The sequence below is a fragment of the Lytechinus variegatus genome, chromosome 3 (genome assembly GCF_018143015.1).
Source record: "Lytechinus variegatus isolate NC3 chromosome 3, Lvar_3.0, whole genome shotgun sequence".
Classification (NCBI taxonomy): Eukaryota; Metazoa; Echinodermata; class Echinoidea; order Temnopleuroida; family Toxopneustidae; genus Lytechinus; species Lytechinus variegatus.
Genome location: NC_054742.1, coordinates 28,109,142 through 28,219,569, shown reverse-complemented (window position 1 = coordinate 28,219,569; position 110,428 = coordinate 28,109,142). Strand labels below are relative to the sequence as shown.

Here is a 110,428-nt window from a genome sequence, read left to right as displayed (position 1 = left end):
GTATAATGCTTTGGTATTACTATCTTGGCATAACTATATTTGTACCAACCATGGTAAACTTGACCAGGATAAAAAAGGCCTCTAAAAATAAAAAAAAATCTCACCGAAACAGGCTTCAGTTGAACTGTTCTTGGAAATGAATCAGTAAAATCTCACTGAGCTTTTGTTATGACCAAGTTGCTCACTACGTTGATCGTTGAATAAAAAGAACTCCGTACATTGAGAACGGATATTTTAACTTCCTACGTTCTTTGAAGAATATAGTCCACCCATCTAAGATTCGAACCTTCAAGTCGTGTGCCTTAATGCAAAACAGATAATACAATAAGTCTGTAGCCGAACATTTCTATATATATTCTGAAAATTCAAATTGATTTGATGCAGTCTTATACTGATCCTAATCATCACAAAGGTGTACGCCTTGCATGTATTACGCCTATTTAAATGAGTGGTGACTGAGTTCTTAATCGAACCACATCTACTATTTACAACAAAATTTACTTTCCAGGGATTTTTATTTATCAGGGAGAACATCGTCACCTTGTCTTAAAATGCTGTCTGTTTCATCGGTTGGTGTTTTTTAAGCGATATTTATTTTTGTACAATTAAAAGCCAGCGGTTGAGTTGTCATCGGGCGCTGCTTCTAACGGATGAGGGGAGAGGCTGTCGTGCGGCGGCCAAGGCGGCGTACGTGACACCACCAGCTCGGCTCACAATTACCATACCGGACTGCCGGCGAATAGCAGTCTACATGCTTTGTAAACATGGCGTTATTCCAAACACATTACTCAACCTGCCCTCCTTCTATTTCTCCGAGGGCCTGTGCGATTTATGAAATATTTGTAATGTCTCTGACACCCTCTCATGCATGGACCGCGCTGTCTTCTGAAGATTGTAGTATCAACTTATTTAATCAGATTAATTAAATTATGATTGCCAAGTATATATCATTATCAATTCCGCAAGATTTAAACGTAAGATTTAGCATTCAAAATGTGTGTGTGTTTATTTCATAATGATAAGTGAAATCCATTTATTCTAGTTTCCCATGAAATATTGAAGAAACATTAGGCCTATCTTTAATAAAAAGTTTATTTTCTGATCACACAAATTGAAAAATCAAACGGAAGTGTCAACTGGAGACTATTATAAAAACACATAAATTACGTATCAGTGGCGGATCCGGGGGGGCACATCCGGCCAGTGCCACCCCCCCCCCCCTTTGAGAGTCATAAAAAAATATTTGTAATGAATACTGTCGAGCATGCGCAAATGAACACCTTTTTAAAATTATGTTTCATTTCCATATACGCAAGTGAATACCCTTTTTTCATTTCATTTTTACTTGTCTAATTTTTCGTGACATAAATCGGGACTGGATGAAGGTTACGATATTACGGGTAAAATAATGCACAATCATTTAACAAGATAAAAAAAAGAAGAAGGTGAAGAAGCTTGCAATCACTGTTATGAAGAGCATTTAAAGATTCTTACTGTTTCATATAAAATGCCATGTAAAAATTTATCTGTGTGTACATTCATGTATGACCTGTGTTATAATAATACCATACATCACTCTTTGTGAGATTATTGTAAATAGAACAAATTGATAATTTGTGATTCGGTCGTTAATGTGCATTGTATATTTTGTTTTGTATCATTTTGTACTTCTTGTTTTGAACAAAATGTTGGCAATTGCCAGTCCTATAATCAATTCAATTCACTAAGGTAAAACAACTATTTAATAACACCTGTAACGTGAGCTATTTTTAACACTGTATGAGGCATATGAATTAAGATGTAACATAGCTCGATAATGTAGCTTGGAGAACATTGCTCCCTCGCCTAAATTCCGGAAAACTATCGCACCCCATGTTCTACTTTTCCATGTATTATTCTTTTCGTTGAATATAAGAATTGCGAGCATTGGCTTGAGATTGGCGTTGCATATTCGAGCCGGTTAACATTGTGCCTGTCATCCATATTCTTGGTCATGTGGTTTTCCCAACAATGTTATATTTCCTTTTTTTAAAGGGAAATGATTCAGATCCAGCTGCCGGGATGATAATGACGCACTTTGTATCCTCTGGAAAAGACAATGTAAAAAAAATCATCTCATTTCATTTCAAATCAAAATATCGTATCATCATTCAAGTGTGCACAAGCACACGGGCAAGCGTTTCGTCATGAAGGTAGAATCGTCCTTGCCTATATCTTGATCTCTGGCATTGGTTTCTTGATTTACAATGTCCGACACCCTTCCCTCATGATTCACGACCAGTCCCTGCGACCAGAGGTTAAAGTTCAAGAAACAATTATCACGTTGTATATGATACCACGAGACAGCTTGAAACATGAATTCATCATGGAGACAGTTTAGACACCATAGGTGGCTTTATGGATGGCAATACAAAGTGGCCCTTTCTCCCACACGGAGGGAGATCACTGCTATCCGATGTATTACATTAAAAGCGAAGGCATCACCTAATTTTTAGTATGAACAGCAACAGATACATTCTAATTTACCGTCAGTCAAGAGCTAAATATCTTCGAGTATCTTTGGTTCAACCTTACGGCCAAAAACAGTACTCCTCGTTTCATAGATTCCTAGCTCTTTATCTCGCTCCATTTCCCTATTTTTCTCTCTTTCTTTCTTTTTCTTTCTTTCCTTCTTTATTTGCAGAACTTCTAATAACTCCACCTCCCGTTTTATTCTAAACATGGGTCTAGTAAAATGTCTTTTGTCAAAGATGTCACCGATGTGACGTGACGTTCCAAGTGATTGCGTTTATTGTGGCATCGAGAAAGTAGTTACTTCTATAAAAAAAGGGGGGTAACAAAATATTTAGCAGGATCCTAAAACCATATTTTATAGTCTCTTTCAAACGATTACTCTCAGTTTCGCGACTTATATGCACCAGCTGTGAGACATTCATAAACTTTTGGTGTTAACGTATTTCGGGCGCACTATGGTGACAAGGATAAGTTTTATATGGTGACGTGATTTGTGAACCAATGATAAAACCTGAAGATATAAATGCTGTATCTAATACCATTGCAGCTTTAAAAAATATATATATTTAGGAAGGCCTTCTTTAAAAGTATATAAATAGAATGATATGTGATTATGCCAAAAATGTTGGTTTTGCTTTAATCAGATAGAAGTTATGGCTATACCGTCATATTAATGATATTAAACAGGTTTCGTAATTTATCCGTCCGAACACAATCTTTTTCCAAGTCGTAACAAGGTTTTTAGTCAAGCTTTCGGAAAAGTAATCACTACGTCTCAGTCACAGCAGCCCCGAACATATCATAACAAGTTAGTTGTTTTGAAAGGCGTATCATCAATCGGTTAAGGATTTCTTTGGTTGGTGTGACTGTCATAAGAGTGAATGAACAGTGGCAAATTTTGCTTCTGGTCTCCGACTTTGCCTCTACACACCAGGGGATCAGGCGTGGCATATGGGGCAAAATTTATATTAAAAAAAAAAGCTGCGGGTAGCAAAACTGTGACCGTTTAAAAAAAATAAGTGATAAATTTTGACTAAATAGGCTTATTCAGAAAACGATATATTTCAGTCCTTTCCTTTTCCTTTTTTTGTTTTTTTCCCTTGGTCGTATTTTTTTGCTTGGGGGGAGGGGTCCATGATGCCAAAGCCCCCCTCCCCACATCTGTACTCCACACAAACTATGGAATGGTTCATTTGGCTGAGAATGAGGTGAACCATTAAGCGTTTGCCATCAATAGTGGCCCGCACACACGATCTCATGAAGTCCTTGAACGGATAAATGTTCCAGGCAATTTGTTCATAATTCATTCCTGCGTTAGCCTTGAGCTCTTGAACACCCTGCAAGGAGACTTTCATCATTAAATCATAGAGTCTGCCACAGCAACATAGAAATCCAGAGCTGACACCGGTCAATTTATTGTTGTATGTCCACATACGAAAGTATACAGGGTGGAATTGTCCAGGGGCGTCGCGACCCCCGCGTTATTGCACTGTTAATAAATGGTCAGAGGTTTTTAATGCTAAATTTTATAATTTCAACAATACATAATAAGATTTCACGATTTTTATGAATAAACTATTTGTTCATGTTGTAAGCTGTATGGTCACATTCAATTTGAAGCAAATTCTTTTTGAGGTATAGCATACAGCTTTTGCTTTATTATAGGCTTGATACTTGACTTTGTCATGCTGTTGGTTGTTGAACTGACCATCAGTATTAAAAGGTCCATGGAATACTATTTTCATTGACATTTCAGGCCTTGATTATCGCTTCTACACTGACAATATGAAAGGCTATTCATATAATCATGGGCTATAAAAAATTTACCGTAGTAAGCCCAGGTCATATTCGTTTTAGGCCTGCATGATGTAATAATCGTTGTTTCGGATTATTAATATGAATCGTTTATAATTAGTTGACAAGATTACTAGTTATTCTGCAATGTTATTGGTAAAGGATAAGTCAGGAATGTTTTGTTATTTCGGTGCTTTGCTTTACCATATCTTTATTATATGATCTATACAGTTCTATACTTTACAATAATCATATGGCCTATTCTTTTTTGTGTTGACGATGTCTTTACTCGCCCTTTATACTAGCAATAGATGACAGTAAAATGACGTTAGAATGAGAGGTTAGATTTAGTACCGAACTGCCACGCCTGTGAATGATGATGAGGATATTCCCTGGCAGTTTTATGAAGCTATTGAGTGCTTATGGTCGCTCTTGTATTTATTTTCGGATAGATTTCCATTTGATTTACAACATATAGTACTGCCCTTGGCCGGGGAGACTGAAGGAGAATATGAAAGAAGTGGACATCGCTATGGAATTTAGGCCCGGAATTAAGGTGTATCTTCAAAACGGATAAACGTTGGAGTGTGGATATGATCCGTTTTCCTATATGCATGGACCTACATGCAGATGGATTTATCAAAAAAAAAGAGCCTGCCTAGAAACGAAGTCATGACTGTTACATGGTTACATGCCTGCACACATGGCATGATCGTGTAAGTAGCTAGTTGGGAGGATTCTTTTTTTTTTAATAGCACATTTACATATCACTGTCATACAATGAATCCAAGCGTGCTTAAGAGCCAAAAAAATCGCAAAAGGCGTAAAAAGTTGTGCTCTTTAATTTATTGTTTTTAAATGTGGGTCCGAAATTAGCAAGTAACATACAGGAAGACACTGTTGGTCGAACCTTTAGGGATTATCTTTTATTGTCTCTGAATGTAAATAAAACATGTGGTCATGATAATATCCCAGCTATAGGTTATTAAGGGATGCAGCAGATTTTATTGCTAGACCATTGACTCATATTTTTAATCTCTCACTTCATACAGGAAGAGTTCCAAATTCAATGAAAGTGGCCCAAGTCACACCTATCTACAAAAAGGGTGAAAGGGATAATCGTGGTAATTATCTTCCAATATCTGCCCTTCCATTATTTGCAAAGATTTAAGAAAGAATGGTAAATGATAGATTACATGTCTTTTTGGAAATGAATGAAACATTGTATAAGCATCAGAATGGTTTTAGGAATAGCTTAGTACAAACTTCCCTTAATTAACCCGATTAATTGTGTTATTAAGTCGATAGACAACAGAATGGTTACAATTGGAATTTTCATTGATTTTAAAAAGGCTTTTGATACGATAGATCATACTATTTTGTTCAAGAAATTTGAACATTATGGGTTGGAAGGTATGCCCCTTCAATGGTTTATGGATTACTTATCTGATAGATTTCAGTTTGTAACTTATAATGGGGCACTCTCTGAGTACAGTCCAATAACTTGCGGTGTACCTCAGGGGTCTGTTCTTGGACCAACTCTATTTCTTTTGTATATTAATGATTTACCTAGGTCAGGTAACTATTTCACTTTTAGATTGTTTGCTGATGATTCCAATTTGTTTCATACATTTCAAGCTGGAAAATTTGAGATAGATCTGGGAGAAGTGACCCTAGAATTAAAGAAAGTTCTGAATTGGTGTAATGTCAATAAAGTTACTATAAATTTGTCAAAGACAAATTATATGCTAATTAGAGGGAAGAGACAGGCAATTAAGGTAAGAGGGAAAATTCATCTCATGGACACAGAGGTGCATGAAGTAGATGTTACAACATTTATTGGAGTAGACATTGATAAACATTTGACATGGAAAAATCATATTGCAAAAATTTAATTATGCATATACGCAAGAAAGTTGGTATTCTATATCGACTGATACACTTTGTACCACGAAGTATTTTGATTCTGCTGTATAAGACATTCGTACAGCCCCACATCACATATGGTATTAAAGTCTGGGGTGGAACTAGAAAATATGATCTAGATTCTATATTATTAATTCAAAAAATGGCAGTGCGTGCGATAACATATACATATATGACAAGATCAACACCATTATTCAGGGTTCTTAAGATACTTGACATTTACCAACTGCATAGATTATCTATCTGTAGTTTATGTATGATCTAATTAATACAAATTTGCCACATTCACTGCTACAATATTGTTCACTAATTCAACATAGATATAAGCCTAATACAAGGCAAAAGGAAGGCGATGATCTGTATGTACCAAAGGTTAGGACAAGCTTGGGAAAGGAGTGTTTATCTTATGTAGGCACAACTTCTTGGAATGAGCTACCAACCAAAATCAGAAAGAAACCATCAAGATCAAGTTTTCGTAAAGCTATTGTCGAACATCTGTTGGAAAAATGAATTTTTATACCATCTATATGGTAATTTTGTTATCATCTAGATATCTTTCATATGTAAATACTGTTAACTAATTTTGTTAAATTATGTAGTCATTGCTAGAGTATATTAGTAGACTCACGATTTTCATTCTTAAAAACATGTTTCTATCTACCTATCTATCTATCTATCTAGACTAGAAGGGGCCAGACTTGACTACCATTCATGCTATTTTCTGGTTCCTATTATCCTTGCTTTTCTATCCTTGCTTTTCTATTTTCTTTTGGATGTGTTGGAGGAGGATTATATTTGAAAAAAATAATATCCCATTCATTCGTGTAGCATAAACGTTATTTTATGAAAATGCTTTAGTTGTCGAATTAAATGATGTAGTTATTCGTACATGATAACCATTTTATAAAAAAATTTCAATGATCGAATTATTGTGTTTTACACGGTAGTACGATACATCATGTTTAAGAGATCATGACTGTGATTGAGTGTGATTTTAGTGTGTACCGCAACAGTTTGACAATTGCCGTCTAATGGCAATGAGAGTTCTTTCTAACTCGTTCAACGAAATCGACAGAGGAATTGAAATGATGAACGGCATATAAATCTATATTACAATGTTTATCCAACTAATAAATCGGAATATGATAGTGCAAAATGATTTAGAATTCATTCTGTTAATTACTACAGGAGTCTACCCATACATCATTATCAGGTGACTAGATAAGCAGATAATACTGCTATGTAGGTGTTTGTGGTTGAGAATGGTTTGGATTTAATCCACCTCATGGTAGTTTCATATGTTTAAGTGATCATTATGTCATTCAAATACGCCGTATGCCGGTACTTGAGCCTTACAAGGCTTGGTTTCAAAAATACAAATGAAAAATAACACTGGTATAGGCTTCATTGTATGGTTTCACCCCCCCCCCCCCCATGTACTCGATGTAGTATACGACTTCAACGTGGAGAAGCACCTATAGTTATAATTATGTTGGAATTGACACATTATTTAGATCATTCTGTTGAAAAGTGTTCGATTTTTTTCATCCAATCAATTCAAAAGGGGTGGATAATTTGCGAGAGTCAAATTGAATGGCAGAAAATGGAATTTGAAGAGATTGAAGATTGTGTGATTTAAATAGATAGAGTAAAATAAGGAAACAATAAACTGAAATTTTTATCAAAATCAGACCAAGAATGACAAAGTGATGACAATTCAATGTTTATCATTGATAAACAGCTGTATGCATGTCTTCGAGAATTATGCATGAGCGAGCTGATGGTGGCATCTACCAACTTATTGTTTTGAATTTTATCGTATGCAATAATGTTTCTACAAACTTTGTCCTCCGAGGGTAAAATTGATTACTCACTTTCTGTGTAAGACAATCATTACTGATTTTTTTTTTGTAACATGGAGACATGTTCTTGTGGTTTTTTACACACATCTATGAAAAATCCTTTTGTTTTGTTATAATATAACAAAAAAAATAAACTGTTGACATGGCATCACCACCCTTCCTATGGTATATTCATAGCTACATGCATGCATATCCATGTTTCTACAAAGCATTGCCGAACTTTAAAAGTAACATTTTCATTGTCAGATTTTGATTAATTTTTAATACTTTCCTCCTCGATTTTTTATTCTTTTTATTCAGACACTCTGTTTTCAGCAATGTGTATACGTCCTATAAAAATTGCAGATTGTTCTCGAACATGGCTGTGAGTGGGCGCGTGAGGGAACATTTTGGCATACTCATGATAGAAAATATAAAACGGAATGTGCATGCATGTGTGGGTGCGTGTGAGATGTGTGTGTGTGTGAGAGAGAGAGAGTGGGAGAGAATGGATGTGTGTATGGTGTGCGTTGGTTTAGGGGCATATGAATCGATAGTTAAAAGTATGATCATGACATCTGTAAATGCCATTCTTATGAATAATTTTTGTAAATTGATTTTTTCGTACATTTTTTCTGTACTAAAAAAAAAGAATTATAATATTGATTTTTTTTCGTACATTTTTTAATTGATTGGAGGCTTATTTTTTTGTTCTTTTCAAAACTATATTTAATGAATATTTGTTAGTGTATATATTATTTCATAAACCTAACATGTACATATTCATATTTTTATACGTGAGTAACTGATGTTTGTATGAATTTATGTTTACGAAAATGCAAAAATTTGTTAAACGGAGAAAATAAATGTTTATTTAAATGTTTATTTGAATTTCCATTATATTTCATTTTCATGTATATATTGTAATAAAAAATTGTGATGTTATTTATTCTTGCGGGGCTCGTTTGTAAATCGGTTTGTTAACTGACAGGGCTACCCAGGCCTTTGGAAATAAAACGTGATAAAATACTAGATAAATAATAAATGATCAAATTAAATGAATAAATAAATAAATACATTTCTAAATTAGGTCTTTTTTGAAAATATCAACCGTATTTGCATAATAGGTCTATCTAAAAATATCAACCTTATTTGCAGTAGACTTTGTCATCAAACCATTTCCAAAATCACTTGCTATCAACAACATCATCATCTAAGCAACTTTTCATTCATAGGCCTATGCCTTTTCTTATTACCGCTGTATCAATCAATCTCACAATACAGGAGATCCATGAATCCATTATGATATTGCCTCTGTTGTTGTTATTGTTGGTGATATCGTTCTCACCGTTGGATGCAATTGCATCATTCCAATAGGGCCCAATTTTTCCAATCATATAATGGAAAATAAAGTGAAAAATGATGGTTGGAATGGCAGACGTGTGAAAATCTCTTGAGTCCTATATCGCCTGGTATACGCTGGTAACTGTTAATCGCTACCATGGGACCAGGCGGCCGCCGCGCCAATTAAAAATTCATCACCTTCATCCAAACAACTTTTGTTTTAGGGTGAGCCTGTACTTTCCTGAAACGATGGTTAGGGTATACAAGTGTTGAGCTAGTTGGTGTCATGACCCTACTTGTTGTGAGATGAAAGAATTATGAAATGGGGTCGATTAAGTACATTTCCACTGCAATAATCGTTCCATTCTTTCATTTCATTCAATGTATAATGAGATAAATCTGTAAACCAATATTGTTGATTTCTTCCAAAGAAAATTCAATAGTACGCTTCCTACACTGTTAGAAAATTTATAAAGAAGTTCCTGCAGCAGAGTCTCGAGAACACCTGTAATCTTACCAGATTGCGTAATCTTACAGGAAATTGGTATTTGGTGCATGGAATCTTACTAATTTCCTTCAATAAAACACCCTTTTTCCCTTTTTTAAACAGACCTGTTCTTTGAAATTGCAGAAAAATTCCTGTTTAATGAATTTACGGAATGATTCTGTTATTGCTTTCTGCAAAATCTTCTTTTTTTCTCTGTAAAATCGTGTTTTTTTTAACAGTGTACAGTTATATTGCAGATGATATTTTTTATTACATTGCTTACAATTCGGCAAAGCAATGGAAAATAAGACAATCGCAACATTTGTATTCACCTAACGTGTAATCAAGATGGCAAACTCGGTATTAAAATCTCTTAACAAGTAGTGACAAAATAATACCAAACCATGTATACAAAGGTTAGAGCAAACTGTGATTACACCGTTGCACTGGCTCCCATAGAATTTCGCGTACAGTCCAGTTATTCGCTTTATATCACCCCATGGTCATTCTCCAAAATATCTTTCTAAATTAATCCAAACATACACTTCCAGTAAGTCATTTCATCTGTAAATCAAAATGTCTTAACTATTAAAAAGTATAAAAAGGTGTTTGTTTTTGTGAAAGGTCTTTATTAAGCTCTGCCCTACGTCTGAGGAATTACCTTGCAGCTCACCTGCTCTGAAAGGCTAAAATTTAAACTGTCCTTTCCCAGAATCTAATATTAATATCATGTAGTCTTAAGTTAAAAAAAGAAATATAAAAAGAAAAAAAATATCTGCTACTCGCTTCAATATTCACACCAAAATAGATTGCCCAGGAACAAAATGGTTGCATCACGTTCTAAAACATTTCAGATATTTTGAAATAGACCAAGACAGTGGTCACCGCAATCATCCGAACAAAAATCAGACTTACCTGAAAAAAGTCTTTTATATAGATTATAAAGAGATAAAAATGTAAAGTATATATACATAAATTATATATAAATAATATATGTACATATATGTATATAAACCCCTTAAAAAGTTCGGAAATCTGAGTTTGGCCATTAATTTCTCCCAACTCCCAATTTTACACAATGCATATTTGATATCATTCAAAAGATCATTTAATTTTGTCTAAAATGATACCATGCTTGTTGTGATCATGCCATCACGAAAAGAGCAGGGTTCAAAAGTGTTGGGTGAGGTCTAAATTAAAAATATGTAAAACGAGCAGAAATAGTCATGCAGGGTCAATACAGAACATGATTCTTTTGTCTGTGTTCTGTGTTAATAGAGATGAAAATCCATTCAAATCAAGCCTCTGCTTCTTGATTTTTTATGTTTTGTTGTGGTTTATGTAGTGATGGTTCTGTGAGATGGTTTGAGTCGTGGTTTGAAATACCCATGCATGTTTGTTTGATATGTGTTTGTTTGTGCAGATGTGTGTTTGATCAGACGTTAATGTTGATGTTAAGGTGCATGAAAACAAAAGAAACCGCTGAGAAACTCACTCATCACCGTGGAAAAATAAAGAACAGTGACTTTCAACAATGTGTCATGTTGCAACTTTTGAATTTTGACCTTGCCCCTCATTTCAAGGCACTGCACCTCCATGTGAACCATAATCATATCATGTAGGGTATCTTTTTGAAGAGAATCAATTTATTGATAGTATCTATTAATTGGTATCAATTGCACATTGATATTTACCACAACCGAGGAGGGATTATCGATCAAAGTCATATTTCCAAACTTTTTTTGAGGAGTTTATAATTCAAAATATAATTTATGAATTTATACTTTACATTTTTATATCTTCATATTCTATATCAAAGACTTTTCTTACAGTATATACATTCCCCTTCAAATAGTAGGATTAGAGAAGGTTCCTAAATATGATAAATGACCTACTCACTGTCAAGTAGTAGATTTTGAAATATTTTACTATTTATATTTATTATCATTATTTTTTGCAAACGTTAACTGCAAAGCGAATTATCTGATTCTTTTACATTTTTTTTTTTTTCCTTTTGAACATTGATGGTACGGGGGAGAGAGAAATGGAGTTCAGTATAGATGGGCGGTATTCAGAATAAGACTCCAGTCCAACATTGGATTATATTTAATCTCCGTTTATGGGCAGGGATGAAATGCCACATAACCATGTACTGATGTCCGATATTATACTGATATATACTGATATCAATTATAGTTCTGTGTTACTCTCGTTATTTTCAACATGATGGAGTATCGATGTCTCTTATCCACCATGTCCACTGGAAGTCCAAAAGGTAATACTGTAATCGATCCCTTTTTTCACATTTGTTTTACATATGTATTGGAAGATGTCTGATATTGTGTTTATTGTAACATTCATGAAAATATTATGTTTCAAAGTTCTATTTGTTATATACATATATTATGTTGTATATGAATTGAAGTTGTCAATAAAAACTACTCAATATAAAAAAAAACATTTCGGGCTGTCTATAATGGAATAAAACTTCAAACAACGATGTGTGTTAAATCTCTGCAAGTATTATGCTATGTAAATTATGTAGAAAGAAAAATATTGATTTACAGATTTATCACTCTTGAATTGCAACATTGTTCGATTGATACATTGTGTATTAAACATGTTGAAGCCGAATATGCAGATTTATCATGTAATAGTTTACAACATTGTCGTTGATGGATGTACTAATATGTTCCAAAGTTGAAAAGAGTATAATGATTATTTACACTTACATGACTATCGTGTTAACTAACATTATGCTTTACCAGAACAGTCCTTTGGGGTTTTTTATTCGCTCTTATCTGTGTTTGATATGGAAGTAAGATCGGTTTGGAGGAGATGCCGTGAGGTACCACACGTTCTTTACTGGTCTTTACCAATCATTGATACAACGAGTAATATTTCAGCTCAATAAATAAAGATGGTGAGAAGGTTTTAAAAGAATAAAAACGGAACTAATCTGTCAGCCCATCGATCAAATAAACGGAGTGACTGTGGATGGCAAGACCGAGAAGTAGGAACGAAAATGGGCGACACGTTTTTGTTAGGGTGTGAGGTATGGAGTCTTGATGAGAAATGGTTTCCGGTGTTTGGGGTCGTGCGAGTCTAAGCGTTATAGTGTAAAAACTTATTTGGCTGGGAGAAGTGGAATAAAGAAACAGGAGGGGGAATCGGTTAAAATCTTATGGAAGCTTTATCTCAATTACCTTTATTACGTCATGTTTTTCGTATTTTCTTGCACCGACATCCCGAAAAAAAACTGTATTGCAATGTCGATTAAGTACGGAATTGAATTTCATCAAAATGAAATAGTACAAATAATTTCCCAGAAAAAAAAATACATTCCTTATCACTAGTGGTGATTTTCTTTTGTTTAAACAAAAATTAAGCATTGGCTAGATTTGGGCAGATAATCTAAATCATGACCCTTTAGAATTATGACATCTAAGAATTATAATCTCTTCGGGTAATCTCCCTCTCCCCAAAACGGTTTAATCTGTCGTAGTAGGGTTCATGATGCATGTGTGCGCGAGCGAGCATGTGTGTGAGTTATCATTATTAAATTTTTACCCTTAGAAGTATACTATTTTCATGATTTTAAGTTATTATTTTCGCTTCTTTAGCTATTCCATATACAATATATCCTTCTCACAATCATGCATTTTTTTATTTACTGTTTTGAAGGGAGGTATGTAACTTTGACTAAACCTCTTCATAGCCTAATTTGAATTGTTTGATTTGATTTTTTTCTAAAATCATTGGTAAACATGCCACCCGTTTTCCTTATCCCCAATATCAATATGTGTTTTCGTTGTATTTCTATTATTTCACACTCGTCACTTTGTTTTCACATCCTTACAAAGATTCGTCAAAGCTGTCAAGTGAAAATGACCTCCGATGTGTTTCATGTTTGCTACACAGATTTGTTTGAGTGCAGAAGAAGATTTAGGCCTTTCGATTCCATTTAAATCTTGACCACTTTGCTAGGAAGAAAATTTCTTATTTGACTCGGACGTCAATAAAACCACAAGACACAATCCACTGGGAACGAAAAAAAGAGGCGATGTGACATCAAAATAAAAGAGATATGAGATTGAACAAAGATGCGATATCATAAAGTAAAAAATGAAATGGCGAGGATTGATACTCCGAAGATGTTAAATCCAATCTATTAAGGGATGGCTCCACGTCCATCTAACAGTCAGTGGCTTTTCCCGCTCACTCCCTCTATCGTCAGTAGATGACTTCATCACACCACGGCGTCTTCATTTTCAGTCCAAGATGCCGTTTACACGCTATTGTAAATCCGCCACCGTGTTGCATTTGTTTTGCTTTCGATCGTTCTCTCAGCCACAATCCACGTGCTGCCGATTAAAGAAAACTTATTGCTTGAGACCCAATATTTGACAGTGATAGCAGTACCGTGAATATATGCCTATAATGGTAAATGAATTTTTGGCCTATTATCGGGGCTCGAGAGAGCCGTTTTATATTGCTTGTGGCATATCGTGGAGGTTTTCTTTGACATCTTTGTATTTTCTAACTATTTAAAGGACAATTTCATATCTGCAACCCTTTATGGGTCTCTATAGCAGACGAAGGCTAATAATCAAGATGGACAGAGAGTATGTTTTCATTTAATGTCAACTTTTCTAAAAATATCACAATGTATGGACTGGATAAAAAAAACCTATCACCACCCCCCTCCGAAATAAAACATAAAAATGAAAAATGAATAGATAATCATATCATGACAACAATGATAACAATATTAATAATAATGATGATAAAATACTACTACTACTAATAATAATACATATAATGATATTACTAATAATTCATGAATAAGTAAACATATACATTAAAGTCTTTTTTTAATATTTCCTTTCTTTTTACCATATCATTTCACACATCTTTAAAAAATGACATTTTGTAGTTGGTTTATTGTCTTACCGCACACACACATAGGCACAAAATAACGAATCCACACACTCATGATTAAGAATGTTCTTCACACTTTTCAGAAAAAAGTAATAACCATTTCTTACTACCTTGAAAAGGCTCAGTTCAGTTTATTTTCTTTAGTTACCTGATAAATATCAACGGTTGTTTAAAAACTGTTAAAAAGTGTATAATCATTTTCAGCCTGATGTTACTTATAACAGTGAAAACCCCTAATGTAGATATTTAGTATGTTAAATTTTATGTGACAAAAAATCATTTGTCGCATTCTTGTTGTTTTTTGTGTGGAACAAAGGGATCATTATTAAACACGTCTTGTGTAAAATCTCCTCTGATATGCTGATTTCCATCATGTACATGCAAATGTTTTCTTAGCATTAATATCGCTTACCGCAGTAAAACATAATAAAGATATATAGAGAGAGAGGGGGGTAAGGCATGGTAAGACAAGTCAAATAATGCTTTACACTGAAATTCATTTTGAATTCATTCATCATCACGACAATCTACGCATTACTGCTGATTTATTAAGGAGAAGATGGCGCTCATCTGCACATAAATATCAGAATTACTGCAAAGATCTGTATATTTTGCTATAAATTATGTTCGAGAACAAGTTACGATTAAGCAGATTATAAGCAACGCACAAAACCAAAGTCAAAATGGAAAATACGAGATTTAAACTTGGGAAATCTGGTGGGTTTCGTTGCCGAAGGATTGATGAGGATTGTTCAAGGGTTTCGACCATAAAAGAGTCTCAAAATGGTTCGCCGGCGATAGCTCTTTCCCGGTGAAATCCCGCTATTAGGAAATGGATTTTGCATAGTAAACAGTAGGCATGAACAATTAAGACCCTTAATGGGTTCGGGCCGGTTGATTTTATCTTCATTAGCATATTAAGGATAAGACAGTGCCTACTGCGTTTGTGGGTGTTTTCCACTGCTAACGTGGTTTACGAGTTGAACTGAAAGAACAAAAATAAATCTGTTGTAATATTGCAATCACAAAGATTCAGTGGTCTTTGGAGCAATGGTATCGTGGTCAAGTCGATGCGGTATTGCTCAAAAATTCACTCAATTCAAATCAAGCACGCGTTTTCTCTCTCACAGTAAAGGCACTTGAAAACAAATCACAACAATAATAACACGCAGATAATGTTATGTGCAGATCACCGTTTTATTCGTGGTTGGTACAGTATGGATGATAGGAAGAGCCACCTATGACTCTTTCTAATTATCTGATTAGAAAGTTTTCCATGGAGCAGACCAGACATTCTTCACTTTGCTCAAGCCTAGGAAGTGGACAGGGTAAAAATAACAGGAATATAGCGAAAAAATATGTCATCGGTAATATATCATTACGGTAAGGATTTTCTAAAGACAAGTCAAAATAGATCAGATTCTGAGCAATTTTGATTTTTTTCCAAGCAGGAAACTCAGTTATCCTACACAGAAAAACGCTGTTTTCTACATGAGCCTAGCTATTTAAATAGTTTAAATAAGTATTTATAATTATAGGCAACAAATTTTAAATGTAATATATAATTTTAAAAATAAATTAAGCGCAAGTTGTTTAAAAACTATTGAAAAACTACTTTTAAGATTCCAATAGTAAACAGCACTGTATAAAAGCTCAAAATGTGTCTTCTGTGTAATTATTGATAAATCTTTTTTTCCGATTATGCGAAGTAAATAGATCGGTACTAAAGTGTAAATTTATATATGACTTTCTCTCTTTTTCAGCAAGTGAATCATCCTTGAATTCTTGCCTTGATATTGCGCATTCATACGGAAGGTAACAAGTGCCATCGAATTGTGGAGATGGCGAGATAATCTCGCTAAAAAGTTGACATGATACATTCTCAGAAAAAAGTGTTAGGTTGGTTAACATAATTAACTGTTGGTTAAAGGAAATTTGCATGCAAAATGAATGGAGATTCTTATTTATCAACGGTTGGAAGAGAAGGTTTAGGGCCTACATAATATGTCACGTTCTATAAATCGGAAATAGAGGTTATCCAGTTGGCATGGCCTTATGACGTTCCAAAACTTACCAGAAGTCTTAAGCAACTCTGGGACCAACGTATTCCAGAATGCTACATCATCGGCGCGTAGAGCTCGAGATGGGATAAGGTCTGGGTCCAGGACCATGTATTCCAGTTCTGGAACCGTATAAGTTGGCCATGTTGGAAGCTCAGCTGAATTAGGCGTGCTGGAGTGATAGAAGGTGGGTTAGAAAACGATTGGTAGATATCATGGAGAGTACGGAAAATGACAACAAATAAATTTCCATGCATTATTTACTTACTTCAATCTTAAACAATATCCTATATACATAATATAAACACCTATTTCACAAATGGGTATCAGTAACCTACTGAGAAAAAATTGGGTCAGTATAATAGATGCAATTAGTATTTCCTCAGTGCATATATGGAAATTCAGATCCTTGAAATTATAATTTCTTTTAATCAATGACAATTCAGTAATATTGTTTATCTTATTCAATACTGTCACTGAAATCTTATAATTCTTTTCACTGGTTATAGAAACCTTCAAATTGTTATTTTTATTTTCCGTAGTACCCTGACAATACAATCAATCACATTACAAAATTCTTCAATCGCCAAAATCAATCTGGAAATTATATAGTTTTTTTCAGTATTTTACTGAGTCAAAAAAGTTATTTGTAACAGAAACTCACTGAGACTTTTGGTTAATCTGGTGGTAAGAAACACACTAAGCAACAGTGTGTTAAATGTAACCATAATCATGATGATAATGAAACACTGATCACATGGGTATGAAATTCCATTGTTGCTACATAGACCAATCATACTGCCCACTACTTTTCATCAAACACAGCATTTATTATCCGCCATCTATCTAGAAGCTATTCTGAGGCGCAGAGCTAAAAGAAGCAAATAAAGCTTCCACACAATACCTGTATACAATTTAGACATGGCAGAAATGTTAGAGGTGCATGTTAATTGATTTTTTTGCACGGCATAATTTTAAAATAAAGTCTGCTTTGCAAATTATTTGTTGGCATATCCAGTAGCTTAATGGACCAAACATTTGAGGAGGCCATTCTTAAAAGTTGCAGGAGAGCAAAAAAAAAAGAGTTTATTCAAATAAAAAATCAAAATTTGTGATAGATATTGACATGATATTTTGTTTGAAATCGCATATCATCCCCTTTCATTTTCTTGGTCGGGAAACTTTCAGGAACCATGGCCCCCAAGCCTCCCATCTGTACGTCAGTTGGTCTTTTCTTCGACCTTAATCATACGAGCCACTTCAATATCTCTTAAATCTTAAGTTCAGCAGGTTCCGTCATCGTAACTCTTCTCAGTTCTTGGTCTACTTAGAGCCATGTTAATGTACAAACCCAGTCTTAGCAAAGTTGGTCCAGTATGTCATCATGTTGACCATGAAGGTCAATTCGTCGGAGCGAAGGTTGCGTCGCAATTCCTGCATTTGGGGGATGAAGGACCATCCGAAGATGAACTGGAGATCCTCGCCGTGAGTGACGCCAAGCCAGCCAGGCCCAAGTAATTTGTAGCTGTAGGCCGGTACAGATGGTACGTGGGTCAACTCATACATGTATACATCACCGGCGCCATATTGATAGAATGCCCGAGCTGTGGCATCGGCAGGCGCAGTGAATGTTTCGTCAGTGATCTGTGTCAAAAGGAAAATATCATTAATATTCTGCATTTCTACAGCTAGTAATGATTATCATGATTTCTTTTAAACATAATTTAGAATCATATCCAGTAGGAATTTTATTTACATGCATTTACTATTACTTCATAATATTGAGATTACCACTTTAAACGCTGTGGATTCTCAATGTTGATTACACAGTAAGTTGTAGGTTTGATTTCAGTACACCAACATTCCTTGATAGTCAACTCTCCTTTAAATAGTCTGGATTTATATTGAAAGTTATATCAAGGTTGGGTTCAAATTTTTGTTACCTATTTGAAACACGTAGGGCCTACATGCATCTTAAAAGAGAGTAAAGTAACCCTTCCGTCAGAATAGATGTAGGCTATGCTTTCCTAAATTTATCGATTACCTGTCTGACGACGAGATCAAGGTAGTCGGTGTCCATGTAGTCAGCCTTGCTCCAGTCCATGTATTGTTGATCCATAGCCTTCAGAGTAATATCATCAAGGTATCCTGAAAGAAAGTCATCCCGATGTTCATCGTAAGCTTCTTTGCTCATAAACGGAGCCGACTTCGACATTGTGTAGTCTGGGTAGATGCCTAATGCCCACAAAGTGCCTTCGTCGTGGTTTGTACCGAGCAGGATGTTCCGGTGCTTGAAGTCTCCCTTCTCTAACATTACGACGGGGTCTGCAGTAAGGAAGTTGCCATCAACTACAGGTGCGGACAGAAAGCCAAACTGCGAGTTCAAAAAGTAGATAGATATAAATCGTATTGATCATGCCGATTGATCGATCGGATAAGTTGTGAAATATCAGTTCAGATATACTAGTATACTAATTAATTTCAAGATGAACCTGTGAATTGTTGTAGAGTTGATGGGTTCGACTATAAATATTTTGTGGTTACCATTTTGAATTTGGAAGAAGGAACGATCATTCTTAAGGTGACCTCTTTTTTTTAGTTGGCGTTCGTATTATGGTTGCATTAAATATGCTAACAATATAGAGGGTTATGATTGCTATAGGTCATATGACCGTCGTAATTCATCTAAATATGACCCATTAGTACCCTTTTAAAATTCAGACAAGAATAACATGACAGGGATGCTTACCCTAAGTCCACCTATCAAGATCTCATCAGCAGATTTTGTTCTGAGACAAGCGATGAGTTCCTGGCTATCCACCGCGTCACATCCGACATTGCTACCAAGCTGAAAGGCTTCGTTTCGGGCAGCAGTCGAATCAGAATTGTAAGCAAAAGGACTCTTTGTGCTTCCACTCTTAAAAAAGGACAAGAGAGATGATGTCTGGCTGTTATCTTTGCATTTGGAAGCAACAGCTATATTCCAACGTGTATAATCATATTTGAATAGAGTCTACAAAGAAGCAAGTTTGAAAAAAAAATGTCAGCGTGATCTAAACATATAGTTCGGACCAGGGCTGTCGCATAACACAAAAATACACGCGTGACACCCATTTAATATCTTGTTCATATATATGTGTGTGTGTGTATCTGTGTGTGTGAGAGAGAGAGTTAGGGTGTGAGTGTGTGTATACAAAGAGATATGGAGGGCATAGTATTAAATAAAAATACGGTGACTTTAAAAGGAACCATCAATGAATCATAAATATATGCTCTGTAATAAAATTTTAAGGTTAACTCATATCTACTATAGATTTAACCTTATAAGGACTGGGGGCAATAGTGCCCCCCCCTCGACGCTTCGCGTGATTTCCGAAACGCAAAAAGATAGCGCCGCAAAATTTTATAACATTTTTGGGGGAAGTCTCACGCAACTTTTGAGACCAAATTCGCGAAATACGGGTATAGCATTGCGACGTCACGTGACTTTTTACGAGACAATGCCATGCCGAAAATGGCTCATTTTTATACTTTTTGTACAAAGATTATTTTTATAGTAGCTTGTAGATTATGTAGTAAATAATGTGTGTGCCGAAGTTCGGCGCGATCGCGGGCGAAAGGCGGTCGAGATCAGAAGGGGGGTTCATGCCCCCCCCCCCGTCCTCAATACATCTGAAATAGCCCAGTCCTTTTAGGGTTAAAGAAATGCAATATGTAATACATTAGTACCAATCATATCGCTTTTCTTCACACGATATATCGAGAAATTTACATTATTTTCTCAAGAAATAATTTTTAAAATATGGAAGAAGGTTAAATGTGTACAATGCTGAACACATAGTCCAAGATATAAGTCAAGTACATTTATTAGTTTGAATGAGGAAGAAAATGTCCACACAAGACATAAGGGGATTTCCTAATGAGTATCAGACTTACATTTTTCTTTACAATCATACAATCTGATCAAAGAAAATTTACAAGTTCAATTATTTTGTATTTAAAAAATGACTAAAGAATTAAGAGTGGATCAATTTTGTACCATATGAAAGATTCCATTCCAGCCTTATTCGAATAGATGTCTAGTTATGGAATTTTTTTCATTTATTGTTACCAAATATTTTATTGATAGAAAGATAGAAAGAGACAAATTAAATACGTCAGCTCCGAAATACCTGCATGATAGCCCAGGTAAACAAGTCTTGACTTAAACTTGACACTAGATGCAATCCCACGCTTGTGGCGCCTGCACTCTCTCCAAAGATAGTCACTCGGGTTGGATCTCCACCGAAATCTAAATAATGTCACGAGGCCATATGAATATAAGACTGTAATATTTTTGTTGAAACTGAATATGATTCTCTTACTTAGTTCCAATTTATTGTTAAATAAAATAAAATACTGTGTCATTAAACCATATATTTTGGGACTGAGAGAGATGCTTCACTCGAATGTGACTGTTGTTATGACAAAACTATATATATATATATATATACATATATATATATATATATATATATATATATATATATATACATATGTATATATGTGTGTGTGTGTGTGTTATAATTATTATCATTATTATTATCATTATTATTATTATTAGAAATATTCGAAATTCCATTCTGAAAAGAAAAGAGAAATGCTGCCGGGAGAGGCGCTAAACATCGTATTGTAAAATTATTTTCATAAAATAATGATCAACTGATTCACTTTGTTCTTCAGGGTCACAATGGACATGATGGACAATAGTTGCAAGTTCTACTATGGATGCAATCAATTTTTACGGCAAACATGTACGTTATACATAAATGCCATACAGAAACACAACATTGGTGTATTCTTTTTATAATTTTTAATAATAAGGCTCACACGCGATATTATCTTGCACCCAGCGAAGCGCCATCACTTGGTCGAGGGAGCCAAAGTTTCCAGGCGCTGCGTTGTCCCCTGAAATATTGGAAGCACAAGAAAAATTATCCTTTTACATCAAGAGTATGAAATATGATTATCTAATTACAAAGAAAACGTAACATTAAAAAATTTGTATGCTACACTGAAAACACCCAACCGGTCAATCCTGGATCCGGCCCTGATTTGGTCTGATTCTCCCATTTCAATCACAGGGTTGTTGGGTTCGAATCCCCGCCAGGAGGTTATGTTCTGATCAGCCAAAAAATTTATCTCCACTGTGTAGAAGTTAACTCAGGAGACGAAATTTTTTTCCTGACCAGAATTCTTTGAAATTGCATTTTTTGTTGTAGCAGCTGCTTTGAGACATCGAGAGTAGGCTGCATCAACATGAACACATAGATATTTCTGATAAAGTAAGCATGCATGGTAATACGCCAATATAGTTACAGTATAAATCATTATTACTAATTTCATTGTCTTGTCATTTGGAATTTTATATTTAAAGGATAATGAACTATTTGGGCCACAACACTCTTTAAAAAATACTGGGTAAAAGTGCACCATGGAGGTAATCATGCGTCCAACCAACATAGGGCTCTTTGGGGGGTATTTTTATTTATCCAGTGTGATGAAAATTTTACCCATTCTACAGTAATTGTTGCTTATTTTTTAATACTGGACAATATGCTTCCCTTATAGGGTAAAATACTGCCCGAAGCTGGTTGGACATATAATTACCCTCGTTGTGGTAAAAAAAAATTTACCCAATATTTTTTTACAGTGAAGCCGAAGTAAATACCGGTACTAAGGAAACCGAGGGAGCCCAAACGATAGTTGACTGTGACGACGATAACATTGCCGACAGCGGCAAGAGGGATTCCACTATACATGTATCGACCTCCACTTCCAGCATTGTAGGCTCCTCCGTGAAACCAAACCATTACGGCTGCATTCTGGGGCTAAAATTTAAAAAAGATCAAAGACAACCAGTATGTTTGCCTCAGTCAACACTATGTCCAAGATATGCTTATGAAATGTTTCATATCAGCATTAATGGGTTTCTGATTTGCGATTGCTAATGCTATTTATCTAATGTTCTTATTGGCCGATTTGTTTATCCCTCGCAACCCCCTTCCGTAATGTTGTTGAGGCAACTTTCAAATTCTCGATCGCACCATACAGTCAGATTCTTATTCATTAAAGAGACAAGAGATGGCGCAATTTCTATTTTCACATACGAGTGGAGGTGCCGTGGCCGAGTGGTCTAAGGCGCCTGGCTATACATGAAAAAAGACCGGGGTTCGATCCTCGGCCGCGGCAACTATGCCCGTGAGCAAGACATTTAATTTATAATGCCCTTTTATCCTGCATTAAAATAAATGTAAATGCTATAGCTGTTATTGGTAACTAGGTGTAAAGAATACTTTTTAAGTATTCTTGCAAAGCAGATCTATGAAAATAAGGAGATGCTGTGTTCAGTTTAGCTCAACTTTATTAGATTCAAACTCAGTTTATGTTCATAATCATAGCTTAAGGAAAAGAATTCTGATAAAAATGCGAGAGTGCGAAAATGAAATAAAAAACTTTGACTAGTAAGCACATATGTAAAAAAAAAGTCTCTGATGCTTTAAAACGGTTACATATTTCAGAAAAAACATTAACGTATCATGCAAGTGTCCATATTACTTTATTCATTTACAGTTCATAACACTCGCAATGTATTTTGTTAAGTTATTGATCAATACTTCACATACAGTAGTCATGTTTATTAAAGGGAAAGAATTATCATTATTATTACATGACTTGGTTCGAATATATGTTACATATACATTATCAAGACAAGTCTTATATTACCCCAAGTCGGGGTATTGTAGGGGAAAAGTTACCTTGACCGTTATCTAAATAGGTAACAATACGCTGAAAAGTGGTATCTTATGTTCAACTTAAATAAATAATATACATTTTGTCGTCGAAATAAGGTACAGTGATGTGTTACAAAAAATGTACACGGCAATTTGTGAAAATTCACCCGTGAAACATTTGTTTTAATTGCATAATTTACTTCATGTATGGGCTTGAGTGTGTAATGAAGTACTTGAGTTTTTAAATAGATTAATGATTATGATTGTTTCCGCCTGGGATCGGCCTGTAAGGTCACCACCCGAAAGACGTGACCTAGGACTCGAACCTCGAACCTTTACATCCATTCCCCCTATGGAGCCCGAATTACACAGGCATGTCACAAGCCCTGCGGCCGTGATCTGGCAAAACTATAAGTCACTTTTTGGCGTTTTTCAGTTTTTTTGAGTTTCCTATAGTTTTAAATGTGCTCTTTCATCTGGCAAAATTTCAAGTTCTAACTCTAACTATTTATTGAGATTCGAAAACCAGTTTTTGTAAAATTGTCTCAAAAATCAGAAGACTTAAAAGGCAGAACTACGTAAGTCGACTTACAAAAGTAGTTTTTCAATTTTTGACAAAAATGAAAAGGCAAAACTACGTAAGTCTACTTACATAGTTTTGTTAGAACAATCTCTTCGAAAGTAAGAGTTGATTTATAAGGCAAAACTACGTATCTCCCTCATTTCTGCATTGTAACCTTACGGTCGGGAGAACCGCATCACGCGCAGTTAGCTAATGTTGCTCAGCGCAATAAGGAGCCGCCATTTAAACTTCCCACAGTCACTGTGGTGCCATGGCTTCAAATTCGTAAGGCTGGAGAGGGAAACGGATTTTGAATTTAACTATAGACAAAACCAAAATTTCCCAACTGAAACAAGGTAAGCTAAACTATGTAGTATACTTTATTGTTTAGATGATAAAACATGAGATTTTATCAAAGACTAGATCTACGTTAGATCATACGTTAGAAGTCTATCACCGTCTGATCATCATTTCTAAACTTTAAGGTAGGCCTAGAGTAAGTAAGGGCTTATAAACTATTTTCCTATAGATTAACGCAATTGAATTTTATCTAACTTTTGAGTTAAATCTAGACTATAGATCTACACTGTAATTAGAATTAGTCACCATTGTGCCATATGTTCCAAAGGGAACATTAGTTTGCTTCAAGACTATGAAAGTCTGACTAGACACTAACCTGACACAGTAGGCCGACGTTAAGAATTAACATTTAGAATAAGAAATATGAAACATTACAAGTTAACATAATTTTACACGGAGTCTTTATAAAAAAAGATCCAGATCTTAGCTACAATTTTACTGTTAGATCTATATCTTTAACTAAGTAGATCTACTGATAGACTGAATCACTGATTTTGTTTCAGTCTCAATTTTTCCATAAAAAATCATGCGTGCGGTAATACATCCATTTCAAGTGACCAAAATATTTCATATGCGAGTGGGGTGTGATTGGAAGCTGACATTAAAAAAAAGACAAACGGATTCGGCATGTTTTGCAACTTTCTTTTATTTGTGTATTTTTGGTGAAAGTTGATGAATTTTATTAAAATATTTTGTTTGATATTGAATTCATAATTCTTTGCTAATACCAGGGACTCCCTAGTAATACGATACATTGAACGTAATTTTGCCCGATAAGTTTGAATTCGTAGGACATACGTAGTTTTGCCTGATAAAACTTTGCAATACGCGAGGACATACGTAGTTTTGCCTGATAAAACTTTGCAATGCGCATGCAGGACATACATAGTTTTGCCTGATAAACTTTGCGATGCGCAGGACATACGTAGTTTTGCCTGATCAAAAGCTAGGAGTGTAGTCGTCGATTTAATCAGGCAAGAAAATTACAAGATTTAATGAAGAAATCAAATTTTTTCTTGTCCCAATTCCTTATATATGTTCCACAGGACAAAAGAAAACAAAAAAGTCCGATACGTCATTATCCATTTTTTTAAAGAAAACTAAAGAAGCAATTTTGAATTTTTAAACTCGAATATCTCGGAATCACATAAAAGGAGATACGTAGTTCTGCCAGATCACGGCCGCCTGGCAAACATGCAAGCTTAATCTATAGGCCTATCTGTCTTCTTTTTGGAGTGTATAATGATGAATTGATCTCTTATCTAACCTTTGGAGAAGGTGCGTATACATTTAGATAGAGACAATCTTCATCCTTGTTACCAAACATCGGCTGCGGGCAGCTTGGGCGAAAGGTCGTTGCCTCGTATGTATCAATCCATGGATCAGGTTGCTCGGGGTTTGCGAAACGGAGGTCGCCCACGGGAGGCTTGGCGAATGGGATTCCGAAGAAGACGTCAAAGTCGTTATCCACTCCGATGTATGTACTTTCCCTCAAATGATCAACGAATCCTTTTTAATGGAGATGTTATTCAAAATGAATGATTAAATAACTATTAAACTGTAATAGTAAAATGGTCATAGACTGATAATCTATTAGAAATTCACCCTAACTTGAATATTGTACAGCGAAATTCATTTTCAACTGAAACAAAGGACATGGAAACAAATATTTATCGAAATAGGATTCAGATTCAACCTTAAATATGACACTTGATAATTTGTAAAGCAAATGCTAACATGAGTTTCGCTAAGGCGAGCACATAATACGCCCGCCTGTAGCGCGGAAAATGGAGTTATTGGTCAAACAAAAAAAAGTTGAAAGTGGCGACTTCACCTTTGACCTTCTGACCTCAAAATCAATAGAATTCATGGGATCCGTGCAAGTATCATACACATCAAATTATTTGAGTCTAGGTTAAGTTAAACTGAACTTATCGCGTTTACAAGGAAAAGTTAACGAACTGACCGACAGGCGGACAAACGGACGGACGGACATCGAGCGTGATACCATAATACGTCCTTCCTAGGACGGGCGTATGAAAAAAGGGTGATCTCAATTAGTAAAATGAACTATCCGCAACATTGGTATCAATGGAATTTAATCCATCCGTCTATAAAATAAAATGACTGCAGACATATTGATGTAAGAAAGAAACCCACTATATTAAGGAAAATTTTATTAAAAGGACATACAAATCCATATATTGTGACAAATTTTGTATAATGTACCTTGGACAGGCCCAGATGTTGTCATTACTACTGGACCAGTGGCCCGGCTGAATGACATCAAACAGAAGACAAGCAGTGCAGAAAGTATCATCATGTCCCTTTCACAGCAACGCTCAAGAATAAAAATGATTCACCAATCAAAGGTTCAACTTGTGGTGGATCGTTAAAAGGGGCATAGGTAAATCAATCATGCTAGAGGGATGAGGAGGGTTATATCATTTGAAGAAATGATAATTATTGTTTTAGACTTTTGAGATCGTAGCCCATTCTTTCTTTTTTTCAGTATATGAAACATTTTATATTTATATTTTATGTTCTCTCTTGACAAAATGTGATATCGTTGATGATGGTGTTGGTGAAGATGATGGTAATGATGATGGTGATGATGATGACGATGGAGTGACGCATGGGCAAGGGTGTTTTGATTACTAAAGCCAACAACATCGACAATATCACTCTACCGTGTTGTAGTACATTGTATTAAACGTCGTGCGAATAGACATTTAGTGTCGCTGTGGGATTCGAACCCTGAATCTCAATCTTATAAGTAATGGGGCCATCATACTCCTTTCAAACCCTCCCTTCGTAGCAGCACAATTGTGAATTGTCATCATGAGATGCATTGTGTACATTAATAATCAGGCATTTATTTGTTTTGTAATATTTGCAAGATATGATAACGATACTGTGAGAATTGTAACGTCTGCTGTCGGCGAGATAGTGGATAGTGCATTAAAAAAATACGTGCATTATAGAGCTGTGAATATTTAATAAATGTTACCGTGTTCATGTTGTCTATATATAATTTTGTTTGTAGCTTTATGTTATAAAATCCTTTCAAGATTGTTAAATTATAATTGAGCATACAAAATGTACCATAGGGGAATGTCCGAATGATAACAATTCCATTAGGATTAACAGACAGGAATATAACAAGTAGATCTGTGAGGTTGGGCTTCTATATCGGAGATTATACATGTATACATATAAATCTGAAAATCATTGAAAAATAATATAAGGCAACAAAGGGATGAGCTACTGATGGAGACAACCAATTCAAATGGTGGCATTGATCTTCAGACATTGGAGGCTAATGTGCAATTGTATATCTTTAGGAGAGCTCGTTGGCTATGAAATAATTTGTAGCCAGTTTTTATAATTGGGACGTTGTTTCTGCAAGCTCCTTCGCTAGAAAAGGGGCATTATAAATTGGTTTAATTACTTGTAAGTTTTAGAGTAGAAGCAAGCGGAGGGCGAAAGAAAATGTTTGGATCATGCAGGCTGACAAGAAAAATCTTGCTTGTGAAATCGAGCCGAAAGCAGGAAATTTGTATTCGAGGGATCTCTATTAGCAACAAGTGAGCTTTGAAGAGAGAAAATGGTATTTAAGAGACCCTAGCAGCTCAAAGAATTATTAGGACATTATTATCTTAGTATTCACAAGTTAATAAACATAAATTCTCTCCCTTTCACTTCTCTTCCATTCTTTCTTAATCTCATCCCCCTGCTCCTCTCCCCCCACCCTCTCTCATTCACTACCTTCTATCATGTCTATATTGCTATCTCATTATCATGTCCACAGCACCGCAGCATGTTTCTTTTTTCGTCGCAATTACACATTCTCTGTTGTACAATAACTTCTTATGATATGGTATCTTCTTTTTTTTGCTTCATAATATCAACACATCCGCCTGTTATCATTCATTGAGCCAGACATAGTGGTTCAGCGGTAAAGCGCCTGCCTCCCGAATAAGTCGTGGATTCGATCCCTGACAGGCCGATACAAAGCCTTCTTAGAATAAAGAAGTGTAATAATAACATTATCGTGTTGTGCAGAAAGGGGTGGGAGAAGAATTATAAGAACTGACGTGGCTTCTCTGGGTCGATGAGAATTATTATAATGATCATAATCATTACTGTTCAAAACTCAATGTTCAGTAATCCAAATAAGTCATTTATGTCAATATATTTCCAGTGGTCATTTACCAAGTTCATGTTTAAAATAAAAATAAAAAGAGAAATGTTTTTCAACAATTCTTGTCTACGACTATTTGCCCCATATAAACGAGAGAATCGTTAGTTATCTTCTTATCATAGGTGAAGCAGACACATATTGCTGCTTCTCAGCGTTAAGAGATAAACTTCATGTACGATAAACATACTCATTTCAAATTTAAAGAATTTTGAAATAGGACCATGTGTAAATTACTAAATATAATGATGTTGATTTATCTGCAATATGTAGTTTCTTGACGGAATAATACAATTATATTGAGTGAAATTCTCAGAGGTTTGTATGACCCAAGTCCAGGCTTTACAAGAATTGTGCCCTATACTTCTTAAGTCAAATCGAGAATTCTTCTCCATTATCCACCATTAATACTGGTGATACCTATCAAATGAATTATAATAATATTTTTTTATGCACACACATTATATCATATTTTCCATTAATGCGTTGGAACATGCAGGCAATGAAGGTATGATATAGTATAGGGTCATCTCAATAAAAGAATACCAACAACGTTAAAAACAAAAAGTGCGTGTTGTTTAAGCCTGTCACTTTAAAAACAAGTTGTTTTTTTTTGTAATTGTTAAAACTTAAGAAAAAAATCTTGTTTAAAAAGTTTAAACAAAAGTTGTTAGAGTGACGGGTTTAAACAACGTGTTTAAAACAATTTTAATAGCGTTTTTACAGTGAACCTTTGGGTTTTGTGAGCGATAAGGGTTAATTTCCCCAAATGGACTAAAATCGAGCAACAGGGAACGTGGAAACCCAATATTTGTCTGATGATATTATAGCAAAAAAATCCCAGAGTTAATCGGAATACATCATAACCTTGATAGGACCTAATCAGTAAATTAGTTTTTGTACAACATTCCGCGTTTGAATAGGAATGAAACTTGACTTTCTACACGTAGATGTTTCAACATGTTCTAAGAGTTTCTGTATATCTTAAGCACTTGATTTTTTTGTGAAAGCACCCATATTTGGTCAATCACCATTATTTATTCATATAACTTTAATTATGAATTAATGAATATTTACCGCAATGCATTCAACACTATCTCTCAGATGTGATCCATAGTCATTTGCCATGCTTTTTTGTTGGACGTCACTTGTCTTTTTTCAATAGTCAAACCTCCACGATTCTAGCCTTTTATACATAAAATATAGATATTATATACACGATGATAATAAAAATTTGTGTAGGCCTACAAAACTAATTTTAAGTGAAAGAATACCAAGATTTGTTCTTTTAATTGCATTCACATGATGTTATTTTAACCATTGTTTTACCAATGCTCTTCATTATTTTAAAAGAATTTCATAAAAATTATGAAAATTTAAGATGATTCACATATCTTTCTTTTTGTTCTGTTACAATACAATTACATCGACAGGTATGAATAAAAGTGTTAAAATAATTTCCTTCAAAGCACTGAAATAAAAATGAAAAATGGTTTACAACCATGGTTCCTTGTGCAAAATGAATAATCATAATATCAAAGGTCAGTGGCCTAAAGCTTAAATGTCTGATTAATTAAACTACAATCAATTTCACTAAGCAAATCATCTTTCATTCCACCATATTTGCGGATGAGATCGTCTAATACTCTCCGTAATCCAGCTTGATGTCGACCATGAGGTGTGATTTTGGCGACGATATTGACCATGTCGACGAACTGAAGAACTCACGCTTGCCGAAGAAACGTCCCCTATGAACGGATGAAAAACCATGAAGGGGTTGTGAGGTGATTAGGTGTTGACACCTTAAAATGACAATTTAAATAAAAATATATGACCATTTCCCCATCAACACTGTATGAAGGAAGCAGGAGTTGCTTAAGTTGATCAAGAAGTGCGACCTGGAGCTATAGGTATATGGCCTACATGCAACTTCAAATGATAACTTAGGCCATACAATTACATACACCATGTAATGGTTGAAAAATCCAATGTTTCTTGAACAAACATCCATAAAATTTGCATTTACATGAACAAAATTGAATTTATACAAGAGTAAATAGGTTTGGAAGAAATAAACCCTTTCATACATGTATATCGCAAAATATTTATTTTCGATACCAAAAAGTCCTTTTAAACATGAGTTTTATCTTTGCAACTTGAGTATCATGGACTACAAGTATTTGTTTTTTTGTTTTTTTTTTCCTTTCACACCAAAGTAAATCAAGCGTTGAAAGGATAACCAAATGCTAATTTATTCGAGGCTTACCCAAGGTCGGAGCTTAAGATATTTCTTTCGGTCACGATATTCATTATTGCTTCATTCTTTTTTTTTTTACATTTTCCTTGCCTTCAACTACCATTTTCTCTAAGTTCTAAACATAATAATCACGCTGGAGCATTGTGCCATCTAAATTCCTTTTCTTTGGCATAGGTATACCTATACCTAGTGTTTTAGAGACATTACTGTGCAGTTCATGAACGCTAGGGCTCTCACCTGACAACTGGACTAAGGCAGGAAGATAAGAGTTCCAGAAATGGCACGTGTCTGCTCTAAGGGCTCGATCAGAAGGGAAACCTGGTTCCAGCTTCAGGTATTCCATATCGGGCAGGGTGAACCTAGACCAGTTAGGGTTACCTGCTGTGTTTGGATTTCTATAGGTTGTTCAGGAAGAAGACAAAATAAATATGACAATTAAAAAAGAACATGAATGTATATACATATGTAATTTAAAAAAAAAACAGGATGGGTTTGTGATAGAAAATTTAGGAGCAATTTATGGCAAATATGCAAAATGGCTGTAATTATCTATGAATCTGAAACAATTGTGTTTCCATACACTCTTCCCGGTATTTAGAAATTAATGAATAATATTGTAATCAACATTTACAAAGTGGATAAAGAAACCCATTTATTAATTTTGATAATCTCATCAACTACCCTGACACACATAGATATCAATTATAATAGCCTTGTTCTAAGAATTGTTAGAAGTCTATGTGCCATGCACGGTATAAGAGATCACAGACCCGGGCGAATAAAGGTACCGTAAACCCTCATGGTGACCATCTCAATGTTCGGATTCGGAATGGCGTTCAAAGAGCCTCGGATCTTACACATCAGTTCTTGAAGAATCACGCCCCCAATTTCGTGATACTAAACGCTATAACCTTTCGGCGTAAGTACGCGTATACCAATCACGCCAAAAATCTTGTTGTTTTTGTTTTCTCACCCTGTCTTTGCGAAGTTGATCCAGTAACTCATGACATCAGCCGTGAATAATTTTTCTATCGGAGGAAGTTGAGGGCGGCTGTCGCTGATATCGGGTATAAACGACCATCCAAAGATGAACTGGAATTCCTCTCCATGTGTGACGCCAAGCCATCCAGGTCCGATATCTCTTGAGGTAAGCTCGTATACAGAGGCAGATGGGACATGTGTCATGTGGTAAAGGTAAACATCCCCACCATCATATGTCGCAAAGGCACGACTGAGCGTGTCGGCTGGTGCTACAAAGGTTTGGTCTGTGATCTTCGCCATATTCATAAAACATAAACAAATATCACAGGATTAACCTTTTTACCGTTTTTTTCAGAGAAATATACATCCAATACAGTATTATGAAGTCATGGTTACGTAAAGGTTAATTACCACTCTCACTTTATGATGATACCCAGAGGGATGAAAAGGTATAGGATCACTAAAGAGTGTATATAGGGCCAGTTCATGGTCGTACATGTAGCTGTGTTATCTGCATGTGTCAACAGTAATGATGGAGATTAAAATGGCCTTAATGGCGGTCAACATTTAGATTATAATGAAAACAATCATACCTCTGCAACAAATGCGTCAAGGTAATTTGCTTCCGGGTTATCCACCTCTTTCCAATTGAGATACTCTTGATCAATCGACTTTAAAATGACGTCATTAGTTGGCCCGTACGTGTACCTCCCATGCCACGTGTCATACAAATCACGGTACATGTGTGGTTTTTCGTTGTTGTTGATATGTTGGGGAAACGCAGCCAAGGCCCAGGCAGTGCCCTCATCGTGGTTCGTTCCGATGATGATGTTGGTCCTTTTGAACTGTCCCGTTTGAACCAGGAGTTCAGGATGATCTGGGAGAAAGACACCATCTATCACTGGCGCCGAGAGGAAAATCATCTAGGAACAAGAGCAACGAAGGCAGTTATATGATTCCACGACCCTTTCGCAATGTTCAGCAGCCTTGAAGGCTTAATCTTCACACTATATATATATATTAATGAAGAATAGACACCTATTTTAGAAGTAAGGAATTGACAAATGTTTGGTGGCAGTGACGGCACGACAATTATCGGGTTTAATTGGGACATTGTGGGGCCAAGTACGGGGCAAAATACGGGCAGGTTAATAACATTAGAGCTTATGCATCTCTTGAGATCGAATAAAAGATAAAATAAAATTATTTATTCCATATACTATTAGAGTAGAGTAAATCCACTTACGGACAATGAACTAGCTAGGATCTGAGAGGTTGATTTGGTCCTCAAGCAAGAAATAAGAACTCTACTTGATGTTGTTGCGCATCCGAGCTTCTCCCCAACAAGATAGGCCTCCGCGCGGGCTCTTTCTTTATCATCTGTGTAAGCAAAAGGGGTTAATGTACTTCCACTCTGAAATATAAAGAAATTATGGAAAATGATTACAGACAATCTAAGAAATTATTTCAAAAACTCTGAAAACGATTTACAAGAATTCTAGAATCTAGATCATCAGTGCCCCCCCCCCCTCCCATCCGCTGGCAAAAGCAAAAACCGGGGGAACGGAGAAAAAGAGGGAGAAAGGAAGAGGAACGTAGTGGAGAAAGAAGAAATCATTGTACATTATGTTATATTACATAAAAAATATTTTTTCATAACTTTATGAAACATTTGCTCAGGGCCTATATGTTCATCGTTCCTGGTGCTCGCATTGTCTGTTTAATGAGATATGATAATCTGGTTGTACTAAAACATACCATGTTTAAAGTCAATACACCGGATATATTTACTCGCACTTCAAGTTATTATTGCTTTATGTAGTGGCATATGCTTATTTTTCATGATTACTTTAAGTGATTGCCCCCTTTGAGGTATGAATATAAAACATTTCACGCCCGTTCTTACGTTCGCTTTAGTGGATTGGTGGGATATGTCTGCTCTTTGTGAATTCCTAAAATCAGTCCTAAAGTTTTTCTTTTTTTCTGATCTGAATATAAAAAAAAATGTCAGCTCGCACTTCGCGCTCCCATCATTGATCAGTGAAACACGTACGGTCTTCGTGAATGTCTACAAACATCCTTGAAATACTCCCCTTCGGATCTGAATTTCCTGAATTTTCAGCTCGCGTTTCGCTCTCAAAATATTTGATTAGTGAGATGCGTATGTTAACCATATATACAATGACTATACACAAAAATGCTTCATATGTTTAAATGTAATTCTAACAAAATCAGCAAGACATTCACATTAGATGACTATGGTGAGGTGAGATATGTATACTCGTAATGGATTCCTAAAAAATAGTCCTTAAAATGTCCGTGTTTGGGGTCTTGAATATAAATAATTCAGTTCGCGCTTCGCGCTCACATTGTTTGTTTTGCGAGACAGATATCATAATTACAAAAATTTACTTTAATGTCCCTTTTTACATGTAGGTCGGAATATCAAAAATTTTCAGCTCGCGCTTAGCACTTGCATTATTTGATTCGTGAGATATATATCCGTTTAATGGCACAGTCCTTAAAATCTTGCTATTACATGTAGGTCAGTATACCTAGCAATTGAGCGCGCTTTGTGCGCCCACTAATTTGCTCGTGCCCCTCGATCAATGCCATGACCCACGATACGCCACTGGAGATCACTACACACTGATTATTTCAAAAATTGCAGAAAAAGACAAAAGTTTTTACAAAGTTCCAATTCCAGCTATTCCAGCTCCCCCCCCCCCCCCTCTCTCTATCGGTTTATCTGTATCTTTATATACAGTATTCTCTCAAGTTTAATATTATTTTATTTTATATAAAATTTCATATGAAAATATAACCGTGTTAGTTATAAATGGGAAATTTGACGTTGGACGTGAAAATGGGACATTGTAATCCCTTAATTTGTAACGATGAACGTAAAAACAAACAAAATAATGAAAAATTCGATGTGCGAACAGAAATTTGTTTGTATATCGACTTCAAACAGAAAATATTTTAAGCACTATTCATTTCTCTTAAACACGATATATAGTATAGTTCACTTCCAACTGGAACCGGATCATTTCAGTATATAAAGTCAGTATGAACGGTTAAAAAGGCAATGCTAATGCGAAACTCATGCAAATTGTTGTAGTGACGTGATTTTCTTTTAACTTTCTACCTCTTTCCTTATTTTATTCGCTTTTATTCATCCTATTCACGTGATGCCTATATACTATAATTATTGTAAATGGAATATGCATCAGTTAATTTACCTGCATGATGGCGTATTTATAGAGGTGTTGGCTGAGAGGTGAAAGGAGATGAAGTCCTATGCTTGTTGCCCCCGCACTTTGCCCAAATATGGTAACTTGAGTTGGGTCTCCACCAAAGTCTATACAAAAAAAAACAATCACCCTCATTATGGGCACACTGAAACATCCGAATGACAAGCTAAAAGTGTTCAAATGACCCGTGACTTTAAAATATTTCCTGCTAAACAATGGTGAGGCAATAGTTAAAACAAAATTGTTATCAGTTTTTAGTTACGTGTGAATATCATTGACATGGCAATATTATTGATTACAAAGAGGGGAAAATTTCCATTATTAGCGCGAACATTTTTTGGTGGATATTCACCTAGATTAGACAATATGCCAATTATAAATACCCGGCGGTTACTCCATTTTTTTAAATCTCACTTACTTGAAATATTGTCTTGGATCCACTGTAATGCCATGATCTGGTCCATCATTCCAAAATTTCCTGGAGCCGATTGGTCACCTGTTAAAATACAATAAGAACCATTGTATTTCCTTTTGGTTAATTATTCATGCGTCTTTCATTTCATAATTCAAATTTTTGAATATCTTCATCTTTTGTAAACATAAATTCATAGAAAATCAATTTGTCATAAAGAACACAAGACACTTTACAGAAATATTCGGGACTTTATAAGTCGATTATTTATCAAAGTGAGAGAATCAAATTATCCTGTATCGTGCTTTACAAGTAATAAAAAGTTAAAAATTCAAAGGTTTTTGTTATGATCACTAAAAAAGTTTGTTTCGAGGATTCTAGCTTTTGTCTATGATCCTTTGATCGTGTTGTTTGTCACATCACCTTAAAAAAACAACCTTAAACTGTAATTACTGTGCACTATTGCACTTATTTTCTCTCTTCTCTCTCTCTCTCTCTCTCTCTTTCTCTATCTAAATATATATATATATATATATATATATATTGCTATACGGTTGTTGTATTTCGACAAATGAATGGCACCAAAACTGCATCAATATTACCATCATCGTTTGATGGAGGAAGATACCTGTACTAAGAAAGCCAAACGGGCCCAGCCGATAGTTGAGTGTTACCACAATGACGTCACCGAAAGCAGCCAATGGGGTGCCGCCATACCAGAGACGCCCACCTGCGCCTGCGTTGTAAGCTCCTCCATGAATCCAAGCCATGACGGGCTTTAAATCGGACTACAGGTCAAAGAGTAAAATGATATCACATGAAATGGAACGGACGGAAAAGGGTAGAGGGGTGTGACACAAACATACACACACTGTTAAAAAAAACGCTGATTTTACAGAAAAAAATGAGGATTTTTTGCAGAAAGCAATAACAGAATCATTCTGTAAATTCATAAAACAGGATTTTTTCTGCAAGTTAACAGAACAGGTCTGTTTAAAAAGGGGAAAAGGGTGTTTTATTAAAGGAAATTTGTATGGTTCCATACACCAAATACCAATTTCCTGTAATTTTATATGATCTGGTAAGATTACAGGTGTACTCGAGAATCTGCTGAAGGAACTTCTTTTATTTTAAAGATAAATTTGTTAACAGTGCACCGTGTGGCGTACACAGCGTTTCTAAAAAAAGAGGAGAATATTCAATGATTTATTTTATTAATCACAATGATTGACAAATGTTATGTTAAGCTCAGAGCTTCGCTTCTCATCTTATGTAAGTCGTGTGATACCTACTTCACGCACGAGAGAGTATAAATAATTTGAAAAAAGGATACCCGAAAATCACTTAGCAGACTATTATTATGCGTCAAACTTTCAAAGTCAACAATCCGTTTTGTTGACGATCAACCATGCATAAAGTCTTTTGTTCACCATTTTATTGCGAAATGCAAAATATAATCTAGATTTGGTTAAAGCGGTGTCGAATGGGAAAAAATAAACATATTTTAAGTATCCCCCACCCCCTTGTAGATTGATCGCACGTTCTTTATTCAGAAAGTTATTTGCGTTGAATGATCATTTCACACTGGTAGCACTGATTTTAGATGGTCGATGTATCTTTAAAGCTATCCGACTTCCTACAAAATAGTACAGATCTTGATCAATATTTGTTGTTGATAAGAATGTTTTGACAATTCTGCTTTTTTTCAGGGTCAAGAAAAAATAGAGCATGTTATTCCATGTGTCCAGTTTACAAATTGATATACAAAGACAGTTATCGTGGTTATCATGCTACTGCTGATGATGCCGTATCGGCAATTTGTAATTTGTGGGACGTAAATTTGACCCAAATCACACTACGATTTCTGAATGATATTGGGAAGGCCCTTTTCAACATGTAAAATATTATGCATTATATTCTACAACGAATTTAAAATGATAAAAATATGAGAGCAATTACAAGCATAGTGACATTAATTTGTTATCCACTTATATAATATTGTTATTGTCCGTTCACCAAACGATGGCCCTTTTTAATATCTCTCTTTTCAGATTCAGATTCAGATTTTATTTCCAACAGAAATGACATGAAATATTGATACAAATCATTTTCATACAACAAATGTTTGCGATACAAATCATTGTCATTATAATTATATTCTAAAAAAGTCCATATATAAAGATATATACAAAATATGGTGCATTTTGTAGACAAATTATAATATATAATTTAAATAGAAAAAAGGGTATATCTGTGGAAATGGGAGATTCACTCAAAAGCATAGCTTGTATAATGTGAACCTCCCTCAAGTAAGAGAAATGACTGAGGAGAGAGAGGGGGAGACGCAATGGTTGCTAATTGCCTACGGAGACTTACTGAATAGATTAAAAAGAACAAGATAACCCACAGAAAAGACAAAACTAAAAAAGAGTAAAATTAAACGAAAGCTAAAAAAAAACATGTGACAAAAGGACCCCATACTATAGTATTGGGTCTTTCTTACCCAAGAAGCGAGCTTTCAATAGTCGTTTATGACAAAGACTTTAAGATTCTGCTTAACTCCGTAAAAATTACTAATATTCACCCTCATGTTGCCTACACGGACATCAATCGGTCCCCTTTTCGATATTTCAAATCATTTGTTTAATACATACATGTAATTGTAAATCTATAGACGCAAATGAAATGAAATACATATATGGTATAAACAAATAAAACAGAACTATTGTGTAAAAAAAACATTTTAACAAAAAGCAACGAAAAAACAATAGACGCAGCCAACGAAGTATGAGTAAATATAAAATATGAATCCACATTACTTTAAACAAGAAGGTAGGTAAGATAGTCCTTAACATACCATTGGGTGGGCCGCGTAAACATTGAGGTACAAGCAGTCTTCGTCCTTCCCAGACCGTCTCCCGGGCAAGATTTGGGGACATATCGGTCTGAAGTACGTAGCGTTCCACGTCCCTTCCCATAGTTTCTTCGGTTCTGGATTGGCGAAGCGAAGTTGGCCCGTGGGCGGTTCGGCGAACGGAATGCCGAGAAAGACGTCGACATCCTTGTTGATCCGTAGATATACATTCTCCGTGAGGTGGTCAGTGAAGCCTAATAAAGGGAAGGTTAAACAATTGTTTCAATTATTGCACTTACTTGCATCTATTTCAATAGTAATACAGGGATGCTAAAAGAATCCTTATCTGAAAATTAATCCTCATTTTGAAAAGTAACTGAATATACCAAAAGAGTCCTGAAAAGTAATTGCAGGAAAACTAAGCGGGATGTTAAATGAATAAGATTGGCCTACAAACTCATGATAGAATATGAAAAAAATTGAACGCGCATTTTTACTTCTTCAAAGTTCCATTAAGTATGTCCATACAGACATGTTAAATATATGTTTAACATGTCTTGTTAATTAAGACAACGAATCTTTCTAAAATACCATAACACCAGGGACAGTATTTCCATAACCACAGTGGTCTTGACTGCAGTGGAACACGTATTCTTGCAGATTTGCCAATGGAAAAGTTCATAGAATGATATAGAATATCTCACCTTCTACCGGTCCACCTGCAGTCTCCACGATGGGACCCGCCTTTGCTCGGGTGAAGAGACAAAGAGTCCACATGACAGCCAGAATATCGAGTACATCCATGATTAATGGTGTTATGATCGAGTGAGGAGAAACTGATTAATTTGTATGAATTTACAAATACAGAATAGTATACAGACAGTGACTGCTTATGTTTATATCTAGGACACTCTGCTAATGTTACGTAATGAAATATCGCTATTTACGAAAGAGAAACAATGACTTCGATACTATAAGGAGGTGGGGATGATAATCAATACGTTAATCCCTCAATTAAAAGATATGTTATCAATTATTTGTGTGTTTTGTTTGTTTTTTGTTCAGGTCAAATAGTTGACAGATTTATACTTGGATTCGAAAAAAAAAACGACTCAAGGGTAAAAAAGGTGCAACTTTGCATATTAGCAATGACTCAAAAGAAGCGCCATTTACAAGTGTAAAATTGCACTTTAAAGGTAATCCCATTCATTGTGACAATGGAGGTGACGAACATTCATAATAAAGAGTCCAAGCTGTCAAGTGTTTTCCAACAAATTTATTATAGTTAAGTAATTTTCGACAATTTCTTTATCGTTTTGAATGACAAACTACAATGTATTCATGCACAATTAGCCTATGTAACTATGCACATTCTCACGTAGACGTCCTATGCCTCAAAATAATTATGAAAATATTAATTAATCGTTACTTCGACGGCACAATCAAATTGGAATTTTATTAACAACAAAAGCTAAGTGTCTTTTTAATTCCTTTATGAATATTTATTTCAGAATAACAGGCGGCACACTTATGAAGTTTTTTTTTACAAAGATCAAAGGTTTGGAGCGCACAACATCCATTATTCCATAGAGACAAATCGTCCTTCACCTTATTAAGGAGGTAGCGTTGACATAACGTACTGCCGTCGGACCGCCTGCTATTTGCTTTGACCACTTTTTTCCATAATGGTTCTTCAGGTAAGTAAAAGCTTACCAAAGAGGCCGTTCGTCGATATAGTAAATGGTCTTAACATTTCTCGTCAATTTTTCCAAATGCAATGAGACGAAAACAAGTAAGACTTACAGTAGTTCAAAATTGCCCCAAAATATACCCTTATTACTTTGTGAATAGTTGTCACAAAGCCCACAGTTGCATTTTTAAACTCTGTCTGCACTCATTTCATATTTCGTCAGAGCAAATTCGATTTTGTTGGCAATGTCATTAAGTTTCGGCAGTACGCTTAGTATGCCCGTATAGTACGCCATCTCTTGTTCAGTCTCAAATATCTTATTGGCCTGCTCGCCGACCTCCGGATGGACAAGTCTGACAAGGTTGTTATTCCGGTCCAGAAGTATAGTCCAGGCACCAAGTAAGGCCTCTATCTCACCCAGCGCTCTCTTTTGCATATCGGTTTCGACAACATTATTCGGTATTTTCTGAAGCTTCGTGACGATGTTCATTTTGACATGTTGCCGAAAAAGTCGAAAGTTGTGGATATTTTTCAAGAACGTTTCAATGATTTGACAGTGAGCTTTGTGTTGGCTGATAGCCGGATCCTCCCTCCTTGTAGACGATGCTCTGGTTCTTACAGGTGTCGATTCTAGTCGATTTCCAATTACTTCAGGGCTTAGTCCAGTTGCGGATCTTACAGAAGTGGTTCCACAGGTAACGGCGTTATCTATCACGCTGTTCTCTGGACTTTTCTCTTTATAAAGTGCAAGATCGTCTTCCATGTTCTGGAGTGTCAGTACCGGGATATCGTCATAGCTTACCGGGAAGATTACCTTCAGAGCTCGGATGAAATACTTCCTACCTTTCTCAAACTTGCTAATGGAGATGAGTGCTGCACTCAGTTGATCACGGTAATATACATGAAGCTTCTTTACCAGGGTGAAGAACTTCTTCCTTTCTTCCGCCATAACTGCAAAAAAAAAGAGTGAAAGAATTTCAGGACAATAAAACAGCAAACGTTTTTTTTTAATTCATCAAGTGCATGCTGCCTCATAATAATTTTCTAGAAGCGATTCTTTACATTGTCGTACGGGGAAGCAAGGGGGCATTTGCCCCCCTTAAATTGTCAAAACTTGCATTTTTAATGAAAATTTTCACAAAATTCACCATACGTGCGCACGTGATCTTTCAACTTCATTGCAGAAATTACCAAGCCCTTCTACATGACATGCTCGGTCGCTTCGCTCTCTCACTTTTTTTTAGTTTCTTTGAAAAAAAAGATACGCGTCCTGCCCCCAATTTAAAAAAAAAATGTTCTGCATATACGGCCATGCTGCAGTATGTAATTTTTCTACCATCCTTCTTTACATTCATGCGTCGAATGAGACTCCACAGTTCATTTTCTTGTTAATGCCTAATTGAAAATTACAATGTAAAAGAACGTGCATAATTGTAAACAGTAAGGAGCTATATATTGGATTTATATAAGTTGTGTTGTCCATTGGCTAGTATGGTTATGAGAATCACTTTTCTCTTGTATGTATTTACATTAATTCACATCTCACGTTGCAAGAGTGTGTCGAGAAAATGTGCTTCTCTTCTGCAATAAAGAAGGGAATCTAATTAACCACGTGATTGTTTAGAATGTGCACACGATGAGGAGGACAAATAACAGCGAACCTTTATTCTCATGATCAACTTTCTAATAAGCAACAATGAAACATCTAGCAGCTCTACTTACGCTAAACCATACATGTATATATTCATTATTATTTTTTATTATTTTTAAGGAAAGTATCTCATCCTTCGACGATATTCAAGATGGCAAATACGAAAAGTGATTCGGGAGAATTCGTGTCTCCACTACTATTTGCTTAAAGCGAGGCCGTTCCTCTGTTCCATTGCGATCTCAGTATCGCCCTTCGTGTATCTACATGATGTTCACATTAACAACACATCTAAATAGACTCTTTTAAACAAATACAAAACAGCATAGGACCAAGCAAACAGGCTTGAGGGCGTCCTCAGACAAAAGTGTTTGCACTAATGACTGTCGTCTTGGGGTGATGGGATTAGGATATTTCAAGCACCATTCGTCATAGACTAATCATTCAATACAAATAGTGAAACCATGTCCTGTAAATGTCCAGAAAGTTACTTCCCTATAGCAAGTAATATGTTGTATTCACATTACTTGATAGTGCAATCCCACCATGCTCATGTACTAAATCAAATTTTTAAAAATCTATTCTAAGGTAATCCGTGTGAATTATAATGCAGACCAAGAACAAATTAAGTAACAGGTAAACCAATCATAAGGTTTAACAAGTGGTAGACTTATATACCATGTGTAGTAACCATGGTAGCCATGAGTCTAAATGTTTTATATGTTACCCCTCATTTGCTGAGTTTTTTATGCCCTTTAGGCTCAGTTTCAAATTCGAGTTTCAAACCAGCAATATTTCGCAATTAATTTGATAAATCAAAATATCATGATAGCTTTTTGATACCCCCCAAAAAGAAGAAGAAGAAGAAACCGAATATAAAATAATAACAATATAAAACTGAGTGATTGTTTTTTAGAATCAATTATATTTTCATTGTCGATAACATATTCTTTATATTTAATGTTCAACTATTATTGTGTTTAAATGATTTATAAACCATGGAAAACAAAAACATTTATACAAAATAGACAAAGCGATTTGTGAAAAAAAAACTTCCATATAAAATAATTTTGACAAAATTCACCAGAGCATAATTTTACCATCTATGTAAATACTGGCAAATCTATTGACAACAGTCATGTTTTAAATATTTTTCTATAGTTTTACCACGAAACTATTTATTTTTTTAATATACTAAATAGTGAAGGTGCTAAAAGAAAGGTTATATTTTTGTTACAAACAAATTATTTATACATTCCATTCTGCATATAAATGGAATAAGGCCTGTATATATTGTTTAAATGTAGAAATTCTGTTACATTAAAATAATGCGCTCAACCGGTTAACAACAGATGTTGGGGCAATGTCAGATGGCCCCAAATAATGATCTTAAATAGTAATTCACGTTCTACTTACTTTTTTCTTCTCCCAGTTTGATATTTCTCCGACCAAACATGATTATTCAATCATCTCCGTTTAACTTTAGAAAATATACACATCCTTAGAAATGGAATCGCGTGTGCTTTGACACATTGACGATGATGGTAGTAAAGCTAATGAGTTAACGCCACCCACAACAAGTTTAACAACTCAAGGAATCCTTTCTCAACACTGTCTTATGTCTGATACACCCTTAATTGACTACGTCGCCCTATCGCATAGTCAGATCTTTTCATTCTCTTCAAAGGTCGGAGAATCCCTCTTGATGACAATAGCATGGGATACTGCTTGGGTCAATCAAAGCACTCGAATAAAGAGAAAAATATCGATCGCATTGGAGCAGACTTTGATTTGTTTGTGTGCCTAGTGTAGGGAACCAATGGATTCGTAACAAGACACTAATGGGGGAAGATTGGCAGCCTTGATTAAAAGGTTGCGATGCCGTTGAGTGAATAGAAAGTGCGACATTCCTTGTTGCAGGTAAGAAATTTTTCATTTGATTGTGTCTAACATGACATGATTACGATGGTAGTGGCCAGATATGGTTTTTGTTCACTCCTCGTTAATATAATTTCACGTACCATGATACGCCATCATTAATAGCTGCATGTACCGTGCTCGGTATAATACGCAAGAAACAATTTATTTTAAACAAACGGACTTTCACCGTTGTAAGTCAATCACCTTAGCAACAACGGTATCACTTCTTTTTTTTTCTTTCTTTCTCTAAGTAAAGAATAAATTCAGTCTGATACAACCTTAGTCAAAGAAATGTTATTTTCCATTAAATAAATCATCTCACAGTCATGCTGATATTCATTTGTAAGATTATAGGTGATAATAGGGTGTAGGTATTTTTCTTGAAGATGAGTAGAAATATATGGAGACGTCATTCAACATGTTCGAGTCGCTATTTCCTTTTTTGTAGTTCGATAAAAGAGACAAGTGCAAAATAAAACTGAAAGAGCACTTGATATAGTCAGAGTATAATCTTGACCGTTCAACACCATGTTTTCTTACAAGATTTGCCTATTGTTTTGATTCATGTTTGCATCTGTTGTGTCTATTTACAAAGTGTACTCGTCTTCGGAGCAACAAAGTTATTGACTATTTATTTACCACAGTTACGAGTCTCTTGCAAAGTCAAAGCGTCAAAATATCGGACTGAATCATGTTTGCTGAGCACTGTTTCTGAAGTGGTCCATGTCAATAAAATGACGCTACTAGGGGTACAATAGATGTCTGTCTTTTAAGAAAATCAGACCGTCGACTGCATTGGGTTAGGTAGGTAAGGTTAGGTACGAAAGGATTTATATCATAATTATACTCAGACAGGGGACAAGCGACATATTTTGTTCTTATTTATCAAAGGGGGAATATATAGTTACACAAACTTTACCTTTATTTTAAAATGCTCTCCTCGTTTCTCCCTTTTTTTTGTTTCTTTTTTCAACTTCTTAAAAATCATAAGGGCCGTCACCCCTACCCCCAGTGAAGGGCAGTCCCCTAACTGAATATTATAAATTTAATGATAAATATCATGTCCTGAAGTGTTTATATAAACAAGACAAAACTACGCAGATATTTTATTTTGATCGGGCACAGCCGATCAAATTAAATCCCAACGTAAAATTCAGTATAAATTCATACATTAAAAGGGATTAAAACACGTTTTAATTTCCTTCACACCAAAGTCAATCCGGGCACATGTATTGATAAAATAAGTATTATTTAGTGATGAAATGGAACAATGCAATTATATGAGCTTAATGGTAAATTAGAAATGACTTCGTCTTCTAGCAGAAAGTCAGTTGAAATGGGGGTACATGCACCGGTTCCGAAGGTTCGTAATTCCGAAACACGTAAATTGCCTATACCTCGATGTTCGTTAATCCGATAACAAAAACGGGTTAATCCGAACATTTGTGGCGTAATTCCGAAGGTTCGTTAATCCGAAAACGAAATGAGAGTCGTAATTCCGAAGGTTCGTTAATCCGAAAACGAAATGAGGTTCGTAATTCCGAAGGTTCATTAGTCCGAAAACGAATTGAACAACGAACCTCATTTCGTTTTCGGATAAACGAACCTTCGGAACAACGAACCTTATTTCGTTTTCGGATTAACGAACCTTTGGAACAACGAACCTCATTTCGTTTTCGGATTGCCGAACCTTTGGAACAACGAACCTTATTTCGCTTTCGGATTAACGAACCTTCGGAATATCCGAACCTTTGGAACAACGAAGCTTCGGAATTATGAATGTATACGCATGCGCCGAGCAAAAAAAAAAACAAATAACGTATATTTGCCGACCAATAGACGAAAAACGAGGTAGAGGAAAACTCTACCCTCTATTTTCATTTGATAACCTACTTTCTTCCAATATTTATTTGTGTGTACCCAATTTAGACTTGTGTGTCACTTATATTTATATTGGACAACTAAACCTTACATTCTTGTACAATGCCTACATTTATGATCAATTTCATACAAAATATCGATTAAATTATCCGTAATTCTTCCTGTTTGAAATGAAATATTACCATGTAAATATAATCATTACATTGTTCTGCACCAATACACATACCCTCTTTCGATCTCTACTTACTCTGTTTCTTTGATAAAACTTTATTGGGTGGCCGGCATCTTTCAAAATAATCCATCTCTTTCTAGTTCATCCAGTTCTCGTGCATGGGTAAGTCATAGATATTACTTCGCTGTTTAAACAGGAACCAATAGCCCCAATAGCCAATATCTGTGACACAGAGAAACCACTATACGTGGATTTTATATCCCTCGGATGCCTACGTCATCTCGTAAAAAGGGAATTCACATTATTTTTTCCTCAGTCAGATAATAACCCTGGATATGACCCGATGGTTTGACCTCTACGATCTATCCTCCTAATATACATTCTTGAACCTAGGTTACTGTCATACTCAAGGTAACATACACAGCAACCGTCCTAAAAAGTCCCAATCACATCAAGGATGGATTCTAAAGGAATTGGCTATCGGCCATTCATTTTAACGTTGTGTTTTCCAAAGTCTGACATAAATCGTATTGATGTGACTTGACATTGGAGATGTCAAGTTAATGATCTTGGACCTTCGAGTGATGAACGAAATATTATTGGAAAGGAGTTGTCTTAAAATATGAGGACTTCGTTTGCTTACAAGTGGTTTCTTCTTGTTTGCAGAGTTTTACCACATGTACCAATTCTTGGTAGGCCCTAATGTCATTTCTGCAATCAAAAGATTAAGGTTTATTTTAAATACCACATTTTCACAGAAGCAAGTTGAAAATCATTTGACTGATGGAAGAGTTCGGGTGTATATTAAAATATTTCAGGGCATTAAATCATTATTCTGATTAGTATTTCCGAACTTGAGATGGTGGTCTCCCATATTTAAATTGACGATTTTTGCTTATATATAAATATATTTTTTTCCAAGTATACATAAATGTTTGAATGTTTAAAAAAGAGAAAATTGTTAAATATAATTCATATTTTAATAAGAATACTATTCTGTATATTAATCATAATGTCGTTTACTTTTTATTATGTAATGTTTAAAAATAATGTAGAGATAAATATCAAATAAAATCAAATTGTGCACACAAGCTGGAATTCAATTCTGATAAGGGTCCCATTGGAAGCAAGTGTTTAAACTGATTTGAATAAATAGATATATACATAAATATATAAGTAGATAAATAAATATATAAATAAACAAATGAATAAATAAACAAATGGACATATATGAAATCAATGAAAATAAAAAATAAATAACGAAATAGATAGAAAAATAATGTATAAATACATTTAAAAAAATAATTGATTATTGAAATTAAATTGTCCTTTTATGTTAACCTTGATACAGACTGGATATGCTGGAGGAAGGGAATAAGACTGACAGTTTGAAATGAATAATTTATTCCAGGCAATGGATTTTTACATACTAGAGGAGTGTTGAAGTAACATCCGTTTAGTTTTTATTGCTCTAAATCCATATCATGACTTCATAATAGCTTTTCTTATTCTCCCAGTTTTTTTTCTCTTGCATTGTTGTGGAAATTGATTTTATAGGGTTTCTTACACTTTCTGGGATTCATTCCGACCATGGGTTTTTTTTTCAGTACATGTACATCCCTCCCCCCCCCCCTCTCTCTCTCTCTCTCTCTCGCACGCACACACACTAACCCACACAAATCCTCTGAACACACACACATACACCCTAACAAACACATCATTCTCTTTTATCTCTTTTCACTGTCTAGTCATTTATCTCTTATTTGTCTGCCTCTTATCATTCTCTTTATCCCCAATCACTCACTCACTTTCTCTCTCTCTCTTTCTGCTTTTATGTATTTTGTTTTTTATTCCTAAAAAAGTTAGCAACTTAAATCAACATGTAAAATTCATGCCTGAGAGGAAATTGACTCTGTGGGTGGATTTTTACATCCCCATCTCAATCATGACTACAGAGTAATCCCTATCATCACCAATGTGTAACACTTAAAATGAAGTTCAAATCCCCCTGCCGACAAGTTGGTTTTTATAAAAGCAGAAAAATACATTGTCTTAGAGGGCGGCAAAAAATAGAAAATCAATCAGAGAATAAGTTTAATTTCTTGTGTATGTTTTTTTTATCTGTGATGTCTGTAGTATATCCTTAAATCCCATTTATTCAAATAGTTCTTGATGACTATTTTTTCTTATAGAAGCGGTTATTTTATATAAATTATATGTATATAATAATAATAATGTAATAACACATTCATTGAATAAAGACTCGACACAGGTTGATTTGTAGGGAAGCTCTGACCTTGTTTAATACATTCATCAATAATATATAATTTCTTCTTATATTTTTAAAATGATCATCAACATTAGAAATCGCAATATTGCAAACAATCAAAAAAAACTTTCTTACATCAACATTCCACGCCAGTCCCAGTACTGTATTCCATCCACCTGTTGTTGTTATGGTTACTAAACCCATCAGGCACTACTCATATTCGAGATCCGATAGTGTGATCATCGATTTCGATAATTATGTTTCCTATACTATGTACAATATCAACAAATAGAGAATCAATCGTGTGTATTGTATGCAATTGGTAATATTCTACGGAACACGGGGGGGTACTACACAAGACGTAACAATGGGCATGACAGGGTAGCCTACTTCTTAACATCTTGCTGGTATATACATGCAAATCTAGGGGAATCTAAATGATTTTCTCATCTAAATCATTTTTACTCACATGCGGAAATGTTCAAATCTAGAGTAATACTATGTCATCTAATGGACATGGCACTGTTATCTACATTGTGTATATGGAATGGTCATGATGATTAAGCCTATATCTGTAAATGAATATCTACATGAAATCATAGGGGAAACGTGGGGGGTATCTGAAGAAGGGTAATGACTACATACTACAGGAATGACTTAAAATCACACACATAGACCCAAATGAAACACAAAACATAACGCAGGATGCTCAATTGATCGAATGGGTATATCAACAAACATTGTCTTAGAGGGCGGCAAACATTCTTTCAAACAAACCTAAAAATATTCATGATCATTTTAATGTCAATCACAGAAGGCACTTTGAAATATTGCTGGTTTTATCATACTGAGCAGCCCGTTTAATGTAGGATTTTTATTCTTAGGAGACTAATTTTTAGAATAGAAGCTTCCCCACAAAATTCATATTGCTTCGTGTAGATTTTAAAATAAGGTCATCTCCATAATGTTATCATGTTCGTATCCAAATGGCAGGCTGTCAGCAGAAATTTGGTGCTATCGCCAGATAATTCATCAGTCTCAGTAGATTTTCGTTTCATGATTTCTTTGGATGGGAATTCACACAAGATTTAAGAATGCTGTCAAGAAGGGAGACTTAAATTATGAGAAACATACGGGTCCCAGAGTGATACCAAACTCTTGGCCTTCTCCTCCAATATCTGAAGGAGCAACGTCAATAATTGGAAGACGGGTGTTTCTCCTGGTGGAATAGTTTATAACAGTCTGGCCCCATTCTCCTGTTCGGAGCTGTGTAAAAAGGGAAAAAATAAGATAACGGGTGAAGTTTTACATAAGAAGGATGTTATTATGATGAATGTGTTTAAAACAATTAGGTAATAAACATATATTAGTTATGCTTTGTCGGATTTAGATCTCATCTTCAAACCATATAGGCCTATATCCAGCACATGAGCATGATGATTTATGCATATCAGCCGTTATTGCCATATATAAATTATGGACAACACATATTTTTTTTAGCCGTGGGAAATGCAAATAAGAATCATCAATTTAACAAAGCGCCATCTCTAGTCTTGAAATACTGAAATCTTGTTATGTTCTTAACTCATAATGTAATCTTCAGAATGTAATCTACGCCAACTTGAACAAGAAACCCTTTAAGACTGAAAAGCAAAAACGGAGTAAAGCAATAAAAGAATAACATTCAGATTGCTGGACTGACCAATCAACCAAATTAATGAAAGAATTTACCAAAATATTGAAGTAGTTAAAAACAACTGGAATTATATAATTTCGCTCATTAAGTGCACAAAAGATGATTTCTTGATTAGAACTAAGTGCAATATATCAACTTCATCAACTTACTTGACATCCATCTTCGATAACCTGATATTGTTCCTGACTTGCTGCATCGTATGATAACTCTACATCTGATGTGGTCATGAGTTTCAGAGCCTGCTCTGTGGATCCAGTAGTTCTGTCAGTTACAGCTACAGAGTTCTTACAGTGGTAGGTCACGTTCTGGTGGGCCTTGTTAGACAACAGACGCAGGAAGGTCATCTGTACCTCGCTGGCGTCATATGAAAACTGCAAATCAAAACAAGTGAAATTATGTTAGGACCATGCTACAAGACGGAAACGGGGTGTTGGTTCAGTTGGTAGAGTCCGCCTCACAAAGACGATAAGAGTTGCTAACCCTGTTTGGCGTTCAACAATTTAAAGATCAATTTCAGCTCTGGTAACGATCTCAAAATGACGTTTTACAGAATCTAATATAATGACCACTTAAGTGTCTGTTTGTATGAATAAAAAATATGTGCCAAAGGATTCTGGAAAAAATTGTGTAATTGTTGAGAAATAAGCAAAATAAGCGCGAATTCGGTCACTTCCGTCGGGTCTTTATTCCAGCAATAATAATACACTGTCGTGTGCCTATCTGTGTTGGCGATCTGCAGTGTGATCGTATTTCAGCTTAGATTTTATGATTTCACAAAGTTCAGTTTATGTAACTGTACCAGATCTAGATCCACGATGATATAGTCATACTTAACCTTGGTTTTACAGACTTTCTCACGAAATTAGTGTTTTACTGCAACTACTAGTATTATTTAGCTTTAAGAGATAGAGCAACGTCGATCTGGCTATGCACAGTGGCTTCCGGGCCCAAGATCAATTGGGAAAAATGATTTTTCGATTGATTTCTAACGCAGATTTCTATTCAGAAAAAACAAAATGTGGATTTTATTTTTATTTTCACATGTTCCCTGTGCCCAAATGTTACATTACCACAACCCAAATGATAATCCATTAATTCAATTTATATCATGTCCAATACAACGCTAGCTAGTCTTTTACTAAGCCCTTACCTAACCCGATTGCATCATCATCAAAGGACCCTTAAAGGACGGAACGACGCAAACCTTGAGATAATTGTATGGAAATTAGTATTGATGAACATCACACATTTTTTTTTCAATTTGTATCCAATCCCTGTCTGGTTTAGTCCATGTGATTAGCTATACTATCCGGAAATGTAATTAATACATTAATCATTACTTAATCTTACAAGTTTTAATGGGATATTTCTCATATGTTTCATCGTGTTTTATGGTCATTGTAATACCATATTTGCATCTGCATTTTCACGTATCCAAATTTTTCCTTTCATATGTTGATAAACCATACCTTGTCGATTCCATCCATCTTGCTTATGTAGCGGTGTCCTGAGTCACCCTGATACCATGGGGCACCAGCGATCTGCGAATAAAGATATAAAATACCATTTATATCATTTGCCTCAAACTTTGGAAGTCCATGTAGTCTCTACATTGTGTACAAACATTTATTTTCATTCAACCATAATCACTCGAGATGAAACGTATTTACAATTTTGTGAGGTTACTGGGGGGGGGGGTATTTAAAAAAAACGCTGTTGAATTCCACAAAACTAGGAGCACACATGTAGTCTGGAACCTCGGCAACGTCGTCATCAGTCGACCTGCTTCATCATTCTTCTCCCTTTTTCATGTTTTTGGAGGGAAGTTGCTACTTATGTTGTTTCGTTTATAGTTTTAACTTGTTCTCAAAATATTTGGTTACTGCGAACACTCTTGAAAATGAATTACTGTGGCTGATCTTTGTTTGATGCACTTGTTGTACCTCTTATAGTAATGCTATTTGTATTGATCCTGAGGTTATTGACTGTATTGGTTACTGTGGATAATTCAAATGCGATTTAATGTGACTATCTTTGCGGTTTAATGAAGTTGCGCTACCTTCCCTACTTAAATTGTTGCTGTTGATACATTGGAAAATTACATACTGTGGCTGATTTGGTGACAGTGTTATGGTAACTTTCCTACTAAAATTTGAATTCTCATGTCGTAGTTTTCAGGTTCTCATGGTTACTCAAGTGGAAATTGTGGGAAACAACTTACTGTTGCTGATTTTGGTTGGATGCAAGTCTCTGGGTTTCCATCTTCTCCTGATTTGATACACCTAGCAAGGTAAGCATCCTTCACAGATCCCTCGTTAGAATCGATCCAGTAATCACCTAGGTGTATAATCACACATCCATTTGATTACAATGTTTTCTTTAAATCTGCATTCAAATAAATCCTCCAGTGAATGACCATGAAAGTGACACGCTCTGTAAAACTTATGATACATTATTTTACAGAATATCAATGTTTTTTCCCCCAGTAGATGATGCATCTAGTTGATTTCTTAAACCAATGTGACCAATGTGACAGGCAAAACATGTTTTGCAGGAATGAGTTTCACTTATAATAAAGTTGTATGCATAATATTTCGTTTAGTAGACCTAACGATTGTCAAAATTCAATTTCATGTCATATCTAAGCAATAAATTCATGACTAATCCCTTTTCAGGATCTAATAACTACATACAACATTATTTTTATGTTGAAATTTGCACATTTCATTTTGAAAGTTATTTTCATGTTAACAATTTTGGCAAAAAAATCAAATGGAAATTTTATTTCAGCTCAAACAGCAATAAGATTATTTTTTGAAAAGAAAAACCCAATCATTTCATGTTATAATTTCAAATAATTTTTATAATAAATTTTAATCTGAAAGTCTCATATGGCATAATTGAAATGCATATATTTTATCGGGCCGAGAAATTTGTAACGTTTAATGCTAAGTCACAGTCTATAAAGCTACTCTAAATGTCTTAGATTTAAAGATCAGTGGCGAGTATTGAAATGATGAATAAGTTCAGCCAGTGTGTTAAAAAAACACGAAGGCTTACGACATCCAACTACATAAGTTTAATCTTAAACCTTAATTTCTCTCCATATCAAAAAAATACTCAAAATGTTTTTGTAATCGATCTGCATTTTTTTAAAACTAATTGTTGGTGTCAGAACTTTGAACAGATCAACAGAGTTGCCCATGCAATGATCCTATCTTCATTCGAAATTATGAAGGAAGATTTATTCGCACGATATCTGCAATAGAATAGAACTTGTTGAACTTGATATCATATTTGTATGATGAATGATGGTAAAATCATCACCCTTACCATCAACAGCATCTGGGAAGCATTTGAAGAGATCTTTGCAGCTACGTGCTGGCATCTCACGGCTGCCGATGGGGGCGTACATGCTTTGGATTTGGAATTCAAACTTGGCGAGATACATCTCAAACTTAGTACGATCCAGCTCTTCCACTGTCTTGGGGATCTCGTCACGGTACTAAATATAATGCCACAAAAAATGATATAAAAGAAAAGGCAACAACGAAATAATGAGCACGGAAATCTACCCAAGATGGGTGCTTAAGGTCCTTAAAGTATTAATGAGATACAAAGTTATCCCAACAGTTTCCAAATGCTTGAGTTTCTAAATGCCCAGTTCTGAAATATATATTTTTTATCATCATCGTCATGGAGACGACATGTTACAAGCATATCTTCCAATTATCTAATCTTATGCTACTGGCATTGGATCTCTTCATCCCATCAGGTATCCAAAATGACCACAATTTGGATGTATGAAGTTTAAATAACGACTCCAACTATATTGATCTGAATACCACTTCAGTGTATTACTTACGTAATGAGAGTACTGGCTTGGTCCCTTTGATGCCTGCGATGGTGGTTGGTAAGCAAATCCCTGTAGCATGAAATATAATAATAACAGGTAGGTAATATTTCTAGATGAATGCTTAGAAATCGTGGTCAATCGATTTCAAATGCAATATTTAGTGAGTTTTGACATAGTTTACAATGATTGAATTTAGACTAAAACTGAGTACGCTGAAAGTCAAGAGATGAGTGTCATTGCTTGGAAAAAGACCACTCAACCCAACAAATACGTGGGTTTTTTTTTCTAATTTCTCAGTAATACTTATGAAAAATTCAAACACAAATTCGAATCGATAATCAATAAACAAAATATATATCAACTCACCATAACTTGGACTTCACCCTGTAAGAAAATTGGAAGGGAAAAAAGATGATGTCAATGAGAGGAATGATTGGTTTCTGTTAAACAGCAGCTATAAAGATTGAATTTTTCATTAATTTCACGGAACTTAATAACTCATACCCGAAATGATAGAACTTGATCATGTTGAACTTCCTTTCCTACAACAATCACACACGAATGTTATCTAAGACATTCGTAAGCAGAATTCTGCATGTTCAGTATTCTGTTACATATCATGATATCGTACATTTTATTCACGAGTTTCAAATATCAAGTAGTGAAAAGAAAAAAAACTACTATATTCGATATAAAACAATATACCTATACATGTATATTCTGTGACGTTATTAAATCGGATTTGACTAACCTATATACACGATTATCAGTCCTTGAAAGCTTTCTTAAATTTCAAAAGTATTTAATTATAAACTACAATGGCCGCGAAACCGAGGGGAGGGAGCTCTGAAGAAGTGTGTATAAAGTTAACATCTAATCGTGATTCTGAAGTGGTCACCCCCACCCCTCATTTTCGAAACTTTCTCGCGACCCCTTTATTATATGATATGTTCTCACTTTACACGCCCTTCTGAATGCTCTTCATTTGTTTTTATCGTGTAAATATTTTTAACACTACTAGTTTGAATATTGAATCATATTATCTAGACTTTGACATTATTTTTATTGCCTTGAGGACCAATTACTATCATTATTATCAACATTTTCGTGATCTTATCAATAATAAAATAAAATATTATCTGGATTTCATACACGAGTGACTGTATGTGTACATATTTGGACTGTTGGAAACGTCAAGAATCGATATGATCTACTACATATCCCATTTAAAATGGTACCTTAACATTTTTTATCATGAATTATTGTAATTCTTTTTATCTCATTGTCTTTAAACCTTATGAAGCATTTTTATTTTTTAAAAGAAGCACCATAATTTTGTTCTTATGGTCTACTTACAGGAGGTCCGGGTGGTCCTGGGGGTCCGGGCTGTCCTGCGGTTCCAATAGTTCCACGTTCTCCGCGCATACCCTATACGATATGGAAAAGAAGATATCAGATCTTCGTGATTTGATGATAGGGTCAGGTCAACTTCGTGGCAAATAAACTATATTCACTCTTTGGTGTTTGTGAGTGACACAATGTGATACAATACGATTACATTCAAGGACATGACCAGAAATAAAATACTGACATGTACTACAATTGGTTACACTTCGTAATTCCGAAGGTTCTTCATTCTGAAGGTTCGTAATTCCGAAACACGTAAATTGCCTATACCTCGATGTTCGTAATCCAAAAACGTAAAAGGGTTCGTTAATCCTAACATTTGTGGCGTTATTCCGAAGGTTCGTTATTCCGAAGGTTTGATAATCCGAAAACGAAGTAAGGTTCGATGTTCCGAAGGCTCGTTGATCCGGAAACGAAATAAGGTTCGTTGTTCACTAGAAGGTTCGTTAGTCCGAAAACGAAATAAGGTTCTTTAATCATTTCGTTTTCGGACTAACGAACCTTCGGAATTACGAACCTCAGTTCGTTTTCGGACTAACGAACCTTCGGAATTACGAACCTTCGGAAATACGAACCTTCGGAATAACGAACCTTCGGAATATCCGAACCTTCGGAATAACGAAGCTTCGGAATCACGAATGTATGCAACTACAATCAGTGGAGGTATAATTTGACAATATACTTCCAAAATAGAGAACTGTTTTGCCTATCGAAATTGTTCGTAGAATGAAGAACATGTACAAAATATATCGATCTAACATCATGAATATATTCAAAAACTTGGATTTTAAAATTAAAAGGAAAATCGGAGAGTAATATTGGCAGCTAATATGTATTGAAGAACAAAAGGCTTACATGTGTTCCACGAAGTCCCGGGGGTCCACGGGGTCCTTCCTTTCCATTCTTTCCGTTTGCTCCATTGTTTCCCTAAACAAATAAAAGAAAACAAATTATTCCTATACTGATGGATTTCTTTTTGTGTATTTTTTAATAATGATCGGCCGAAAATGTGATTTTGTAAAAGAATTGCATTTGTTATTGTGAAGAAATATATTAACATAAAACACATCAAGAATCATCATGTTAATACTTCAATGCCCGAGTTTGGGGAGGAGTTAGTTAAATTTAAAATGAAATCGTTGCATTTCGTGCCACAAGGAAAATGGTCCAATCTTGGAATTCACTACTTACTGGAAGACCACGAACTCCATCAGATCCTTGATCCCCACGTGGTCCAGGCTCTCCCTGCAAAAAGAAAGGAACATGTCAATTTGAGCAAAAAAAAATAGAATAATATTTTTTAAATATAAGATATTTCACTCCAACAAAAAAAAAGATAAGAATCCATTTTCAATCAAATAATGTTTTCAATGTTTCTGGACATTTGGGAATACCTCAAGGCATTAGTTTCTTGAAAATACTGGTTTCTCATTTCATGCAGTGAAAAAGAAAAACTATTGTAAGTCACGGGCTATCTAATTCTATATTCAAGATAATCGGATGGAAGGGGTAGGAAAATCAACTGTAGTTCCATGAAATGATGCTATTAAGGAGGGTATGAAAACAAAATTATCCGGGTCTCATTTGAGGACTGAATTCATAGTGCCGAGGTAAATCTTTTTTTTTGCATCAAAAAAATTCAATACGCCTTTTGCATCAATTTGTAAGTCTCGCATAAAACGTCTTATGATCACAGAAGGTTACTTACAGCTTTTCCGCCAGCACCTGGTGCTCCAGGCCTACCGGATTGTCCTTTGTGTCCCTAGAAATGGGGAAAATTAAAACAAAAAATGAAAAATATTTTTATTGATAAATGTAATATAAATAATTATTTCAAAACGTGTTTCTTATTTGATGAAGAATAAATGTGGCGATACCATGTACACTATAATAACACGTCTGCAATAATCAAGCTTCACAAAGTTAGTACATACTTCTGGTGACTTTACATTATTCTATTATCAATTATATCGCTTTGAAATAGAAGAGAATTCCTTAAAAAAAATCAACAAATCTGTACGATTGTTCAAAATAGTATATACGTAAAATTATATGCCTACATTACCTTGAAAGGTTTCCGTGGTATTAGACAGGAAGGCAAATTATTACCTTTCCATTCGTGAAACATTTTGTTTCAGTTAACAACTGTATAACAACGATTGCAGATAAATTGAGCACTGTGCAAGAGTGTCTTCATTTATTTCACTAGCAATGTCATCCGGACGTTATTAGAAATTACCTCTTTAAGCTTTATACCTATTCTTGAAGGAGAAATATTAAGTATGAAATAAATAACTTAATACTGTTTTTCAAAGATGATAATATTCTTACCGGGGCTCCAGCAGAACCGGATTCTCCGCGAGGACCAGCAGGTCCAACTGGACCCTAGAATCAAAGGGGAAAAAAACAAAATAGAAGAGGTTTAGTCATGGCCATTACTAATATCCTTGAAGACAAAATACATGATCAGTGTGTTCAAGTCATGTACTATTATCTGATCTTTCATTTTCATATTTTATGTGACAATTGCTATTGTTTTTGTGTGTGTGTGGGTGTAAGGGTTAGTGTGCATACGGTAGAACAGTTAAACTGCGAACAAGTTCTTTCCAACATGTCCAAGAAGAAGCGCATGATATTTAAAATTCAATGTCGAGATCAAACCCGTGCAGATAATTAACGCAATCTTAGCTTACAGCAATTCGGCAGCTCAAAGGTGGAAATGGTCAAATGTATAATGTGTAGGCCTATAGGAAAATCAAGGCAAAAAATATACTGAGTCCAGACTAAATGTGGATTGGAAAAAGGATTCTTTACCATTGGGCCAGATGATCCATCTTCTCCAGCAGATCCAACGGGTCCTTGGGATCCGACCTTGCCACGGTGACCGCGTTCTCCCTGAGCTCCAATGGCTCCGAGGGCTCCCTGACAGAAAGGCACACAATGAATTATTTTTTATTACAATAGCAGTAAAATAACTTTTATATTAACAAAATATAAGTAAATGCCTCTTACAGTGACTGTTCCCCTTATATCTACTTTGATAAGGAGAATCTCAGAGCAACATAAAAAAATAGAGGTAACCCTAAAAAAAGTATGAATGATTACAAGCATTGGTAACCTATATCATACATACAGGTATTCATTTTGAATAAATTCCTCTCATTTCAATAATGTGTCATTTTACTGCATCATAATTTTTGTTGCCGCTTTGCTTTATCTTACTGGCATTTTGGAAATAAAATAAAATGTAAATTGGAAATTCTGTGGAATATGAAACGAAAAAAAAGAGAAATAAATGAAAATACTGGATTCACGGGATAATAACCTAAGCTAAGGATGATATTGAAAGACAAATATGGGGTGTTTGTAAGCTGTTATTAAATAAACAATAAAATATAAACAATTCTTGGATGGGTAGGGGGTATATATACCCTTGGTCCAGAAATGCCAGGTACTCCTTCTGTTCCTCTAGCTCCAGCGTCTCCCCTCGATCCTTTGAGTCCAGTCAGTCCAATCTTACCATCCTTACCATCACGTCCCTGCAAAGGAACATAAACAAACCCATATATAAAAATCATTTCTCTCTCTCTCTCTTTCTCTCTCTGACCTCTTCCTGTGTGAATGTGAGGCGACAAGCTGTATAAAGAAACGACAGAAAACCCTTCTTTTAATTACGAATTTAGACTCTCATAGCTTGAATCGACCCAAAAGCACTGGACGCATTGCAATTTTTGCTTTTCATGGTATACAATCTCGCGTGTCAGATGTATATCACTTCTGTCATAAAAACAATGCATTCAGCAATGATGAATTTCAGATCATTTTGTATCATGAAGGAAGGTGTTTGATTATGAAACCCTCTGAAGTTTTACGATGAAACGGACAAACATAGAGTAGTAGCTGATGTAGATATCCATCTAAAGATACACCTTGATGGCTTCTCGCAGAGGAGGGAAGTGGGGGGGGCTGTACAATTTTTGTACATTTTGTCCCATCAAAAGCTCCATCGTTGAATTTTGTAATTTAGAATACTTACAGAACGAAAGACCCCGTTCTTAGTCGCTCTGCTCCCTCTAGCCACTTACCCCAATTATTTTCTACAAGTATACATCGGAATGATATTAGATGAAATAACATCTAGCGTGGTTTCATTATCTCATAGTTACCCCCTAAAAATACGTTGACACCATGCAGCCTTCAATCTGCTAAAAACTGCTTGCTCACACCCTGATATGCATTAGTTACCAAACCCAATTGTAAAGTATGAAGGATTATTAGTATTTCGTCATGCAGCAATCCAGATCAATCGACAACCACCTCATCAAAATGAGAAATACCTAACCCACTCACATGTATATTGTGTATAATAGTACGATGCCAATTCGATACACCATGAAAATTCAGTTCAATAGACGTATATGGCTACCATTCACTGGACTCTCCCGACCAAAATGAGGCCATCAGTTGTCTGGATACTTACATTGGCTCCAGGAAGTCCACGAGCTCCCTGTGCACCTGGTGGTCCTTTGGGTCCAGTATCTCCTCGAAGTCCTGCGTTACCGTCGATACCTGCGGCTCCCTCTGCCCCCTGTGTATACAAAACATTTTTTTTAAAGACATTGGCTTGCTCTAGATTTTGTTGGTAACGCTATAGAATTTGGAGAAGATTCCCTAAAAATCCAATTAGTTCCCAATGGCCTTTGTTGGAGCGACATTGGATTTGTACAGCAGTCCTACGTGCAATATATTTCTTTTGATATTTCAAATCTCCACTGTCATTATGCTAATAATAATAATAATAATAATAATAATAATATGTCCATTTATATAGCGCAGTTACTATGTGCATATACTCAACTGCGCTTTGATACTTGGTATCATATTATTACCCCGGCTGTAGCTGAGCCGCCATATTAATAGGCGCTAAAGCATTCAAGGAAAAATCCTACCGGGTACCCATTCACCTCACCTGGGTCGAGTGCAGCACAATGTGGATAAATTTCTTGCTGAAGGAAATTACGCCATGGCTGGGATTCGAACCCACGACCCTCTGTTTCAAAGTCCGAAGACTAATCCACTGGGCCACAACGCTCCACGTGAACAATAAATTGTAGGTCAATATTTTTTTTAATTTAAAAAGGGAAAGTAACCCCACCAAAAAGGCTGTCAACATGCTTATTTTATAATATAGTCATATTATAGGCCTAAATTGATGACTGTGGTACAATTTTATTTACATGTCGATGGATACTTGTTTTATTTAGGGATATTGGGACTACCTCACTATTAATTTAAATCAAATGTCAATAACGTTAAGTAATGTGTAACCAAGGAGATTCAATGCACGAAGAAAATGTGACATTCCAAGTTCCCTTGACTAAGTTGACAGAAAGAGATGATAAAGGTTTTAAGATGTGTTGTGTAGTAGGCCTAGTCTTTCTTACACCTTGAAAACGAAAGAAAAGTACTTACAGGTCTTCCAGAAGGTCCAGCTGGTCCAGGGGGTCCGGTCAATCCAGCAATACCCTAGGAAATATAAAGTTCAAATGCAATAGATAGAAAAAAATAAACCGACAACTAGACTGAACCCTTACGTAAAAATGTGAGTCCCTTTCACATGCTTGGTGTTGAATTTGCAAGTAATGATCGTTATAAATCATAGACGTGGCCATAAGGCTAGCTATGCGAGAACTAATGTTAAAAAGGGAAACTGCCGACGATGCGATTTGATAGAGTTGATTTGAGCCTTAGTGCAAAGCTGTTCTAAAAATGAATGTGTTAATGTAGTTTTGTATGACATTTCGTCGTAGCCAATACAAATCCATCCTATATCGTAATACATATAGGTTATTCCAAATCGTTAACTGCAGCACCCTGTTTATACCAGTAAACACATCCTTTCACGAATTCGTGATCATATAGCTCGATCCGATCCAGAGGAAGCTATATTACCAAATTTAAGATAATTAATACAAAATATTCAATCAATTTGAGTTAGTTTCATGATTTGGGGGATGAGTAATATTATTGTGGATGAAGTTACTTACGCCTGGTCCGAGGTCACCGGGAGAACCAGCGGGTCCAACAGGTCCGCGAGCTCCCTGTGGAAGGAAACAACAAGTGATAAGTCCAAATAACTTTGCTTCATCAATTCAAAAATAATTTATAAAAATCCCAAAGGCATCGTAGCAGAGTTTGGTTAGATTAAAACATTCCTTGTCCACAGGTATTTCTTAATTGTGTATTAAAAAACAGTCTTGATTCGGGTTTGAATTCGAAATTACATATTTTAAGTACTTGATGTTGGATACAATCTACTATTCCAAATGGATTTACCAACATATTACTCGTACATGAAAATTGTGCAAACTTTATAAAAAAAATTAAGTTGTATCAATAATCGGACGTCATCTGAAAACAGATCCCCTAAATGGGAGTAACATTGTGTTTTAATTTATCCTAGCTCAACCGCGTCCCTCCACTCACTAACTCCTTAACTAGACCTACAATCTGTACCTACAACTCGATCCTTCGCCAACATCTACTAGTATCTATCAATCAATCATTTAGTCAGGGAAATAGAAGAAGCAAATGACACACTGTCATTGTAAATTTGATATACATGTACGTCAACCCCCCCCCCCTTCTAAATGTTCGTCCGCCTCGCCCAAGAATCGTTTCGGAAAGAAATGGACAGCGACCACGTACCGTATGTCCATCGCGGCCGGTTTCTCCTTGGGCACCCTGTGGTCCTTGACGTCCTTCGATTCCACGCTCTCCCATCAATCCTGGATTACCCTGGGGTCCTTTAGCTCCCTACATAAAATATGAGCAGGCAAAATGTGGATGATAACGATGATGATTATAATCATGGTGGCGATGATGATAATTACCGTGTACTTACACTCATTTTGATTGCATCCTTTCTTACGGTTAATCAGATTAAAGCCACGGTAAATTGGATAACATGGATGATGAAGATAATCAATGTTGATGACATTCATATTCGTGAGCTATATCATGTTATTAAAACATAATTTTGAAGCAATAAGGATTTACACTGTTCTTAGTGCAAATAAAAAAAAAATATTGCCATATTAAATATGTAAAGAGAAATGCGGTTCGAGGACGACGAAAAAAATATATAGAAGGATAAAGAAATAGAAAGGGAAATGATAATTCAAAAATGGATAAGCCCGTTAAACTAGTGACGAAAGCTATCAGCTATGATTTTCAGACTTTTCTAAATGTGTAACGAAATTCGTCAATAATGTTAAAACAGTTTAATTGTTGTTTAACACGATATGAATATTCAGAACGGGACAGTAACTGAATCATAAGAGTTTTTTACCTGTTGTCCCATATCTCCGGTTTTTCCATTATTTCCAGCGTTTCCAGGTGGTCCCTAAAATAGAAAGAAAGAAAAAATACCCACATTACAAAATACACGATATAAGATAGATAAAAGTTTTATATTTAATATCAAATAAATTAATTGACAAACGAAAACTAATGAGATATAGTCTTATAGTTTTATGTTTCATGGAAAAAGACGTTATTGAAACAATTATTCTAACAAAATGTATTTTATTTTATTAAAACAAACGAATTAAATAAGATTTAAACTAAGTTATGTTTGAACGTTGAAAGCCTAAAACTAACAACTCTTGTTAAATTTCTGATTTATTGATGGCAATAATTATGATGATACCCTACCTGTTCACCACGTGGTCCTGTGGGTCCATTCATACCTGGGCTTCCTAGAGGTCCCTTGAATTGTAACAAAATATAAAAAGGAATTTAGTAAACAGGCAAACATTGGTGTGCTGGTTTAGTTTAGGGGCTATTTTCCACCCCCCCCCCTCCCGCCCAACACTCTCATTTTGACAAAATCATGGCTTTTTGCACATCAAATTAACGATATAACTAATCATTGGTTTACAAAATGTACATTTTGGGGCCTGCTTGCTAGTCAATTTTCTATAATAATTAGATTTCATGAAAATTAATTCCACTCATTTTTTGTGCATTGAGAATTACTGTGCTATTAATTAAAAAAAATAATAACAAAGAAGTATTGGCAGATTTGTTTTCCTTATGATCAAAATTGTCTTTTTTCACATAAGAGATGCGATATTGAGAAATTAGTGTTCACAGATCTAATCATATTTTAAAGTTCAAGAGAGATTCCAAGATTTTTTTTTCAAAAAACGAATGAAAACTGACATGAGCATGATGAGTGTGTAGGTGAGTACAAGTATTAACATGTTCGTACAATATCATGATGTTTTAAATAGGCCTATGGAATAAAGCTATCTTATTCCTGTGCGTCTGTATAAATGGAGGGATCTACCAAAATACAATTCTTGTAGAACTTGGAACCCCCAATTCACAATTATTGTATACAAGTTTTGTCATCAATTTATCATAGAATCCTACATAAAAGTGATGAACATTGTAAATGAGGTACGTTTTTTTAAACAAATACAATACCGTTCGTGTAATGTTGTCATGGCATTATACATTCAGGATGTTCGCGCTTCCCTTTTCCATGTTTCTCATCACATTCACACATCAAGATGCTGCTAAATTATACATTACCCTTTTCCTTTACAGTTCACTCTCTGTAGTAGATAGCTCCATTTAAATTATTTAGGGAATATTTGGAGGAAACCAACAATTTAAGGACTAAGATACTTACAACTGCTCCTTCAAGACCAGTCTCTCCACGAGATCCACGGGCACCGGGCAGACCCTAGAAAAAAAATGTTATAAGATTGATAGATTGTTTTCAAAGTTTTAAAAGGGATTTCTAATTGTAGGAAATTAGAAGAAAAGTTATTTTCATATTACTAATGTCGTCATCAGTATATCATTAAATAAGTTAATCATGTACGCTATTGAAGAATTTCAATTGTTTATTATTTTGTTACTGCTTGTGTTTGATTTCGGCCTCGGGAATTTTAGATTTTTTAAATGTTGATTTCATTAGTAATTGGCAGAATGCGAAAAGGCATAGATACCTGGAAGAAACACTGTTTCTCTTGTGTGAGGTAAAACCTTTACCCATTGGCAAATGACTATCGTAGATACAAATGCAATTAAATTGATTTCTCTCCATAGTTGCAACTAATGTGTTCAAGTTAAATCATAATTCTCGAGTATATTAAACCTACCACTACTCCAACACGACCAACACGTCCCTGAGCGCCTGAGGGTCCGGCCTCGCCCTTCTCTCCTTGGTTACCAGCAGGTCCACGTTCACCAGGGGCTCCACCAGCACCCTACGTCATCAAACAAAAATAATGACAAACTACTTAGTACTCGCATGCTAACGTTGGCAATTACCACCACGTAATGAACATGAAATGTATATTGCCCAGTTTTCTCTTGCATGATAAGGGTTTACGATAACATTAGTCACAATGTATTCGATGCAGAACTGATATTACGGATGATGTATTTTTCTTCTTCAAATACTAGCATTTTACGTTCTCCCTTGATGATGACCATGATATGGGACAATTTTTTTTTTTTTTTTAAGAATTCGTTGAATTCTCAGCACTTTAAACTTTAGTTATTAGGATCTGAGGCGCAAACCTATGGAGAATACTAATAAGAGAAGTAATAATCACACATTAATATTTTCCATAAACAATTTTGTTGTTGCAATAATTCAAGTATGTATGTTTTACTCTCATTAAGAAAATATATCATAAAATGACTTTAAAAACGCGTAGAAAGAAACTGTTTAGGTAAATGAACTTTATCATATTCATTTCTTTTCCATTATAGATGCATGTAGAGCTAATACTGAAGATCCTTAACGAATGCATTAAAAGTATTTAAAAAAAACAATAATGTTTTTTATCACAGTCATAAATCTAAAGGCTGTGATTAATTAAAATAATCGCAATTATATACAACATTTATAAAGTGCTGCATATATTAGACATTTCCCTTCGAAATGATGCAGAAAGACTTACAGGATTTCCAGGAATTCCGCGTGGTCCCATTGATCCTTTCTCTCCGAGGGCTCCCTGGAAAAAAGAAAACAATACTTTAAGAGAATGTCTTCATTGAATTTAACACTGGTTTTGCTCAATGACTATGGTTTCCTTTCGAGTAAGAGCGACCTCTACGTGGCTAAAAAGAGCTTTGGATGAGCTTTGGATAATTGGGCGTTGTGGCGTGCGCCTGTAATCCAAGCTATGTGGGGAAGTTACAAATTGACGCAGAGGTTCGAGCCCTGGTCACGTCTTTCGGATGGTGACGTTAAAGGTCGGTCCCAGACGTAAATAATCATATCTGATTGATACACATCTGACAAAACTCAAATCCACACACCATGAGTGGCATCATATTCACTGCTACTACTACTACTACTACTACTACTACTACTACTACTAATACTAATACTAATAATACTACTTCTTCTTCTTCTTCTACTACTTATACTACTAATACTACTAATACTACTTCTACTACTAATACTACTACGACTACTACTATAACTATTACTACTACTACTTCTACTATTCTATTTCTTCTTCTACTACTACTATTCTCAGTAGTAGAGCTCAAAGACTGGTCGCAAATTCGAATCTAATGGGGTATAAAGGCTAATAATTTGCAATTGATTGTCATTTGCTTCTGATAAATTCTGTCTAATACAAACGATTCTATATTAGAAACGTACCCGTGTTCCCTTAGCCCCATCAGGTCCATTGGGTCCAGGTCCTCCAGCATCTCCCTACAATTTTGGGAGAAAAAATAAAAAGGAATCTGTGAAAGAACACATTCTAGTTCCAATCTTATACTCACTTAACTATTAAGCATCAAATCTATTTTCGGATCGTGCAGGCTTCGATGAAGGATGTGAAAATTTATATATTTTTTTATGTTCAAGGCATGATGTTCACGTCTTGTCCGGGGTTCCTAAAAGCTTCCTCTTCTTTGATTTGATTTATCTATCTGAAAAAGTATTTCCAATCCAATTCATTATACAACACATGAATCATTAACTAAAAATGTGTGGTAAGGTCCCATTCGGCATACCAATCATGTCAAGGTTTCACAAAAAGGAACAAAGTCCAGAAATTATATTTTTCTCTTACATTTTGTCCTCGCATTCCAGAAGGTCCGATTGGTCCAGGTGGTCCTTGGCTTCCCTAAACACGATAAGAACAGAATAGAATGGATTAGTGAATGATTATTTTAATTGCTACAAAAAAGTGGACCATTGCGCCATCATGATTATGAATATTGTCATTACAAATTACAACAACCATATCACCAGCATCATCTTTTTCTTCTCCTCCTCCCCTTTCTCCTTCTTCTTCTTCTTCTTCTTGCAACATGCAATCTAATAATTGTCAATACCGAATCAAATAAGCAATAACAATTCATTTCAATCATTTTTTTTCTTTTGTTGTTGTCATTTTAAGAATTACATATCGTCATCCTATCACTTAGGTGTATGTTATTTTTATAATAGTTATGATCACCACAACAATGAATTCATAAACACTTAGGAGTAACCACGCTTCATTATGAAAACGTAAATATCGATAGTGATGATAATCGAACTTACTCGCTCTCCAGTCCTTCCTGGCGATCCTTGAACTCCAGAAACACCGGGATCACCCTGCGGTGTAAGCAAGAAAAATTGTTAAAATTTATTTGTTAGCAGTTTCTTATTAAGCACATAAACTAAAGGAACATAATATCATGATGACACTTTGGGGTGTTTTGTTGATACGACTGACCGCATCCTATTTACCATTTTCGAAGCATAAGGTGGCAGGCTTCTACCATTACACAAAGACTTATCACGGTAAGTGGTAAATTAACATGGCATTCATCATACTTTATATTACAAGTAGGAAAGTTATCTGTCCCCTCCATGCATTGGAACTGTCAGTGAAAATATCTTCTGAAAACTGAATTTATCACAAAATCAAGATAAAAATACGTACATCTTCTCCCATTGATCCACCAGGTCCAACTCCTCCACGAAGTCCAGGAGGTCCCTGGAAAAATAATAATGAAACAAAGCACATAACCAACTTATGCAGAGAAATATGCATAAAAAAGGCATTGTAATATTCCCTTCATCAGCGATGGAGAGAACTGTATAGTAGCTATTCGGGTTACTATTGAACCCTTCTCACTACCCCCGATGCCCCGAATCTGTAATTCACATAGTCTTCGTACAGCAAGATGGATTATGTATATTCCTTCTAAAGTTCATTCCGGAATTTATAGTACATTTTGTACGTTTACTCGTTAAAAATCAATTTCTTTTTTTTTCATATCGTGGGGGGGGTTAATGAAAAAAGGTATCGGCTATCTTACCTGCAGTCCGCGAAGTCCAGGAGGTCCCATTACACCACTTGAACCAGTGAGTCCCTGTCAAGGAGGGAGAAATAACAGCGAGTAAAAATACTGAATTCTACATTTTTTAACAAATGAAATACGTATCTTTTTCTCCAAGGCGGAAAAAAGTAAGTGAAACAGTTTCAGAATAAACACATTTTTAGAAGGCTTAAAGGTATTTCTTCATCATTTCAATGACCAATGCCATTAGAGCATTTTTTGTCTCTAACTATTAAACGAATAACAACTAAAAAGGTCCACATGATCATGATGATGAATACTAGATAGAACTGCTCTCGACTTTTTAAATTTCCTTAAGTGTTCACCTTGGATCACAAGGGATCTGTGTTACCTTAAAGCAAAATAACCTCTTGGGCAGTTACACAATAATCACGCTCTTCTGGTAAATGTGAAATTATGTCTTCATCATGTTTGTACTCACAACTTCTCCCTGTCGTCCGGCGCGTCCATCAACTCCACGTTCTCCTACAAGACCGCTGGGGCCCTGGAGTCCAGCAGCTCCTCGAAGTCCTTGCTCTCCCTAAATTGTTGTTGGAAGTAGTGAGAAAAAAATAATACCAATTTCAAACATTCAACTAATCATCACAGTACAGTCATTACCGCACTTGTGTTTTCATTTTTCGAAATCAAAGTACATGTATGAAAATGCACCTTTGAACATGTTCCAAGCACACATTCGTTTTTCCCTTTTCCATAAAAGTAGAGAGTCATGCTTACTTGTTTTGGCGGAAGATGTTTGTTATCTTCAAGAGAGAAAGCTTCAAGAAATACAAATCTGTAGGATTGATCACTTGCTGTATTCAGTTGATTCCACGTGATGGTCAATTCAATCAATCACAACAATCATTTATCTTCATGTTACAAGACCCCAGATATTTCATCATATGCTCAGGAGGGCGCTGCATCGTATACATCCAGATCCAGATGTATGATTCGGTGGCTGACTGAAAAAAATCATTATCCAAGACTCTAGGAGCGGACGTGATTTTCTTTTTAATCCAGAGGTCACAACTAACTCGTTTATCTGTAATCCACCATAGCTTTTCAATGAAAGATAAAAAGGACTCATCCCGCAATCAAATGACCCATTAATCTCTAGATACTCACAACTTCTCCAGTAAGTCCCATCATGCCGGTAGCTCCAGGGAGTCCACGGTCACCACGAGCTCCACGGGCTCCAGTATTACCATCCATTCCAGTTGGTCCCTGTTATGTCATTGTAAAACAAATTAAATTTAAACATTATGATATCCGAAATGATTTGACGACAAGCCGCAGACATTTATCATTAGTATATGTTGTCTGTTGACTCAAGAAATAAACATGAACTTAAACAATTAGTGACAATTTTTTGGTACTGACCCTACTTACCTTTCAACGTATATCAAACGATATTGTTATGATTATCAAGAGTAAAGCCTACAAAAGCATTAAACCTTTAATTCTTTGAGATAACTTTTTTCCCTTGTTCTTGTTTGTTTTAGTTTGATTTTACTAGCTTGTGTGGAAACACATGTTGCATATTTTTTTAACAGTGAGTTTGGTTCAATGCAGTTCTGTTTCGCAAGTGCTCATACTTTTTTTCCGTTTAACACATGGTTAACAGGTTAGGGCATGGATCAAGCCAAGGTTATAGACTTAAAGATCAGCGCAACAAATAGGTTTTAGTGAAACAAACACCACATTGCATCAAACCCATCTTGGAAATTGATCTAGGTTTTATCACGTGACTGGTTTTGACCAATCGTGCAGTAAGACAACGTGAAATGTAATTGTGTCGATCATGCCACGTACCTGGAGTCCTGGAATGCCAGCTGTTCCCTGGTCCCCGTCATCTCCACGCCTTCCTGGGGCTCCGGGAAGTCCAGCCTGTCCGGCTGCTCCTGGTTCACCTTCTTCTCCCTGGTAGATTCAAAATGGAAAAAAAAGATAGAGAGATAGGAAAATTGGTAAAAGAGAAATTGAGAAAATATTAGAGTACAGAAAGGAAGATGGATGGGACTTTGATGTTAAATGGAGAATAGGGAATATAATTATCGTGACAGAGAATTGTAAGGCATTTGTACAATATATATATATATATACGTGCAAAAACAATCCTTTTTTACCAGTGTCAATATTGGTTTTGAAAAAGAAATGATTTTTGTGATGATGGTTATTGATACATCCTAAATGTTGTTGAACATGGCACTTAAAAAAAGTTCGATCTAAAATGGTACACAATGGCACACTGCATGAAACACCTAATAGGTGCGACGCTTTGTATGTTTCTGACTAGAAAGATATGAAAGATGTGCTCTAAGTGCTAAACTTGTTTTGTATTGAAATTAAAGGCAAAACTTACAGCATCCCCACGGGCACCAGGGGGTCCAGGGGCACCACGGGATCCACTAAAGCCCTGCAAGAAAAGAAATTGATTCAAATAGTTCACATAAGTCATTGTAAGTACACACAATGTTACCAACTCAATGGAAAGTCACATCTTCATAGCAATATGCACTGAAATTACATTTCATTGTAATTCCACATGTTCCGGGAGAAATAAAACTTTTTTCACAGGACAATGAGAAAATTAAGATATTTCACATAGTAAAATGCAAAAGAAATAGTGAGTGAATGATGTCATTAATTCCCTCATTTGCATACAGACCGGGATGTGCATATAACTGTTTTGTGAAATTAAGCGAAATTTAAAAATGTAATAACTTCCTTATTTCACATCCGATTTTGATGAAATTTTCAGTGTTATGTTTGTTTGATTTTTCTCTTTTTATTCAAATAAACATTTTTTGGGGATGGACTTGTCCTTTCATTTTCATTGCTAAAGCAAAAAAAAAAGAATTACTTACATTTTCTCCATTCAATCCAGGTGGTCCCTGTTGACCTGGTGGACCAACAGCTCCCTGTTTTGTGGAAGGAAAGAACAAGAACTCAATTCACCGTACTTGGGATGATGGACCGTCCGATGTAAGGGCAATTAAAACGGGTCATCATCTTTTACTCTAAGTTTTCTCGACTTGCATGTATGATTCAGATAGCGCCAAATAATGCGAAGGTTTGTGCTTTGTAAATTATAGTCTTCAAACATATTTTGAAATATTGCTTGCAAATATCTCGAAATAACGGTCTCACCAATGAGCTTTTTACAGTTCTTACACTTCCAGTGAAATAAATGTTTAATTCATCTATCAGAATCGCTCCCTTTGACTTTGGCACGTTTCCATAATGGGCTGATTTCAATCAATTACGAGCTTCATATGGTACAGGGCCACCGATCTGGGACTGGGGCGACCCCCTCCTCACTTTTTTGTAAGTAACCATGTACATTAGTGTGAAAATGGTAAATAAATGTGTGGCTTCATGTATGTTCTGCCCAATGTTTGGCTCTGCCCACCCCCTTCAGACCCGTTAGCCGCCCCTTTGAAAGCATTACAAACTTCCATATATTATATAAATCATAAATTATAGTATGATGAAAGTCACATTATAGATGGTCGGGCATGCATTTACTGATTTTCTTTTTGTTTTTGCCACTTGTCTTTTCTAATGGTGGAGGGGACCTTCCATGTTCGACTTGGTTTTTCATATTGATTAACTTACCCTATCTCCGGTCGCGCCAGGTGTTCCATCCTTTCCTTGTGATCCCTATCAATGGGATGTTAAAAACGAAAGTTTAGGCATGTTAGGGGAGAGGTTTGCAACGAGAAATTTGATACAAAAAGTCCTGAAACGAAATTGATCGTGACTACATACACGTTCTCGACATTATAACATAAGACTTAGTAATAATCGTTATATTACCAAAGCTTTGATTGTATATTTTTAAGGATGTTTTAATTGTGTTCTCTCAAATCAAAATACTCATTCACATTTAATAAACAAGTTGCACAAATTATCTGAAACATGATTATACATCATACAATAAATACATAATCAAATCTGTAGTCGATCATGTGACCTGTAAAACCTACAGCAATAGTGGTACCAGGAAAATACTATTCGTGTATTTGAAAATCAATGTTTGTTTTAAGATGGTGTTACATAATCATGTATTCCATATTGATTTATTTTCCGCCATGATAGTCTTCCTTTACTCAATTCTTTATCCTTTTTGTCAATAATCCCCCCCAAAAAAAAAAACACTATACAAAATCCACTTATCCACTTACAGTTGGTCCAGTCTTTCCATCACTACCAGACAAACCAGGTTCTCCTGGGGCACCCTGTATAAAGAAACAATAAGATTCATACTCTCATTAAATATAATATTTGATTAGACTTATGTTATATAATGTATAATAACGATGTATTAGCATATAGGTCCTGTTGAATTTTAAAGATCCTAAAGATGCTAAAAGGTTAATATATCATCACTTGTGCTCTCCTAAATCCTGGGGCAGATATATCCCAAAAATAAAGAGTTAAAATGTGACTCGTTTAAACTTGTCTAATTGGCTATATTTTTTACCCCTTGTTATAATACTATTGATCACAGTACAGATGTATCTCAACTGAGCCATCGTTTCTGTGTTATTTTGATATTTTTTCTAAAAAATAGAGCAAAAAATAGTTTTTTAAAACAAATAGCTATATGACTTACATTCTCTCCTGTTGATCCTGGGGTTCCGGGTGTACCTGGTGTTCCCTGAAGAGAACAAGTAAAAAAATAATAATCACAGTGAACAAGTTCATATTTCCAATATATAACGAAAGTAAATGGGTTGAAATAATCTTAGATATGCCTAGAATAGGCCTAGATTCAATCGTTAGGTTCCCCAATGATTTTAAAAGACACATTTTAGCATAATCATGACGATGAGACATTGCCATGCTAATGATACAAAGCAAACTAGAAATGTTTCGTTAAACATTATAGGCGTACTGCCGAGAACAGAGTATTTCAAAATGTTCAATATTTTTAAGCTTTGCAAAGTGTAGATTTTAATAGCATATACCCATTAATTTCATTAGTAGCTTATTCTGAAAGGTGTTAAAATCAGTACAATTCATTATCTAAAATATATATATTACAAACTACAGATGATTATGAATATTCTAAATTGCATGAGATGACAGACAGAGGGGGGATGTGGATCATAGGTTCGATTAATGGATGAAGGTAAAAAAACAGATTGATTGATAGATGAATGGATGGAGGATGTATGAATAGATAGGTCTATATACAATTGGGCGTATTGACATAAGGAATGGGTCAATAGATGGATAGAAAGAGGGATAGAAGGGCGGATAAATGAATGGATATCAACGATCATAAATTATTCTCACCCTAGTGCCTGCCTCTCCGGGAGTACCAGGAGCTCCTGCTTCACCGTTGTCTCCCTAAAAAAAAAACATAATTGTTAAGCAACGTTCATAATATTTCATATTTTCTCTTGAGTTTAGTGAAGAGTAGATAGAATATACAGGGCACCGCCGTTATTCTGGTTATGATCATGATGATGGTACGGTATATGTTTCAGTATAATTACGCGGTTTACACTGTGATACAATGCACACAAAAAGTAAACATGTTCGTTGATTTAGAAACGCTTCACAAAAGCTATTAATAATACCTATATTGATTTATCTTTTCAAACAAGAGAACAGGAGACAGCTGATTTTAGATTCACCATGGTGTTGTACTTGATTCATATTAATAGTTCAATTCATATTGATTTAAATAGAAACTATATTAGAATGCTTACCAAAGGTCCCTTCAAACCACCAGCACCGAGAAGACCTGGACCACCACTTGGTCCCTGAAAGTGAAGAAAAAGAAATTGTTAGATAATTTCTTTTTATTTTTAATAGAGTTTATCGCGTTGTTGTTGTCGAGTATGATAAAGGTATTGAAGGTACATTGAGTATGGATTTACATATAAATTCAATAGAAGTTCCGAAAGCTTACTTACCCTTTTTGAAGGTTTAAACAAAATGTCTACGCTAAAAAGTGTGTTCGCCAGAAAACGTCAAAGAAGTCAGTATTCTTTTGTTTGGCCTGATAAACTATTTTGTTCATTCAAATTTTATATCTCAAAAATAGTCTATAATTATCATTGCATTTTTTTATCAATTATATTATTCTTATTAGATTAAATCGTAGAACTTACAGGTTCTCCCATAAGTCCACGAGATCCACTTGGTCCGGTTACACCTTGCTCTCCCTGTAGAAAATGAAAAAATATAATTTTTCGTAAGAAAAGGCAAAAAAACGTTGTTTATATCATAAACTCTACACATTACAAGCGAAAGGAAAATTGATAAATCCAAGTATCAAAATATAAACCCTTTCGTAATGGCACATTTTATAGATAGGCCTAAACAATTAGGCCTACATTTCATATCTAAGCGTTTATTTGTATGAAAAATAATTTGCAATGTATAATGAGAGAAGAAAATAATCAAATAACAAATACATCATTTTCTTAGAAAACAAAAGCATAATTCGTCGAATAATAGGACTTTGCTTTTGCAGAATGTCTGGGAATATATAAAACTTTTCACAAGATTTGCGTTTTAAACGAAAGCACAAGGAATTTTCATTTTTGTATACCATAAATATGGCATCGGAATCAATATTTCTTAAAATATTACACACGGGCAGATCTAGTTTTTCATGTTTATACCTAACATGTTGTATGAATCCAAAACGAGTGACAATAGAACAATATTTCACACATTTCAGTCTTTGAAAATAAAAAAAAGCATTTTGCATGAATTATTAGTGGATACAATGATGAAATATCAATTTGCTTATAGTTATAGGTTATTGACTATATACTGTTATAATGTATATTAGAAGCTACTTTATGACTGACGGATCTTCATTTTTAACGGTTACCATTAAACTCCCTATGGATTTAATATCATTATCTATTTTTTCATTTATTGGTCTCTGTAATACTCACTGCTTCTCCCTGGCTTCCTACACGTCCAGGTTCTCCGACTGGTCCAGGCTGACCCTGTAACAAAGAAAATATACCAATTAACTTCTTACCATTCTAGCTTATTGTGTATTATTGTATATTATCTTCTCCCATAATCTCACAAAAATCTACGTGCATAGGCTAGTATTATTGTAGTCGTAAAGACACACACTCAAAAAAAATAATTACAAAATCAAACATCAAGTGTGATTTTTTTGGAGGACATAGGCCTATATTTCATGAAATGTGTGAAAATATTAAAAACTTGGTTAGACATCGCGGGATCACCCTCCCTTTATGTAAACATATAGTTTTCCCTGTTTTTCAACTGAATAATCTATAACCAAATAAATAATGTTTGGATGAATAAATCTTATAAGTCTTATTTATCAAATAATCATTTAATCTTTAAATTGAGCTTACATCATCATGCTAAAATCACGATTAACATGATTTACAATGGAAATATAGAATAAATAAATAAATAAGATGTCAATATAGGCATGTAATGAACTATTTTGAAGAATTATCATCTTTAAAGATTCATTATTCAAATTACCAATCGAACAGACTTAAAGCAATTTGAAGTGTACTTACTCTAGATCCTGCAAGTCCACGGTTACCAGGAGAACCAACAAATCCGATCAACCCCTTTCAAGAAAAAAAATAGAAAAGTGAGTCCACTGCTCTACTTGGGTTCACTCCTATGTCTTACAAAGTGTTTTTATTTCGTATGTGTACACGCACTCAGCAATACCACGAGGGGATGACCCACCCCCCCTCCAAACAAAAGAAAGATTTGTTAACAAGTTCAAATGGAGAAGAAAATCAAAAGACAGGGAAAGAAATAAAGAGCATGATGAAAGGAAAATTTAAAAAACAAACAAGGGTGATAAAAAGTAAAACTATAATACAATCCTGTAATTCAAGGGAAAAAAATGAGATTGACATCACTCTTAGACCGCCTTGCCCCATCTAATTTACCCTGGCGCTAATCATAACACATCTGAAAATAGTTGTTTTCAAACACCAGAATCTATGAAATTATTTGTATGAAACACTAGACATAAAAATGATTGAATTCTACATCCAATTGTCCAGCGCTTAATACTTTGCATTCACTCTTCGACAAAGAAATAAAACATCTTTTACCGATTACGTTAGTTATCATTCTTGAGATGAAAAAAAAAAATATTTTACAGTCTTCTATTAGTCACGTTATTTTTCCCCCAAAAAAATAATATTACCTTATAGTTGACATACATAATGTATGATTAATTTATGACTGAACAAAATATTGATATTACTTTTCATCCCAGGCAATCCGCAGTGCATACATTCTAAATAGTTTAGCTTAGGCGATTTTCCATATATGTTTTGATAATATTGGTAACTTCATAATTAAACAAAAATAATACATTTTTACTGATACGAAAATGTAAAAAAAGAAAACCCTTTATAAAGAAATGCTTACACAAATACAGTCAATCTTTTTCAAGGAAAACGTGACGATCAAGGAGCCATAGTACACGACAAAAATTTTGTCATATTTTAAGGTACACATGCATTATGACAATCTTGATATATTCACAAAATAGTTTACCGTGAAAAAATGATTTAGAAATTATAATGTTAATTAAGTTGATCTTAATTGAAAACTCGATGTTAATGTAAATATTTCATTTCTTGAAAACAGTTTGATATGAATATTGTAAAGAGAAGCTGATATTCCTTATTTATGTGGAGAGTATAATGTGTTGTAACCTGGGAACAGATCCTTGTTTTTGTATTGGGCTGGAGGTGTTCAATTGGCTGTACACTCTAAAAAATATAGGTAAACATGCTCCATGAGGGTAATTATGTGTCCAACCAACATTGGGCATTTCTTTTGAACATATTTATTTATCCAGTGTGATGAAGATTTTGCCCATTCTAAAGCAGTTGATGCTTGTTTTTAACCTTATTAGACAATATGCTTCCCGCATTGGGCAAAATACTGCCCATACTTGGTTGGACACATAATTAACTTTTAGAGTGTATTGTACTGTTTCATTCACCAATTCGTGAAGCAATACGATTGTTTATGTTCTAGTATATCCGGTAAATACGATTCTACATGTAGATCTGAATTCACCTAAGTCAATTCATAATAAAATTATTAGTACTTACTGGATTTCCACGTTCACCTGCGATTCCTTCGCTACCAGTTGGGCCCTAGAAGATAGAAAATGTTGTATATTGTTATTCAATTTATTATCATAATTAGAGCCGATAGTGATTAATTACTTAACCACTGAAATGCAAAATGTTATAACCCAACGCCCTGTGTTTATTTCTCCATTCCTATATGAGAAATGATATCATCATATAAAAAATCTTTCGCCCTTATTTCCATCCATGTTATGTATCGAGCACTTGACCCCCTCCCCCTTCCCAACAAACTTTGAAAAATACCTCTAGCTCAGTCTTTTATCTCATATATTGTTTTATCTATAATAATTTTTTTTTTCAGTTTCTATACAACATGTATTAATTTCAGAAACTAAAAAGGATTGAGTAAAAATTTACCCAATATTGTGTAGAAAGGGATTATGCATGTTTTCTGTTTAATTTTCTCCTAATACTGGGCAAAATGCATGTTCTAAGGGTAAATTTCAGTGAAACATTGCACAGAATTTGCAAAGTATTTGGTATCATTTCATCCAGAAAACATGCATGTTCCCATTTTACCCAATATTGGGTAAACTTTTTATAGAAAAGAAATTAAACACATGAATTCATAAGTCTGAAGCAAGTGGGAGAATGACCCCCGGCCTCACCTGGATTCCGGGTGCACCACCTCGGCCTGGCAAACCAATATCTCCTGCAGGTCCCTGCGATCAAACACAAGAAAAAAAACCCACATGAATTTCAAGTTGAGAAACTATGATGGAATGTACCTGGCTTGTTAATAGGATTTATTCTTGCAAGTATTTAAAACTTTAAAACCAATTATATTTTTTCTTTATTATCATGCGGTAGGTCTGACGTAATAATCAATTGGTTTATATAATTTGTTCTGTGAAATAGTTTAAATGTTAATATCATTACATAAATTGGTTCCACGTCTTGGAAGACAAAAAAAATAATGTGATAACTGTTATTGCGAGCATGTTAATGCAATATCTGATTTTGTGTAAAATCTGGACATACATTAGGCCTACTCTCTCTTCGATAAGAGATCACGAAACATATAAATATACTAACAACTTACAATTTCTCCTGTTGATCCACTATCTCCATTTACTCCGGGTACTCCCTAAAAAAGAATTAAGGGGAAAATAGTACGAAAAATCTCATTTAGAATATCAATTTTTGAAAAAGAGATCGAGATTCGGTGAACACATGCAGAATAAGCAACGATACAATACAAGTAAAAGTTTACCTTCACGCGTAGGGTGTTATAGCAATAAATATTTGAAGTAAAAAAAAATAATGTTGTGATACAATACATAACCATTAAATAATCTTGAAACAAAAGGGAGGATATTATAACGCAAATTACAAAAATACAAAATAACATTAATTTAAGAGATTAGACGGGCTGGCGAAACCTCGAAGTCTGTCGGTGATAGCTCTTTTGAATTAAAATGATAATGGGAATGTAAAAAAAAAGAAAATAAACAACGAATATAGGGCCTAAAATTCCTTATGCGCCTCCAAGACTGCTCTGTGTCCTATTAGAGAAATTGTCCGTTCCTCGTTTCCTTTTGTCACAACTTACATTCATTGTAAATGGGGAGGTTATCGTCGTTGTCTGAAATGGATACTAATCGATTTTCACTGTGTGAGGGTGTGTGTGTGTGTGTTTGACTGTATTTTCTTATTTAATAAATCAAAATGGATTGCTAGGTGCGTTTCGGGGCAATTAATATTGAACATGATTATAATGATGATACAAGATTTTGATTACAAATCAGGCTACATCTGCCACAATCTAAATGAATCCCTCTGATATAGAGCCATAATTCAATCAAAATTTCACAATGCATTGGCCTCAAATTCGGGTACATTATATTCCACGCTCTCATATCGTCATGCGCTAGTAAACGAAAAACGGTATAAAAACCGACCAGGCCAGGAGTATATACATAATGTAATAGTACTTACTGGTGCTCCAGCAGCTCCAGCAGCTCCACGTTTTCCAGTCTCACCAATCATACCAACTGCACCGGGGGTTCCCTGCTCACCAGAAATTCCAACTTGTCCCTGCAATCGAACACAAATATATTATTACATGATAAAAATAATTGATACCACTGCTGATCTAATCACATCCAGATTTATATGATACAATGATATAAAAAGTGTACATTAGTACAAAATAACTACGGGTTGAAAAGTCAAATCGAGTATCATTCATCCAAAATTAATTTTAGATAATCAGACTAATAAGAGCATCATTCCTATTGCTTTTATTCCTACTAATGCTCCAACAACATAATAAATCGGTTCATTTGTGATTTTATCTATTTTTTATTTATTTATATTAAAAAGTAATATTTTATTTACATATCAATATATACTACCACTACCACTTTCACAATACTACTACTTCTCTTGCTACTATATACCACTACATCTACTACTACTACTACTACTACTACTAACTACTACTACTACTACTACTACTACTACTACTACTTCTACTTCTACTACTACTACTATAACTACTACTACTGCTGCTGCTACTTAGACTTCTATTACTACAAATACTACTACTGCTACTACTTTTATTACTACCAATAGTACTACTAGTACTACTACTACTGTAACTGCTGCTGCTGCTACTACTAATACTACTACTATGAAAATTAAATGATCTGCCACTAATATGAAGTTCCATTTTCTTTAGAGTGAACATATTTCGTATTGGAATAAGAATTCCCAAAATATATGTTTTCAATTCCTTTTGTTAAGGGATTAGAATATTACCTTAGCTCCAGTTAATCCAACTGCTCCAGGAACACCCATAGGTCCGGTACTTCCCTGATAAAAGGAAAAGAGGGGAGTGGAAGAGGATAATCATATGACTCAAAAATAGTAGAAAATTTGGGGTTCAGATGTAAAAATAATGTGATATTCGGGTAGTGTACATGTCAATTTGTCAAGTTCATATGGCGATTAATTATACGAAATGTGACTGAACGCAGAACATTAAACAAGGATATCTCATGAAAAAAATAAATACATATTCTAATATTGTTGCAATTAATATGTTCGCATAAAAACTTCCAGAATAAAAAAATACGGCCAACTATATTTTTTTAGCTTCTTTTTATGCAAGCTATTATATCTCAAGATGCATGAATCCCATTATCCATGACAAGAATTTTAAAGTGATAAACAAGACACATTATATACACGGATACTTACAAAAGGTCCCTTGTCTCCAACTTCGCCAGTGCTACCGCGTTCTCCCTGTGCGTATGAAAAAGAAAGAAAACAGACCAAAACAATAGTATTACCTGACATTAGGGTGAACGCATTTATCGACACTGACGTAAAGACTTGGAAGTAATTATAGATGCCACAAGTCCGCAACTGCTGGTCGATTTTGAAAGATTTAATTCACCTCATTCCATACAGATTATAAAAGCAAACTGTCCTTCCTTCGTATATACAGGCCATCTCGATCAAGGTAAATCATGATTGACAATGACCAAAATATATTACCCAAGCTATCATTATTTCCCCACACACGAACGAGGGCAACATTTGGACGAAGATGTACTCATGCCCAATCCTATCAAGAAAACTTAACATGCGTATACATCGCTTTTTTATATAAATGTTCCACCCCATTCACTTTTCTCAAAAGCTTCCTCGTATAGAATATGGAGAGAATTTGTCCTTCGATCTCAGGACTTCTACCCATCTCAATTGAATGAGTTGAATATATGTAAAGGACATAGAAAGGAAACTTACGACAGGTCCCTTTGCTCCAGTCTGTCCGGTTGCTCCAGGAAGTCCACGAGCACCCTGCGTTATGAAAGAAAAACACACAAAATACATCAAGATCATGCAACTTACAAAAATATACAGATTAATTGTTAATTGACTAACCATCCTAGTTTCAATCGCGTTTATTTGCATTATTTTACAACAAACATTCTGATCTGATATGCTAATAGACAGATCAGTGATTTGTAATTATTTGTGACCAAATATATACTTACAGTATTTCCAACTGCTCCTACTGCTCCTCCTACTCCATCGAGTCCAGCAGCACCAGCTGCACCCCTGTCTCCACGGGCACCCTTCCTTCCAAACGTACCCTTGAAAAAAAAACAAATCATGTGATTACATATTCCAAAGCCAAATATGATTAGTCACAGTGAGCACTATAATCTTGAGAAAAAAAACTTCCAAAATCGAAGTTGCTAACCAATCCTCATTAATGTAAATCTCTATACTTCTGAAAACTGAACAATTCTTCATTATCATTTGGCGCATTTTGCTTTTATTGTGTACTAACAAACGCTTTGGCTTTTATAATTTCGTTTTCCTCAGTTAGGTATTCATCTTTGCGATGTTACCATATATTTCTATCTATATCAATCATTTAAGGTAAAAGTCTGTGCTTAATCATGTTAATCAATCCAAGTTGAATATTCATCTTATTCATTTAGAGTGATAGTTTGTGTTTAATCAAGCTAAGTTTAACTTTAAATGTATATAACATATATAATTTGAACAATATAGAAATATTGAGATGTATAACAAAACAGCCCAAGTAATGACTCTATATTTATATTACCCTAATCTGGATATACATGATAAACGCCTAATATAATGATGAAAGTATATATATAACAAAAACAACAACAATAATTTCATGATGAGAGTGAATTGTAGTTGTAGTTGCTCCAACGCCCGCCCCCTGATATTTTTTACCCAACACCAAATTCGGTATTGCAAATTTCACAAATCCCTCCTAAAATTTTGTGCCCAACATCCTTTTTATTTAACACTGAAAAAAAAAACCTTCACGGTAAGCGGCATTTAAAAAAGCATTATACCTTTATGAGTTTCACACCAGTCCTCTTCCTTTTCGAGGAATAACTTGATGTTAACGGCAATGAGTAATTGTCTATTCATACTCTGTCTCTGTCTGTAACACCTAAACGAGCATTCAAAAACTTTGAAAAACCATTTGACTTTTCGAGGTTACAAACTGCAAGCGCCGTTAGTGAGTTCGAAAAACAACACTTATTTCATATCTTCATTAGATTCTACTTACGGTCCATCCTTTGTGTCCAACAGCTCCATTTCTTCCAGGTGTTCCAGCAGCTCCCTAGAGATAAAGAAAATGTCAAGTTTCTGATTACTTTGATAGATATGAGAGTCAATGAATAACCAATTCATCAATGTACACACATTAATTATTCAATAAGTTACTTAGAAATTAAGTAAGTAGATCAATTAATGAATAAAGTTACTTAATGGATAAGAACTTCACGAAATTAAAAATAGATAAAAATCAGATAATTAATTCAAAATAATAAATCAATATTCTAAGCCAATAGATCTTACGGAAGATAAACGCAAAGCGTGAAGAAAACAAATCAATACATACACTTTTTACAGACAATTGCATAATATATAATTACATAATATATGTATATTGTTAAGTCGCGATATGATTACCTTGACAGACATTTCACACAGGTGGATCCTTCCCAATACTTAACAAAAATAGTCTTAGCATGACAACAGTAGCACTACCTATTAACATTATGGTATGTCATGCGATGATGCACGGGTTATTATATTGTTGGCGATCACGATTATGAATATAGACATGAAACTTACATTTCTACCAGGCTCGCCAGGGAATCCAATTTGTCCAGGTGATCCATTCTTTCCCTGTTGGGCAAAAAATGATACCATAGTTTAAAAATTAGTGCAATATCACCTGCCGAATGTTCAATTAAAAAAATATACTCTTGTTCACATTTAACTGCTCATGTTTAATCTACATGTTGTATTGTACGAGAAATTGCATGTTTTGATTCATGAAGAGTTATAAGGTTGTGCAAGAAATGGATGATAGCATTTAGATCTTGTCTCGAAATCTTGTTGATTTTTTATCATTTTCATCGAATGTTCAAGGTTTTAATTGATCCACATTCTTTCATTTGTATAAAATGATAGGTGCTGCAATTGGAATTTGAATTGAATGTAACATCATTCTTAAGGAAATTGACGGAGAGAGAGAAGAGAGTCTAAGGAGAGAGACGGTGGGTCAAGGAGAAAAATATAAAGATAACGAGGTCCATTCAAGCAATGAGGAAAAGCATTTGGAATATTGAACGTTTCAGTAAACATCTATAGCATTTTATGAAAGTATTTTTCAGATGTTTTATCCGACAATAACTATGGTAACAGTGGCTCTCAGCCAATCAAATGAAGGAAATTTGTCAGACCTGACAACTTGTCGGACAAAAATGTTGATGAAACGCTCTCCAGATTGTTTGTGAAGACTATAATATCAAAGTGATTTTTATTTGGTACTTACATCGTTTCCATCGGGGCCGTCTTCACCACGTGGTCCACGACCTCCGGGTGATCCCTATACAAATATAGAATACAACAGCAATAATAGCATTCATCAGTGAGGGTGATATTGATAGCCTTTACAAGCACAACATCAAGTGTATTATCATCTGTACTGTGGATTTGCTTGAATTCTGATCTTAACTGCGCTATGCGGTTTGTGTCTGTCATTCAATAATATTCCTTTGAAAACGAATCCAAGACCAGTGTTACTTTATTAATACGGATATCAACTTTTAATAAATAAACAGGAGACCCAACACTAATAAATATATGAATACTTACAATTTGTCCACTGGGTCCTACTGGTCCAGGGGGTCCACGCATACCTGCAGGGCCCTGTTGAAAAGACAAGTTGCATTCGATATTAAAATCAAAGACCAAGAAATGATATCGCACCCTCTCATTATGTCGACCTTTATATTAATGCTGACTGCGAATTGGAAATCTGAAAAACAATATCAACCAATCCAAACTCGTTTTGTGCGGTAACAAATGAGCCTTTTGCTTATAATTTTCAATCACTCCTGTATAAATTTGCATGCGATAATAAAATAGTTAATACAACCAATCACTTAATATGAAAAGTTCATCTCGGATGGCTAAAGAGAAACAACACTACCTCATTCCGTTACCTTGATATATGACAATGTCACACTGACAACTAACAACCGACAGCTTGTTAAAAAGTTGCAAAATTAGATTTGCTAATTTAATTGCTAAGAATTACAAAGACACTTTTTTAAATAAAAACTGTGATTATAAATAACCTAAATATATTTGTCTTATCCAATAAAATAGAGAGGGTGGATTTGATGTTACTTACGCGAGATCCACGGGTACCGGAATAACCGGGTGAACCGGGTGGGCCCTGAAAATACGCAAAAGAAAATAATGAAATTTAGAACATTTACTCAGGAAAAAGGAAATCTTTTAAAGGTTAGTTAAGTTGAAAAAAAAAACACAGACGATAGTTCAATTCGATAGAATGTAGCAGAAAATCTCAATAAAGGGTATTTGTTTACGTTCATCACTTTGCTTGTAGGAAGAAAATAAGGGTTCACCGTTTTGAATACGACAGCGAAACTCTGCTTAGTAGTAAGATTTTGAAAAATATATATAATCGTTTCATTCATTTTTATTGTGGTCAAAGGCATCAGATAGCCGAGTAAACATGGTAAAGTATGACTAGTAAATAATCTGTTACAAAGATAATATACGAGAATGCATAACCAAATAAAAGTGAAATTATATTGCTTTAAATCAAAATAAAATATTAGGTTAAACGCAAAGAAGAAGTATATGATTTCTGCTCAATAACCACCCATGCATTCCCCAAATCATGAGTTCAAACTATCAGCATTCTTTACCTGTACCATACTGCCTTGCATGTAGGGGAAGGCGGCAGCGTTCCAGCTTGGTCCCTTTGATGTTTGGGCAGGAGCAGCTACTTCACCAGGTGGTCCGGGGGGTCCAGGGGGTCCGGGGCGTCCACGCCCTCCAGGCATACCATCACGACCATCTTCTCCCTATTGAATAAGGGGTAGAGATTTCATTGTAAATGAAAAAATATAGATACCAAATTGACGTAGACACGGTAATTGTGATACATGCATGTAGAAAGAATAATACGAGAGGAAAGAGGGAAAGAAAGAGATCGAGGAGAAGAACATGAACAAACAACCTATTGTAAACAAAGATGATAACTAGTAAAGAAACTAAGAAAGGGAATGTAACGAGGACAGAGAAGACAAAACTACAAGCCACTTTTCAAATTGCATTCAAGTACATACAATCAAGTCTCACAATTACCATAAACTTTCTCACAATTACCATAAACTTTCAATCTTGATTTGTCTTACTCTGTAATCATTAAAAAAGAACAAATTCATTGAGTATTTTTGATCATAACTATTTTTTTTTATTCCCAAACTCCTAACTACATTGCTTGTGTCTACCAATATGATACTAAGCCTTTCGACTAATTGCTTGACTTGCTAAATTTTAAAGATATAAAGCATGTAATTGCGTACTCGGAATCCGGGGGGTCCACCAAGTCCATTGGGTCCACGGCGTCCACGGTATCCCTGAATGAAACGAATCAAAATTAAATATTACGAATAAGAAAGGCCCTAAATACTAGGCAATGTGAAACGTAGAGATTTATAACAACATTTCTATGATGTGAGCGTAAGATGTGAGTTCAAGGTGAATTCTAATGAAATTAAATTTAATCAAAATTAAAAGGGTTATTTCTTTTACAGGGTCCGGGATAAAACAAGCCCACCTGTTTTACACCAATCAGTGTCATTCTCTTTTCCAATTCACGGTAATAATTAAATTTTCCCAATGCTACGGTAAGCATTATATTAAGTACATATCACTTATATCTTACACCTTAATGGTTCTGGCCTTTTTCGCACGAGATGGATGGGCATGATACTACCTTGCCACCGTTTAGCTGTGACATTATTAATTGGCCAAAATACAAAACATTTATATATTAAAAAGCTAATAACTTGACCGCTACATTACTGATCTTGAAGTACACACTGATGATGGACGTGATTATGATGATGATGATGATGATGATGATAATTGTAATAATAGTGATATTGATAACTTACAGTGTTTCCGGGTAGTCCAGGACGTCCAGGAGGTCCGACCATACCAGGCTAGTTTAAAAAGAAAACCAAATAATATGTTCAACAGTTTTGTTAACAATATATATTTGGTAAAAATGCTCCATGAGGGTAATCATGTATCCAACCAACGTTGGGCGTTTCTTTTAGGCATTTTCATTTATCCAGTGTGATGAAAATTTTGCTCATTCTATAGTAATTGCTGCTTATTTTTTTAACCTTACTGGACAATATGCTTCCCGCATTGGGTAAAATACTGCCCACATACTGCACAAATTGGTTTGATACATAATGACCCTCGTGCCGGTTAAAATTTTGCCCAATATTTTTTTTTACAGTGTAATGATACATGTACTACATTTCCACGTACGAGTACAAGTTCTCATTACAATGTATGTTAAAATATTTACTCTCACTATGCTAAAATATTAACAGTGGTTATTACTATACCACATTCATGACTTAAGTTTACTGCAACTGTTATTATCATCAATTACACACACTTAAAACAATTTGAAAAAAAAACATGGAAGGAAGATGGTTATGAGTTGATATAATATCGAATGGAGTTTAGGATTTTAGCTGTTTTGCGATAAGTACCAATAAAACACATATAGCTATAACGTTGGATTATGTTATAATTCATTTTCAACATATTCACTTTTTAGTCAGTATTAGGTAGATTTGCATTCACTTTTTTAGTACGTACAAATTGTCAGTTGAAATATTGAGAGAAACTACTTACTGGGATCTCGAAGGGGTCTCCCTTAGCACCTTTGGGTCCGGGTCGGCCTTTGGCCTGATCGAGAACAAAAAGAATAATGGAAAGTTTAGTAGTTCCCTCTTTGATATATAGGATAATGATTAACGAAAAGCCGTAGGAAATTATATTGTATAATTATAACATTTCATCATGTTTAGGGTATAACACGCGATACAGCATCACAAATCATTTTTTAAAGAAATTTCTTAATTCACAACTTCTTTTTCCCCATTTTTCTTTGCTTTCATCAAAACTAACCATACGTTCCGCTACAGTCACACCAGCGAAAAGAGTACGAACCGAAGAATGGTATGTAATTAAAAATAATGCATCAACTCTGATCGTAATGAAGACGGTTCCGTTGGTGTGGCTGTGGTATTAGGGTAGAGGGTTTTCTTTAGAATGAAGAGGTAAACTCACAGGAGGAGCCTCTGGAATTGATCATCCATCAAGGTAGAAGTTAGTGTCCACCGTGCAGTAGAAGAGATGAAATAAAAGATTGTTACATTAGTATTTTAATTTTCATCTTGCAACATTTTCAAAGAATATAATGGTATTTACGAATGAAAAACGAAATAATTATATCATACTTACTCAGATCTACATCCTATCCATTCAGTTTGAAATCCATGACCTAACGGAAACTTTTTACATCAAGATAGGATTTCATTGGAGACTTGCCAAAAAAAAAACACAGAACAAGAGAAGAATATAGAGCCAATTCTTCAATGCGATATTCATGCTGTTTTACTTTGTGGTTTAGTTGATTACAGATGGCGTGAGTTGCGTACATGTTAGTATAAAATGAAGATGGAAGATGATTTAGATGGTCTATTCTATAACAAAGGTAACTTGGGATGTGGGGGTGGGGGAAGTGAAAATTAAGAACGGGTGAATTTGGATGGCATGCATGATCTAAGGGTCGCAATATACCTGAATAGAGAGGTAAGTCTAACACATGCAGGGTAGTCTGGAATATACTAGTCTGTACACTACTTTACATGCTTGGAGCAAACACATCGTCGAAGATGGTTCTATCTACCACACGGGATGCTCAACCTGCAAGTAAACAAAAATGTGAAAAATGTAATCAAGAGTTATTGAAAGGCGAATTAATTTGAAATCGATTAATTTTAACTACATTTTCTAAGGGGTTTTTGTTCTACGACGATAAAGTGCAATTAATAATAATCTATTCGGAGTAGATTATGAATTATAGTTCATAAGCAAGGACTCGCCATACACAATTTCATGTGGATATATCTGGCGCAAACTACATACCTGGTAGCTACTAACATATGCTAAGAAGCAAAATAAATTTTTCTTGCATTATAAGGCTTACCTGCTTTCTTACAGTCTATTAATTTACAACTTGTAAGCGAATCTTCTCTTGAGCCTGACATAGAGAATTCAGGCCTAGAGCTCTCATGCCTTCTGAGTTCGGCGCAAAGGTAAGAAGGCTCGTCGCAGTTGACGTCAGCGGAGTCAACCATGGCGTTAAGGTTGCGGAACACCATGCTGTTGCCACCCCTGAGGTCTTGACTAGCATCTACGGGATCAAGCGTCTGCTGCTTAAGAATATCCCGACGGCCTATTCCATCTGGGCTGTTAGAGGTGAATGTCTCCAGACGCCACAGATTGTTTCCTTCTGCGTCGCCACCATTGGGATTGGAGTCAACACGGAAGTCAAAGCTCAATTCGTTGGGCCCATCCTCAAGCTCATTATCTTGATTTAGGGTCAAACGTGTATTGTCAATCACCACACCTGCGAATGAAAAAAAAAATCAACAGATTAACTTTCTAAACTATCTTGAAGAGATCAAACATCATAACATTATTTGTGATTAGTCGCCATGAATGGTTCTCTGTAAATATCCAAAATGGCAATTTGGTCTTCAAAAAGTAAACATTACGAATTGAATAATTCTTATTCTTTGTACTGTCAGAATTTGAAGGTGTAAAGTTAAATAAAAGAGAGATAAAGAGTCTCTTTGACACTGATTCTGGGTGACTTCTCGGAAGTCTCCCTGAGATCGTAAAGAAAGCACATTTCATGCTTTCGTGAACCCCAAATCTTCAAGCCTGTTTTCTCCATGATGTTTATTTATTCCACAATCAATCAAGTAATTATGTGGATTATTGTTGATCTATTTTGACAAATTATTATAATTGTAAAGCTTGAAATGTTTTTTTAAGTACTTAAAAATCAATATTGACGACTTATTGTTGATCTTGTTGTTGATTTGGGAAGGCAGGTCAAATGTGTTAGGAGATGAATGATTTTCTTTGACGGGGTCGGGTTATGATAAAAATTTTCAATGTATCTATACTAAGAATCGATTTTAAAAGAAAAAAAATATTAGATAGATAAAAAGGATCGCTATTAACTCCAGACATATTTTGTTATGACATCAGTTATAAAATCCAAAATTACTGGATGAACATTTTTGACCTGCAAACACATTCATTACTGGGGAGAAAAGGGGCAATAACAGCAAAATTAAACATAGTATTCTCAAGAATAATGACTTTTGAAACTAACCTTCACAGTCGAGTTCAAAACAAGAGAGGAGCACGTCTTCATCTGGTTTGGCAACAAACTCAAAATCAGGAAAGGGAGGAGGGTTTTCACCCTTTCGTAGTTCAGAGCAAAAGTACTGAACTTGATTGCAAGTCAGTCCAGTCATGTCGAAGTTGGTGTCCACAGCGCCGTAATTGATGTTCTCGCCAGGGAAAGCCGGTCTATCTTTTTGGTACTGGCTGAACGTGTACGCCGTCTGAGGGTTAAATCGTTGACCACGGCCATCTGGGAACGTGCTTCCAAAAGTAGTCATTTCCCAAAGATCCTGTCCGGTGGCTTTACCGCTTGAAGGGTCGGCGATGGCAGTCATGTCGTACAGGATACGATTGGTGCGAGTACCTTCTTTCACGCGATTGCCAATAGGATCGGTTTCTACGTCAGTTACAATGACAGCTGAACATGCGTGAGAAACGATCAAACACAATTCCTTACTATTACGATAGTAGTAAAAATAATTCATGTTTTAAGAGGCCAATACATGAGCATTACCATTCTCAAAATTATTCATTTATTTAATAGAAACAGTTTTTCGCATGTTAAAAATGTTTATCTATTAAGTGAAACACAATAATAATAATAATAATAATACCCAATTCTTATAAAGCGCTTTTCCCAGAATGGCTCAAAGCGCGTTACAGCATATTATTACCCCGGTCATTGGATTCATTTCAATCCCGCACGAAAGTGCACAATTTCCACTCCCTGGGGAGCATTCCTTGCATTCATCGCAGCCTCATTATGGCGCTGGCAAAATCAAACATACAATATCTTTCGCATCCTACCGGGTACCCATTTAGCACCTGGGTCGAGAGTGGCAAAGTGTGGATTAACGCCTTGCCAGACCGCGGTGGGATTCGAACACACGACCCTCTGTTTATAAGGCGAGAGTCAGAACCACTACACCATGGCTCTTCCAATGATCGATCTGCTGCGAATATTATAAGAAATCTCAAATATATACTTACGTCTTCGACAAGGCTGTTCTTTGCATTTGATTATGACATCGCCACCACCTTGCACTTCAAACTCAAAGTCAGGGTTTGCACGCATTCCCTTGGAGAACTCAAGGCACAGGAATCGATAATCTGAGTCACAGCCAATCTGTGAGAGATCAAATTCTGTGGCTAGATTCGTCAGCTGTAGCGGTTCTCCACTTCCTGCCGCAGGGGTAGAGGCTTCGCTACGATCCAAGACCTGACGGAGGTAGCCAAGACGGGGTCCGTTACCGTCGACGTTCTGAGAGCCAAAGACTCCGATTCGCCAGAGTCCATCACCATCGGCTGATCCGCTGTCCGGCAACGTACTGAGGTCAACGTTGAGGATTATATCATCAGGTTCATCAGCCCTGACTGGTCCAACGGGAGTCATGTCCCAATCCAAATCGTCAAATATAACTCCTGTAAAAAAAAAAAATAACGCCAACATGTTTTAAAGCACTTTGAAAACAATTTTATATACTACAATATGATGAAAGACAACCATTTCCAACACCCGCATAGTCAAGGGTTATGGGGCAGATGCCAAGCGCGGATACCGCCAGAATAGACAAATGTTTTGGAAAGCCGACTAATATGCAAAAAATATGGCCCCTAGAATGATATTGTGTCTTACCTGGCTGAATCCGCGCCTCTTCCAAAATACAGGACAGAGAAAACCCCAGAACAAGATGAATAAGAGAGGGAAAAAAAAACTTTCTCTCTAAAATTAGCCTGCTACTAAGAGACAACCGTCTTCGCTTAAAATCACGCTTAGATGTTTAATTCAGACATACGATTTTAGAATATACAGGATATTTTTTCCCTTTTTGCCCGAATTTACTGAAATCAAAAGGTCCATGCTTAGGGCTGCAGAATAGAAATTTCGCTCCCTACATTGCACTCCCTCTAGCACGCCTTGTGAGCGCACTTTGAGCTCTCTGTAACTGATTCGATCACCTAGTGTGCTAACTACACTAAAACCCTACTACATTCTCTTCCAGAATAATAACGACGAGGTTGTTTTCTATAGCATTTCGCTTCAAAACCACAGAGAGTTTTAATCAAATATGTATTTTACTTAAAGGTATTGTTTAACTTTGTGAGCAGCTGATTTAAAAAATTCTCAAACCAAGATGAAACATGTGTACAAGTGCATGTATTAGAACTAATAAACCCTGAAAACAACCATTATTGAGAATGAAAAGCTAAAACTACAAGGCAAACCCGACTTTGTAAATAGGCGTCTTATAGACACCTAAATAGTACACATAAGTGTATGGGATGAAATTAAGATGGTGTTTCTGGTCACTTTATATTTCAATTTTTGAAGCACTAAATAATTATTTTCGAATGCAATTTTTTCTGAGCTTCATTTTTGTAACATATCACAGACACAGTTTTTTTTTACACTCAGATTTTTTAAAAGTCAAACCAATGTTAACCAATCACTTTAATGCAACATTCATGTAAATCTGAAGAAGGTACTTTTGGTGTACTAAATTCCTCACCTTTGCAAGCATCGTCTGGTACTTCAAAGCAACTTCTTAACACAGATTCATCTGGAACCCCAGCAAATTGAAACTCTGGTTGTGAGTTTGGATCTCGGTTGACTTCGTTACAGATATATTTGACTTGGGGACACTTGAGTCCAGTCATGTCAAAGTTTGTGACAAGTGGGACGAAATCGAGAGTATCTCCTGACATCATGACAGGAAGAGCTGCGTGGTATCCAGAGAGGACTTGTTCCTGATAGTTGTTCTGTGGCCCATCTCCATTTTCATTCTCGCTACCCCATTGGCTAAGGGTCCAGAGATCCACACCTCGCACCAAACCTGATTCATCGGTGGTTGTAGCAACGGAATTGTAAGTCAGAGGGTTTTCTGGGTTGCCTTCACGTAACATCAGATCCGTGAGGATATCAGTTGGAGAGGATGTCAGGCTATTAATTTCAACACCTGCAAGAATAAGGATAAATATTTTAAACGTTATACTTTTATACACATCTTGCAAGAGCTTAAGAGACGACCTTAAGAAGTTTGATTACACAATAAATGTAGCTACTCACTTGACATGTTTTTGAATTCAGGAAATTTCAAGTATTCTTGTAATATTTCAAAATATTGACAATATCTATATTTTCTTTCAAAATTTCTTGTTTCTGCTCATATATATCAGGATATAAAATGTTTTATATATTTCAAAATTTGCATAGAAAAAAACGACAATATTCATGAAAGTTCAACTGTGCTTAGTAAAACTATTATTTTTCTTAACAAATTTTTATTTTATTTTCAAACTAAGGATAATAGCATATTAACTACAATTCAAGATACAGCATATCAAGCAGCTATAGTAATAATGTGTAATTCAAACTATCTATAAAGCCTTCTCTAGTAAGCTCGCTAACACATGGCACAGTTTGTATGAAAAGGCAGAAGTGTAGAAAGGTGAGAAAGGTGTTAGAGAAGCAAATCGATAGAAAGTTATTAGTTCATAAATACATCAGAATGAAACTTTGCTCCCCTTACTCTTGTTGACAGCCATACGGTTCCTTTGACCTGACTCAACCATCGGATCTTGTATTGGAATGTCCAAATCCATGCTGGCGGGAATCTTTGTTCGCCTTACACCTAACCTAAAGCTGCGATAACGTCATTTAGGGGGAATACATTCAAATTGCAACATTTGGTTAGAAAAAAAAGAACAAACTATAGCCATTGCCTTTCGGGGTATTGAGTTTTGCTGGTGGCCAAGTTTCATTACCAGAATGAAAGGAAATATTTACTAGAAGAGTAAGCCAAACGTTTATATATACCTCTACACGGTTGCTCTACACACTTAATGATCGAGTCTTCCCCTTCCTCGGTTGTGAATCCAAAATCAGGGTTGGGTGATACACCTTTCTTGAATTCAACACAAAGCCATCTGTACTCGTCACAACCAAGATCGTCGATAGGGAAATTAGGAACGTCGATGCCGCCAAACTCCAAAGGACCACCTTCTTCTAGAGGCAAGGCTTGGTTGAAAGGATCAAGTGTTTGTGTAACCTCATGTCTACGTGGCCCGGAGCCAGTGGGATCATTTGCAGCAAAGACACCCAACTGCCAAAGACCATCTCCGGCAACGTCAGGACTGTCTGGATCAAATAATACATCTGCGTCGATGGTCAGAGGAGATGGTTGTCCAAACGGCGCATCTCCAATTGTTGGTGTGAATTCGATGTCTCTTGCAACAGCACCTGTACCATTGAAGAAATAGGATTAAAACCATTAATCAACTAAGATGTCTTCAGTAAGTTATTTTTCTTATTGTTTTGTAATATTGGTCTATTATTAGGCACTTCAACAAAGAAACTTTTCCCGCGTCCTGCTCCACATGAATCCAATATTGCCGCTCACAGCAGCTTTCCGATATTCCAAATTACTCTGCTCATGTCATTTTTAGTAATTGAGGGATTGGGAGAAGACAATGTGCAGTTTCCCCTGTGAAAATAAATAGCTCTGACTCTGTACGTATAGTACATTATTGGCATTTAGATTCTTTAAAATGCTGCAATTACCAACAAATAACCAACTTGTTTTTAACATGGACATGCTGAAACCATTTTCAGTTATGTGTAACCGGTAGTATGTTCTTACTGCAGTATCAAGATAAAAACAAAAAGCAATTCACAATCGCCATGTGTATCAAATAATATGCATATTCATGGACCGTAGAGTCCCTTACCTTTGCAACGTTCCCTCATGTCAATACACGTGGTTGTAACTGAGTCGTCTGGACGAGCTTCAAATACATAGCTGACACTGGCCCTGGGGTTCTTATTCAGGTCAAAACAGAGGTATGGAGCCTGTGCACAACGGATTCCCGTCATATCAAATTCGAAGTTTCTGCCATCCATAACCAAATTTTCATCATCCATGAGGGGTGTACCTGACCCGTCAAGGTCTAAAATTTGTTCTACATGTCCAGTCTTTGTTCCAGAGCCATCAGGATTCATGCTGGCATAGGCACCAACCAGCCAGAGTTCATCTCCGACAACGTTTGTAGAATCTTCGTGCGTTATTCCAGTCAGGTCCACAGTAAGTGGGTTGTTCTTGTTTTCGACAATGAATTGGTCTCCGAGATCGGCCTCTAAGTCGGTAAATACAGCCCCTGTAGGAGAAATCCGTATGGAAATAAGAATGTTTTAGTGTCCTGTTTTATTTTCTGCCAACTAGTTTATGTGGAAAAAAACACCACAATGATCATGTTACTCATTTTCAGGTGAATTAAGTAATTCAATGATGTTGAATATGTAAACCATTAGATATCTATGAAGACGTCATATTATCATGGTTCATTAAAATTATACAGTGACGTATTTCTTTAAGTAGAAAGAGAACACGTTTGCTGTCGGGGCCCAAAAGGGCAAAATTACTGGGCTTTTACAAGTCTTATGGATCTTGTGTGAAAAATGAACTGTTAATTTGTTGAACGCCGAAAGAAGTAGCAGACGTTTGAAATGGATGCTGCTCTTTTAGCGCTTGCCCGGGATGCTCGAAGTATAGTCGACCTAGCTTTTGTACTGGCGTTATTATATTGAAAGTGGCGCGATTTCATCACTTTTTCTCTCCGCAACTTTCCTAAAAACTTCACTGCTTGCCAACATGAAAACTTTGAAATATTGTGTGAATGTGTTCATTTATATAAATGATATGAGGCCGTGTTTTGGCCCCGTTTTGGCCATTATGTTATTTCTTAATACCAAATAAACAGCTTAATGCTTACCAATTGTTTCCAAAATATTATTGCAATAATGAAAGAGTATCTTCAATGTTACAATATGTTGATTAGTTATTTAACTTTCTTCCATTTTTTGACATTAGGAAGACAAGTATTACATGGGTAATCACTATTGCATATTTAGATTTCAAATTCCGGCCGCTATCTTGCATTACTTCAATGAATATATATATCCCATGGATATACTCACTAGACAAACACTCCTGCTCTTTGCAAAGAACGAGTGTATTGTCCTCGGGCCTGGCTGTTGCTGATCGTACTACCCGGAAGTAGTAGAGTGGTTCTGGGTCATCTCCACCAGTAAATTCTACACAAACATATCCGAAATCATTGCAACCAACTGTGCCAATCTCGAATTCCGTCATTGCCCCGGTAATCTCCAATGAACTATCCTGTTCCAAAGGGATGTTTTCCTGGGTCATATCAAGAGTTTGGGTCTTGTAGTTGAACTTCTCTCCAGATCCGTCGGGGCTTCTGCTACCATAAATTCCCTGTCTCCACAGTCCCTGTCCTTCGACGGGTCTGTTATCCATTTCAAACATGACAGTGCTGTCGATACTGATCTCAGATTCTTGACCGGGCAAAACCGTGCCCGTAGGAGTTAGAGACCAATCCAGAGATTCAGCCCAAAGATCTAGAGGAAAAGAATTATGCAATATGGTCATACTGCAGGTCGTGATTAAAGCTTTTGTTTATCTTACTTTTTTCTTACCTATGTTTTCCTTTTTGTCGATGCTACAAGCGCAGACACTCTTAATTTTACACGAAATGAAAAGAGATATTAAATCATATGAGATAAATAAATAGAACAGGTTTGCTCAATCGGGTCGTGGGTTTGTCCACCCTGCAAGTATGTGTTGTGCGTAAACATGTCCCACTCCTCTCCTATTTACACCTGTGTTGTGCTCTAAATGTATTTGCAAGATATAATTCTGTAAAGAATTGCATCGAAAGACAGAATGAATGACTAAACGAAGAAAAAAAAACTCTTTAAGCAAAGACCCTACTGATTTTCTTTACCCATACTATTACTCTGGCAATCGATACTGATATGGTAACAGTCGTATTTTGTTGATTATCTGATGTCTTTGATACTCAAATCTCTTTTGTTTTCTTATCCAACTTCCATCCCATAGGCATGGTTGAACATTATGATAATACAACATTATTTCAAGAATCTGGGTTGAGGATACGAGAAATGTTCACTTTATCAATAAAAAAACCGAGAGAAACTCACTTGCAAGACATTCTTGTTCTTTACAAGTTACTAGGGTGTTAGCTGCTCGAGATGAATCAATTGCTCCAGCTACACGGAAAAAGTAGTTGGGGCTTGGAGAGTCACCACCGGTAAATTCCACGCAGATATAACCATAGTCATTACAACCGACGGAACCAATTTCAAAGTCGGTAACTGCATCCATGACCTCCAGATAACTATTCTCTTCCAAGGTGATACCTTGCTGAGGTAAACTGAGAGTTTGAGAGACGTAACCAAATTTATCGCCAGAACCTTGTAGGTTTCTACTGCCGAAGACACCCATTCGCCACAAACCGCTGCCGGACAAAGTAGGATTGCCCTCTCGGAACATGATGTTATTGTTAATGCTGACCGGTGTTTCAAGTCCTGGAACTACTGTCTCCAAAGGCTCCAATGTCCAATCCATTTCCTGGGCGACAATTCCTATGAGGGCAAAACAACAACTATTTATACAAACTTTGTTCTATGCCGAAAGGGTTGGTAACAACTTTAAAACGTTATCCTTATCACTAACGAATTAACTGGTGATAACGTCCATTCTACCGCGCGTTTTATGTTTTTGTTCCGAGTGTTCTATTGTAGAGAAAACAAAGTTTAACACCAGTAAAATAACATTTTTTATATCTTAAATATGCGATGATTTTAATTTGGATAACGTGCCTAGACTGTTCTCAGATAACTTATCGTTTGTATGATAGTGTGAATAGTAGGCATGCTACAAAGAATAATATTTGTGATTCGGATAATCGGAAGTTTGTATACCTTTACACTCTGGCGCTCCGGTGCAACCAACTTGGGCGTATTCGTCGGGCCACCCTGAGAACTCATAACCCAAGTCACCCTTTGTTATCGGGTTGTCTCCTCTGTCGATACGGGCGCAGATATATGCCATATCGGAACATTCCGCCAAGGGATCATTGAAGTTAAACTCGACATCGCGGAAAGAGAAAGGTTCCTTCTTCTTGTAATACTGTGCCATCTGGGTTTCGTCGATAACATTTCTCTGATACCCAAACCTTTATTTGAAGAAACATATACACACAGAACTATTTTCATTGATCTCAACCCTGTATCATCATCTTGATCATTCATATACTTTCAAAGGTAAGGTAAACTATTCATTTAAAAAAATATATCTTTCTGCATAGGTGAAAGAAAAACAAAATGATTTTTCTTCTATGTTTGCATGCACCATTACAGTATTAAGTTTTATTGTGGCACCCTACACTGTAAAAACTGTGGTGTTAAAATTGACACCAATTGGTGTTAATAGAGGACCATACCCTGAGGTGTTAAAATAACACACTAGAAATTGAACATAACACCAAAGAGTGTAAATGTAACAACCATAGGTGTTGTAATAACACCTATAGGTGTAAAACTAACACCACCAATTTAACACCGGTGTAAAATAACTGGTGTGGTCCTCTATGTACACCGGTTAACACCACAGTTTTTGCTGTGTACATGCCTCCCACAAAACCTACAATTGGCCAGTGTCAACTTCAAAATACCCATCAACTACGCATTACAATTATTGCGTGTGCATAGTCTTCATAGCCTCCTCAAGAAATCAAGGCGATAAAGGAATTGGTAATCAAGGCTTACCTTGCTCCTCTGCCATCGGGAGTAGCGGAAGCCCACATACTGAGTCTCCAGAGACCTTCTCCTAGGACACCTGTAGTATCCTGGGCTTCCTGGAACTTGATTGGAATATCAAGAACGAGGCTGTTGTCTCCTCCTTCTGCGATGGTATTTGAACTCGTGATGTCAGGACTGACCCTCCTCACCCTTACATCTGGGATCAGAGAGAGGTAGGGGATAAAATAGATATATGATTTAATAGAGAAAGGTAGGGTGAGGGAGGAGGCGAATAGAAAAGTTCGACTATCTGTCTTACTCAGATGTCAAATGCTAATAACATTAGATGATGAGTAATTTCTCTACTATTTTTCAAAAATCATTTGTAGCCCGTATATCTCGAGCTTAGCCTCTGCGATTAAAATGATTTGGAATTGGATATTGCCTTACATATTAAATGATGTGTCTTTCGTTTTGAAGTATAGTAACTCCAAAAACTTTCCGCCCTTTCACACGGTAAAACAATTGCAATGTGAATGATGATTTCAGTGAAAAATAAGGCTAATGACGAATTGATAGCAACCAAACTATAATCATGAACGCTTATCAAAATCACGAATTCAAATTCTACTCCGTAGGTGAATTCCAATTAAGTTTCACTCAAATTACCGTACGAATTTTACGTGTGAAAGGCTTGACCTCTAAAACATATTCTGGTTACGTGTCCTTTCAAGCACTTCCGTAGATAATACAATTGTCATGCACTCATCGTATCGATGCAGTGCTTTGATTGACCAGTCACCAAGGTTACATACCCCTTCGCTCGAGAATTCGAATTCAAATCACAATTTTCGAGTGAGCGTGTGAAAGGTCTAATGATTCTAAATAAGAATTGCAATCATCAATACATTTATGATTCAAGATTCACGCGTGGAAAGGCCCTTTGTTTCTTCCATGTCAGGATATCGATATTTTAGTACCGTATAAAGTTTGGATACTTACTGTAAGGACAAAGAAAGCAACATTCTCCTTCCGGCTTTATGGGCTCAGCGCAGAAGGCGGGCTGACAACTCTCAATCACACATGTTGTAGTAGCATTGTCGCAATTACACGTCGTACATTCATCTACTTTCCATTCTTCACCGTGAAGGTATGGGATCCCTCTGTATACGCAAGGTAACAAAGGTTCCGCAGATGAAAAACTCACAGAAATTGATGAAACTAGAAGAAACACAAAATTTGTATATAGTAATTATCATTTACTCCTCTTGTTATAATTACGTGGTATTGGTAATAGACAGTTATCTCTATTGATGACATTTGTAGATAAAAAGACACCAGTTTAACTTAGTTTCTTGATTAATTAACATTACCAATGGGGAAGTTCACCCTGAAGGAAGTATGTTGTAAGAAAAAATATAGTAAAACGTATCAGTAAAGCTTTCAAGAAAATCCATCCAAGATTATATCACACAATGTTATGTGATATCAAATGCATAAATTTCAATTTTTTAATGGTTCATGATTTTTTTTTCTTTCAGGGGCGGGTGTGAAAACTGTTGATATAATGAAGTTGGAATAAAAACATTTTCGCTTGTTAAGAAAATAACATTTCTTTTACTTCTTCACCAGAAGATAAATGGGAAAGCTGCTCCCATATGGCGACAAAGATATAAAAAAAATAGTAAAATTTTAATATTTGTTGTTAATCTTTGATGGATTTTCCTCGAACCTTCTCCCGTATTTTATTGTGTTTTTTGCCACTTTCATTTTTTTGGTCAGGATGAACTCCCCCTTTAATACACGGTGAATTTAATAATACAAGGAGTGAACACTGGATAGGACTTGTAGTAATTCTTTGTAGGTGTGTATGTATGAGGGTGTGTATTAGGAGAAACTCTCATCTTTTTTTTTTGGTACCTCAACAAAAGTAGTATCCATCATAATTTATTCGTCATTGGCTTTCTGAATCCCCATTGTTTTTGTTAATGCATAAAGTGGTTGATTGTGACCGAAAAGACGCCGAGCTGTGTGTCCAATATGAGCCACGGTTGCATATACTACAAACATTTGTCAATGTACCAAATTATTTCCAAATTAATGACTAAGTTTTGTTTTGTAATGTGCCCAGATTTGAACATAAACGTTCACATGTTACAAATCGGAATGCGTGAAAACTAAAATGCTAATATATTGTGAAGAGTGTGACATTACAATGGACCATGATATCCACTTCCTAATCTAACATCTGCAAAGTGTAATAGATATATGAAAGTATTTCCTTCCAGGAATTTCTTAAAGACGTGGCATTTAATTGTAAATGATTAAGTCGGGGAAAACTGTTACGTTCAGAGTTTCTTGGTAGGAATTAGAAAAAACAAATATGACGCAGAAACTCAAACGTAAATTGAACTTGGGAGTCATGCACGAAATAATATTCTTACAGTTCTTCAGAACTACTTAACATAAATACATTCTATTTTTTATAAAAAAAATTAACGGAACTGAAGTTCAAAGGTCAGCTTTGCCATTAATAAAAGGTTATACTTGTGGAATATTTACTACAAGTCTACAACAAGTTGTAAAACTTATCAGCTTTAAAGTGAAACTCATCCGAGGGTGGAGAGTACAGATCTACTTTTCCCCCATGATTTTGGTTTGTAAAGTACGAAACCACATTATCTGTAAGTTTTTTGTTTCATCGTTGGTTTGATGAAGGCAATACCCTCTGATAACTTTTAGTGATTGTGATATACATTATTCAATTCCTAGATTAATCTCTGGTGAACACACTATTATCCCAATATTTTGCACCAACACTTTTAATGAGTTTACCTCCCCAGTCGGTCCTGTATGTATTGATTTTGTGACATTTGTGAGATTATGATAGAGAACATCGATCTCATGCCAAATATGCACCTGCAAGTGCAGTAATTGCAGCTAAACACCGGTTATGTTATGTAACATTTCATCCAAACGCAAAAAGTTAGTAGAGGGCATTACATTTCATTGAAAATTGATGTGAGAAAACCCAATGTTCCCCCAAATTACAATAAAAATAATCTTGGGAAAAGTAGGTTTTGTACCCTTTACCTGCAAAGGTCCATAACTACGTGGTCTAATTAATGCAAGCAAGGTATCAAATTAAAGCTGATGACTTAATAAGTATTGTAGCAAATATTCAGAAGACAAAACCATGTATTGTTGATAAAAGCTGACCTTTGAACATTGATTACCCCTTTTAAGAAACAGTCTGTAGTTGAAATCTTGCAGAAATACATGGTACGTAGTTATTCTTTTTAATTCATTCTCCCCCATTTAATGCACAAATATACTTTTTTTTAACCATCTCGCATAATTACTTAACTGTCAAGTGCAGAATATGATGTGTTCTCTTGCAAATTTGTCCATGCGTTCTCAAAACAGGTTTCATGCAATCTCGGGCTCGTTGCAAAAGTATTAATACTATTAAACGCAACTCAAAAAGTTAAACGCAACCTGATATTCAACCAATCAGAAGCTCGCATATATGGGAGTTGCGTCTAATCATTCACTTGAGTTTAAACTCTTTATGCAACGAACCCCTGAACAGGCAATTCTACTGAATGCATGTATACTATATTACTGGGGCAAATCCCAGTGTCACTACAACGATAACAAGTTGGATTAAAGGAATCATACAGGAAGATTATCGTTTTATCTGCATATACATACATGTATATAAGAAAAATCGTTACACTTGAAATCAATTTTCTCTATCTTTTTTTCTTTTGTAACTAAGAGACCTGGTTGATCAGCGGAAAGGTATGTATGAGTTTCCCTCAGGAAATATATATAATTTTTTAGAGACTTGTTCTGTTATCTAAAATGATGTGCACACAATCATGCATTGCAACACATTCTGCTTTCTTAATTTTATTTGTTGAATATCACTTCATTATCTTCTTTTGTATATTCCGATTTAAAAAACACAAATACGTTATCTAAGTTTAAGGTGGGAACACAAACGTTCATGACGTTTAAGGATATGATATCACGTAAAATCAATGTTTTACTGAAATAATTATTTGAAAAATATCTCTGTGTGAAAAATCACATTTAACGTTCAGCATAACTTGCATTATATTTTTCTACAGTGGGTTTATTCAATGCATTTGCTTGAATGATATTGCTGATCTATAATACACACATCCTTTTATAGAAGGGAAACTAAAAATTATAATTAGAAGTTCTAAACTTATACTCACTTCAATTTCCGCGCAACATGCTTTGAAGTTTAAAGATACAGTCGTGGGAGGAGCCATTCCATGGGTATGTTCAACCATCAATCGAGTGCCAATATATCATTAAGGTCTTGGGAATTCTACTTAATTAGTAATGAGATGAAAATTCATTCCATGATTAGTGATTGGGATGATTAGTAAATGAGGGAAATATCATGCAAACGCTGATGGTATATCATGCATATACAGAAAACATGTAACTGACTGGGGTCTATTTTTATCTAACGTTTTTTGTATCTATATATCTATTTACAAAAGGAAGGACGTTTTCCATTTATTCCTGACCCTATAAGTTTTGTAATGATTCAACCCTTAGATTTCGATTACATGAACCCCCCCCCTCATTTAAGGGAAATGCAGATGGTATTTTTTGAAAGAGAAGGCAGTAATATGATTTAATGGACTGGTAAAAGAAATATAAGTTTCGGGTCCCAAGTAGCCACCCATTTCATTAATTTGAATATCCTTCGTGTAGTTTATAATTTTACCTTTCAGGTTATCTTTACCCACAAAGAATATTTTAGATTTCAAACTTGAGGACACTCATATCATTTAATAAGTGGTATTATTGATTTTATGTTTAAATTTGTGTACCTATCATCAAATGGAATTTTGTTTCCCTAATTTGAAAACCGATGAAAGATCCTATTTACATCTTTTTTTTTATTTAAGCACGTATGATACATTATTTGGCAGACTTATAGTAAATATTATAAGACTATTCATGCAACTTGCACAAGCATGCAAATGAGACGATGTTATACAGGAAAATGAAGATAAAAGAAAAAAAGTCAATGTTGTATCATCATCTTGGATTGTTACTAATTCTCTACTAAAAAAAGAAAAAGAAAATACATCGAATTCTCTGCAGTGTCATGGATGACTGCGCTGGATATTCCAGCAAAATCAGCCCAATAAAGGAGATTTGATGGCACGTTGCACAAACAAAATTATCTTAATGACGTCTGTAAAAAAATATTGAATATTGATTGATTGCAATTGAATCTTGAAACTTCTTTGCAAAAACAAATGTTCAGTGACTGGTAAAAAAATACACAATCGTTTTGGACGGCGCTATTGCAACGACTATGTCTTCGTGCCGTATTTTTTTTATTTTTTTGAATCTGAGACTCTGCCACTAGTGCGAAGCTTACTTGTATGTCTTAAGGCATGCATGCTCGTGCAAATATATTCTAGGTAAATAGCAGCTACAATCTACAATGCAGACTACTTCCCTGTTTTGTTAGAGAGTGAAAATGTTACCATGTGTATTTCTTAAAAGGGAGAGGAAACTTGAACATATTAAATTACCCTATTCATATTTGTTCATAATTGATCGCCTCCATCGTAGATAATGACCACCGTGGTTATTTTACTCCGGTACGTTACTCACAAATATATTGTCAATACAATATAACTTTCTTTATTATTGATCTCAACAGAATTCCATTTGGAAATACCATGATCAAATCTATTATGCATGGCATGTGCGTGTGCGATCATTAGGTTGCACAAGGGAAATAATTCCAATAGTCGCCTCATCTATCATGTATATATGAGCGTATGACTTTCGTCCAAGATTAACAAGCCGAATATATTGTTTTCCTATGTCCTAGGTACACATCTGCGAACAAAATTGACTTAAATGTGAATATTAACTAGGAGACCTTCATACTCTACACTTCTCTACAGAAATCTCTTCTGAATTTATTTTTCATCAGTGTGTGAATAATGGAATAAATATTCATCAGTTGGCGTCCATGGACAAACTTAAGAAGTCACTATGCCATAGTACAACATATTTGTATTTCTTAGATTATTGTGACACGATAAGACAATTTTAATTGTTTTATTGAATATATTACGTACATATATCTACAACATGAGGTAATATATAACTTGCACGTACTTATGACGATATTAAAGAGTGTCAAATAAAAGACAATTGTAATCAAATCTAACCAAACAAATCTTAACTTGACAGAAATACATCTAGGTAGGCATGTGTCAAAGTATTTTCACATAACTCCATACTGAAGTTGCATGCTAATGTAATCACTTTTATTCTCAGCACGTCTAAGACACAATGGAAAAGTCATCCGATTGTCCTGATTTTAATGAGTTAACTCGACGTCGCGATACCCCGACAAATACACTGATTTAATTTGTCGAAACAGCTTGTTGGCTTAATAGAAAAGAAAAGATGCGGAATCTGTGGATTTGACAGAATTGGTAATAGCCTTGACAGAGAACGCAGGGTGTTTGTTAGCGAAAAGTCCAATCCCACGAGTGGTCCTAGCATGACGTCCCGAGGGACACCAAAAAGAGACATTCACAGAATAAAATTTGTTCACACTGCGAATCAATAGTGAAACACCATGTCCTATCAACAATATCTAGACCCACCCCAATCTTTTAAAATAGTCTAGAGAAAATTATCCCAACGAATACCTTCAAGAAAAAAAGCTGCGTTGACAATTTCGATCTTCCTGTAAATTCTGGATTCTAGTTGTGTCTCCTCATACATAACAAATTGTTATTTATCTCTTTTTGAATAGCAAGAATCACAAAAAATATCAATGTGCACATTTTGTGTATTTTATCTGTGGTTATCATTTTCGGAATGTGCTGTAAAAGAACAGCTTAATAATATAAGCAATTTTCAGTTATGATTATAGGCAGTATTTATGCAATTCGGATTATCTATTTAATAAAAAACTATGAATCATTTCAGAAATTATAAATTACACAATTACCGGATAAAAAATTCTGCTGTCTCTGGAAATTTAAGATGAAATAGTAAAACTATTTATTTTTCAGTAGAGTGAGGTAAAAACTCAATGCTATTATTTTTAATCACTTCCATGAAGACTACACTATAGAAATAATCTTTTTTGCAGATGTTTTCTGATTGTCCTGTACACCTTCCGCTTCAACTCATAAAAATGAAAATAGCCATGCTTGATTCACTCTATCAAACTATTCGTATTTGATAGCATGGTGTCAATTTAAAACTGACTAAGATTACTACCAACTTTACTTTACTTACTAACAAAGATTTTGGAAAAAAAATTATCAATTGATTTTAGGTATTTCCTAGTACCCCTGGCGAAAAGCAAGTTTATTCTTTTTCGATGCCGCCACACTTCAGCACATCAGACGTTTGTGTGTGTTATTTAAAGTTATATCATGCAATAAAAACTGCTAGCCAAACTTTTATTTGTAGATATGCATATGAATTCCAATCAACTAATTCCGTGTTTTGATATTTTTAGTTCATTCATATTGAAAAAGCATTGATTCAAAGAAAAGTATTAGAAAACGAATCATTTTAAGCTACATCTTTTGGTATACAAATCACTTAAAGGTCAAGTCGACCCCAAAAAATGTTGATTTGAATAAATAGACAAAAACTAAACAAACATAGTGCTGAAAATTTCATCAAAATCGGATGTAAAATAAAAAAAAGTTATGGCATTTTGAAGTTTCGCTTATTTTTCACAAAACAGTGATATGCACAACTCAGTGACATGTAAATGAGTCAGTCGATTATGTCCATCACTCACTATTTCTCCTGTTTTTATATTGTTTGAATTATGCAATATTTCATTTTTTACAGATTTGACCATAGGGACTGACTTTACTGAATCATATAGTATTAAACAATGCTAATTCCTTATGTTCAGGGAGGAATCAATCGTTGTTTCCCTTGACAATTAAGAGAAAATTAGAATATTTCATATTTTATGTAATGAAATACAAAAGAAATATTGAGTGGATGCGCCATATGTCTCCTCATTTGCATACCGACCAGGATGTGCATATAACAGTTTTGTGAAATTAAGCGAAACTTTAAAGTGTCATAACTTTCTTATTTTGATAAAAATTTTAGTGTTATGCTTGTTGAATTTTTCTCTTTTTATTAAAATCAAGTTTGTGTTGGGGTGGACTTGTCCTTTAATAACCTAGCCCCAAAATATTTGTCTGATTGTTTAGAAATTGTCCCAGGTAGGAGAACTAGTTTGTTATTGTGTATTTGTTTTTTGTATGTATTAGGTAAACTAAAATTGTGAGCGCTCTGGGTCATTTGGGAAAAGTGTGTTATAAATATTGGGCATTATTAGTAGTAGTAATATACATAAAGTGTCTTCTCTTTTGATCTTATTATATTTTGACCATAGGCACAACAGCCTCTCATGTACCACTTCCTACAGTGACTGTGAATTAAAAAAAAGGATGGGATAGAATATATAGCACTTGGTCAATTATATTAGTCTATTAAGATATGTTTAAAATGTGTATCAAACATGTGTTGTGTTTGTATTTGATTTTAAAACTGTGACCAAGGCCCAACATCAAATTCCCAATAACTTAAGTTTTTATTCTGAATTTGCAGAAAGGCTTTTACCACTATTTACTGTTTTGACTGTAAACAGGAAGTTCAATCTATCAAGAACAATATCCACATAGCTAATACATTAATTTAAATACCCCAATGTCATTCGAAGAAAAAAATCCTTTTTATTTTTAGAATTTATCTGTATAATAATACAAAAATATTTAGTAGTTACTATCACTTAATACTAATCACTAAATACTAAATCACTAATTGAGTCACTATCCTAAATACATATATTATGAAATTGTCTTACAGGCTAATACCCCAAAATAGATAATAGCTTCTGACATCTAACCTGTAATCTTAAAAGTGACCTTCAATGCACATATCATAATTTATGGAGCAGTTGAGTGTCTTTCATAACTTGGAATACAATCCAGCATGCAATAGTTCCATATAATTTTCTTTTTTGTCTTAGGGCTCCATTGCCGAGTCTCTGAATTTACTTTCAAGCATATATATTTACATCTCCAAAACGACAATGATTATAGAAAATATTGTACGTTTCTGTCAAATTTCTAATTAATCATTGCGGATTTAAGTCGCTACCCTTTTCCTTTTAAGTCAATGTCAGTATTGAATACAATTATAGGCCCTGTATATGTGATATCATATTCTTATATAACGATGGTTTGGTGAAAAGTCATGATTTCTTTAGGTCTATTTGGCGATATATTTTGTTTATTTTGCCAAGGGGTTATGGCTTTCAATGATCAAGCTTTTTGAACTACATATATCACTAACCCATGCTCTTTGAATGTCTCTTGTTTAAATTTTGTTTAAAAAATATTTATACTTAATGAAAGATGTCTTTACTATGCTTCAGGGATTTATAACATACTTTACAGCCCATGGGTACTATGGGTAGAAAATATAAATTTTCGAAACGAGCAAGTTATGAAATTATTATCAAACTATCGAAACTTAGAGTACCATTTATACAAATAACGACTGAAGTGTTCTAATTCACATTAAATCAAAGCAAGCGTATATTCATAGACGTATTAAACATGTGATATATTCCTAAAATTATTACTTAACAAGTGGCTGTTTTATTTAATAGCATTCAGTAGATTGCATGATTTTTCAAATACAGAACAAAGTTTAAACACACATCGGAGACTGTAAACATGGATGTTGAGCGATGTATGTGAAGAAAAACTTTCTTACGCAAGAAGGTACTACGTTGACGCATTTCTTGCATGAATTATTGTCTCTATTTCACCATGTCGCAACTGATTAACAAGATAAAAACACTAACTTCAATGTTTGTTGTTGTTGTTTTAGAGAGAGGGGGAGATTGCATGGACACACAAGCAAGCTTCTGCACAGAACAGGTCTATATTATTGATCAAATTAGTAATCAATTTGTTTCGTTTCTTTTTCCCCTACAATTTTATAACACATACCATCAAGCTGAAGCTCCACAGATATTCATCCATGTGAAACAAAAATAAATAAAATACTTGCGATACCACGAACACAACGTCAATCTTAATCAAATCGGTTGTGATTTTTTATTGTTTTTTAATTGAATTTATTTTATATCTGTTATTATTTCTCAAAAAACCCGATGTCTAACTAAAAACAAAGCTACACAAGTTATGTTTTATCCTACCTTGTCCTTGGCATGATACAGCAAACGCTGCCAGGGCCACCAATACTAGAAGTTTCCGCCTATGCTGGCGTAGTTGGTCCACAAAGCTATACATGGTGTACAATCTTTGTGCAGGACCGAGTAAAATGAGGAGAGCCTTTAAAAAGCTGGACGCACTTTAGGACACCAGCTCTCTCCAACCAGTACAAGCCCAACTGAATCAAATCTTCAGTTTGTCCTGCCGGATTTTTTTACTCTTATCGCTAAAGAGCTTTGCTGTCTTTTAGAAAAAAAGTACTTCGTAGACGGAAAGAAGGGTGGATGAAACACGGTTGTTGGTCCAGTGTCAGCTGTCACTTAGAGTTAGTAGTTACGCTAATAGCGTTAACCCTACACCACCTATACACCCTATTCCTTCAACCTGCACAGGAGGCGCACTTGGTATCACCTTGATGATTTTCCCCTTCAGTCACCATCTTCTTGCCTTTTCCTATTGTTTTTGTCTTGCTCTTAGGTTTGGGAAGCTGATGAAGCACATTAGGAAAGAAAACACTGTCATTTTTAGTTATTTGAAAGAGAGATCATGTTAAAAGTAACGTCAGCCAGATCACTCGCAAAAACCCAGATGAAAAAAAAAGGAATTATCAGATTAAAATCCATGTAAAGTAACTAAGCCCCGACCCACTTTCCTACCCCTCTCTCTCCACATCTCTCCTCCTCCCTCTCACCCTCCTCTCTTCTCTCCATCTCTCACTCTCTCCCCCCCTCTATCTATCTACATATCGTTCTTTCTATCTATCTATCTATCTCTGTCCCTACCTGACATGCCTAAAGCTTCTTGTATTTTTTCTATTTTGCTGGCATTCCCTTAAAGGATTATTTGGATTTTTTTTTTTTGGGGGGGTGGGGGTTGGTCGTACGTGATTTATGAGGTATTCCGATTTAATACCATTCATCAGCGTTTTTTTTTTCAGAATGTACTAAATTAATATTTTATTCGGTTAGTACCGAGTCGTACAATCATTGCATGATTGTAAAGTTGTGATGAAATCTGTGTATATCTATCATTTTCAACCTGATGAGAAATTGGAATGAATAAACTGATAGTTTTAAATCCCCTCTTTCAGACAGAGGGTCGTGGGTTCGAATGACGTGCTTTCATTCAACATGAATTTATCGACATTGCGCTGAACTTAATCCAGATGAGGAGAATAGATACCAGATATGATATTGATTGTTGTATATCACTCAGCGATGGCCAGGGTATACATGGTAGCCTATAGTACCTTCATGTAGTAAGAGTAAATGCATGTAGTAGCTGTGTTATGTTAATGGACGGTATGGACCTATCACTATTAACTCTAAATCTGTATCAAATTATTTCTTTATCACTATGTGACTGTGAATTTAACTCTTAATGTTTTCATATTTTTACCGCTCTCATATATTTTCCCTTTAACATTGTGCGTCTTCAGAACGTGAGGTTTGATCAGCATATTAGCTGGTTTCTCGATGAGGAGAAACTCAAGGAATAAAACAAAGTGATTAAAATGACATTGGTGTGCAATCATGTATTGCAGATGTTCCTTTAGGTTGTTCCGCATGAAGTTCAACGAGTCAAGTCCATATACTGAATAGAATTGACACTGCTGACTGAGAAGATTTTCATTCGTCTCAGTCAGTTTAAAGAGTTAAGGAGTCAAAGAAAATCATCTGATGCGCAGAAGATGTGATTGCCACGGGCGGTAAGATGTCGTCACAACTCACAATTTATTCTTTTTCATGATTCCCCGCCTTGAAAGGGAAGGGAAAATAACGTGTACATGCCAGATAGAAAAGTGATGGGGCTATAATCCAATGATTCCATACTGATTCCAGATTAAAATTATCTCTCTTGTAACAGATAATCACTGGGATTAAGTTTAAGTAAAATACTATCAAATAGTAAATATTTATCTACAAGATATATAGACAATAAATTGGATTTACTAAATACCTAAAGATGTATTTATAACCGATAAAAATAATAAAATTTTGTTTTTACACAGGATAAAATTAGCTTAAATTTCAGCGGTCTGCCGTCGAATCAAGAAGTTTTGAATCATATTTCCTTTTATATACGTGTTTTGTTCTGCTTTGTTTAATTCATATCCATCAGCTCTGATTTTAATTTTATTTTATCAATTGTATTACGTCACAGGGAAGCGATGTAAAACAGGGTCTGTGTAGATAATTTTTTGTCCTTTATAAATTATAAAATTATGTTTGAATGAATGAATTTTGTTTGTTAGCATTCATTGTTCATTTTGATAAGTGTGATTTTCCCCTCAATGTTTATGTTTATGTTTAATGACCTAGTCGAAATAGGGAGTAAGGGAAAAAAGGAAATTGAAAGAGTGGCATATACTTTTTTCTGCACATTATATCAAAGTAAGACTTTTGTTTAAAATGTAGAAATTTCATAAAATTTGCTCCATATGCCATTTTGACCCCCTCAAAATTTTTGCAGAAGCAGTAGTAGTAATAGTAGCAGTAGTAGTAG

At 35.2% G+C, this 110,428-nt stretch overlaps 4 protein-coding genes across 4 annotated transcripts; all 4 read right to left on the bottom strand.

Annotated features, from left to right (window-relative positions):
* Positions 1-16,025: 16,025 nt before the first annotated feature.
* On the bottom strand, positions 16,026-26,108 carry LOC121410690 (cholinesterase 1-like). The gene is made up of 9 exons (XM_041602938.1): positions 25,870-26,108; positions 22,618-22,777; positions 21,777-21,854; positions 21,080-21,198; positions 19,657-19,824; positions 18,952-19,281; positions 18,259-18,551; positions 16,922-17,079; positions 16,026-16,159 (listed from the first exon to the last, which is right to left on the bottom strand). Exons 1-9 carry the CDS (start codon positions 25,927-25,929, stop codon positions 16,110-16,112), a joined length of 1,416 nt encoding a protein of 471 aa, XP_041458872.1. The 5' UTR covers positions 25,930-26,108; the 3' UTR covers positions 16,026-16,109.
* Positions 26,109-29,462: 3,354 nt separating this feature from the next.
* On the bottom strand, positions 29,463-39,723 carry LOC121410687 (cholinesterase 2-like). The gene is made up of 10 exons (XM_041602934.1): positions 39,266-39,723; positions 38,565-38,815; positions 36,336-36,495; positions 35,714-35,791; positions 35,284-35,402; positions 33,288-33,455; positions 32,635-32,964; positions 32,034-32,332; positions 31,298-31,455; positions 29,463-30,551 (listed from the first exon to the last, which is right to left on the bottom strand). The coding sequence occupies exons 1-10, from the start codon at positions 39,363-39,365 to the stop codon at positions 30,406-30,408; spliced, it is 1,809 nt and encodes a 602-aa protein (XP_041458868.1). The 5' UTR covers positions 39,366-39,723; the 3' UTR covers positions 29,463-30,405.
* Positions 39,724-39,817: 94 nt separating this feature from the next.
* LOC121410688 lies at positions 39,818-43,517 on the bottom strand. Its single transcript, XM_041602935.1, has 2 exons — positions 43,316-43,517; positions 39,818-41,202 (listed from the first exon to the last, which is right to left on the bottom strand). Exons 1-2 carry the CDS (start codon positions 43,353-43,355, stop codon positions 40,439-40,441), a joined length of 804 nt encoding a protein of 267 aa, XP_041458869.1. The 5' UTR covers positions 43,356-43,517; the 3' UTR covers positions 39,818-40,438.
* Positions 43,518-48,161: 4,644 nt separating this feature from the next.
* LOC121410689 (collagen alpha-1(I) chain-like) lies at positions 48,162-108,097 on the bottom strand. Its single transcript, XM_041602936.1, has 71 exons — positions 107,908-108,097; positions 98,610-98,828; positions 97,635-97,824; positions 96,789-97,042; positions 96,006-96,449; positions 94,959-95,402; positions 93,713-94,138; positions 92,802-93,224; positions 91,495-91,941; positions 89,975-90,406; positions 88,971-89,402; positions 87,771-88,193; positions 86,849-86,859; positions 86,411-86,464; positions 85,651-85,698; positions 85,057-85,110; positions 84,394-84,552; positions 83,850-83,894; positions 83,309-83,362; positions 82,986-83,039; positions 82,280-82,333; positions 81,708-81,761; positions 80,644-80,742; positions 80,393-80,446; positions 79,841-79,885; positions 79,400-79,453; positions 78,575-78,673; positions 77,679-77,723; positions 77,245-77,298; positions 76,595-76,639; positions 75,023-75,076; positions 74,408-74,461; positions 73,610-73,663; positions 73,205-73,258; positions 72,786-72,839; positions 72,100-72,144; positions 71,669-71,722; positions 71,100-71,144; positions 70,349-70,402; positions 69,844-69,897; positions 69,294-69,401; positions 68,607-68,705; positions 67,921-68,019; positions 67,458-67,511; positions 67,079-67,132; positions 66,694-66,747; positions 66,218-66,271; positions 65,800-65,853; positions 65,087-65,140; positions 64,277-64,384; positions 63,802-63,855; positions 62,817-62,870; positions 62,452-62,505; positions 61,809-61,916; positions 61,148-61,201; positions 60,573-60,626; positions 59,581-59,688; positions 58,532-58,639; positions 57,915-58,022; positions 57,432-57,485; positions 56,809-56,862; positions 56,292-56,345; positions 55,956-56,027; positions 55,050-55,121; positions 54,060-54,077; positions 53,703-53,762; positions 53,171-53,342; positions 52,059-52,174; positions 51,307-51,378; positions 49,987-50,208; positions 48,162-49,407 (listed from the first exon to the last, which is right to left on the bottom strand). The coding sequence occupies exons 1-71, from the start codon at positions 107,999-108,001 to the stop codon at positions 49,261-49,263; spliced, it is 8,385 nt and encodes a 2,794-aa protein (XP_041458870.1). The 5' UTR covers positions 108,002-108,097; the 3' UTR covers positions 48,162-49,260.
* Positions 108,098-110,428: the final 2,331 nt, after the last annotated feature.

What these genes read in the sequence shown, in the direction of transcription:
- LOC121410690 (XM_041602938.1), bottom strand. Translation starts at nt 25,929, where the DNA reads ATGTTTGGTAACAAGGATGAAGATTGTCTCTATCTAAATGTATACGCA. An exon ending in TTGATCTCGTCGTCAGACAG is followed by an intron (nt 18,552 to 18,951) that starts GTAATCGATAAA and finishes CTTTTGACACAG; the next exon opens with ATCACTGACGAAACATTCAC. An exon ending in ACCAACTTTGCTAAGACTGG is followed by an intron (nt 17,080 to 18,258) that starts GTTTGTACATTA and finishes CTATCACTCCAG; the next exon opens with CACGCCTAATTCAGCTGAGC.
- LOC121410687 (XM_041602934.1), bottom strand. Translation starts at nt 39,365, where the DNA reads ATGGATGTACTCGATATTCTGGCTGTCATGTGGACTCTTTGTCTCTTC. An exon ending in ATAAATACGCCATCATGCAG is followed by an intron (nt 33,456 to 35,283) that starts GTAAATTAACTG and finishes TTTATATTTCAG; the next exon opens with AGTGGAAGTACATTAACCCC. An exon ending in TTGACGCATTTGTTGCAGAG is followed by an intron (nt 32,333 to 32,634) that starts GTATGATTGTTT and finishes AATATGGCGAAG; the next exon opens with ATCACAGACCAAACCTTTGT.
- LOC121410688 (XM_041602935.1), bottom strand. Translation starts at nt 43,355, where the DNA reads ATGTTTGGTCGGAGAAATATCAAACTGGGAGAAGAAAAAA. An exon ending in CAAACTGGGAGAAGAAAAAA is followed by an intron (nt 41,203 to 43,315) that starts GTAAGTAGAACG and finishes TTTTTTTTGCAG; the next exon opens with TTATGGCGGAAGAAAGGAAG.
- LOC121410689 (XM_041602936.1), bottom strand. Translation starts at nt 108,001, where the DNA reads ATGTATAGCTTTGTGGACCAACTACGCCAGCATAGGCGGAAACTTCTA. An exon ending in AGAACAAGAATGTCTTGCAA is followed by an intron (nt 95,403 to 96,005) that starts GTGAGTTTCTCT and finishes CTTTTCCTCTAG; the next exon opens with ATCTTTGGGCTGAATCTCTG. An exon ending in CAGGAAGGACTGGAGAGCGA is followed by an intron (nt 66,272 to 66,693) that starts GTAAGTTCGATT and finishes TATCGTGTTTAG; the next exon opens with GGAAGCCAAGGACCACCTGG.